Below are 126,459 nucleotides of genomic sequence, written 5' to 3' on the forward strand. Positions count from 1 at the left end.
TATTTACATAAGGCACCCTCAATGTTTCTAATTATCCAATCTTCTATTGCATGTCTACATGACTACATGTTTATTGAGTTGGGGTTCCACGTGAAAGACGGAATTAATAATTCCACATTGGATGTGAGTAGCTTGATCTTAAGATTTATAAGTATTTAAGCATCATCATCTTAACAAATAGCTTTTGAAAATGAGTTCTCCTAAATCCCTAATAAGTTGTACCAGAGTTAAGACGTGATTACTCCAGTATCAAATTGTTAATGTTCCTCTCGAAAGGCTAGCTTAATATAGAGACTTAGCTGATATGAAAACTTATAGGTACCTGGAGGTCCTGGACACCCTCTCAGACCATAGAAAAGAAAAATACTATGAAGCTCCTGTCCATTGAATTTGCTGATCAATTATTTCACTCATCTTACTTTTGTTGTAAAGACAAATAATTCTGCTTGCCTAATTGCACATAATTTTGCTTCCCTTTGGGCATAGCCATATAAGTTCTTTAATCATATTAAAATTACATTTTTTTTTTTTTTTTTTTTTTCTTTTGGGGACTAATTTGATGCTAAGGGAAGTGTCAAGTCATCAGAAGGTCAAGTCTAATGTAAGTCTTAACCTCCCACTAATCCATTGCACCTAATCACATATTTTTCATATCACAAGTCTCAGTCAGCAACCTACACTTTTTTATTAATACAGTGATGAACGGCGAGATTTGTTTATGCTAAAAAGTAAAAACTAATCTCCACTACCTTTTTATTATTAAATTTTAATTAATCAAAACTTTTTGTGTATTTCCCCCAACCATCAAATCTGGGCCAAAATAGGAATTGAAAAGCTATGGATATCATTTTTCTTCCATGACTTAAGCAGTGCCGAATAAAAATCCTTTGCCACATTGCATTGGTGCGGTGAGGATCTAGACATTGAGAGCACCTTGAGATGTGTCCGATTGTTCCCAACCACCCAGATCCTCACCGCACTAGTGCAGTGTAACAAAGAATGATTGCTCAGCAATGCCACCCCATATTAAAGAGCCACAATCTACAAATTTTTAGGAAACTTAATATCTAATTGGGAAAATGGTTTGTGTGGGAGAGTTTGGTCCCTGAGCCACGACTAATTACTCTAGTACCTGAGCTAGTTTGAGCTGAGCTTTCCCCTATCTTGGACTTTGGACTAGGTTTAGGTTCAGGCCTAGGAATTGGGCTTGGTGGGCTTGGTTCATTATAATGTAGATGGGTTTGAATTCAGTGTTGAGTGTCCACCAAAATTCAGAAATCATATAAAGAATGATTTGGTCCCAAAATCATAGATTAATGAATAAAACAACCCCCCACCCCACCCCACCCCACCCCACCCCACCCCAAAAAAATGAAATTGACTTATAGAAATTCTTTTTCTTGCGGTGACTTAAGGAAGAAGAAGAAGATGAAGGTGGGGATTTTATCCAAAAGTTGGGTTCATATGACACTTCATAGGCTTTGCCTTTGCAATGCATGGGGCTATACGCATCTTCAACCATGGTTATTACTATTAATATTGTTATCCATGTCGGTCGTATCAAGTTGTATCGGATGATTTTTCCTTCAATTTCAATAAAAAAATTAGACAATGTCATCTTAAATAAGAATTACCCCATTGATATTGGATCTAACAGGTATCAATATTTGGCATAACTGATATCAATATTTGAAATTATGCTTTCAACAAATATTAACTTTTTGTTCGTACTAATAAATTTGATTTGGCTGAATCGATTCGTGATTCAAATAAGTATTATTAACAATAGAATCAGCTTCTCCATTCCAATTATGATTCAGTTGGAATCGATTTAAATCAGCCTAAACCCTGAGAACCCTTTTGAATCGACCATGATTGGATTCCAAAGGTCAATTTCCTATGGCATTTTCTCTTTACCCAAAACATAGAAATGAAAGTACATTGGATTTTATAAATTAATGGACTTGAAATGAAAGGCACAAAAAAGTGAGATCCTTACATTATAATTAGGCTAATTATTTGGCTAAGTACCTTGACATTTATTCTATTTATTAAAGGACTTGGGAGTGGTCAGTGGGACTGTTATTTTGGACATCAGGAAAACTAATTATTTGGGGTTATTTAGTAAATTATAGAAGTATGAGGGCTTTTTTGAAATCTGACAAAGTGTGGAGAAACATATCTAATACGGCTAGCGTAAAACACAAGGAATCTTAGCAACTTTATGCACGCCTATAAACTCCACCAACAATGACCAAAAGCTAATCAGCCTGGACCCCATTTGTCTCACTTTGTAATCTTATGAAATATTTATTTTTTGCCAATTTTGAACAAGCAAGGAAAAATAAATATCCATATCGTCCAAATCAATCCTTTTTCTAATTTATTTAAGGTAGCATTACTTTAAAAAAAAAAAAGAAGAAGAAGAGAGAGAGAGGGGATTGGGTATATCATCAACTTTTGGTAAGCTTGCGACATGACTGTGATACATGCTGAACACCTTGACTCCGTGCCCAGCATTTTCTCTTTATTTAATAAAAGAAATTTCTCACACACCCAATGTATTTGTGCCATCTTGCATTGTATTTTAATTATTATTATTATTTTTTTTCCTTTCAAGTATTTATAATCTAAAAACACGACCCATGTCTATAGAAAACAACTAATCAGTGTCCTCGGAAAAGAATCATTTCACGGGAGAAAAGAAAAGGAGAGAAATAGAAAGAGCGAAGTGTCAACGGAGGCTAATCTCCAACAAAAAAAAGAATAGTTCCCTTTATTTGTTTTCTTTCTCCTCTGATCACATCGGTCCATATGAATGATACCATTTCTTGTAGCAACATTAATGTGACATAAATGATTCCCTCACATTGATGGTATGGATATCCTCTATCAGTTCAAGTAGTCTAATTAATTCTTTTAAATGAACAATTACCATCATCTGGTAAATTGATCATACATTGATAGATTGATAGTATGATATTCTTCATCCCATGCATGACAACTGATTCAATGAGGATGATGATGGGGTCCCATATTATTGAGTTGTAATGTGTTCTACTGCCATCCATTGCAAGGCTGCCCTTGTATTTAGAGTACTTTTTTGAACACATTTTAGTTAGGGTTCTTGTAATTATGTATCCTTTAATTTCATTATTCTTTCACAACCACCTCTAGTTATGTCTCAGTATGGGAAGGGCTGTCTACTACTGCATACCTTGTTAGAGTATAGTTTAATATTTGAGAATAGAGAGAAGAGGAAGTTCTGCTAAATGTTTATGTGTATGATGTATGTGTTTTTTTTTTCCTTTAATTGAATTGGTCTAGGGTTTACAAGCATAGACAATGGTTTAAAAGTAAGAAAAAATTATTGATATATAAGAAAAATGTATATGGAAAATTGTTTTCCTACATCCTTTGGCATTTTTTAGTTACCTGGACTTATAAGTTAGAAAATTCCCATTGGATAGATTTGAAATCAGTATATATGAACTTTTCAATAACTCCTATTGAATTTAGGTCGAGTTCACTTCTTAAATTTATCAACCTTATAATAATACTATATGGAGATGTTAGATTGATATTAAATTTTAATTATGTATAAATGATACTTGTGTACACATCCACCAAAATTTGGTTCCAATCAAATTGTCATATGGAAGCCATTTAGGGCATGTAGGGATAGGTTCCTTATATGTGTGTGCAAGAAGTGTATTGGTGAGTCATTTTACCAAAAACTCTATAAAATTTCCAGTTAAAATTTTGGATACTATTCAAATTTTTTTTTGTTTGGTTCAATCATGTAATTAAACTCAGGGTGGATATCACCCTTATTATATGGTTAGATTCCATTTGTTAACTAGACATTGATTCTCAAATATGCTTCCTATCACAAGAATCCAAAAAAGAGAGAGAGAGAGACTAATTTTCACAACTAGTAGCTATTTTTTTTTCATAAATATATTTTTATTGAAAGAAATGGATACTAACTATATTCGAGAAAATTCTCAATATACTTAATTTATTCCAATTTCACTTGAAAATGGGATAGATTATCTGCACAAGCAGCCATCGAGGGTCTCTCTACATTAGCATCCCAAGTTTTATCATGTTGCAAACTAAATAAGGCTGGAATTTTGTAGACAATTGGATTCAAAGGTGTGTTGGTATATTAAGTTTTAACTCAAATAGAGTTTCCTAACTTGAAAAATAAAACATCCAAAATTTTATTATTAATATATACAATTGATTTAAATTTTGTTTTATTATTATTATTATTATTATACTATTTTCTTTTCTTTTCTTAGCATCATAACTTAACTTGAGCCTAACAAGGCTTAGCCTGGGCTGGGATATCCTAGTCTGAGCTTAGTCCAGGCTTGGCCTAGGCTGAGCCCTAGGAACCCTAGGTTTTTTTTTTTTCTGATAAAGCTAGGAACCCTAGGTGCCTTAATTTTCGAAATCCCATCTCAACCCACCCGTTTCCACCCCTAATGAGAGCTATGGGGAAAAGGTGGAGATGAGGTTTCTTTATCACTAACTTGTCCGACACATAATATCTACACTAATGTTTGAAAAACATGATAAGCTCTTAGATTCATTTGGACTAGGTATGTGATGATTTAAACAATCCAACTGCCATTTTGACATTTCATGTAAGGATTGCCATAACAATAGGTTTTAGATTTGTTCCTTTCCATTTAATAGATCTTTTCTCTCTCCTCCTATATTTGGAGTTTTGATTTAATCAATGAACTACTTGACTTGATTTGGGTGTTTACTTGTCACCCTCAATGGTCAAGCCAACTTGATCTTGACCCCTTACCAGACTTGCCCATGTTCCAAATCCTACTTCTACTTAGTTGGAAGCACAAAATAAAGCTCATCTCTATAGATGCTATAGAACAAGGACAACAAGTGGGTTAGAATGCCTAATCATAAACATAAATTAACAGTTTGTTTGATAGTCTTATCATTAGTGAATGGTCAACAACTCAAGCATTGTGCTTGTTTCCATTTGTTTGAACATAATACAGCAGACATGAACTATTCCATGAAAGAATGTTATTTTTGGATATTTTCTCATGCAAAACAATAAATTAAGCAAAAAATTCTATTGAATGTAGTCTACTGAGCCAACATTTTCTTCCTGTCTCCTTTAAAAAAAAAAATGAGATTACATTTGCAAGGGAATTTAAAGGGGGAAGTGAAAATTTCATTTTTTTTTTTTTTTTTTTTTGGTAATCATTACTCCATAAATCATTTTATTTTGACTTAATTTTGCTTTAATTTATTTATTAAAAAAAATAATCTTGGATTTGAAGAGTAAAATGAAATCATATCTAAGAAGCGTCGTCACTAAATATGGTAAGAAGTTTATATAGTTTATACAATCATCTTAAGTAAAGAATACACAAGTTCTCTTTTTTAGGCTAAAAAAATTTCGCTTCCCATGTCTTTAATTTCCTTTGGAACCAAACATAGCCTAAGTAAAAGCTTGATCTCTCTCAAGTCCTCGTTATTTATGACTAAAGACTTTACCTTCACACCAAGGGTGCCATGTGAAGCATTAAAATGTGAAAAATGAATAGGCTCTAAAAACGTGAAGTTCATCTTTTTAGATTACAGTAAGTGCTATGATTCAGAAAACCTTTTCGAGCATTTTACTCTTAGTGCAATAAAAAAAAAAAAAAAAAAAAATCAATTTTACTCTTGGTTCGTTGGTTTGACATCTCCTTCTCTAATTGAAGGCCATGCTTTGAGCAATTGAGTTTCTAATTCATTGGCGGGCTGCTAGGCGGTTGGGTTTTAGCGCAAGTCCAAAAAGATTGATGCTATAGTATTACTTAATTAGTAATAAGAGTGGTCTAATGGGATCCATTGTTGTTGGGACTTCTTAGTTCTTATGGTCCTTTGTGCTCGTAGGTCCCCCTTGTGGGTGGATGGAATTTAACTGCTGCCCAGATTGCAGCCAAGAAATATAATTTGAAAGGGTATTTTGAAAAATACTATAACTTAGGAAGATATTTATGAATCAGGATAGTGAATTATTCTATTTCTTTAACTGCCAATCAAAGTAGCAGCCAAATGTGTTCCCTTGTGGGTCCCTATTTGGCCCAATATGGGTCTTCCCTAAAAATCTAAAATTAAATAGAGCATTAAATTTCAGATCCAGTTCCAAAGTCTTAACTCCTTTTTTTTTTTTTTTTTTTAAACTGGTTTGAATATCAAGGTTAGTAATTGAAGATGATGCAGGATTCTTTCTGGGTTAAAATCCAAGAATTAAAAATAATCCATCATTCTATCTATACCTAGATGGAAAGCCAGCTAGACAAAGCTTTTCATATGTTTATTAAATGTTCCATCCTGATTCCCCCGAGTCCCCATGTATCTGATCTACTGTTACTGGTGGTGGCTTAGAAATGGCCATCAACAAAGAGAGAGAGAGAGAGTAGTGGTAGCTTAGAAATGGTCATCAAGAGAGAGAGAGAGAGAGAGAGAGAGGGGGGGGGCTCCTGCTAAGTATTGACAAAAGTAATTACAGAGGATCTGATGCCATTAAAGAGAGTAGGGGAAGCAGTGAAAGCTAGTGGGAGGGCTCTGCTGAGTATTGTCAAAAGTAATTTACAGAGGATCTGAACCCATTAAAAGCTAGATTGTTGCAAAAATGGGAGAAGGTAAAAAAGATTTTGTTGCACTTGCCGGAAAAGATTTGGGTTGTAAAAAGTGGAACACATTTCACATTTACCAATAAATTGACCCTTTTCTCTGTCTTTAAAACAGTCTCTCTACATCTACACAATTGAGGATAAGGACGTAGGGTAGTGATCTGATCTGTTCAATGTTCTTTAGCCTCTGAGCTCTTCTTTCCTCACTTAATGGTCACAAATGATGGTGATGATGATCCCTTTATTTACCTAGCTACGGCTCTAAATTTGTCTCTTGCTCTGGGGAAAACTTTATCTTCAATCTAGCATGATCAAGGTATCTGTGTTTATTCATCGGGGAAAAAAAAAAGTATCTATGCTACATCAGTATCAGTATCAGTATCAGTAGCATATCACCATTGCGATATCAAAATCTATGATGATATCGATCGTATATGGTCTTTTTTTTCCTTTGAAATACTGTCGATACAAAACACTCTAATACGGAGGTATCAATATTGTCGAAGCAATATTGCTTGAGGCCGATACGACCTCCAATATCGATATTGATTCCTTGATTAAATTTGAACATGAGGTGGCATAGGCCAATTGTAGATTCAGATCCTCTCCAATTGGGGGTGGTTGGAAAGGGACCAACAAGACACAAAACATGAGAAATAAATAAAGGAGAGAGAAAAGCATGTGGTACTTGTTTACGATTGGATAAGATCCTTTCTTCTTTTTATTTTTATTTTTTTAAATGAAAAGGTGTTTGATTATATGATGTATTTTTAATTCAGTCTATTTTTAAGGATTGGAATAAGTTTACTCATATGAACATCTTTTTTTCCCCCTAATGCATGAGGCTTCGGCTACTATGACATTTGGAGAGGATCATAATGTATGCAGTTTTTATACTCACTTTGTAAAAATATTGTTTCCTAACTTATATCGCAATGGAGCAATGTTACAATTGCACATCTTAAATAGACCATAAACTTTCTTAGAAAAAAAAAAAAGAAACTCATAATACATTTCTTATGTTATCAGGCAAATGACCTGGGGGTTGGGAAGAATGAAAGAAAGGTACTGGAGAACACTTGACGATAAATCCATATACATCCTTGAAGTACTTGGGTAACTTTTCGAGGATTGTAGATTTGAAGCTTGCACATAGCTATGAACCTACCTAGCCATAAAGAATATTTGCGTTGGATTTAAAAAACAAGAACCTTTTGCGCATTCCAATTCAGGCTCCTACTTTTGATTATCCTTTTGAATGTAAAAAATGCATTTGTTTTTTTTTTTTTTTTTTTTTTTTCTTTTTGAGGGGGGAGGGGGTGGGGTGAAGTGTATGAATTATGTTGGAGAAGTGCTGAGTCCAATGAGAATGCAAAAGAAAACATCAATAAGTCGGATATGATGTAGAATTTACAAGACTTTGTTTACTGTTTTATTTTTCTTGAATGAAAAGAAAAATATGTCAATAAAAACATCATTTTCAATTTCATTACGGCATTCTCTCATAAAAGAAAAAAAAAAAATTCTGAGACTTTTAAACCCAAAAATAACTCCAAAATTAATTCAAATAATGTCATTTAACCAATGAAGAAAAACCTCTTTCACCCATCAGATCTTTAAAGCAAATGTGGGTAACAAAAGATTAGACCCCCCTGGTTGCTTACAAGGGTGCAAGTTTGGCCTAATGAGTCGAGTCCACTCGAAATTTTAAGGGCATGAGCGGGGTTAAGATGTACTTCCAAGCCTATGATTGGTTGGACCGAGCTTAGGCTAAGGCGAATCCCTATCCAATATACATAATGTATTAGATGCAAATGTATACATGTATGCTAGGTAATGACTATGGATTACGAATTATAATATACAATTAATATATGCATATTTAGGCTAAAATTAAAATTATTATTTTTTATTTTTTTGTGTATAATATGGTATGAAAATAACAAAAAATATAGCTAAGCCTTGAGCCAATAAGATCGAGCCTAGGCCCACACAGATTGATGGCCGATCAATTGTGCTCTGATCCAAAGGCCAACTTTGATTGCTGAAAGAAGAGTCCAGGTGAATTGGATCTAGCTAATTTCAATACGATTAGACTGAAATCGGGGTAAATCGGATCTAGCTGATGTCAATACGATCAGATTGAAATCGGGGTACCAAGATTTTCTTTTTGTTTTGAGAAATGGATTATTTAAATGACGCCTCTATAGGTGTATTTGGAACTTGACACTTTCTTTTAATTATCCATTGTCTTGTTTCCAAAAGTTTATTAAGTTAAGAGTATAAAAGGATTTTAAAAATAACTTGAAAATAAATTATCACAAACTCACTAAGTCATGTATTGCATATTTTTTAAGTATATATGTGAATTACAATATTTATCCTAATTAAAAAAATGTTATATTAAAAACATAGAAGAGTAAGGTTATGATTATTTGACACTAAAGAGTGTCAATAATAAAAAAAATCCCCTTAGAGAAATAAACTTAAACAATATCCAAAAATATCTTAGCTGACCCCTTTGGTCCTTATCTACGCCCGTTGTAAGTATTGATTTGCTTATGTGATAGGTAAACAAATATTTTGTGTTAGTAAGATAGTACTCTTGTTCCATGGAATATTTCTAGTAGGTTTTAGTGTTTTATCCTCTTTGCCTTCTAACATTTGAGGAGGTTGTTCCTTAGATTATCACAATGACTTGTCTTATTCATATTTTATATAGATCATATATATTAAACTTGTCATTAAGGAGTTACAATGTATGTTATAACTGTAGGTATAGTGGCACATAATGTTGGAAAAAGCAGAGAGATATGGTCAAGGTATGGAGCAATATCCTTAGCATAGGTTTGAAAACCATTGGGGGGGAGGGGGGGGACTGCCACTGCCACAGAAGATATACAAGCCCTTTTTCCTCAAAGGGGTGAAACTCGAAGATTTCTTAAAGTCACCCATCTTAATATTATTCTCGCATGAGCACGTCCTAGAGGGCAGCAACTCTTGTACAATTTAAAGCAACTACAACATCATGAGACCTAAAGCCCCATAAAAACATAATAAAACACCTATTTTGAAAAAGAATGGACCAAAACATTTTTTGCTCTCTACGTATATGATGGAATCAACAAGACCCAAATATAAAGTGGAAGAGTTTGATATCCTCCACCATTAGAGATCTCCAAAGAGGACTAGACAAGCTTTGGTAGGAAGCATCTAATTAAAGAGAGTTGGTTCGAATGAATCACAATATGAAGGTAATTGGTGTTGAGAGCGGTTCTCAGAAATGATTGATTTATCAGAATATTTGATTATGATCTTTATCGAAGCCATCTAGCATTGGATTGATCTGGTTATTTCATTTTGGGAGGGTGTTTCCTGCTTCGTAGTAAAGGCTATGGAGCCGGTGAGAGCCAATCAAAGTCCCCATTAATTCAATCGATAGGGGATGGAGAGGTGATTTCACGAGGGACGGGAGTAGAGAAAGAGAGGTGGACGTTAAGCGGAGGCTACACCCCACAGAAAATAGGAAAAAAACACACTGTCCGGGAGCGTGAACTCCACAAATCTGAAAGCAAACGGGCATTCTCGTAAAAGAATGTTCGAAATCATGTAACGGCCAGGATTGAGCCACGTTTAATTCCACGTGGCAGTCATCGAAAAGGCATTAATTAATTACTTTTTCTTTTTTTTTGCTGGAACTTTAATTCATTACTTATTATTTAATCAGTTGAGAGAGCAGTGATAGCCGCCCCATGTCTCCTACATGCCTTCCTAATGTCGTATGTGCATAATCTAATCCATCCATACATCAACATACAAGCATACATGGATGACACCATTCACTTTAGCATCAACGAATCTACCTAGAGAGAGGGAGAGAAGAGAGAGAGAGAGAGAGAGAGAGAGAGGTGGTTTTTGCTGAGGGAAGCTGTACTTTTTTGCTTTCTCTCAGAGAGGAACAGCTAAACAGCTGCTACCCATTTGTCAAAAACGTCTATGGGAGGTTAAAAGAAAGAGCAATCCCATTTCGTTCTTTTCGTGAGAGAGAGAGAGAGAGAGAGAGAGAGAGAGAGTTTTTTCAGAAAAATTCAGAAAAAGCTAAAAACTCACCCCAGTGACCAGACTCACCACCTGGTCTTTATTTGCCGTCTCTGTTTTATTTCGTTTTCTAGTTCTGTTCTCTTTCCCCTTCTAGACCTCTGTCTTTGTGGGTTGGTTTGTTTGGGTCATCTCTGTTATTCCGTCTATCATACATACCTCGTCAGGTATATCTCGAGATGGGTGTCCAAGATAAGACCGCTAGCTATCTGATTCTTCTCGTTCTCAACTGAGCTTTTCTGGGTTAGTGAGAGTTTCTGATGTGGGAGAGAGGAGGCTCTCTTGGAGGAGAGAGCCTGCCTGAGAGGACCTGGAAGCGTCGTTTCAGTGCTCATAGAGAGTGCCCAAGGCTCTAGTTGTTGTCCCTTGTGCCCTTTTAGTCTCCTTTTGTTCTGTATTTTTGTTTGCTTTGTTTGTTTTTTTCCTTCGTTTTTCTCTTTGGTTTTTTGGTTTTTGTGGGTTGGATATATATGGCGCTCTCGATTCACAAGGATTCTAAGCAGATGGATTCCAGCAAGTATGTCAGGTATACGCCTGAGCAGGTTGAGGCTTTGGAGAGGGTCTACTCTGAATGTCCCAAACCAAGTTCCATGAGGAGGCAGCAACTGATTAGAGAGTGTCCTATACTCTCTAACATTGAGCCCAAACAGATCAAAGTCTGGTTCCAGAATCGAAGGTAAAGACACAGAAATGTAGTGACAAATGCAGTTATGTTTGCTCTCTTCCTTCGTTTCATTTCGTCGTGGTTCTTGGTTTGGATGGGAAGAAATTTCGATCTGGGGAATTGGGTTTGCTGTTCTTCATTTCTTTTCTTGGTGCCGATATGAGAACTTCTAGTGGGTGTGGGCTAGTTGGCCAAGTTTTTCGTTCATTTACAAGTTTTTGTTTTGAATTTTGAGTGGAAAAAAAATGAGAAGTATTAGGAGACGGGTCATATTGTTTTGTGTTTGGTTTTTGTTGGAATGTGTTGTTATCTATCTGTGTTGTGGTCTTGCATTTCTTTTGAGCGCAAAGTGGGTTTGTTTTAATTTTTCTTTCAAGTTTTGATATGCTATTTTTGTTTCATTTAACAGAAGAAAACCTGGCAGGATTTATTGCCCCATTATTCCGAGTGATTTTCAGGAAAAAAGAAGTTGTTCTGAACTCTTTGTTCTTGGTGGTACATTCTTAAAATTTTTTTTTCCTTTTTCCTTTTGTGGATTGTGGGTTCTCTCTTCTGTTCTCTTTAATGTTGGTGACTCGGAAAAATAAAAGATAGGTTGTTTTGATTTACTGTCATTCAGGTTTTTATGGTTCAAAGTTAGGATCTTTGAGTTTGGACTTCACTTTGTTGAAGCTGAAGCTATGTTTTCGTTCGGATTTGCTTATGTTTTACTCATTCACTTTGTTGGATTCTGTGATAAGAAAGAGTTTTTTTTTTTTTGGGGGGGGGCTAAAACTTGTTTTTGTGTCGTTACTTTGCTTGTGAAGGAAACGATGTTATTCAGTTGTATTTTATATATTTTAGACTACTTTTGGGTTCTTATGGGAATAAATGAAAGGGAATGGAGAATCTTTCAATTTGGCTTAGCAGTAAGCTGTCTTGCTGTGCTGAAACCTGCAAATAGAGCCTTATTTAGACTCACATTAATAATGGGTCCCCTTTTTTATTTTTTAATATAAATCTTATTTTCGACAACTTTTTTTTGGGTAAAGGTATTGTGATTACCTTCTCTTAAATATTTCTTTTAATTTTCCTGAGCGGGTCGGCGTGTTTATTCTATATGGTATTACTGGGTTGTGGGGGTGTTCACTAAAATATTTTTTTGCTTGGGAGTTTTCTTTAAAATGTTCGATTTGAGAAGACCCGAAAGCTATGTATTTGACCTTGAATTTTCCTGTTTTTGCTAATTCTTCCAAGGTCTTAATCATTCAGGGGAAGCTGACGAGACAAATTTTGACTCCTATATTTTGCTTGAATATAGTTTCCATAAGTGAAGTTCTTCTATAGTAGTTTGACTTGGAGAATGGAAAGAAAAGGAAGAAATTAGATTTTTTTCCTTCTTAATATTCTAGTTTTGTATATCCCATATTTTACGTTTTCCAACTGTAATAAGGAGTTTTGGGAAAATGAGGTTATATACCATTACACTAAACTTTCTGCTGTAATTTCTTTGACAGATGCCGTGAAAAGCAGAGAAAGGAAGCATCCCGTCTCCAGACGGTGAACAGAAAGCTGACTGCTATGAACAAGCTGTTGATGGAGGAGAATGACCGACTTCAGAAGCAGGTCTCCCACTTGGTGTATGAGAATGGTTTCATGCGGCAGCAACTGCAGAATGTAAGTGCCACCTTCATTTACCCATTAAGCATTTGGTCCACTCATTTAACGATAAGATTCATATTTGTTATCATCCAAACCAGAGCTATCTTCTGAATAATTTTCAGCATTCTCAGTAGCTGTGCATGTATATCTGCAAATACTTATTATTGTATGCGTAATATATTTTAGCTATTGAAATGGATATTATGAATATGTAATTAAACCAGTAGTGTCGATTCTACTAGCAGGAGGAAAGATTCTTTATTTCATTTAGATGTATCCTTGGACAATCTGCAGGAAATATTTTTGTAGGGAGAAAGTTTAACTTTCTCCTGTAGCATAGGGTTCAGCCGCCATCCCAGGGTCATTAATGTCTGCCCCCTCCCTATAGTATGAAGTTGATGGTACCCCCCACCCTTACCCTTACCCTTACCCTTACCCTTACCCTTTGCATGATATCCTCTCAATACCATCCAAACCGTGGGTGTGGGAAAACTTGGTCCTTTTGTAGTTTATTTAGTTTTCTATGTGAACTTTGGGCCCCTTTCTACAAGTTTTCGGAGGCATCTCTAGTAGATTCTAGAATGTCATAAGCATATGCATGCACACATATTCCACAAGCATTAGAGCCAAGTACTTGCTGCCTGGGGGAGAAGTTAATGTTTGGTTATTCCTAACTCATCTATGCTAGGATTCCATTTACTGCATTATTTTCATTATATATCAGTTTCAGGTCATAAGATGAACAAATCTTGCTTCCACAATTCAGTTTAACATTTTAATTGTGTTCAGGCACCTGTGGCGACCACAGACACGAGCTGTGAGTCTGTGGTCACGAGTGGTCAGCACCAACAGCAGCAAAACCCAACACCTCAGCATCCTCAAAGAGATGCTAACAACCCAGCGAGGTGAACAAACCAAAACACTACTCTTTTCATACAAGCTATCATAGTTTTTGCTTGTTTTTACTGGTACTTACAGGCTGTCTCTCCATCTCAGTCTTCTCGCTATAGCAGAGGAGACCCTGGCAGAGTTCCTATCCAAGGCTACTGGAACTGCTGTCGACTGGGTCCAGATGCTTGGGATGAAGGTAAGAAAATTGGCTTTATAGCGCCTGGTCTAGAACTTTAATGTTATTTAAGTTCTATACTAGTTCCAAAGTTCTAAATCTTTATATTTTTACCCTTTGGTTTTGACATTTTTTTGGGTTTTTTGTGCAGCCTGGTCCGGATTCTATAGGAATCATTGCTGTTTCCCACAATTGTAGTGGAGTTGCAGCACGAGCTTGCGGTCTTGTGAGCTTAGAGCCCACAAAGGTAGTTTTCTCCTAATTTTTTCGAACTGTATTCTCCTAATTTTTTCTAAGTGTATTCTTTTATTGATCTTGGGTAAAATATTTGTTACAACTATCTACAGGTCGCTGAGATCCTGAAAGATCGTCCATCTTGGTTCCGTGATTGCCGTTGCCTCGATGTCTTGACTACAGTCCCTGCTGGAAATGGAGGGACTTTAGAGCTTATATACATGCAGGTTTGTTGTTCTCATGCAATTTACTTGACTGTTGGGATGAATTTCAAGTTTTGTTGAGCATTTAACCTTTGTTTTTGCAGACATATGCACCTACAACATTGGCAGCGCCACGTGACTTTTGGACTCTGAGATATACAACGGGGTTGGAAGATGGCAGTCTTGTGGTAACTTATTGTACCCTTTTTTGTTGTTGTCTTCCTCTCCCTTCTCTCTTTTCATTGTGCCAGTTGTCATTTCCAATAATTGAGAGCAATAATTTCTTTATGATTTTTCCCTTGTTATTAAGTTATGAAAATCTTACGCTGTGAACCTAGCTTCTTATTCTAATGCAATGCATGCATGTGTAGGTCTGTGAAAGGTCTTTGACGCCTTCCACTGGTGGTCCAACAGGGCCATCTTCTCCAAACTTTGTTAGAGGCGAGATGCTTCCCAGTGGCTACCTCATCCGACCTTGTGAGGGTGGTGGCTCAATAATTCATATCGTTGATCATGTTGACTTGGATGTGAGGCCAATGATAAAACTAATGCTCCAGCCTTCTGATAATGATTTTCAATGCCTTTGTATTTAAATTTGGTTTTCCTTGTTTGTGAATTAGGCATGGAGTGTGCCTGAAGTTCTCCGGCCATTGTATGAATCATCAAAAATTATTGCACAGAAAATTACAATTGCTGTAAGTACTCTTTGACTGCTATCATTTTCTTTTCTATTGCAACTTCTTTAACGGGTAGGAAAGGTTGCAGCTTTCTGTTTATGTTTTGGTTGAATCTCCTCTGGACAAAAGCTGTCTTCTACACTCCACCTTTGGTTAGCAGTCTGAACGTTTTGTTCAGTTGGCCTCCTCGTTGATGGTGTTTTCATGTACTCATTTTGACGTGTCATTGGAATTGAATGCTAAAGGCTCTCGTGCTTATTCAGTTAGATGTAATAGCAGAATGAATGCAGTTATGCAGTGAAGAGAGTGAATTTGCTCCCATCTCAGGAATAAAAGTAACACTGTTCAATTTTATTTTGGGATTGGAGGTAGTTGACCAGTGTGATCATGTATGCAGGCATTGAGGCATATTCGACAGATTGCACAGGAGGCCAGTGGTGAAGTTCAGTATGGTGGGGGCCGCCAACCTGCTGTATTACGGTCATTTAGTCAGAGATTGTGCAGGTAAGTTTCTGGCTGATGTTTTCATGGAACTAAATTATTTGTAATATCATTTTTTCTCCTGTGACTTGAAGATTTTGAACCTGGATCTCAGGGGATTCAATGATGCGATTAATGGGTTTGCCGATGATGGTTGGTCTCTGCTCAGTAGTGATGGTGTGGAGGATGTCACCATCATGATAAACTCATCTCCTGGCAAACTTTTTGGTAACCATGTTAATTCTTCAACAATGTTCTCAACTTTAGGAGGTGGGGTGCTGTGTGCAAAGGCATCAATGCTGTTGCAGGTAGATCTTTTAAATGGCCATTTGGATCTGTTGTATTTGGATGGGAGTAGTTTATTTTTGTGGTATTTATTTTCTATTGACATGTTTGCAGTTTGATTTGAGTGAACTGTCTATACTCCTTCAATTATAGTATCTTTTCCTTAAATCTTAGTGTATATCTATGGACATAAGATCATGACTGGTTCATTTATTCTAGGTGGTTGCATTCTGCACTAAAGAAAAATCCAATGTTTTGCAGTCTCTTCATTTTTCATTAAACTACATGAGATAAGAAATTATATTTCTTCTTGCAGTCTTATGTCTGGAAATTCACTAAGATTTCATATCTTTCGCACTAGTTTACTCTAATAGAATGTTCTTGTCAGGAGGATCCTTGCAGTATTTTTTATTTCTCTTAGTGGAAAAATCCTAGAATGTTGTCAATGATTTCCTAGAAAGTTGATGAGATGCACTCTTACCTAATTTTAAAAGCACTGTTATGTTCATGGTTACGTAAGTCAATTCTCCTTTTTGTTACCAGGCTTCCCCTCCCCCCTCTGGGTTTTTTTTTTGTTAATTTAATCAAGCTCTCTTTAATTTCTCTTTAATTGTTCTTCGTCTAATAGTAACTGTTCTTTGAACTTGTTCTTCTTTAGTTTATTTCTAATGGAAACCCTCTGATTGTTTCTTTATGTTGTTATTTAGAATGTTCCACCTGCATTACTTGTTCGTTTTCTGAGGGAGCATCGTTCCGAATGGGCTGATTGTGGAGTTGATGCTTATTCTGCTGCATCTCTTAAAGCTAGCCCTTACTCAATTCTCGGAGCAAGACCTGGTGGTTTCCCCAGTAGCCAGGTCATATTGCCTCTGGCACATACAGTGGAACATGAGGAGGTATTACATTTTGATTCGCTCAAAACTCAACCACCCTTTTTTTTTTTTGTCTTTTTGGTGTATCCTGTGGTTGCATTTGGTTTTGTCATATTCATGTATTCAATCATTTGTCTTTACATCTGAGATTTTTTCTATGGTCCCCAAGTTTTATCTTCCATGTTCTTTTTGAAACCTTCTTAATTAATATAGCTGAAAGCTAACTGGCAATTTTGTGATGTAGTTCTTGGAGGTGATTCGACTAGAAGGCCAAGGATTTTCTCAGGAAGATGCGGTTTTGTCACGGGATATGTTTCTATTACAGGTGAAATTTATTGTAGCTGTCTAAGGTGTATGTTTGGATTCTATTGGGTTAGAAAGAAAGCATTCAAGATTCAGTTAGGCACTAAGTGCTGCTTACAAACACAAGTCTGGTAATGTATTTGGATTAGGAAACCCATTGAATGCATTTCCTTTGGATATTTCCAAAATTTACCTAATTGGATATTCAAAACTATTAATCTATCCTTAGATCTCTGATTTGGGATGTAGCTTATGGCATTTTCTGATTATAGACTACCCTTCTGATGGTCTGGATCCCAATATGAAATCAAGGTCTGTTTTCTTGACATCTGTTTTTTGCTTGTGTGGCAGCTCTGTAGTGGGGTTGATGAAAATGCGGCTGGCGCCTGTGCTCAGCTTGTTTTTGCACCCATTGATGAATCCTTCGGAGATGATGCTCCTTTGCTGCCATCTGGTTTTCGTGTCATACCGTTGGATCCTAAAACAGTTGGGTGATATCTTTGGACTTATATCTCTGGATTGCTTTTCTTCTGTTTCTTCTTCCTCAGGTCTTTACATTTGTTTGTTTAACAGGATGGACCTGCAGCGACTAGAACTCTTGACTTGGCATCCACACTGGAAGTTGGACCTGGTGGAGCCCGTTCTTCTGGGGAAACTGCATCAAACAACTATAACCTGAGATCAGTATTAACTATTGCCTTCCAGTTCACCTTTGAGAACCACTTCCGAGAAAATGTGGCAGCTATGGCTCGCCAGTATGTAAGGAGTGTTGTCGGATCTGTTCAGAGAGTTGCCATGGCTATTGCCCCATCTCGTCTAGGCTCCCACATTGGGCCAAAACCACCTCCTGGGTCTCCTGAGGCTCTTACATTGGCCAGATGGATTTGCAGGAGCTACAGGTTTGTCTCATGCTCATGTTAAACTTTGAGATTGCTCTTGTAATATTTTATTTCCAATTAGATAGTGACTTGTTTCAAAGCTAAGTGCATGAAAGTCACAATGATTATTTTCCTAGACTGAAGCAGCTGTTTCTTGTTCATTGTCTAGTGTTTTTTCTTGTTTAGCTTCTGCAATTGAGTTTTGGCCCTGCTTTTCAGGTTCCACACTGGAGTAGAGCTCCTTCAGGTCGACTCCCAAGCTGGTGATACTGTCTTGAAACTACTGTGGCACCATACCGATGCTATCATGTGCTGTTCTTTGAAGACAAATGTGATTATCTTCCTTTCTTTGATGTCCTTCAAAATCCTAATTCTTGAATTTTTTGCCTGTGAGAAACCTTGTTGAGAAAGAGTTTCAGTAGTTTCCTAGATGAATTATCCCTTTAAATGAATCTTGTTTATGGAGTTGGTACTAAAATCCTTGGCATTTGCTGTGGAGTGGTTGAGGAGGGGACTCTTTCGTTGTCCACTGAAGAGTGTTTGTTTGTAACAACTACTTTTGCACTTGTTTTACGTCTGCTATCCTTGTTTTTTTTCTGACCTGACTAGTGCCCTTGTTTTCCTCTGGAATATGTGATTGAATGCAATTTGAGGGAGAAAAAAAGGGATTAACTAACATGGTTTAGTGGGAAAAACAGGCATCTCCAGTTTTCACCTTTGCAAACCAGGCGGGGCTTGATATGCTTGAGACAACACTTGTGGTCCTTCAAGACATAATGCTTGACAAGATTCTTAACGATGCTGGTCGGAAGATGTTGTGCTCTGAATTCTCCAAGATCATGCAACAGGTAATCCAACATATTCTCCTGAAGTCCCTGCATAAAATTGTCAAACCTGGGTGGTTGAATTGTTAGAAGAGAATCATCCGGGGCTGTGGCTTTGTTTGCTTATGATAGTGACATTATTGAATAAGTAGAGTTTGGAAAAGGTTTGGTGATGAGATTAGGAGCATAAGAAAAAAAAGCAATTATCTTGTTTTACTTGATTAATTTGTATAGAATTTTTTAAACTTTTATTCTGTGCTTTTATTTCACCGACTGGTAGCCACACCAAGGGTTTTTACTTTTACTTGTGTTGCAGGGCTTTGCATATCTGCCAGCGGGGATTTGTGTGTCTAGCATGGGGAGGCCAGTTTCTTATGAGCAGGCAATTGCTTGGATGGTATTGAATGAGGAGGATTCACATCACTGCCTAGCTTTCATGTTCATGAACTGGTCTTTTGTTTGAAGAACCAGTAATTAAAAACCTCTATAAGATGGACAGGGATGGAGCAATAGTTTATTTAGTTTGAATGAACTTCGTGAACTTTTTTAGCTGTAGTTTGCTTGAAAAACCATGTTTATGACAACTTGAAGTGATGGTAGTATTGTTATTTCTGTGGAACCTTAGCATCAACTTTCCATATATTATTAAGTTATGTTTGATAGTTATGATTTCAGTCTCCTTATAATCAACTCTTGTAAAGTTGGTATTGTTTCTTTGTTAGATTTGTCTTTCTGGTATGGTTAAGTTTTTGATGGTATCTACTGACCCACCATTAGTGGGGTTGTTGGCATTGTCAGTAGCACGGCAATTCTTAAAGCTATCATTAATGTTGTTTTTAGGTTATGATCACATCACTAATAGTATTTATATGTGATATAATTTGGGTTATTTTTTATCTTAATCATTATTTCTAACCAAGTCATCAAATGTTGTGTAATAATAGTGGCTCCATAATGGAGTAATTCTTGTTACTCGGCTATGGTGGTGCCCCCGAATCGATATCAGATTCGCTGTCTGCGGCACCAGTGATTTGACTCAACTTGATTCTGTGGATTTGATAGTGAAAAAAATAAAAAATAAGACGTCTCTGTGTCTCCAGTATTTTTGTTCAATCTTGAAGTTTTATTATATTTTTGGATTTTGGGGCTTGAGTATATTGTGTGGTGTCCTGTTTTCTCTTATCTTCTTCTCACATAAGTCAATCAGTGATCTGGTCATTGGTGGTTCCATGAAGATAAGACAGCATTGTTTGCTTTCTGGGCAATTTGTCCAATGAAGGGAACAGAGGACAATTTTGATAAGATCTGAATCTTGTTGAGGAGATTATAGGACTATCTCTTAGTCCACCCTTGATGATTCTCCCCTTGCATGTTTTTTGTGGGTTACTGGAAAAGTCTTGTCTGATTCCTACAATGAAGGTATTCTCTATATATGAGCGGAACCCAGCTAGATCGTTCAGAAAGTCAAGTAATTCATTTATTTATAAGAACTCCTTTGATAAGTACTCAATCAAGATCGTCCCATGCAAGGGCCCAGGAAATTAAATCAAATAATGATCAGATGCAGGGACAGAAAAGTTCAGAAGCTAGCAGACATTGGCTTACTGTCTTTTATGATATAAGGGGACAATGTTGACATGACCCTGGCCCTGGGAGGGTGAGTGGGATTTTATTTGAGTGGGGGAAGAGGGTTCCTCACGCTGCCAATGGGAACTTCCTACACCAAGTGTGGAGAAACTAAGCGGTGATGGGGCAAGGGTTTCAGAGCTTTATTGGGTGGTCCTTAAGCCATACTAATCTGGTGTGGGGAAACAAACATCTATAATCATAGAAAAAACAAAGAGTGACAGTGTGGGATTCACATGGTAGTACTCTACCAATATATATATCATCTTCATCAAACCAATTAGAGATTAACGATAAGTATTTTATGATAAAAGTGAAAATCTTGATCCCCACACTGTTGAAGTGGATTTTTTTTTTTAGGTATCTTTCTTCAGGAACTCTGTTTGACAAGAAGAAGATCTTTGAAATCAGTGAATTTAGTACGAATCAAATGGTGAGAGCTTCAACAGTTGGGGGCAACTTATCTTTGACCACTGACTCCAAAATACTTAAATACCGCATGAAGTGCTGCAATGTTGTCTGGAAAATAATTTCAAAGCAGTACTGAATACTGATACTGATGGGTGTGTGATGTAAGTAAACGAAGAATAAAATTTTTTCAGAGGGAAGTGACATCATAGTCGAAAATTCAATTCGAATACCTAAATTTTTAGGGTTATCTGTATGTAATTGGAGGGTATTCAAATCCAAATTTAAATAATTAAAAAAATAATTATTCGATTTAGAAAGATAATTAATTATACTAAAAGATTATCTAATTTATAATTTTAAGGGTTCTTGAGGATTCGATAGATTCTAGAGAATGACAAAAAGAATTAACACAATTTAAAGACATGGAATGTGAGCAAATTGTTTTCGTTGAGGAAAGAAAGGTCTGAATTACATAAGTTAAGAAGGTAAATGGATAGTCAAAAATTCAAATTTAATTCACATATGTATCTGATCTAAGAATATTCAGATTCAATCGCATCCGATCCTTATTAAGATTCGTACTCGGTCTGTTTATATCTCTATCTCTACATTAGATTTAGATTGAGTATAAGAAATTAAATCATGTACTATATCAATTTATCTGCGAATAACGAGCTAATACAATAAAAAAGTGGTTTTATTTTTTATTTAGTGTTAAATTTGGGAAAGGGACCCATAGGATCATGGTCTCAAATATTGATCTTGTATCGATTGTATCATATCGATATCGGTTGAGACTGATTCTCGATTCCTAACTGATCCAGATTGGTGATTCGTATCATTTCAGGGGTATTTACCAATTTTTAAAAAGCAAGATAAAATTAATCGATACCAATACGGATACCATCCCCTATCCATGCATACGATTTGATCAGTGAATTCATATTGGTATTGGTATCGGTATCGATGGTCACTGACTTGATACCCGGCACCTTGATCTAAATCAATAATTGAGAGAGAGATATGGGTTGGGGCTATTTATAAGCTTTGTATTCTTGTCAGCAGAAGCTTGTGGAGTGCAGTTGTGGAAATCACTAGTGGATCCCAAATTGTATGTACAATGCAGTGCTGCTGTTTCATCACTAACAGTTAGGATTTCATAGCTGAGGTCGTTTGTGGTTCGTGGTTTGTTTTTTTTTTTGGAAGAAGTTTGTGGTTTGGTTCAAGTATTTGAAACTCCATACCATCTATGTTTTATGAGAGAAGGATAGGTATGCTAGCGTAATATCTAGGAATTAAGAATGTTAGCGGGATTTGGACCATAGGATTTGATTAATTTGAATTAAACCGTTGGATGAAGAGAAGATATATAAATTTTCAATCCACCGTTGCTACACCTTTCCTCTCTCTTCTCGTCGGAAAAGCCATTCATTTTTATTAGATCCAGCCGGAGAAAGCAAACTCCGGTGGGATCCATCGCCGATGAGCTTTCCAACCTCTCCTATGTCATGTCCCGGATCACCCCTAGCCGCTCAATTCTCTTATCAGGCATCGGCACCAACACCAGTTCTGACACCGTGCATGTTGATATTGAGCAACCACTGCCACCGCTGATGGAAAAGATGCCCCGTTTGAAAGACGTTCTGGATAAGCTTAAAACCTAACCTTCTCTTTAGTAACCTAAAATTCGAACATAATCAGTGACTTTTACAATAGAAATCTGAACAAATTTGTTACAGAAGAGAAGAAGAAGTACCTGGGTGAAGTAAAAATCTAAGAAAAATATACTCAGAGGTCAAAACCCATTTATAGAGGAAAAAAAACACCCAATCAAAGCCAAGATCCTGCAAAAAAGCCCACAAAAATCAGAATTTCTTAACTAAAACTTTATTTCCCAACAAAAATCAGTAGCAAAAATTCAAAAATTTTTTTTTTTTTTTTTAAATTTGTAAATGCATTAAAAAATCTCAATATGTTAGAAATGAAAAGCTTCTCTCCCATTTCTCGCATCGCCGGTTCATAGCAGCAGCAGCCGCAACAACCACAATCGGAGCAGAGGAAATCGAACAACCAAATAAGTCGACGGTATTCTCTCTTCACTTCTTATTTTTCCCCCAAAAATTCTCGGCATCGAAGTCCTGTACCTATCCCTCTCGATTCGATGGGTCTCATCGTTCCTGCCGTCGAAAGATCCATGTAGTGGAGCTCGCTGCTGAACATCGATCTCATCGTTCCCACCGTCTCAACCTCTACTCCTGAAAATGGAGTTGGTCAAGACCAGAACCAGGTGGTGGTCGGAGGAGGTTCTGGCGGATCAAGGTGACACCCAAGGTCAAGTTTTTCATTGGCGTAAACTCACCACAGAAGTTCTTCAATGTCTACGATGGTCACAGTATGATGGCAAAGGATACCATGGAGTGACGGTATTGGGCAAGTTCTGTAAGACCTTGCCACATGAATGGATGAAATTTTATTTGTTTCATCTAATGGTTAAAATCTTGTTAGCATGTATTATTCTTAGGTAATGCACTAGCATACCTGTTCTTTTCACTAATATATAGTTTCAGTTTCTATCTTGCATTTAAAAAAAAAATGTTTGAAACTCTCTTTATGAGGTTGTACTTTTTTTTTTTCCAAAAATTAAGGCGCGAAAAAGCGTGTGAAATCAGAGTTACTTGAATCTCAAATCTACGGAATGAATAATAACCAATTTGTCCTACATGCCTGAGATAAGGCCTTTTTCAGACCAATGAATCAGCCAAACGCTTAGTTTTTATACTAGGTAAGAATAAATTTAGGGCCATAATAAAATCTAGGGAAATCAACACTCTATAGAAGTGTGATCCTGTGTTCAAACATAGAAGGTGGCAAAATGATCCTCTTACTTTGAAATTCAAAAAAACCCATCCCCTGATTGTGCCCATGTGCATCCCCCAAATTTATGGGTGGCTAAGTAAAGAGGGTAAAAATATAACAAAAATCTGACATTCAAATAAATATTACTTGCCCGTGTGTAGCAAACTAGCAAGCATCATTAATGGGGGCATGGGATGTGGAATCATTCAAGAGGGAGGGGGTCATTTCAAATGAAGAAATAGGAGAGAGACACAAAGGGTTCTAGGTTGCACTATATTGGTGGTGTACCCAACATTTTTCATACAACATATATAACAATCAATAAATGTGTTTAGAATTGTTATAGTAAATTTATGGCAGAGGATTCCCTTTGATGCATCGGAGCCCAAGTGATCTGCTTACTAGTTACTAGTGAAATGTGAGAGGGTGTGCAAAAGTGATCCATTTACTAATGTGTGCTGAGTCCTTTATACTAAGTTTATATAGAGTGTAACTTGTTTTCATCCAAATGGTGCATTAAGAAGTTTTAACATTTTTTGAATTGTTCATTGTTTTACTATTAAAAGTTATTTAATATATAAATAAAAAAATGTTTTTTCAAAATTTATAAATTTTATAATATAATTTGTATGTGAAATGATATTATTTACCATCATAAAAAATTATAATATATATATCTTAAAAAAACAAATTAATAATGTTATAATTTCATATTTCATCACTTTGGTTACCACAGAATTTTCTATTTTATATTAGGTATATAAAACAAGGGAGAGGTTTGGGCATGACATTAGCTTTTTCAGAGTTAGCTTTCCTAGAGTTATAGTGTCTCAATCATTTGGATGCAAGGGCAATGGGGGTCATTTCCAGAGGGGAGGAGGAGGAGAGAGAGACTACGTGGATAAACTAACCGGATCAGTTCAAAACTGAACCCGGCAATTAACCCGATTTGTAAATATAAAATGACAAGATGCCAACCCTACCTGCTAAAAGAGGTCACAAGAATGATTAATACTGCAAAAGTGATTCTCAAATTTCTTTTTTTTTTTATTCAAAATTTTAATTAATGATCTGATGTGATGTATTGATGTGATTTGATAGAAATTAGAGAGAGAAAGAGAGAGTGTCTGTCGTTAGTTGATGAGACATCGTTAATAAAAAAATCAGGGATTTTCAGGGTTTTGTCTTTTTCTTTTTATTGTTTTGCCAACAAAAGACAATATATTACCTATTTTACCCCTAATTCTCTCAACAATCCATCAGATGTGACATTGCATACCACCTCCCCTTAAAACCTTCTCCTCGATACTGTATTTCGCAGCTTTATGGTTTTAATGAGGCTGACAGTGGGGCATACCTTTACTGACGTGGTTGATACTCGTGATTCCTCCTCCTCCATTTAATAAATGTTGCCTTTTTTTTTTTCCCTCTATTATAACCCTTCTATCTTCCTCATAATGACCAAATTGTCCTTCGTTGTTGTCATTGAGCAAGAAAACCTTGGAGGTTTTTGGTGTCTTTTCACAACTCCTTTCCTTTGTCCGGGCAGACCTTACGATATGTTTTGAACCCTTCGCAATGCACAACGGCAGCAAAGGGCTGATTAAATGGGTCCCACAAGAATTTCAAATGATATGATTCCACCACGTGGCTTGTTCTTATTGGGCCAAACTACGACCTCTCGTACCCCTTATTCCCTTCCTCCACTTAAAAGGCGTGCCTCAATATCCCATCCGTTCATCTTAGTTGTCGCTGGCGTAGGCGAAAGCCTGCTTCTGTCCTTCCTTAAATAGCCCTGTACTTTCTTACTATTTAAGTGCCTATCCCTACAGGTCTAATTGGTTAGGGACTTATAGGTTTATAGGATTAAGTCACAAAAAACTGTTATCCTTGACCTTCAAATTGCCAAAACTACACAAAGCCCCCTTCCTATCTTATCAAAATTACCAATACGTATTGGGCTACCACAAAGACGAAAGCACCCTCAGTATGAGGACTCACAAATTCAAATGTTCATTTATTAAGTAAGGGTATCCTAGTCATTTTGAATTGTATATCAGTGGGGCCCACAACCTCGAGTCAAGCAAAGGGTCATTTCAATAGTACTGTTGTCGGAAAAGCAGAAGCACTTTCCGACCAATAACAGACGCGTAAAACAAAGCAATGTCTGCCCTTGCAGTAGAGTACAGTGTTAGAGTGGCAATTCTGTAATATTACGACGATGGCATGTGATGATATATGAATGCGTACAATGCATGAATGATGTGTTGTGTCCCATACATGGTTAAGATAGATGGCATGAACAGAGAGAGAGAGAGAGAGGGTTTTTAGGGTTTCAGGATTTCTTTTTCTGTGATTGAACTTTCGAGGCGTTTTAAAGTTGAGTACGAAAGGCTCTGGATTTCGAGCCCTGCAGAGAGCGTCATGGCTAAGATCTCTGTTCTACTGTTCCGCATGGCAATTTCCTTTTCTGCTTTTTCTAAGAAATTTTAATCTTTCTCAAAACGAAGCAGAAAAAAAGGATTTTTTTTCTTCCCTTCTTCTCTCAGTCTTTTTTCCAGGGAAAAGATTTCAGAGATCGGCGTGCTTTGAATCTCTTCCAGATGATGTTTTTTATGGACTCGAGAAATTTAATTAGATCTTGAAATATGGGAAGAAAGGATTAGACTTCACAGAGATACGGAAGGAGAAAGATGCGTGTTTGTTTTGGCTTTCTTAGGTCGTAGAGATGATTTTTTTTTTTTTTGGCTGTGTTTGGGAGATGATCATGAATCATGATTCGCATTTCCAATTTGGTGAATGAATTGAAAAGGAGAGTCATTTTATGTGTTTCAAATCATGATTTTACCCCTTTGAGGAGCTGATGAGTTGGGTCATTGAAGAGGGGAAGAAGATCCGTATAGGGTTTTTTGAGTTGCAGGTTTTGAATAAATTTCTGATCGTGTTGGTGGGGTTTGGGCAATTGTGGGTTTTGGTTTCATGATGGAAGCCGAGATATCAGGAATTCAGGTTCAGTTTGCTTTCATGGATTTCGTTTCATTTGCTGATCCTCAGCTTATGGGTTTTTTCAATTCAAATTAATGAAATTAGGGCTTTGTTGAAACCATTTTGGAATTTGGAATAATTAACTTAATTTCTTCGCTCTGCAAACTATCTCTGTTCTACAACAGTTTGTTTAACACTTTAAGTTTTTAACCCTTTAATCTTAAGTGAAACTTAAATGCTAAGTTCTTAATGGGTGAACTGGGCCTTTTGCTGGGTAGGGTGGATTTAGGCCCGCTAGCCCAAACTGATGTGGGCCCAACCTAGTTTAACCCAAGCATTTAGAATCAGAAGCTTGCACAGCCAAAATGCAATGAGATAAGGCGTAGAAAGTCCGGATCAGGTTCACTTATAAGAACAATTTCGTACGTGAACCTGATCTGGATTTGGACATAGAATACAACTCAATTGAAAAATGTTTTATCTCATTAAATGTGGTCCCCTACATGGATCCTTACTTTCCAATTAATTTTATTCAAATTTATACTTGATACAAAGCTTAAATTATGCATATCTTTCCTCACTTCTCGAGTCATTTAGGTCTGTCATTAGCTCTTTTAATTTGCATTAAATCATCAGCCTGTGTCAGACACAAATTCAAATTAAAAAAAAAAAAGCATTTTTAACACACTCTCAATCCATATCGATATCGGGTGCTAGCAATAAAAACATGAAATTGTAAGAAAAACATGGGTTTTGTGTTAAGTTGCGGGTTCAAATTTGAGAGCAGCCACTATGTCCAAAAAATGTCAAAAGTTGGGATTATATCCAATTGAAACCTCTTATGGCCCTACAAAAGCATCATATGCTCCAAGTTAAGGCCCCTCTATGTTGGGTTTTGGGGTACACACATGCCATATAAGGCTGTCTTTCAATCAATAATGTGACATGTATATTGTGTTGTAACATGCCTTATAATAATGGAGGTGCGCCTAATCAGGCTTAAAACTTTAAACCTTTAGGAGAACTTTAAGTTCATCGTGTGCTGCATGCACTACACTTAAAAAACATGGGCTGAGGATAGGAGTAGTCATAGGGTTTGATGGTGAATAGGTTCATGTTGGAGAGCGGTCACTTTGTGCAAAAATGTCAAAAGTTAGGATATTCTCCAACTTAATACTCTTGGGGATCTCGATTCAGTATTTTTGATGTGTGTATTATGTTGCTACATGCCATATAAGGAAGTGCAAATGCTGCAACTCGCCTAAATTTTTATGGATCAGTAGATCTAAGGTTCCCTACTCAAATGTCAAGAAAGCTTCACCTTAATCGTTATTGCCTAACTGGCAAAATAAAGCATTCAAAAATCTACAGCTACAAGAGGGTACATAGGATTTCAGAAGGACTACATGGATATGCCTATGGTACAATAAATAATTGAATTTGAGGCTGAAATTTAAAATATGGTTGAACCTTGAGGTTAACATTTCCGCTTGTCAATCATTTACTCTTTGGTATATTTACTAACTTTGACGGAGCTATTAGCAGAGCTGCAAATTGTCTGGCGCATGCTTCACGTGGACAGGATGAGTTGATTGTTCCATCGATTTGGGCAAGCATGAGGCTGTATTGGTTGGGGCTTCAAGTCCTAAGATGGTGGCAATGGTGGCCATGGTAATGGACAAGGTTGGGACTGTGCACCCAATAGTTGATATTCTTAGTATCTTTAATGTTCCATTTGATGTAAGCTGTATCTTCAGCGTTTTATCTAGGGAAGTGGTTTGTTTCACCCATCCCTTAGTCAGGATGACCCTGTCAATGGTATGTGAGATAGTTTGGTCAATTTCCATTTCTTGGTTTTGGGTAATATGTATCCAAACCTTGTGTTTATTATACCTTTATCGGAATGAATTTTGTTTTACCAAAAAAAAAAAAATCATTTACTCTTTCATAAAAAAAATGGCAGCTGAGGTGTGCTTGCTCATGTTTATGGGGTCTTTCATCAAGCATGATACTCTTGATATCTTTTAACTATTTTGATAATCCATTTTTTACTTTGAACTTGAAGAAACTTTGGGTGTAAGAGATAATCAACAGAAGGTTACAACTTCTTAGCTTACCACTTTGGATACAAGAAGTTGCTTGGATAGAAATAAATGTACACAGTCCATATGGGTCCATTTAATAAAGCCTAAATACTCTGGGTTGGCAATGTGACAAAAGTTTGAGCACTGCAAAAGTCTGTGCATGGATACCAAATGGGTCAGCCCAACCACCCAGGACATGTTCAAGTCCAATGGCCTGTAAGGTTGGGCTTGGGCTTATGATCTATCACGATGGCTTTTCCTGGGCTTGAAGTTTGAGGCCCATCTTATTGCTTGGGGGTAAGCTTCCAACTTAGATGGCTTTATCTTTCACAGCACCACAGGTGCTTAGTTCAATGCTTTTATGAGAACAAAGGCTACTGAAATCCGGAAACGTAGGTTGTGTTTGGTACACATTCCGTAATAGATTATGGGTCTAAAACATATTCTAAAACTTGATTCTTTTCTATTTTTTCGTCTTAAGACTGTGTTCTAGATCCAAAACCTATTTCGAGAATGAATCCAAACATAACCGTAGTTTTCGATTAGTTGAGGTTCTTGAGCACATAGTTTTGATCAGATCAAAGGAAAGCTACATTAAGCTTTTCTACAGATCCGATGAATTAGCCAAGTACACTGTACTTTAGATTAGTACTGAAACCAACCCAAGGTGGTAGCGCAGTTGGTGATCAATAAACTTTGTACTAGCCGTAAACTCAGACGGCCTAAGTTCGACTCCCATTAGGCACACCTTGGGTCACTCACACAGGGGTGTTTAGTGCCATTCACTGCTTTCAGTGAAAGTTGAATGATTCTCATTCAATCTTAGTATGACCCGATCCATACAGGATCCATACGGTTGTGATGTCAGTATGAGCTTGCGGGACCAGTCAGGCCGAGGCCTGGATACAGTCCAAAATGGGCCCTTGAGGGGTTTGGATTATCCTCTGGCCAGCCCAGGCCTCAGGCCCTTAGCAGTTACAGTGTGACGTGTCAGAATTTCAAGTTAACAAGATAGAGTTGGCTTTAAGTTGATAAGGTCTAAAGCTTCCACCTGACGTGCTCTAGCCATGGAGATGGAGCAGTTGGAGAAGGAAGGGATCAGAGATGCTTCTGAGGAGGTGTCTCGTCAGTTCAAGACACTAATTAACGATAACGATCTGGACACGCTCAAACAATTACAGCTCCTTATGTAATCTCTCTCTCTCAATTTCTGCTTGTCTTATTCTAGTTTTGATGAAAAGTTAAGAGTAAAACTGCATTTCGTGGGGTTTCGAATTAGGGTTTCTTATGGGTTTAGATATCAGTGTTATGGTAAAAGTTGACTGGTGTAAATTCCATAATTTGAAGCTGCTAGATACATTCTAACTGGAATTGACCGCTGCTTTTTGGTTTTATCCGGTGTTGTATATAATTCACGAGAGTTGAAGATAGTGCTCACTGAGATTGTATTCGGGATACGGTGGGTTTGATATTTTTAAGTTACCGCGTGGGTCATATGCTTGGGTAAATTTTTATTTGCTACAATTGGTAGTAAAAATTGTGATTTTTGGGTGTCTGCATTTTGTGTTTGAAAGGGAATTCCTTTTTCCCCCCAAAGAATTAATACTGTTGGTCCACCTTTCAGGGCCTTGATGGTATTGATAGACTAGCTACAGTAAGATTTTTGAAATCTGAAAGATCATCAATATGTGATGTGGTGTTCAATTTGTTGTTTTTTTCGTCTTTGATGCACTGGAAGATTAACTTTTCATGTGGTTTGAGGGAACTCCTTTTTTTCCTCAACTGAATTAATACTGTTGGTCCACCTTTCAAATTTTTTTTGTTGGGGCCTTGCTGGTATTGATAGACTAGCTACAGAAAGATTTTTAAAATCCATCAATATGTGATTTGGTATTCAATTTGTTGTTTTTTTTTGGTCATTGATGCACTGGAAGATTAAGTTTTCATGTGGTTTCGTGACCTGCATGAAGTTTTGTCTGGTTTGATTGCTGGAAACTACGATAATCCTGTTTCAACTACCTTCTAAACATTTTTTTTTTTTTTTAAAGGGTAAGTTGTATGAGAAAGAAAGAAAAAGAGTTTGGTGGATCTGGTTTTAATGGTTTGGTCAGTTTATCAGTAGGAACTGCAGGTGGGTTTGCTTAGTTTGACAAAGTGTTTTAGATAAACATCCAGAACGCTTAATGATGAGTGCAACTATCCCCTATCTTTTTGGTAGTTGGGATGCAGTTCTGGACAAAAGAGTTTGGTGGATCTGGTTTTAATGGTTTGGTCAGTTTATCAGTAGGAACTGCAGGTGGGTTTGCTTAGTTTGACAAAGTGTTTTAGATAAACATCCAGAACGCTTAATGGTGAGTGCAACTATCCCCTATCTTTTTGGTAGTTGGGATGCAGTTCTGGACAGGAAAAACACCTGGTAGCTATCCCCACCATCTGGAATGAAGAAAACAGTCTTAAAATACTACTTTGAATGTAAACACGATTTGAAGTTTATGCCTCCCTGCCTAGAAAAGCGAAAGTCCCTTTAGTTGGATAGTATTTGTTTGTTAGTTGTTTAGAGGCAAGTTGTGCTTCTGTGCATGATTTTATGCATTTCATAGAAAAATTAAGTGGGTATTCATTAGGACTCAATTGGTACAACCAATGATTGTAAATTTATGTATGGCTTTCTTTTGAATTTTCTCTGTGATGGACTTCATTTGCTGATCTCTTACTTCAATCCTGGTAAGTGGAAATTTTGAAATTTATGTTTTTTAATTTTTATTTACACCTAACTTTTTTTTTTTTTTTCATAACATGATAGCCTTCTAGTAAGTCTAAGACCGCTTACAAGTTGCAATGCTTATTTGTGATAACACCATGATTCTTACGATTGTTTTCAAACCTCAATGTGTTATTTGGGACTCACTTTCTATATTCATACGGTGTCACCGTCTCTATTGCAGTTTGGGAAGGTTACAGGATGGCAATGCTGTCTTATCCCATTTTAATAATTTTTCAGAGCAGTGCTTTCAAGAGATTTCTGGTGATTTATATAAGAATACACGTCTCTTAAGGTCCATGAAGACAGACCTAGATTACATATTTCAGAAGCTGAGGTAAGAACCATGATTTGTTACTTGTGTTTATTCTGAGTAAGAGCTGAACTTTTCATTCTATATCAAATTTTTATGTTTGTGGAGTTCCTGAGGGACATTGATCCATGAATCATCTTTCTGTCGGGGACTGTGGTACCAATTTTTTTAATGTGTCTAGGTGTTTCTCACAACAACGATTTCAAAAGTTAATCTTCATAGTGCACATTGCCATGTGTTCGTCATTCAAGCTTATTAGTCTTATTTGGTCCTACTTTTGAGGTCTTCCATAGTGGAAAAGAAGTGATTTTTATTTCAATCAGCTGGACTTATTTGGACCGTTGTCACTGTTCAAAATGAATTTGTGGAAAGGTTTGTGGAAAATACAAGATCATTCTTCACAAGATGACCCCATTTGATTATATGATTTTCAGCAGGAGATTTAGGGAGGGGTGGAAGGGAATGGTCAGTGCTCTTTTTTGTATGTGACCTGTAGACACAGAAGTAGGTGTGAGGGAACTTTCTTCCTAGCAACTGACAACCACTTTAAGTGTTTAAACCAGAAGTCATAGAACATATTAGGCCACCTATTTATTACTACATACATTATACTGAAGGAGTTTCCACAGTTGGTTGTTTTCCCTTTCACTTTTGTGAGCCCTAGATTTTTCTTGTTTACAATTGACGGTTCTTAAACTGGTCTCAGTTTCTGTAAATGGTTCCTTTCTCTGATATTGCATTGCTATTAGCTTTTCTAATGTTTGAATTTAGGAGTGGCAATAGAGATATAGTTACCCGTAGCTGACTGAAAAGGGAAGTCATTTAAGCTTATTTTTGAGTGCTGTAATTATTTGGGTTAGTTATTAATAATTATACATGTTAGATTCTTTTTTTTCTTTTCAATAATAAGTGCAAATTTTTTTTTTTTCAATAATAAGTCCAACCCCAGAAGAGGACATATTAGTAAAACAGATTTGTAAGAAAACACACTTAAGCAAAGAAGACAGGCCTTCCTCGAGGAGCCCTCCCTTTCAAGCTCGTCATCATGAGATCTAGTCCTATACTGGGATGAGACATTCCAATCTTGGACCAAGGATCTCGTGTCTGATTAGATCTGGATCTCACTGGGGATCTTCACCTCTTTGAGTCATCGATCTAATCACTGTGGCTGAATCCCATTCCTTTTCTAATCAAGTCACTTAAAGAAGTGGTTCTTGTTGCAATCTGATACATAAGAGTTTTCAAATCTGCAACAATTGAATGGTCCCTTTCTATTAGTTACCCAAAAGCCAAATTGTAACCATACAAACTTTTTTTGGAGTAAACGTGATAACTAAATACACACTAGAAATATAAATAAAGATTCATAGTGACTGAATCTTAACCACTGTTAATGCACTTTGATTGTTTACTTCAGGAAGTGTGTTTTCAAATCTGCAACAATTGAATGGTCCCTTTCTATTAGTTACCCAAAAGCCAAACTGTAGCCATACAAACTTTTTTTGAAGTAAACGTGATAACTAAATACACACTAAAAATATAAATAAAGACTCATAGTGACTGAATCTTAACCACTGTTAATGCACTTTGATTGTTTACTTCAGAGATAACACTTCCCTGTTGTCTTAGCTTTTGTTATATCTGGTACTTTGTCTTCCATATTTTTTACATTTGTAACAGAAACTAGATTGAAATACTATTAGGATGGAACAGTCTAATAAGACCTTGTCAATAGAAATGGATAACAAAACCTCTAAAGATACTATAAGATCATCACTATGTTGAGTCCTACAGTGCCCTTTGTGGGAGGGGGAGCATTGTTGGTTCTGGTGGGGGCCTTCTTAACGACAACTATCCCCTTGTACTTCTTATATTTTTTTCTTTAGTCATTATTAAACAAATTTATCATTAACTATGTTATTCCATTGGATCTGTGATCTTCCCTCTCTTCCTACAAATACATTGAGCTTGTTAGTTTCAAATCATGGTGATGCAGTTATTGTGATTTATTTCCTTACAGAAGCATGAAGGCCAAGATCATGGCTACCTATCCAGATGCATTTCCTGATCGTTCAACAATGCAACTGCTTGACCAAAGACCAGACCTTGAAAGGCTTCAGTAATATCATCTCTCTCTACGAAGAATGAGCCTGCTGGCTGTTAGAATTCAGTGATTTTGTATACATAGTTTTCTCCTAGGCTTAAACTTGCAATATTGTACATTACATATTTACATGTGTTCAATGTCTACAGTAAAATTGTTTTCTCAAGGAGGGGCTGGGGAGGGGAGGAGAATTACAATTGAAGTTGTATTTTCAATTATTTTGGGAAAAATAGAGGGGAAAAAAGATTGTTCTTTCATATGAACAGAACATACAATCAAACTCTACCATTGTTAAGGTTTGGGCATAGTATTGATGGTTTTAAGTTTGCATAAGAAGAATTACACCTAGTTGTAGGCATGTACATGACTCCTCTTCTATCCTTAAGAAAACTGATCCTTTTAGGAGCAAAAAGGGCCTGAATTATATTTGTGGAACTGAAATTATTAGGTCTTCACTGAAAATCTACATGTTTAGAAGTGGGTACAATTGTTTGAGAAATTGGGACATCGATTATTTTAATTGTTTGTACCATATTCTTTGTGCTTAAAAGGGGAGAAAAATGCATTTTGTATGCAGAGATATTTTGTTCTGCTCAAGTGATTGCTGTATACATGAGATGAGTAAATTTTGTGAGGAACATCAATCTTTGATTCATATGGTATGTTTTAAACCAAATGCATTATGTTGTGGTACAATTAACAAATTAATATTGTTCGAGATTTGGATGACTTGGGAAAATGTTCAAGACATGGTATGCTATATGATGTAGTTACATTCTATCTAATAGATAGAATTGCCACATGGACCACCAATTGATAGTTAAAAATATATTAGAGAAGACCCATTAAATGGTTGGTCATAGGTGTGAGATGGCTCTTGAAATATGACATGCAATTCAAGGGTCTTCCCAAACCACCCCCCCCCCTTTAATTTTTTGATGAAATGTAATTGGTTCTTCTATTCAATGGTCAAGTTGGCTACACCAGCTATCCACATTTAGGAATGAACTCTTGTGATAAGTCCCTTTAAGGCATTCTCACATTCCCTTTTAGTGAGTTTCAGAATTGGTAAATGGGTTTGAATTTTCCTGCTCTGATAATCTTAGGGTTTTTGATGTCAGAAATTTTCAGCAGGTCTTGATTTTGCAAAACAGAATGTGGTAACAGGAAATAACTATATGAAGTAGAATGAGAGCTACCAAGAAAAATTTATCTGAAATCTTAAGTAGAACGAGATTTTTGGCACAAAGGTTAAGCACATGAGAATTTTGGAGGGGAAGCAATAATAATTGCTTTCAAACTGCAATTAAAGATATGAATGGATGGACATTCAAAAATTGTGACATGTAGGGTTTGTCTTAGCCAATTCCTTCCCAATTATATTAAAACGGATAATATATGAAGATGAGAAAGGAGGAATTATTTATATATTTTTTGCAATGTTCACAAGGAGCAAGTTTTAATGCTTTTGAGAGCAAAAAGAGGGACAAATATGGTGATTTGTTTTCATTAGGCTGGAACATCTAGCATGCTCTCTGGCATACAGATATCGATATGTCCGTATGGATATGATATTCGGCCGTATCAGTCCAGGATTGGACAGAATTTCAAAAAATTACCATGCATCGGCTGATACCATTAATAGATATCGGTGATGGTCTCCAAAAATTCCTATTGGCCAATACGATATTGATACCTTGATCCATGGTGTTAATTAACTCTCAAGTCGAAACCAGCAACTCAAAACCACATATTTAATTTTTCTTTCACCTATGGTGAAAAGAGTCACCTCACCATGGAGATGTGACTCATTTATTAGCATGGAAAATGTATTTTTGATCCTTTAATGACGACAAACAAGTTGAATTACATGATCATTTAACCAGTGGTAAAGGAATTCTCCCTTCTCCATGGGTGAAAGAAAACTTAAGCCCTAGACCAATTGAGAAGATCTATTCTGAGCAATAAAATGGACAAAGTTTTTGTCCGTGAGGGCCCCTGTGCCAATTCGAGACTGAATTCTACCAGTTGGATAGCTTTTCTCCCTTTGGACAGTGGGACCTTTTTTTTTTTTTCTCCTTCTAAAAACTCTAGGAAAAATTACAGCTAGATCTCTCATGTTTCTAATTATTTTAGGGGGAAATGAATGTTCCCTTATCGTGCGATCTCTGCGCTTAAACACAGAGGATCACAAAATGACACTCCTATCCTTGTGAAAAAAAAGAAAAAAAAGAACACCTTTTATTGATGCTCATGTGTACCTTCTCATTGACCCCATATTGACACACCAGTGGCACAATCAATGAGCGTTTTTTCCCCCTAACTTTAAATGCTTCACCTACTTTTTCATGAGATTTTATATGCCACCCAAGACAACAACAAGAAGGAGCAAAGGTGTCACGAGGCTTAGGTTCTGCATTAACACTTATTTGTATTTTTTTGTTCTATATAGAGATTTAAACAATGACAGAAAATGATCAATGGGTTCTCAGTCTAGTTAATCAATTGGATTCCTCCCCTTCTTGGTGAGTTCACAATATTAGTTGTATTGTGGGACCCTCATGATGGTTCAGGTCCATCTTGGTATATGATGGTAGATATTTGGACCAAAAATTTGGATTTCATCTATACTGCTACTTGGTAGATATTTGGACCACAAAAGCCCCCCTTTCTTCGCCATGCAAGAACCCATATGTCTTACTTTTATGAAGCATCTTTCCAACCCAAAAAAAGAAGGGGGGGGGGGTGGGGAGTTCTCCACAAAACTGCCTCACATTGAGGTGCCCTTCTAAGTAAAACACTGTCTCAATTTTGGTGGCCCAAGGAAGCACATAAATCTCATGAAAAAAAGAGGAGAAGTATCTGAAGTTGTTGGACACTTGAAGGGTCTAGGTGTAGTTTACCCTAAAGTTATTAGCAGAAAACCAACCATACATACTGATTGTATTTCCTTCTAGAAATTTTCATTTTTAGCTCATCCAGATCACATTTGTTTTTTCTTTATTACAACAACCAACACAAAAAATTCAATATAAACACCTTTCCCATAATACAATAGGATACTTAGTTCACCTTTTATCTTTGTGAGATGCTTCCATTTTTTTCTCATTACTTATTCATTACAAATATTTTCCTTTGGAACCCTGTCCCAGTCCTTGCAGATTTGTATTAGTTAAAGATAAATTTAATTGTCTCTTGTAAAATTTGCTTAGTTGAGTTGGTTTGTACACTCGTATATTTTCCCTTGACCAATGGATCTCATGTAATTGGTTTATCATGGAAGGTTACCTATTGCTACTATTGATTATCACCTTAGAAGATGAGATATTGGAGTAAGCCAAATTAATAATTTTCTTCCTACAATAGTCTAGGCAGCAAGGGTAAGATATCTTTAGATAATGAACAATGACTCATTCCAAGGAGTATGAGAGTTTTATAAGAACCCCACCTTCCAAATCATTATTCATAACCAAAAGCTTTGATTTATAAGCAAGTACATACTCTAAGTAGTTCAAGAGTTTTGTAAGCATCAGACTTTGGAGGAATCGAAACACTACTTCCACCCCACCTCTCCTGAAAAACTTCCACCCCACCTCTCCTGAAAAAGGTTATTTTTTTCATAATTTTATTAATAACAACTAAAAATTTATTTTTTCATATATTTAAATTGTACACCTCACATCTCATATTCAAAACTTATTGTTATTGATAGTACTTTTGATCCTATAACTGATTTGGTTGGTTGGGCAGTTATATGTGTAAAAATAGGGACAAACAAGCAACATTCTTGTTGGATCAGGAAGATCAACTTCAGGTAGAAGTAAAAAATCAAGAGGATGACATTATAATTAACTGAACTGTTTGGGACAACAAACTATATCGACAAGATAGTTTAGAAAATTAGCTTTGGCCACCACATCCTCATATGATAAATATTTTATTAATTATGATTCCAACAAGGCTCGAACTCGTAACCTTTGACTCATAAGAACCTTGATCAAGATGTGTTTGTTATTTGAAGTTAAGAAATAGATTTGACTTTTTGATGATTGTAAGCTAATCCTTTATTTGTTTATTTATTTATTTATTTGATGAAATGATTGTAAGCTAATCCACATGCATACATTGACACTTTTGGCTAGATTTATTAGCAATGGTTGGATGGAAAAGTACTCATTTTGTAATCTTCTTCCTTTTAGTTTTTAATATAAAAATAATTAGTGATGATATCACTAATCTCTTTTTGGTCATATAATAAACCTTAACCAAAACCAAGCATAATTACCAAACTTTTAATATTCAAATATATTGAAGAATATGGAAAAAAAATTACAACAATTGAAAATATTCTATTTTGCTTCTCACAATTGATTTCTACAATTGTTGCGGATCGTGAGTGTCATAATGACCTAGAGTTTCAATTAGTTAAGATATTACCTGGTGATTTCAATGAAAAGTTTGTCGCTTGTGTTTCAAATAGACTTCAAAAAAATTCTGTAATTTTTTTTCAGAAAAAATTGAGTCTGCCAATTATTGTTTTCAAGAGGCTACCAGTTTACCCATCTGCCAAAGACCTTTTTTTTTTCGTTGGCACAAATCTAAGAGATGTCCCTGTATTTGATAAGGCATCCAAGAAGCAATTTGTTCAATATGAGAAGAATGCAACAAAAGGATTTTGTAGGGTATGAGAACCCAGTCTTTCAAGTAGTTTTTAGAAGCTGCAAGATTACAAGTAGTTTTATTACACATTAGACAACATGTTCTTTATTTTCTCTCTTTTTATGGATATTATTGTCAATATCTTAATTTTAGTAAACCTATAGAAGTGGATTTATGTAGTCAATAAAGAAATCATGGTTTTGTTCTATGTAGGATGCAAACTTATAAATTGGCTGGACTCGGCATACCCTGATGTCCATTTATAATCATCAGGCATGGCATATAGAAATAGCCTAAGAGACCATACTCAGCCCATCCGACAAAGCCCTTCAGTCAAACCAGTTTCTCAACAACTGAAATCAGTTTCACAAAAATTACAAAAAATTGTGGAAGTAGCAGGTCCAAGTGAATAGGAGCAGAGGTTCATTTCCTGAATAAGATAACAAGGACAGGAGCCATTTGCCGGTTTATCATTTCAAATTTAGTACAGACCCAATCATCGACTGGTAATCCTGAGGCAAAAGCTTGTACCGTTTCAAACTCCTTCCTAGTGGCATAAGAAAAAAAAAAAAAAATCCAGTCTAAGGGTTCTTAATGCAAGAAATAACATATTTTTGAATTCAAATGAATATGAATATAAACGACAAAAATTAGTTTGCAGATTAGCAACATCAAATGGTGAGAAGACAACATTTTTACATAAGAATGGAAGGATGGAACAAAGACATCTGACTCATATTTACAAATGCTACACCATTCAAATTTCCACCTAAAAGATCTTCCAGGAAAAATGCAATAACTCAATCGGGCATAGGAACTGATTAGATAAAAATACATGGCCTTTAAAAGAGAATGGGAAATCATATTGGATACAAACATAAGAACAGAACCTATTGTAATCAATATATAACATCAATGGAAAAGTAAGAGAAACATGTGATATTTTTCTAGATTTCCTCACTTTAAACTGCACATTTTTTAGGGAACTTCTAAGCTCACAAACTTTTGACTTAGATGTCAGTTTGAACAAAATTGGTATATGTTGAGAGCAAGAATGGGGAGAATGCATGAGTGATCTAATTGATCACCCAAGCCCTTTATTTATAATAAGCAAAGTAGAGTCATAACAGGCTACAAGTCATAACCCAAACAGGAGTAGAAGTCAAAAACCAATTACAAATATACCCCCATCCAGCCGCTCCACTCTAAATAGGGTCGGCGGAGGGAGGAAACCCCCATTGTGCCCCTGCGGCACAATTATCCTATAATCTAACAATATAGTTAGAAAACTCTCATTGAAATCTTGTTACTGAAAGCTTTATTAATTGTCTTCAATCAAATATCTAAACTAATATTTAATTTAATTTCTGTAAGATCAAACACCAAGAAACACGAATAATAAAGAGACAATAGATCCGTACGACACAGAGATTTAACGAGGTTCACACACCAGGGTGGTGTGCTATGTCCTCGGGCGAAGAAGAAGATGATTCACTATGCAGAAGAGAAATTACACCTTAGCAGCGGTGAGGAAAAACTCGCCCTGAAAACCTAGTTAAAAAAAAACCCCAAAATACAATGACTTTCTCAACAAGCAACAGTACATTATATATACTCCAAATTGCGGGTCGACCCATCGGGTCGCGGTTGATCTGGTCGAACCACACAGATCTCAGAAAATTTCTCATTCGGGTCGCCACCTAAATATGTCGGATCGGGTCAATCTTCAAAACGGGTCAAGAATTTGAGACAAACTTAACAATTCCATATTGCTTTCTACAACCAATAATTTTCTCGAGAACAGCAGCACCTATCCTAAATGCATATAAATGTGATATAGCAGAAATTAATCTTAAAATTATTTTAAGGGGACTGAGAATAGAGACCAAAGTTAGTGAATTTTGTAAGTTCAAGAGTTGCCAATTAGCAGGCAATTGGAAGACATTTGAGTGGGTGCATGTTATAAAGGATCACTTACCTATCTCATCCGTCAAATTTCAAACCAAAATGAAGGCATGCTAAATGAAACCAAAGTTGTTGAAACCTAAAAAAATGCCAATAACCTTGATCATAATTCTTAACCAGGGTGGAGGTTGAACTGAGAAAGATCCTGGTTCCGTTTTTCACCCTTTTTTACTGGCCTTGAATAGAAACAAGGCAAAAAAAGCAAGAAAAACTGTGACCAAAAGATAGGGTAGCTATGGTTTTTTTCTGGTCCAACGACCAGTTCAGTCCGAGCGTAAAAACTATGATTTCTATCATTACATATGGAGGTTTAGATTTGCATAACTTAGAACCATGTTTTAACCCTTGTTCTTTTATGGGGCTGCAGCTTGACTGATGCGTGATATACTCTATGGTATGGCTACAGTGACAGGCCAATGTCCACCATTTCCAGTTGCATGGCATTGGTGGAATGCATGGAAAGATAACTACCAGTCTACTTTATTTATTGTTATGATATCATGTAATTATGTCAATGAAAATTATCAAGCGGAGCAACATGTGCATCTTTAACAGTGACATGTCTAAAGGTACTCCATGCAACCTATAATGGAAACACAGCCCCAGTATGCTCTCCACATACTGTTTGTCCAGAGTATGGTATCTAGGCATGCCACTAATGCTAGCCATAGACACAATATTGGGTTTCAGAAAAGCAGAGCAAACCTAGGGAGGTATTACTCAGACTTGGAAAACAGGATTTTTATTTTCCAATTCAAAGCCAACTAAATGATTTTTTGAAATATAAACACGTCGTTGAAAGGAAGTTTCTTTTAGAATAACTGTTGATTTTTAAATCTCGTTTAAGAACAAGGTGGTTGAACCCAGCACTCTCCCTAGTCCAGGCCAAACCAAAAATGATATATTTGAGTGAAACTTTAGGGTCTAAAATTCAGGTTCCCTGCATATTGTCCCACATTCTTTTCATCTAGCCCCGTGTTTTCAGTTTAAGCAACTTTCCACAAAATTTCAAGAACCCTCACACCTAAATAAGATAATTTTTCATTTGTTTGAAAAGATAATGAAGAAAATACCCTTGATTTTTAATTCTCTAGCTCAATTTAAATCTGCATAGCATTTCCCAGTCCTTTTCCTTGTCATATCATCTTTATTTCTGATGCAAGGCCCAAATATAACAGTAAGCTAAGGTTATTACTGCCAGATTAATCTTCTAAACTAACTCCAAATGGCAACATGTTTCATGTTTTTCTTTTCTTTTATTTATTTATTTATAATTTTTCTTTTTGGTGGGGTGTGGGGTGAGGGTGGTCGAGGTAGTGGGCTTTCTAAAATTGAAGGAAAAAAGATTAATGAATCCAAATAACATCGGGGGACGTGCAAAAACTGAAATCAGATGGAGAATAAATGCAAAAAATGCCAAAACATGGAGAAACAGATGCAAAACCCACTAATTTTGAAGCAGTTTTTCATGCCATAACTTGGCCCCAATGGAAGTTTAGCTCAACCTTTGCCGGTGATTCTGGTTTTCAAATAATATTTCTCGCACAAAGAAATGTCAAACATAATTTTAAGTATACATGACAGCAGGAGTATTACCTCCCACCAGGATGCCCCACATATGCAATTATGCTGATAAGTCCCCCTGGTGCCAAAATTCTACTTGCAACCTCCAATGCTTGTAGTGTTGTTTCGGACAAAGTAACTAGCGCCTTGTCACCTCCTGGAAGGTAGCCCAAGTTGAATGCAACAAGCCTAAATAAATTCAACCCACAGAAGTAAAAGCAAATCAGTTTTGAACCTTCTCACTTCTGAAAGAGGATACTTTCTACTAATGGTCCAGTGCCACTTAGTAGATAGTTGCCATTAATAATCCAACAGGATATATATATGTGTGTGTGTGTGTGTGTGTGTGTGTGTGTGTGTGTGTGTGTGTGTGTAACTAAGAAGGTTACAAACAGAATTTGTAAACATACATCTTTTACCCTCATAAGATGATGCGCCCGACACAAACCAGAGAAGAAAAAATAATAATAATATGTGAGACCAATCACTGATTATATATCTCTGATCATGCAACAGCACCAAACAATATAAACCAGCAGTGATAATGAGAATTAGAAGTCTGATTGAATAGGGTTGAATGATCAGATGATCTCCCTATGAAACCACATGTTTATAGAGACATAAATACATGATATTACAAGTATGCCCCTTACGAACTGAGGATAACTACCGTAAACTCCTAACACAAACATATTTACAAGTATACATAGTGCATCAAAATGGCATTAGGGTTGAAGGTGTATAATTAAAATCGTGTCACAGAGATGTATTACACTTATATACAGAAATTAGGCTTTTATTTCTTGGGTTTATAGGAAATATAGAGAAACCATGTGACCCAAATTACTGCAACAAGTTGGCAGAAAAAATTACCGCAGGGAGGGGGATTGCATAAGTTGTGGGGTCATGTAGACACTTTTCAGATAATCTCATTTCTTGTTACATTGCAGAAAAAATGATGATAAAATAATAAGTTCCCCACTACTGAATGCTGTAAGCTTATCACATGATTCTTGACTTCCATTCATTTACTGATGGAGTAAAAACACGAAGAAGTTATTCATCCAAAAAAAAAAAAACATGAAGAAGTTGAAGGAGTACCTCACCGAGGTACCATTGGGAACAATATCCTCCATTCTACTGTGACAGGTATGAAAGAGCTTAACAAGCTTCCTCTGCATGAAAGACAACAGAAGCATAAGAAACATTCACTAACTGGGAAACATGGTGAAAGTAAACAGTCGACTTTGCATATAATGTTGTTGTTCAGATCAAAAGAAAAACATTCTGTTTTCATACCCAATAAAGATAATTCACTATAACTGGGCAACATGGTGAAAGTAAAATCAGAATGAACAAAAATAAGGTGGATTGAAATTGGAAGATAAAAGCTATTGGACCAAAATATAAGGCTCTGCATGATGCTCTAGTTCAAATATTTTGATTGAAATATCACATAAATAAATTCAAAATCATTATCAGGTATAGAAATGCACGTTTCAAAATTGGTTCTATGACTATGTCAAATTCCACTTTTCTCAAATTTTCCTAAAAAGATCATGTATCCAGGGAAAAGCTAATGTAGGAAGTCAAAGAATACAATCAACGATCTAGACTAGCCATTGTATTTGACTTCGAAATAGAAGCCATACATATTTCCTAAAATTTTTTAAATTTGAAAAGTAATTTACAACACTGTTATTAAAGGTTAAAATGGTTGTTGATTGAAGTGAAAAACTGAAGCATTTAATGCTGGGTCTCAATCCCTCTGATGCACTACATGTACATACAAAATTTGAGAGGGATCTAGCATGTGCCAATGTTGCAACTTCATCATAAGCAGTAGCACACAGCAATTCCCAGAAACAAATGATACTTTACTTCTAAAAAAAAATGTTTTACATATTAAACCCATAAAAAAAATTAACTCAACTCAACTCAGCCTTATCCCAACTCTATGGGATCGGCTACATGGATCCTATTTCTCCAATCAGCTCTATTCAAAGCCATACAAGTACATGTCTTTCTTCACCACTTCTCCTATGGTTATTTTAAGCCTACCTCTAGCTGTTTCAGCTCCTTCAATGTGAAATAAATCACTTTCTCATTCCTGGAGCATTCAAAGGCCTCCATTGCACATGTCCATGCGACATCATACGAGTTTCTTGCAACTTATCATGAATTAAGGGAAATGACCAAGTTTGATCTAATTTGTTCATACTTTATTTTATCTTTTATAATTTTACCACTCATTCACCACAACATCCTCATTCAACATTTCAACAACATTAAGTTTGTTTCAAATGTTTTTCCTTTACTGGGGCTGCCGAACATTTCAGTCACATTAAGTTCATTTAAATTTTTGTTCTTTCTTTATTCCCTATACAAAAAAATAAAAAATAAAAAATTTAAATTTTGAATTGAAAAGAAAGAAAGAAAGAAAAAAAAAAAAAAAAAAAAAAAACCAAACCTTCCAACTCTACCTCTCCAACCAAACATAGAACTTACATGAAAAAGACTCACAACTTGTGGGACCCATAAAAAAGCACAGGGCAACGGATAATATACCCGTATCTTAGAGAACACATCTAGCAGAGTCGCTCTCTCTAGAAACTTTTCATACTGCTGCACCTAAGAGCAGGCCTTGTGTGTTGTGGCACATTATGTTTCGGGGAGAAAGAACGCTGCCAGGCTGCATAGCGTACACTGACGCCTCCCTGTGTCTATCTCTCTCCTCCCTCCTACGAAATGACATATCTGCCTCCTGTTGAGGGAGGAGAGAGATAAACATAGTGAGGTGCTAGCGTACACTACACAGCAAGACCGGGAACTCAATCCCTATTTTTTTTTAATCAGAAAAGTAATGGAGGTTTTATTAAAAGAAAAGGAATAGGAATAAATTATTGGCAGAGAAGAATTGTTGGGCCACTTGGCTGAAATCTTATGGCCCAAACACAAACTAGACATGCTTTGCATTAGTATTCTATGGTCTTGGAATAGCCTCTAATTTCTTATTTAGTAACCAGCAGAGCAGGATACAAAAAGGAAAAGGATCTAACTCAGTGCAATTACCTCATTTGGATTAAGCAATGCATCCAAAAGTAAGGAAGTATTTTCTAGAGCTATGTTCTGAATATCCATTCCGTAAACACAGCCCCTGCCTGACTCATCAGCTACCAATTTGACCATTTCCAAGGTATCATGACCATTGCCACAGGTAGCATCGACTACTGTGTCTCCTTTTTGGACAATATGTCTCCACATCCTAATAAGCCATGGAAACAGAAATGAACAGGTCAACAAACAAAAGTTTCTAAAATAGCAAAAGCAAAGAATATTAAAAGGGAACAACTATTATCTCATCTTAAGCAAGAAATATTTATAAATGATTGAACAGAGAATTTGAAAAGGGATGTTTGCACCACATAAAAATAAAATTAGCATTTCTTTTCCCAGTAAAAGGATATATATTCTTAAATATTAGAATGTAAGGATGAAAAAAAAAAAAAAAAAAACAACGTTGCTACTTCAATGGACGCAGCTTATCAGTGCTACACTGTAAAAGCAGAGGAATTTTACCAGTATCATGATGTTAATGTTACAGTTCACCCTGACAAGTGACAAGATGGGGAAGGGACAATGAGAATTTAGCTTGTAACAGAACCTAGCCATAGAATTTGCTATGCTAAAAACACAACAAGATGACCATAGTCATGCATCCATTAAATTTTTTGGATAATCAGATTAAATTGTTAAACAACAAAGGAAGAAAAAAAATTAGAAGACTCAAGCAAATCAAAGCAAGAAAAAAGTAATAAATAATTGTAGAACGCATGAAGTGAACATTGATGAACTAAATCATATCAGACAGCAACTCTTCATAGACTTCACTATTCGCCAAATGCACTCCTGAGAAAGGGATGGGAATGGGAAGAGAACATCTCCACCCGTCTACTGCATATAGGTAGGTAATTCAAGAAATCGGTGATTCAAGTACCCACGAGTGAGCAACCTCAGTCGCCTTTTTCTTGCCAGAAATATAGTCCATCAAAGCATCCTCAAGCCCTGAATTATGGCATAAAAAATACCATTTTTAAACTGAAATTCAGAAACCCAGAAAGGAAAAAACGAAATTCTCAATATATAGCAAAGTCAAGTACAATGTCCCATTATGTAATCACTTCTACAGTAATGAAACACATAAGCATTGACATTTACTTCGAATAAATGAATAGAAAATATAGAGAAAATGGGCCAACGAATCACCTAAAAGAGGGGATACCTCTTCGGGCGAACTTGGGGAGACACCATAAAATTTCGGACCAGCTGAGTGGATTTGACCACTGGATTTGTTACAGAACGAGATACGCTTAGGCTTTCTTTGCGATTGTAATAAAAGAGAGCTTCGTCGCAGGGAAACGAAGGCATGAGCGAGATCAAAAGTCTGCTTCAATGGAGATAAAAGTGTTTGAAATCGCAGAGACGCAAACATCTCGCGCTCTCGAGTGTAACTCTGAAATGGAGAAAGTATGGCTCAGCTCATCGACTCTTTCATGGTTACTAGAAAACTTCTTTCTTAGGAGAGGAAATTCCATTGGAATCCATTTTCCGGGCTTTGGACTTAATACGTATTTGGCTGCCCAGAAAAAGGAGATAAGAAAAAAAAAATATCTTCACCGTCCCTGCTCTCTTTGTCCGGTTATCCCCAATTCCCTATTCCCATTCCCACTCCGCTGTACCCCAAATGAGTGCCAGTCGACATTCCTGTGTCGGGAGCCTTTTGCTAGGATTTCACTCCAAAGATAGAATTAATAATTTCACATCCAATGTAAGTAACTTGAAGACTTATAGATAATTACGTACCATCTCTTCTTTAATAGCTAGTTTTTAAGGATGAATTCTATCTTAATTCTTAACAAGTGATATTCGAGACAAAGTTGTGACAGGACCAAAACTAAGGTGTGGCAAGGCAAAGATTCTAGCCTACTACATTTTTTTTGGTAAATAGAATCTTATTGCTATGTAAAACTCATGGAGTCTAAATTACAAATATTGGCTAGCCATGAAGAAAACAGCCAAGATGTATTCCATCGTGGATCTCTAGATGGGCTCAAAATCAATCAAGGGACAAAGTGAATGATCGTGCAATCACTACCCTCTGTTCATTCCTATGCTTGTATATTTGGAAGGCTATAAATGAGTTGATTCATGATCTTATTAACTACTCTCCCATGGAGGTCTCAACAGTTGCAATTGCTGCATTCAAGGAATTTTGAAAAGCTACTTGGCAATCCAAGCCCATCCTTCAAGCTCCCTCCTCTCCCACTTTGCCTACTCACTAGAATAGCTCCCCACCCCCCAATGGGCATTATAAACTTAATTGTGGCTCTTCCTTCATGACAAATGGAGTTAAGGTTGGTGTTGGATTTATCCTTTGAGATTCCTTGGTTGCCACTATATTTGCAATTTCTAAACCTATGTGGGTTACTAATATCCTTCAAGGTGAGACTATTGTTGTCAGATCTGGAATGCTATAGGTTGCTAGTGAAGGGATTGATCATATTGTGGTTGAATATGATTTTTGATCTTATGGATTAAGGAGCTAGCATCCACCCCCCACCAACAGATGTCTTATTTTTTATTCAAGACATTAAGCATATTATCCCATATTTTAGGAGTTGTTCTTTTTCTTTTGTTATAAGGCGCATCAGCAGTGCTGCTGATTCCTTGACCCGAATGGCTATGTCATTAAAGATTCTAGCATACCTGAGTGTATGCGAACCTGGAGCGCCTCCGAGGAAGAAGCGTTGTGATTTTAACATTTTTAGGTATGTTTGGTTATGAAGAAATAAAAAGGAAAAAAATTGAATGACATCCAAACACAGCCTTAGGCTTTTGCGAACGAACAATAAATGGGAATCAGGGAGTTGAATCGCTTGATTCAGTTTCAGTTGCAGTTGCAAGTTGCAACCAGCTGCTTTCACAGATTGAAAACAGTCGGAGGAAAGGTTTCTTTTGCGAATACTAACGGCTACCAATTGGATAAAATAGGAGACGAAGCATGTAGCAGAGTGGGGAAGGAGATGAATTCAAGCTTACCACGTAGTATTCTTTCTACCGTTTCCCCATATTCCCTTGCCTTCAAACGCCAAAAACTACCTCTCTCTACAAAACTCAGTCGACCCATATCTTTTCCTTCCATATCATCGATACCCACTTCCCAAAAATCTCAAATTCCTCTCTTTCTTAGGCCTCCAACCTTCACTGCTTCTGCGTCTGACCTCCAAAAATGGCAGCAATGGGCTAAAAACCTTGCCCTCTCAGTTGGGTCCAAGTTCGTGGACTCTGATAATGGACCTGATACCAATATATTGTGTAGAGAAGTCAAATGGCTCTTAGAAGATGCAGTTGAGGATAAATCCATTTTGCCTCAACTGGTTTCTGCTGAAAATGGTAAATTGGTGAGATTAAGGGCAGATTTGGACGAGCTTTACCGTATCTGGAAACAGAGGATCGAAGAAAGAAGGCCCCTTCAGTATATAGTAGGGTGTGAGCACTGGAGGGACTTGGTGTTGAGTGTTCAAGAAGGGGTTTTGATCCCCAGACCTGAGACTGAGCTGATTGTGGATTTGGTGAGTGAATTGGTTTTGGAAGAGGAAGGGTTGGGAGAGGGGATATGGGCGGATTTGGGGACTGGAAGTGGTGCAATTGCCATTGGACTCGCTAGGATTTTGGGAGGCGGAGGAAAGGTCATTGCTACGGATTTGAGCCCCATTGCAGTTTCAGTTGCGGAGTTTAATGTCAAGAGGTATGATTTGCAGGTTAGTAAGACAGAATATAATTAATCTCATGGTTATTATTTTTGGTTAAAATTATTCTTCCTGCTTAAGTAATAGAATTTGAGCATTTGATGACACTTTTTATAGCTTCTTCGTGATTTTCAGAGGTATTTGATTATTTTGAAGAATTGTGTTTAGCACAAAATTTCATTCCATGGAATAATTCTTTGATTTTTTGTTTTTGGCTCTTTGTATATGAGGTATTGTTAGAAGTTAGAGCATAGAATTTCTGCAACTTTCCATATTGAATGGACAGAGGGAGTATCCCCAACATGATGATATCATACATAATAATTTCAGCCAAGTATTTGCATTGTGTTTCCCTTTGTGATTTCTGCTTCAACACAAGCTGCAATTACAGTATGCCTATAAAATTTTTAGAATAATGTTTTACATCACAACTTAAAACAAAGTTATGAATCCTGCAAATTAATGCAAAGTCATTATTTTTTAGTTATTTTGGGCGCTGTCATGTTGGTGCTAGCACTTCATCAAATATATATAGATCAGTGTCATCTGAGCAGGATGGAAGTTCAATTAAAATTTTTTTTTTTTTTTCTTTCTGATAGATGAAAGCGTAGAATAATTGATCATCATATATAGTTATGTACTGTTCTTTGATCATGCTGCTTAGCTTCACAAGAGGCTTGTTGCAGATGCACTTTTCCCTTGAACTTTTGTTGGACAAGATTTGAGTTGTCCTTAACCTGTCCTTAATCATCTCTCCTTCTTCCTTCAATCTGCTAGCAATTTGATTCATAATCTCCTGCCTTTACCATTCTAAGTCTAGAGAAGCTTGGGTTCATTTTATCTGGATGTATCCAACTAATTTTGCTATTTCCTTTCCTTGTCTTCATTTTCCCCCTGGTCGTTTTCTGTTCTGCAAGTTTAGGGATCTTTCTCTTTCTTTTCTTTGGTTTGGATATTAGTAAGAAAAATGGAGCTGGTTGGATTTTGAATTTTAATGCTTTCTTTTGTGGTTTCAGCTGAAGCCTAGAAGAAAGGTCGTTAACTTTTACCCTTGTTCATTCCTGTTACTTCTATTTTTGGATCCTAAAGCATTCTACATTTCATAGAAATATTTCCTCTGTGCCCAACGTCAAGTAATACTTAAGTGATTTGCATATAACATGCAAATATTATTTTGATGGGGAAGAGATCAGTACCTGCTTGCGTGGCCTCTGCACCAGTGCGGGGGCCAATGAGAACATGCGCAGAGGCATCAGTATTGATTTTTTTTTTTCGGTTTAATTCATGGAGGTTGGGGCAGTAAATTTGCGTGCTCTTGTGTCTAGGCGCTGGGGCCATGCGACCTGTTAGCGTTTCTGTTTTTCCCTATTTTTACATATAATCAAATTCTGGCCAGATAAATGGTGCCCTGGACTACCATTCGTCAAATGCTTTTCCAGATATGTTCCTCATGGAAAATGATAGTGATCTTTGGATTATGGAGAAATTAAGGGCTATATGCATCATGAATCCTCTAGCCTCTAGCCTCAAAGCAATATCAACGACTGGGAAATGCAGTCGCTTGAATCTCACTACATCTAATTCAAAATTTCAGAAAAATTACCAGTCTTCAGTACAGCAGAATTTGAGGGTCTTATTTACAGTCAGTCAAATCCTACCTCGACACTACCTACCTATGTAGTCCTCATTCCTTACTGATATTGGTTGGATGAAAAAGTGCATCCCAAAGTTTGGTTCTTTTCTTGGATTGCTGCCTGGGACAGTGAACAACTTATTTTCTAGGTAATATATATATCCCACAAGAGTACAAGACTGAGTTGTTTGCTGGCGAGATGCTCAAACCGTTCCGACTTACTGTTGACTGTCCCTTCACTTTTAGAGTATGGTGCAGGCTGCTTTTGGATTGGCGTGAATTGCCTGATGCAATCCTCATTACCTAGCTTAATGTGCAGCTGAACGGATCCAAGGTTCAATAGAAGAGGCAACAAAATCTGGAAATTCTCACTTCATGCTTCCCCATGGAGAATCTGGTTAGAAAGAAATGGGAGAGCGTTTGATAGCTATCGTGTGACTGCTTATTAGGTTGCAGAAACCTACATTAGAAGGATCTGTTGGTTCACCTGCTGAATCTCATGTCCATATGTGGCGACATGGGTCCATCTAGAAGTGTGTGGTGGACTTGGGGGATTTGTCCTCTCCTATGTCCAGTCTCCTTTAGAAGTGGAAAAGATAAAAGACAAAGGAGGAGGAGGAGAGGGTCTGTGTGCTGGACAGAACAAGAAGAAGAAAGAGGAGGTGGAGGAGGGAGAGGAGAGGAGGTGGTCCAAGAGAAGGGAGTGGCAGGAGATAAGAAGAAGAAGGAGTTGGAGGAAGATGAGGTTGCCAGAGAGGAGGGAAGAGGGTCAGATGCTGGAGAAAGCAGGGAGGGTGGCAGAAGATTGACTTGCAAGTTGGGATATCATCTATACTAAATTTTGAAGGTGCACTGACAGACACTGCCTTCTCACTTTATTGTTTCATTGACCTAGGGACTTAAAAGCCCTAATTTGGAATCTTATTACTTTGGGTCTAGTTACTAGCGCTAATTTGGAATCTTATTACTTTGGGTCTAGTTACTCTCTTTACTTCAATTTAAGTTTAACCCCTCAAAAAGACTTGTAAACCTCCCCCCTCCCCCAAACAAAAAAACTTTTCAAACAGATATAACTTCGGCACACAAAGAAGAAACCAAATAACTACAATGAACTAGAATACCAGTCTCCAGACTAACACCAAAAAGTAATATAAAAAAGCCATACCTAGTGCATGAGGCTTCTGCCACTGTGGGGTCTGGGGAAGATCATATGTATGCAGCCTTACCTCCACATTGCGGAGATGCCATTTCCCGACTGGAACTTGACCATTACGTTGCAATGGAGTGATCTCACCGTTGCGCCGATGTATAGAAATCTAATGACAGAAAGACGACTTCTTGAAAAGTCCTTTTCAAGTTTACAACAACAACTCAGCCTTATCCCAATTCAATGAGGTTGGCTACATGGATCTGAGTAGGAAAAAAAAAATTTGGGAAATCCCATTGACGAACAATTGGCAATCTGGATCTTTGCCCTCCAAGTAACTCTTTTAGATGCCATACTAGGGTGAAGACCTATCTTTTGCATGCCTCTCCTTACCAACTCATTAATGGTTATTTTCGGCTTGCACCTAGCCCTTTTAGCTCCATCCATCGGAATCTGGTCACTCCTCCGTACTAGGGCATCCAAAGGCCTCCTTTGGACATGTCCAAGCCATCTTAATCAACATTCTCTGAGCTTATCATTAATCAGGGCAACTCCCAAGTCAGCTCTGACCCAGTCATTCCTCACTATATTTTTTAGACTTTTCCCACACATTCATATCAACCTCCTCATCTCTACTACACTCAACTTATCTATATTACACTTCTTGACTGCCCAACATTCCTCACCATACATCATAGCTGGTCTTACGAATATCCTGTAGAATTTTCCTTTAAACTTTAGAGGAATACGTTAATCACACAACACTCCAGACGCCCCTCTTCACTTCATCCATTTTAGTTTAATTTTGTGGGACACATCATCGTCTATCTCACCTTTCTTGTTTAAGGTAGAGCCCATATATCTAAAATAGTCATTTTGCGAGATCTCCCACCCCTTAATTTTCACCCTTTGGTATCAGTCTTCAATCGACTAAAGTTACACATCATGTATTCCGTCTTCGTTCTACTTATCTTAAGACCTCTCGATTCAATGTAGATATCCATAACTCCAACTTATCATTATTCCCTACCATTGTTTCACCCACCAAAAACAATATCATCAGCAGAAAGCATACACCACAGTATCTCTCCTTGAATATCCTGGTTAGATCATCTATGATAAGCGTAAACAGATAAGGGCTTAGTGCGGACCCTTGATGTAACCTGATAGTAATTGGGAACTCCACCTTGACCTCTTGTAGATCACACACTAGTCACCACATCCCTATACGTGTCTTTAAGTATTTTTTTGACACCCCTTTCTTCTCTAGTACATGCCAGAATAAATCTCTGGGAACTCTTCATAGGCCTTTTCTAGATCAATGAAGACCATATGGAGATCCCTCTTGTAAGTTCTAGATTTTTCCATAAGCCCCCTAAGAAGGTAAATCGCTTCCGTCGTGGATCTTCTAGGCATTAAACCGAATTGGTTCCCTGAGATGTTAGTTTCTCTTCTAATGCGAACTTCTATTACCTTCTCCCATAGTTTCATAGTGTGACTCCTAACACGGGTTGATTCAAGCTTTACCTTTTTTTTTTTTTTTTCAGGATAAAGTTGAAATAAGACATGGATCATGGTTTGAACCCTTGGAAGATGTTAAAGGTGAGCTTATGGGAGTTGTGAGTAACCCACCATACATACCAAGTTCCCAGATAATTGGGCTGCAAGCTGAAGTTGGTAAACATGAACCAAGACTTGCATTAGATGGGGGTGAGAATGGCATGGATGATCTCCTCCACATTTGTGAAGCAGCTGCTTTGATGTTAAAGCCGGGGGGCTTCTTTGCTTTTGAGGTGACCAATTCTTCTCAATATTGTAATTACTTTGCTGCAAATGAAATCTTTGTTTAGTTCAAATGAAACCTTAATTGTCTTCCTGCTCTAAAATTCTGTTAGTGATGAGCAGCTGAATTGCACTTATTAAAACCCTTGTATCTTGATTAATTAAATGGAAATTTCATTAATGTTATGTGTATTACGTATCATTCACATTAATTTGGGTGCATCCCCCTTTTTCTTTGTACTTGCCGTACGGTTTTTCTTTTATTGATTACTAGTGTCATAAATCATAATATCAGAATTATGGCTCTAGTTAACTTAGTTGCAAATTAGATGCAGAATTGATGTTGGGCATGACTATATTTTATTGGTGACTCTTTCCTCGGGCACCACTTTATATATTGCCAATACTCAGCATTTATGCAAGGTGCATTGCATCTCCATTGTCAGACAACCTTGTAGTTTTCCTATCTCAAAAACTGCTTGGTTGGTGAAAATAGCGCAAAGAAAAAGAAATAGACAAATCTTAAGTTTGCATACTCGGTCTTCATTTTCCTGATTGTCATACATGTTCACATGCACATGGGCATACACTGACACGAAAGCACACTTACGTCATCTCTATGTGCTTTAATCTTATTTCTTATACTCTTATTAGATTTCATCTGTTTTTAGATTTCAAATGCATTAATTTCTTTCTTTCTTCTCTGCAGACTAACGGTGAAAAGCAGAGCAAGTTTCTTTTGGATTTCATGACAAACAAATCAGTTACCAATGTACAGAATGTAAAAGTAATATCTGACTTTTCTGGCATCGAACGGTTTGTGACTGGATTCCGTCAATGACTATCAAAATACTGTTATTATTGTTATTATTATTTCGTAGTAATAGCTATTGCATGTCAAATTGGCCAGGGAAAGAGATCACAACCTAAGGTCATTACCCTAATGGTTGGCAAAGTGATTGGTCATCATCTGCCATTGCTTTCTCTATTTCCTCTGCCACTTCCATTATGGAGGCAAGGAACTGCATTTAAGATCTTAAGTATTTGATAATCACTACATTGACAATTCGCAGTAAAGATCAAGTCCACATTATATTCAAGGTATTGCACCTTTGTCCAAAATTTAATGTCTGTTGAGAATTTCCATCAAGGACAGCAATTGAGAAATAGCTTTTGAATGGAAGTCCTATTGATCCCGTGTTAAGCGGAACCCAATACGTTCAGTTCAATTATCAGTTTCCAAGGCTAATATGCCTCAGTGCTTGAAAGCAAAGGGCCTTTCTGGAAACAGCCTGGGTTAAGCTCTGTTTTCCGTTAACTATTAAAGATTGTGTGGGACTTTTGAGACTCATTTGGTATAAAGTGTCTTTTTCTCCTGCGACAGTCCAATTTCCTGTTCATCTCTTCAAGTAAGTCAGATGCATACAAATATTCCTGCAAGATTTTATTTTGGGGTTGTTCAGAATAGCAAATAGCCTGGATAAATCAGCTCCAATGTCTAGCAGAAATGTTTCAGAAATGGAAAATTACATGACATTCTCTCATTTACTTTACTAATGATGCTATTTTCTGTAACAATCACTTTGTTGTTTTATTATTGATGTCATTATAATTACTGTATGAGTTCAGTACAAAAGCTAAATGTAACAGGGAGACCTTCTCTATTTCTAATTGTAAATCTCCATTTCAAAAGACCGATCTGATGAGAGGAGGGTGTTCACAGGTATATCAGGAATGGGATTTCTCACTCACAATCGATGTAGGATTAACACTAACAAGCTACTCATAATTGGGTTGGTGTCATTTAAGCAAGGACTAGATACAGAGAGGTGATCCTTCTCTTTATTTACCTCCTGGGTCCTATTTTGAAGGCTATGCATAAGATGGGACTACTTTGTTGCATTTCTTGACAAGACTCGGTCTACACTTGCTTGCTGGAGACTAAACTTATTTCTTTTTGGTAAAGTAACTCTCATGGAAGTTGGAACTTTTTCTCTCTGATGACATCAGAATCCGCACTCTGGTTGCTATCAGTGTTACCACACAAGATTCAGTCCAAACTTGCTAGCTGGAGATTAAACTTTTTTCTTTTGGTAAATTAACTCTTGGCTCTGGTTCTATGTAGCATCTTCCCCACCCACACCCACGCCCACGCCCACGCCCACGCCCTTCTCCCTTCCTCTTTGTGCTGAAAATGCTCCCGTTTGTGCTCTCATTGGTTCATGCATTTGATGTTTCGTGTGTCAGGCCACTAGGGTTTTTTACCTTTTACAAATATACTTTTTCTTATTAATTAGTTTGGGATCTCAAGGGAGACTCAAAAAGTGACGAGGAAATAAATGACCTTTTTAACCCAAAAATCAGTGTGACAAAAATCGAGGGGTAATAGAATTCACGTTCAAACCTATTTTGTCACTGGATTTGTGACATTTAGCTGGACCCATTAGACAAACCCTTTAAGTTTAGTAGTTAAGGGGAAAAGGTCTTAGACCAATATTTGGGTAGGTATCCAAGGTTGGTGAGGTGTGTGATTCAAATTATTTTGCCCTTCTCTGCACATCCGTGCATAGCATGCAGTGACCAAGTTATCACTCGTCAGCCATGGACGGATGGACTAAACCTGCATTGATGGAACCAGCTTCTTCATCCATCAGATAATCAAGAGAGAGAGAGAGAGAGAGAGCATGGCATCTACAGACATGGTCCATGTTGTGATCTCATTCCCAGCCCAAGGCCACATCAACCCCATGCTTAGGCTAGCTATGGCCTTAGCTTCCAAAGGCCTCCTGGTCTCCTTCACCACCACCGAAAACGCTGGCTGGAGAATCCAAAACGCCACCTCCAGCACCATGACTGCCACCACCATAGGCCTGGTCAGCTCCGCTTCAAATTCTTCTCAGATGGCTTAGATATCGACAAGAAGAAATGTGTCGGTATGCCGATTAAGGACTTGATAATAGCAATCAACACAACTGGTAGAGGCCACTGTTAGCCAAAAACGTGTTTCTGTTTTTTATTGTTTAAAGCACGTTTTACCGTATGTTTCCCAAAGATACTTTAAAAAACAGCAAACTTCAAGCATTTCCGTTCTAAAAAACGTTTAAAACACGCTCTGTTTTTATGACGTTTTTAAATACTTGATTTTTGAACATATTGTCTACTAGGACCTGTTTCCTGCATCGTCAACAAACCGGTAAAACCTTTAAAACCATTAAAACCTTGTCTCACACTCTGCCCAAGATCCGACCCGTTGGCCCATTACTCAGAGCATCTGTAGCTCAAGCTGCCATCCATGGAGATATGTTGAAAGCTGACGGAAGCTGCATCGAGTGGCTCGATTTGCGGCCTCCGGCGTCGGTTGTTTATGTCTCCTTTGGTAGCATTCTAACTCTAGAGAAGGAGCAGATGGAGGAGCTGGCTTATGGGCTTTTAAACAGTGGGCTCTACTTCTTATGGGTCATCCGACCTGCTCCACCGACCCGAGAAGTGGAGCAGAAGATGGATATTCCTGATCTAACCCAACTACCCGATGGGAAAGGTTTAGTGGTTCCATGTTGCCCACAAGAGGAAGTGCTTGTACACCCATCTTTGGCTTGCTTTGTGAGCCAATGTGGGTGGAATTCAAGCTTGGAGTGCTTGAGCTCTGGTGTTCCAGTTGTGGAGTTATCACTGTTTAGTGATCAGGTAACGAATGCTAAGTTCTTGGTGGATGTTTTTGGTGTTGGGGTGAGAATAGCTGATGAGGTGAAAAAATGAGAAGAGAAGATTGACTAGGGAAGATGTTGTGAGAGCACTTGAGTAGGTGACACGAGGAGCGAAGGCGGCGGAGCTCAGGAGGAATGCACTAAAATGGAAGAAGGCGGCGGAGGCGGCGGTGGCGGAAGGTGGCTCATCTGATCAGACACTTCAGGCTGTAGTTGATGAAATTAGGAATATGGCTATCACTGAAAGGGAGGGTGTTGGGTTATGATTGAATGATTGAATGATTGAATGATTGAATGATTGAATGCGAGCTCATTGATGCTTTCTTTCGGGACCCATCTTTCTCTTTTTTGGGCCTCTTTTTCTCATTAATGTCACCATATGTGCTGTTAATTCCTATTTACGGTGTGTGTCATTCGGTTAGGTTTCAATTTTTGGTTTGGTTTGGTTTGATTTTGAAATAAAATATGTATAAACTAGCTATTAAAATCGATTTATTTTTGTATTCTCTAAGTCAAAATCAAACCGAATTAGTTCGGTTTTTATTTGGTTTTTGTATTTAGCTCCTACGAGTTCTTGGTAATTCGGTTCAAATTCAGCTTAAGTGAAAATAACTTGTTGAAACAATTTAAATTGATAAGAAAATTATAACCTCATAAAGATACAGTCCCACAAATTCTGCTTAAATGAAAATAACTTGCCGAAACAAATAAAGTTGGTAAAGAAACTACAACTTCATAAAGATACAATACCACAACATCAAATCTGGTATCTTTCGTCCCTTTTTACACAACTCAACAAAGTCACATGATTGTAGGGTTTAATATGGTGGATTATGTTTGATTTAATTTATATGGGTTACATTTTATCTGGTTCTATCCAATGGTTCTGACAAAAGATTAATCACCCAAAGGGGTAGCGCAGATGGTGAGTAATGAACTTGGTACGAGCTGTAAACTCGAACGTCCTGAGTGAAAGTTGAATGATTTTCATTCAACCCTGGAATAACCCGATCCATATAGTTGTGGGGTCAGTATGGATCTGCGCGATTAGTCAATTATCCATTAATTTTGTCATTGCGAATATTAGAAGATTAAATTTAGATTATTCTCATTGTAAATATGTATGATTACACTGAGTTGTTACCATCTAATGTGGATCACATAAGATATAAAAGTAATGACATTATTATATAATACACAAATTTATATATTTCCATTTTTTGCTCCACTAGTGTCTCAGTATAACCGAATAAGATTAACGCTTCCAGCGTTTTTTCAAAATGATTCATTGATCATCTTGAAGCTCTCGATTGGCCTGGATTCATTCACAATTTAGATGGTACAAAGTAATTTGCAAGTATTTGTAGATCATGTGTTATAAGGAAGCAAATCAAATTGCTAATGCTTGTGATTTACTTTATAAATTTATTTTTTCCTCTTCTTTTGCTTTGGCTTTGGCTTTGACTTTGGGTTTCAGGTAAGTGGTGGCAGCAAGGATTTAGGGGACGGTATCAGTATCGGTCTCTGCCAATATCAATCCGATATCAATCCAGATCAGATGGGATCAGTCTATTTTACCCCTGATTTATATAAAAAGTACCATCTTTTTCTATTTTACCCTTGAAACGATCGGAATAATTGATTCGGATTAGTATTGGATCAGGGATCGATCTCAACTGATACCGATTCGATATGACGGATCCCAAACTGATACTTGAACCATGGGTGGTAGAGGACAGATTTGGTTTCGGTATCAGTATCGATATTGGTATCGGTCTCCACCAATATCAATCCGATATCAATCCGGATCAGATGGGATCAGTCTATTTTACCCCTGATTTTTATAAAAATTACCATCTTTTTCTATTTTACCCCTGAAACCATCAGAATAATCGATTCGGATCAGTATTGGATCAAGGATCGATCTCAACTGATACCTATCCGATATGACGGATCCCAAACTGATACTTGAACCATGGGTGGTAGAGGACAGATTTGGTTTTGGTTTTTAAAGAATGGGGAGGGGAAAATCATGGAAAAATCTCTAGGAACTTTTTTTCCTTGACCAGTTGACCGGGTAAGTTGAATGTGTTATTTTGAATTAAAATAGAATGACATGTGACAAATCTATAAATGTTATGAGTAAATCCAATGTATTCAAAGTTGTGGACTGGTTAAAAGTTCATAAACTCCACAAGGTGCATCCAAGTAAAATCAATTTGATAGTGCCACATAGATTAATATATTTGGACGACCAAAACTTTACATTAAGAATATTCTTTTTAGCTAGAGAAAGTTTATCCATCTTTTATTTTTAAAATAAATAAATAAAAAATGTATCTAAGTCATATCATTCAATTAAAATATGCCACTAACCTTTATTATCATATTATAATTGTTGTGGCATTTTCATAATTAAAGTACCGTTGCACCATATTTTGATCTCCTGTTCCATAGTTATATTGGCTGAAATTTAAACGAGTTCAGCTAACTTCATAAAATATAATAGGAATGCTAGTCACATTTTCAATATTTAACAGTTTAAGTTTTTAGGTTAAACGGTAATGCACATGCATTATGTTCATGTGGTTGTTAAGAGAATCTTAGATGGACAATATAGAGGATTGAGATTGATCTGGACTAGGGTTGGGACTTTTAAGTCTAGGGCTTGGTGAGGCTTAGCTAGGTTGAGATCTTATAGGTAATAGCTTAAAAATACATATATAAAAATATGTATATATCTTCTTTTTTTGTTTTTTGTTGAAATACAAATATGTTTATATCACATACATAAGGCCATGGATTTAAATATATTTTTCTTTTGTCGACCAATGTGTTCGGACAGTAACTCACCGTCACAGTCTCCACTTAAATAACAAATGCACAGATGATGAATTAAAACTAGGTCCGTGCATTTATCCACATGATTCTCAATTCGCCCTAACCATTTGGGCAACCCATGGATGGATTTAAGTATCATAATTCACAATTTTTTTTTTTTTTGGGAGTTGAACTATCAATATTTACATTTAACAAGGGGGTACCCTGATAGGCACTGTGACCCTTGTGTCAACATGAGTGAAAACATTCATAGAGGCAAGATTTTTCGTCCCCTCTGTGTCAGGGCATAGATGCCATGTTGCCTTTTCAGCTCTTTTTTCCCTTACTTTTGATATACAATTTTTATGTAATAAATTAAGCATAAAAATGACAATCTCGGCCTAACCATGGTTTCAAGTATTGGTATCATATTGACCGTATCGTATCAATATCGACTGAGACGATCTGGCTCGATTACCCATATAGTTTTAGGGGTAAAACAGTAAAAAAAATGATCTTTTATGAAAAGCAAAAGGCAAAAGTGACTGATATTCACCGATCCTCTCCGATACTTACTTGATCCACCAATACCAATACCGATACCGATACCAAGAACTAAATCCATGAGCCTAAGTGAGCCTGAGGTAGGTCATGGTCTTCAAAAACCCAGTCAAACATGATCCAATGGCTAGCAATTGCTACTAGTAAAGAGATCTCCATTCCTTCGGGTAATAGTAGGACTACTAGCACAGATTTGGCCTGCTGGAGCCCACCCGCATTCCTATTTCTCAAGTTCAATATTGACGGAGCTAACAAAAGGAATTTTGGTCCTGCTGGCATTGGAGGTGTACGTTGCGATTCAAAAGAGTTACTTTGTTTGTGGCTTCAAGCAAAGAGTTGGAGAATGCTCTGTCGCAAAAGCATTAGTAGTAAGGAAAGTTCTATCTATTGCCCGTCTTCACAATTTTAGCCGTCTCATCATTGAGAGCGATAATTTACAAATCAAGTTTGCTTTTTGGATCACTTTCAATTGCCTGTGGCACATCAGCTCCGTCATTTACGACTGCCTACAACTGAATCTCTGATTTTCTCATTAATAAATATTTCTTATCAAAAAAACAGAAAAAAAAAAAGCAGTCCAATGGCCCCAATCGCACGCCCAAGGTTAGATGCTATAGTAATCCTCTAAGCAAAGGGACCCAGCAATTCCTGTCATTTCTTGCCACATGGCAACTGATGGAGTATACAAATTCACCAGCCATGGTGAACCCTAATCTAATCTTAATTTTTTTTTAAACAGAAAAACCATAAAATAGTTGTGCTTGGCTGCTTGGAGTTGTCCTTTCGAGGGAGAAACAGTCAGCATATCTTCGTTGACGGTCACTGACGGGAACAGCCTTGGACTTACCGACTTACCCGTTAACAACCAAGTTCTCATAATTTAATAAAATATTTGGGGGTATTTGTAATTTAAATAGGGAACAAAAAAATAAATAATTAATTTGCACATGGAGGCTTAGATCAGCGAAGCAGCCGATGAAGGAAAAAAAATGTTAAACAAAGAAAACCTGTCCTTTGCCTCCTCCTAAAGACCATTCATAGCATACCAACGACCAAATGATTCTTCTTCTGCAATTCCAAACCCTATAAAACTCTTGTTATTTCTCGAAATTCCTCTTCATTCTTATTCAAATCTCATTCTTAGAACCCTAAGTTTCTTTTCTCTAAGATCTGAAGCTCATGGCACATTTGGCTGTCAGTCAGGTTCGTAGGTTCTCGACTCAATTCTCCTTTTGACTTTTATTTACACTTGAATTGCTTTTGGTTTGGCCTCGATCGCTGGTTCTTGTTTTCAGTGTGAATTTCTGTATTTTGTATGGATTTTGACTAATTAAGGAATTTTTAGCAGGTCTCTGTCACCGTTCCGGTCGGAAATGATGGATCATTTAGGAGTTTGGGATTTAAGGTACATCGCAAAGTTTGGAATTTTTATTTTTATGCTTTGTCTTCATCTGGTGCAGTTTGGTGTATTAATTTTGACTGTTGATGAACTTCTCGAAGGTCTTTTAACCTTTCATGTTCATTGAGTAATTGTAATTTAGTTAGCTATGTACTTTTTCCCCCTACCCTTCTCTCCATCTCTCACTCTGTTTTCCTTGCTTGATTTCTCGATATTTGTGATTTATTAGCAATGATATCCGCCTGAGTTGCACGTAATTCTTTTTTGTTGAACTATTGAGTTGAGATTGTTCTTTCACATTATATTTTTATGAACTATTTGAAATATTTTGATTTTCTTGAAGGAGCTACCCCTGTTTTGATATATTTTTCTCTCATGTGACTCATGCTATGAAAATACCCTTCAGTTTATGCACTTATATTCATGTTCTTCCCTTTGTACCCATCTATGTTGTCTGATTATACTTTCTTCAAGACTCATTCTTTATTCTTTAATGATGTGCCTGTATTAAGTTATATTTGCAGCAACTCAACTTCTTAATCAGATAGGTATTGACATGTGTTGGCATAATTCAGTTTCTCTGGGTTTTGGTTGGTTCACCACATAGATGTTCCTTTGTTTTTGGTGTTATTATGCTCTGTTTGGGTTCTTAATGCGTAGTAACACTTGCTTTTGAGTTCTTCCTGCAATATCTCTTTCCTGTACTTATCAATAATTATGCCGAATAAGAATTTTTTTTTTTTTTTTTTGCCAGTTGATTGCCATTAAATGCTTCACTGCATATTTGCTCTTTTAACTCATTAGTACTTTATTAAAGTACATTTTTTGTGTGAAATGCATTCTTGACATATTGTATAGCTCTGCAAAGATGGTTGTTGCAGTATTAGTGATCAACTGAAGTATGGAATCTCTGCACGAGCCATATCAGTGACATGCGTGTGGTGATTGCAACAACTATTTGTGGTTCCTATCTATGATTTATTCCATAGAAAAATGATCAGACCTAATGTGGAACTTCCCAAACTCCTCAAAGGATAGATCAGGTAATCATGACCACCCAACAGTGAGTCATGATGCACTTCCTTTAAGGTTGAATAACTGGATTATATGAATATTGTGTTGTTTTTCATAACCCTATAGATCAGTAGGATTTGTTTAATATACTTTTGAGTATTTACTATAAGAAAGGAAAAAGAAAGGCTTAAAGTTTGATGAATTAAAAATCATTGATGTCCTCATCATTCGTCATCAGAACTTTGTTCACCATCTGTTGTCCTACTAGCAGGATTTTTCTTTTGGTGGTTGTCCTTTTGGACCCTTGACTTGCACCACTTCAGTTATTGGCCCCTCAGTCATTGGCAATGCCATTGCGAATCTCAGTTGCACATGGTGGAACCATTGTAGTAAACTTTCTGTTATTATCCTCTTATGAGCACTATGCTTAAGTCCCTTGGATGCTTCTATCCGAAGTTACCTTGTTATATCAGTAATCCATCTCAAAGTCTTCATTGTATCCATGTTAATTCTCTGGGCATGTTAATATTTTCTTTGAGGTTGGTTGGCATGTCTTTGCCATACATAACTCTGGAAGCATATTTTGACTTCACCCTTCTTACATATATAATGACAACAATTGCTTTTTGTATGTTATATGACACACTCGAAATGTATTACCACTTGATTGACCGTGCTTTAATTTTTTGGGAAACTTCATCCTCAAATCCTTACTTGTGATTAATGTGACAAGGATGCTGACATGGATTTGGTGTTCAACACTTCTATGGAATGTCTTTTTAGCAGTGTTTTTAAATCATGGTATCGGTAATGGTCACTGCCGATACCAATATCATTACATATCATTGAATTGGTCTGTGCAGTATGATTCCATGTCAAAAGATCACTGTTTCATTAAAGAAGGAAGACTTTGACCATTTCGGTATCGGTCGGACCCGATACTGACATGTATCGGCTTATACACCGATACGATACCGATATTTATAACCTTGCTTGCTAGTCTGTTATTCTGAAAATTATATTGGGTGTCAATACTTCAAATTCTGAAAACTAAACATTGTCATGTAGCTCTCCTCATTGATTTCTAAATTTATCATAGTCATCTGTAATGCTCTGTTCAAGTTCTTATGGCTTGGCTTCCCAGTTTTACATTATGCCTCTTTTTTCTAATCTTTTTTTCTACCCATTTTTTTGGGTTCTCATCATGCTTATGAACAAGCTCTCTATCTGCTTTATCAGAAAATTAAAATTTTCAGATATATCAGTGACTATTTATGGCTGTGTGATTTGATTTGATAAATTCTGATACCCTTTGAGTTTTTTCCCTTTCAGAGAGACAATTTGAGGTTTCAGGATAAATCATGGGTGCCAGTCTTATCTTGGGATCTAAAAACCAAGAACCCACGATCAAGAAACCAGTGTGTAGTGGGCATGTTGGTGCCACAAGTCAGCACACCTAAGGTTGCGGTTTCACCTTTAGAACTTGAGGATGCTAAGGAACCTCCTCTCCATATACACAAGCCAAAGGAACCTTACACAGCAACCATTGTTTCTGTTGAGAGGATTGTAGGTGCAAAAGCTCCTGGTGAGACTTGCCATATTGTAATCGACCATGGTGGCAATGTTCCCTACTGGGAAGGACAAAGTTATGGTCTAATTCCTCCAGTAAGTCATTTTATTTACCATTTTAATTTTAGAAAAATAAAACTAGAAAATTTAAGTATGCATAAAAAATAAAATTAATAAAGAAAAAAAGAAAGAAAGATATATGTGATGTTGTTAGTCAATGAATCAAGCACATATTTTTTTTCTATGTGATATTTGCACTGTGACATGAAGAATGGTGGATTCTACCTCCTTGCTTAAGAGCTACTTTTTCCACCACTGGTGGAAACATAATTCGCATATTTGGGAATAGCTAGTAGTTATGATACGATTGCACTGAAATTTTTTTATTTTAGTTACGGTTTTCTTAGTTCTTCTTCTCTACTTCCTTGTAGGGTGAAAATCCAAAGAAACCAGGGGCTCCGAATAATGTTCGCCTCTACTCGATAGCATCCACAAGATATGGGGATTTTTTTGATGGCAAGACGGCCAGTTTATGTGTCCGGCGTGCTGTTTACTATGATCCTGAAACTGGAAAGGAGGATCCTTCAAAGAAGGGTATCTGCAGCAATTTTCTTTGTGACTCCAAGCCAGGAGATAAAGTGCAGGTCACAGGTAAATTTCATACTTCAAAAGTAAAAGAGCTAAAAAAATATACATTATGTAGAATTTCCAGAATGTGTAAATACTAGGTTGTGCTAAGGATCTTTTATATGTTTGTTACTTATTTTGTTTTGTTTGTCAATGATTGTTTCCGTTCAAATCTAGAAGAATAGTATAAATTGTAAATGACTGTGCAGCTTGTGAACAGCTGAGCTAACCGCACAGTAGACGCCGAAGAAAAAGGACTAGAGTGGGGTAGGTAGATGTTTGTTATATTTGGAAGCACTACTCAACAGTTTCCCAATAGAGGATCTTTTACACAATAAATGTTTTGTATATTGTGTTCTTTCCAAGGGTAAGGGAAGAAGGTAAAAGGAAATGTTCAATAATCTGATTCTGGAGACTTCTCTAGGTTGGAATGGTTCAATACATCAATTGTGAATCCAACTACTAGGTATTTGCATCCTCTCTATTATGCATGTGAAAGGTTCAATACTTCTCAGGGTGGGAAAGGTTCAATACTTCGGCTACCAGGTATTTGCATCATGTGTCCTTTCCATTTTCCATGGGAAAGGTTCATTTCTTCTCAAGGTGGGAAAGTTTCAATACTTCTGAGTACCAGACCCACCATAACTACCAGGCATTGGCAAAGTCGTCATCTTTTCTTCTTCTTCTATCTTTACTCATGAATTACACCTTGCAACCCCTTCTTGGGAAATCACGTTGATTTTAAATGTCCTATAACAAATAACAAGGCATTCTTGTTAGGTCAACACCCTGGGGAAACATGATTGTCCACTGCCTCTTGCCCGAAAATAAGTTACTTCAAATTAGTGCAATTGGTTGTCTCTAAAGTTTTACTTTCTATAACTAATACATAGATTATCCAGTTGGGGTGATAAATGGTTGGTGGCTCATTGTAGAGGGTATCACTGATTGTTGAATGCAGAATTGCTTTGTAGCCTATGGTTCCTGAACCAAGCTTGGTTTTCTTGACAGGCCCGTCTGGTAAGATTATGCTTTTGCCTGAGGATGACCCAAATGCCACCCACATAATGATTGCTACAGGTACTGGAGTGGCTCCGTTTAGAGGCTACCTCCGCCGCATGTTCATGGAGTCTGTTCCAACTTTCAAGTTTGGTGGCCTTGCATGGCTCTTCCTCGGGGTGGCCAACTCTGATAGCCTTCTCTACGATGATGAATTTACCAAGTACCTTCGTGAGTACCCAGACCATTTCCGGTACGACAGGGCCCTTAGCAGAGAACAAAAGAACAAGAGTGGGGGAAAGATGTATGTTCAGGACAAGATCGAGGAGTACAGTGATGAGATATTCAAGCTGTTGGATGGAGGAGCACACATATACTTTTGTGGGTTGAAGGGGATGATGCCTGGGATCCAAGATACTCTGAAGAAGGTTGCATTGCAGAGAGGGGAGAACTGGGATGAAAAGCTCTCACAACTGAAAAAGAACAAGCAATGGCATGTTGAGGTCTACTAGTATAAATGGGCAACATTTGGGTCTGGCCTACGTTCAGAAGGCATCCCATTAGGTTCTAGGGATTAGTCAATTTGTTATCATTCCTTGTATTACATTGGTCATTGGGCTTCATTGAATAGCTATGGGAGCTTCAGTTGATGCTATCATCTATACTCTAATATTTGCCTAAAGAAAAGATGTAACTGCATCCGATCATTAGAAATAATAGTCAGCAGCTTTTCATTTGGTCCCATTGAGGAAAATCGTGTTCTTTGTATTATTGTCGTAATTTTTTCTGTATGATATTGGCTGGTTGTGGCTGTTCATAGGTTTTGACATGAAAAAATTATTTACAACTACGGATAGAATTGGACATTATGTTAATTTGGTGATCACATTGTGTGCTCATAGGAATGTTGATTTCTTGACACAAGTATGAGTATATGTATATGTATGTGTACATTGAACCGGATCAAATGGTAATTTTGAATGGACTATTGATAATTGTTAAAGAACAATATTCTTATTAATAGCTTATTATTTGTCTCTTAGCATGAGAGGTCATTGACGTTACAGTTAGGCATAATTTGTTTTGATGTATCGGTGATTGATGTCTCTCGGATTATATATGATGCGTCGGATTCATGGTGTTTGATTGTGAACGAAAGGTATACTTAAGAATGAATCTACTTCCCTTGGGGAGATTATTTGTACATGATTGGAAAAATTTTGACCCATTGGTATATTTTGTAAATTGTTTACAAAAGGTTTTGAAACTTTATCCAAAAAAAAAAAAGTTCGAAAAATATTAATTAATAATAAATAATTGTTAAATATTTTGGAACAATTAATTTGGATTATCTATATATAGAATTGCAATAGACTAGGATGACGACAATAATTATATTCCATATCCACAATATATTTAAGCTATAAGTATATTATGAGTATCTTCAAAGATCTTATGATAAGATTTCCTTTTTCCACGTTAGGTGACGAGACCTAAGGCTATAAATGTGACTATTCTTTATCCTAGAAATAATGCTACAATTATAAAGGTTCCTCTCTAGCAATCAGAATTGCATAGGATGGAAGTTCAACTCTATTCTTGATCAAAATGTACCCCACCCTAGAAATGCTATACGGATCCAGCAATTCGAATTGATTGGAATTAGAATTGATTCAACCACAATTCTTGAAACACTGATCATTAGTTATAATAATCATAATGATATTTTTACATGCGTTTCCATTGAATCATTCACTGGTGACCTACATTCCCAGATAGAGAACTTATCCGTTATAAGCCGGCACATTGTCGTTTTGACCATTCGATTCATATCATAATCAAGTCCATTACCGTACTTCCAGTGCGCTGTTGATTGAGCATCTTATGTGAACTATATATGTGGGTCCAGATTTGCTCTGATATTGAAACGTGTCATTTTTGCAACGACTACTTACGCTTTAAATTTACACGTCATTGTACAACGCGGATTTAGATAAGATAACAAGAGAGAACATTCCAAAGAAAAGTACTCTTCGAATGAGGAAAGCGTTTAAGAGCGAGAGAGAGAGAGACAGAGAGAGAGAGAATAAAAAAAAAAGAAAAAAAGAAAAAGAGAGGTGAAATTAAGTGCTGTCCTCGTCTTCCTCACGCTGTAATGCCGTATGGTCAACTGTTTAAAATTTAAATCAGTTCTAGCTCTGAAAATATCTGTTGCTTTGGGTATCAGAGACGGAACTCCCCCCAAAGAAAGGGTATCAGAGACTGGATTCCGTCGAGACTTCTCAATCTGTTGGTAAATTTGAATACTCAATCCAATTTCCTCCTCCTTCGTCATGATTCTCTTGTTTTCTTCCCGTTTTCTGGGTGAAGATTTGCGGATTTTCCCCTTTTTATGGCTTTTAAGTTGGTTTGTGTGAGATTTTTCTATTATCGAAGGCATTCATTTTCAGTTGTCTGGACCTTCCTTTTTTTTTTTTTTTTGGATTTTGGCGGGAATAGTTTGTAAGAAATATGGGTTTTTGTCGATTTGGTTTTGAGAATGACTTGAATGTCTTCCAGATGATTTACATAGAGCATTTATGTGTAAATAGAATTGATGAGGTTCTGATTAGACTTGGAAATGTCGGGTTTTGTGTTTGTTTTTGAATAGTTCAAGATTGAATTCCTTGGCATAGGTTTTGCTCAATTGGTTTCATTTTCGTTAATTTTAGGAACTTTGATAGATTCAGTAATTTTTGGATGATTGTAGCTTGTAAGAAGAGAAATGAGTCGTTCTGCCATAAGTAGCAGGGCTTCCGCAGGTATGCTTGTAATGCTTTCTGACGTGTTGCTTTTCTTTTTACATTTTTCCTTTTTGTTAAATGTTTTTGATAACTGGTGCACTCAAGTGTTGCATTTCATACCTATCATATATTCAGTAGTCTTGATTTGAATAATGAACTTTTGAGTAATACAACTAGGAGAATGATAATGGGGACAGGGAGAAAAAATTAGTGAGTGAAGACCTCCAATTGACTAAGGGAAAAGGAAATGGACTGCAATACTCTTATGAATGCATTAGCTTCAGCAAGATTAGATTTCTTCCCTCTGAGTTCATCACATGTGAACAGATGAAGAATAAATGTACAAATAATAATGACGTGGTGTTTAATTGAGTTGTGAAATAGTTCATAAAATTATCTTCGTATTGTCTCTGTCATTTTCAGTTTTTATCTTTTTAGGATAAAGCATGAAGAATGTTGCTTTTTGCATATTTGATTTGGCCTGTTTTTCTCTGAAGGTAATATTGGAAGGCTAAAACAACTTTTGCATAAAAGTGATAATCGTGTTTGTGCAGATTGTGGTGCACAAGATCCAAAATGGGCGTAAGTTCTGCACTTCAAAGCTTGGATGTCTTGAAATGTTTACGAAGCTTGGTTTAGCTGTTGGGGCATATAGTTCTTCTCTGCATCTATGTTCCGCGGTTATGTTACTTTTATTTCTATCAATACAAACTTAATGGTTTATTTTGATATAACTCAATCACTGCTTTCCTGGAGAATCTTGCTGAATGAATAGTTTCTTTGATATGTCAATGACTGAGGTATATTGTCTTACCAATTTGGTAATCATATTTCTTTGAATCCTTAATAGATAAAACCTTTTCATATGCCAAAGATCATGTTTATAGAGTACTTATTACATAGGCCTCTATCTCCTGAGAGGGTATGCCTTGCATGTCCCATGATTTGTTATCCTTTTAATGGAAAGTTACTTATGCCAAAAGGAGTTTAATTATCAAAATCTATTGCGACTTCTCAGATGGGAGATATAATATTACGAATGACCCAGAATAAAGATGGGGAAAACGAAGATTTAGAGTGGATGGCTATGGTCATTCCAATAGGCTGGTTTCTGCTTAGATCTCCAAGGCAGTGAGTGGTAGAGTCTTGGTACACAATGCGAGCCCATAATGTTCCTTATTGGTGCTGTTTTTCAGAGGTATTAATTTTGCTCCCATGTTGTCCTGCCTCTAATCTTCAACCACCACTTTGTTCAGTTTTTTGTTCTTAAGATTCAGAAGTTATAAAGGTTACCTTATTATTTGCTTGTTACTCACACAAACGGATATTAAGTGGTATTTAAAACACATTTGAACTCTCCTCTTTCTCAAAATTCTCAGACCCAATTCTTGTAGTTCCTTCATCACTTCTTATTTGGAAATGTCCTAGCAGGTTAATCCCTAAAATCTCTCATCACCCCCTTTAGCATAAATGTTGGTTCAGCCTCTCACCCCGTGCCTCTACCCTACACACTCTTTCCCACCCTCTATGGATCAGTACCATACCATGGGTTGTTTCTGAGTGATACCAATCTTATCCATGACAATGCCACACTTTGGATTTGTGGATCCAGTGAGAAACAAACATGTGAGCTGAACCTCATCAAAAGAATTCTTAATTAATCTGAATATTTCCACTAAATCATAAATTGTGCTAACAGTAATCAGTTAAATTATTAATAATAACCAGTCTTATTATCCAAAATCTCTGTTTTCAAATTGGATCCGATTTATTTTTTGAATCCTATGATTCAATACAACTCGGTGCACAGCCAATTCAGATTCACTTGTCGCATTCTAGCTGGAATCTGTTATGACTCGGCCACTGAGTCCTAGAATTGCTTACAATTCAAACGATCCTAAAGACAGGACTGAGTTGATTTGGTGGAAATTAGTCGAACCCAGTCACACACAAACTCATTCTTCTGCTTTCCTTTGTTGCTTTCTTCTATTCGTTTCCTTTTTTTTTTTTTTTTAACCGTCTAACACTTTGACCCTCTTTTTCTGTTTTGAGTTTCTTTAAGCATGAATTGGGAATTTCCAAGTCTTTTCTTACGTAAGACCCAAAACACAGATCTCTATTTTAATACATGATGGAATTTGATTCCGTTTGTTGCTTTTATTCCTCTGATTTAGAAGCGCTTCAGACAGAGGTGATTTGAGGAGGTTTTGGTGAAGCCAAACTCCTGGTTTTCTCAATTGCTTGTGGATGTTATCCTTACTCATTTTATGTTGGATGTTTATGTAGGAATATGGTGTGAATCTTGTTCAATATCAATATCACTGTATGAGCTTACAAATAACATTTATATGATTTTAGTGGGTGGATATGCACTAAATTATATAGATAAATAGTTATTTGTTTCATATTTTTTGTGGTTTTGCAATTTTTTGCAATTTTTTTTGGGGAATCATTTTGCATCCTGCTATTCATGATTCAAATCATGATTCGATTCAACAACTCCCAGTTAGATTCTAATTTGATTCAGCATTGACAGCTATGTGCCTATGTCTATAACTACTAGAATAACACAGTTTTATTTACAAATACATTAATGAATTCTTTAAAACTTTTCACTTTGAAAATCACAGAAATCCTCAAAATTTTAAGAAGTTATGCATGAACTTTAGAGTTTTAGCATGAATATATGTTAATCTATTGTTTGGTGTACAGTCCAAACTTATGCATGCTTTTATCTGCCTCAAAATCATTTAACTCGCTTCCCCTTTAGAACAATCACATTATCTGTAAGACCCATCAATTTAAAGAATCATATCTAAAAGATCCACCTTTTAATTTTCATATACTTTTTTTTTTTTTGCTGACGACAGGTATCCAGGCCTTCGGCTTGACTAGTCCCACATGCCCATATTGACCCCACAACCTCATGGGTGAGAACCATTCAACTTTCACTGAAAGCAGTGAAGAGCACTAAACACCCCAGTGTGAGTGGCCCAAGGTGTGCCCAGTGGGAGTCGAACTTAGGACATCCGAGTTTACGGCTCATACCAAATTTTAATTTTCATATACATTAAACCACTCTAAGGCAAAATCTCTCTTAAGTTCTTCTGTTGCTAGATTTTGTAAAACGGAAAATTACCCCCAATACTCACCATTCAATTGTTGTAAACATCCCTAAAAAGTTGTGTTTTTATTGTTTCTTATGATTTTTCTTGATTAGTATAGCATATTAATGACAAAGGAATAAACTTATCTCATTCTAGTTATTCTTATGGATATTATAGTAGATTTATATTCGTGACGGCCCCAAATGCTCCAATTTGGGGGAAAAGAGAGAGGATTTTGTCTTAAGGTGTGTCTGTTTACTATACAAAATCAGACACTTTTTTTTTTAATAAGATTATGTCTTTTAGATATATCCCCCCTCCGCACCTCTTGTGGTGTTTAATCCAAATATTTCTAGAGAAGAATGGAGAAAACATGTTTATATGAAAACAATGAAGAACTAAGGACCATGGGATTCAAAGTTTCTAACTTGGGCTTGATCTGTACGTATCGCCCAATTGCCATGGAAAGATTAAATATGCATTGGCCCTCTGTATTGACACTAGCTGATTGTGGAAACCTGCCTTAATGAACTATTCAGAAATCTCTGGTTCGTTACCATAAGTTCTATAGCTTCTGGATCTAGTATCCTAAGGCAACCAGGATCGTGATCCTGTCGTGAAGCAGAATGCCTCTTAATGGACTATGTACTTTGCTCGCACAATACTGTTTATATTGAGCAATCCATTTTTGTGATGGGTATTGTAGAAACTTAAGGATATGTAGATTTGTATATGTTGACAACCTAAATATTAGTAATACTAGTAGTTTAATGGTTGGTAGTCTTGATGGTTCTGTGGTTGCAGTAGATGGCAATTAGAGTGATCAGGGTTTGTAGCAGGAGCTGTGTAATGGATAAAATGAATCTAATTTTTGAAGGTTGCTGTGTTGGCTGTAGCTTGATCTGGCTTTTGTTAGTTTCATGCTCCTTTTTTGGTGGAACACTGGTCATGGTTACCAAATTGATTTATTGGGTTCTTTTTTTTTTTTTTTCTCTCCATTTCCTTTTCTTTAAGAAGATACTTATTCTGATAGAAGAAAGCTTCAAAGGAAGTGCACTAAGCTTCATATTGTTGATTACCTAGGTCTGGTGTCCTGTTTCTATGCTTCATCTAGTCTTTTGCTTTTCTTAGTTATGACAATTCTTCTGAAAACTCCCTTTCTCTAAAGATCTTTGTGGATTGATATGTTGCGGTATGGATCTGTACAAGTTGCCAATGTTTTGCTGTTTAAGTCTGTTTGTGGTTTGCTAGATTCTTTTCTTTATGCTCTTCTAATGAAGTTATCTTCTTCTAATGGCATGCCATTTTACCAGAATACATTTTTTTTGCACTTTTTTAGCAAAAATATGTTTTAAGGAGTCCTACTGGTGTCTCTTCAGGTCAGCGAATATTGGAGTATTTATATGCTTAAAATGCTGTGGTGTGCACAGAAGTCTTGGAACACACATCTCAAAGGTGGCATTATAGGATTTTCTCTCATCATTTCAATAGGATTTTTTGGATTTCTTTTTAAATAAATGTAGTATTTTTTTTTTTTTTTGGTTTGGAACAGTTTTGTTCAGTTGGAAAATGCATTTATCATATAGATACTGTGGGCATGGACATGGCATGGTTTTGGTGTTCACTATTATTTATTTATTTTTATACCTCTTAAAAAATTGAATATCAGTCAATAGAGTAGTAACTTTGTTGCTTTTCCTGGCTGCTGTCCGGTGGATCCTTCGGCTGGAAAGGAATGGTAGGGCTTTTGATATTTATGGCTAATGAGCTTTTATGTTGACTTCTATGGCAAAGACAATGGTCATAATTTTGTCCTTTATTTGTAGAGTTTTCAGAATTACAGTGCACAGATATTGCATGAAAGCATTTAATTTTTTTTTTTTTTTTAGAGTTTGAGTATAGCTTTCTTGGGGGTTTTACCTTTTAATCAATCCTTACTATTTAATAAAAAATTTCCATAGGCAGAAAAAACATTAATTGGCCCCATTTAGAGTGTCTCCCAGGTGAATTTAGCTTGATTCCTATGAATACAAACTTCCGGTCTGTTTTATTTTTTTGGTCGGGCAAGGAAAAAGGAACTGTCCACAGAATTATAAACGAAGGTTCTGATGAGTCAATCTGTTTGAGTTTTAAATTTTGTTTTGTTTATGGATTTATTGGATAAGTGGGAATAGTTGAATTATGGGCTCCATCTCTTGACCTGCAAATCTCAAGTCATCCTTTCCATTACAACTTTCATAGTTTGGTTCTTATGTTTCTGTCTGAATTATGATAATATTTGGGAATTTAACCATGTTCTTCATCAAAATTTTCTTTTTAAATCTCCCCCCAAAAAACTTAGAATTTTAATGCATGACATCTTGGTTACCAAAATATAGGTAATTGCTCATAGTTTCATCTTGAGGTTACACCTTGATCCTATTTTGTTCTCTGAATATCCTTGCTTCAACTATTTTGCAGGTTTTGTCCGTGACATTGGATGAGTGGACTGATGATGAAATTAACTCTATGATTGAGGTTGGTGGGAATTCTTCCGCTAATGAAATCTATGAAGCTTTTATTCCGGAAGGATTCTCGAAGCCCGGACCAGATTCTAGTCATGAGGAACGTATGAAGTTCATCAGGTCAGTGGATTTTGACCTATCTGTGTATTTGTCATTTACGTGTGATGGACCTAGCAAAGAAGTCTACTTGCAGCTATGTTGGGATTGAAAGTGCTAACAAATGTCACACACTTCACACTCCATCCGTAGTGAGCTTCAGCACGTAGCACTCCATCTAGTGGGAAAGAAGAAAAAAAACCTTTAGACTTCAACAAGAAGTCTTACAAAGGGAAAGGCCAATACATGATGCTAGTTGGCCATGGCAACACTTGGTCATTCAACCGAGCATGCATAGGCACATGTAGGCAACACTTGAGGGTATAGAAATGCGTAGGAAACACTTGGGGGCATAGCCATGCGTAGTGCGCACGACTGCTGCCAGCTGCTGTTGTGCGCACAGCCACTGTCACTCGCAACAATCAAGTGGTGCCGAATGGTCCTGTTTGCTGTTACAGCCATTGTTGCAGGATTGGTGCATGTTGTGGGCATGGCCGCATGGTGCAGCCACTTGCCTGCGGACCTGCAGCCAGCCATGCACGCACAGCTGCCCTTGGTGGCCAGCCATGGTACAAGCTGTGCACACTACTCGTTTTTCGCATGCCATGTCTCTTGTGCATGCGTGTCTTCCCCACTGAAGCACCATGCCTACTGCATGCATAACCAATTCTGAGTGTCCGTTATCTGATTTATGGATTGGATGGGTCACACCATCATATTATGATAGAAGTGGTTATCCAGCAAGCAAGAAGACCTACATTGCTTGACTACATTTACCTTTTTTTTTTTTTTTTTAATACAAATCATTATTTTCTGTTGGGGAAGACATGAAAGTTTGTTCTTAGTGCCATGCCATTCATTTCTATTCCTGCATTAAGCTTGACTGTTTAAATTTGTAAATCACCAATTGAGGGTGCTACTGAAAGTTTTAGTGACCACTATGCAACATTTTAATTGCATGCCATAAACCACCATGCAACTTTTTCTGGATGTCCAAAATGTTTGTTCTTTGGGCTGCACCTAATCCATGAGGTGGCATTGTGGCAGGCCAAGTTAGCAGTTAGGATCGATGCATGGGCAAGAAACGTAAACTGATTGTTTAGCTAATCAAAATAATTGCTCATGTATTTCACTTGCTTTTATGAAGGTCTAAATACGAACTTCAGGAATTTCTGAAACATAGTCTGCGGATTGTCTCAGTTTCTGGAAGGAGTTCTCTTCAATCTAGCCTTTCTCAAAAGATATTGGATAGCTTTGGAAGCTCAAACTCATCAAGTAAAATGGTAAATCTCTGGCATTTCTTATGATTTTGTCCTTATCAGTTACTCCAATTGTTAACTGTTAAGGCGTGAGCATCGAAGCATGTGTTTTGGCACCCTTATATATGACACTATATGATCGACATTGGGTACATATTGGATAATACGATGCAAACTTTTTTTGATGAGGACAATGAAATTTACACACACACACACACACACACACACACACAAATAAAGCAGGGAAAATAATAAGATCCTCATTTATATGATATTGTGAATTAGTATTAGTAACAGTTCCGTGTCAAATATGGAATCTTGTGTGAAATTGATTTGAATATTATTTTACCAGTTTAAAAAGAGATATATGGGGAAGTGATTGCTTACATCTGGAATTCAAGGAATAGGTCTTCAAAGAGAAATTCAAGAAACATATGTTATAGGGATCACATTTAGGTTAAACTTGAAAACAAGAGATGCTTCACAGTCTATGGCTGTCAGTAGGGTCTAGGGTGATGCATGGCGGTTGCTTGCATGATTTTGATGAGATTTGATGGATTGGTACTGAATGATGTTGGTTTGAAAGAAGAAAGAAAGGAATTCTGGGTTGGTTGATTGAGATGTATATTCGGACCTGACTGACTTAAGAAAATCAATAGAAAAGAAAGAAGAAAAAAACATCAATAAATCTTCTCAAGAACAAGATGACCTGAAAAGAAGAAAAAAAAACATCAATAATCCTTCTCAAGAACAAGATGAACTGGATTCAAAAGATTGTTAAATAGAAAAGATTCCTCTTCTACAACTTGAAGTGCCACATCTTCACAATATCTTCGTCAAGGTCCCATTGGATATCAGTTGTGCTTGTTGTCCACCTAAGAGGACAAAAATGAGCCTAGTTAAGACCCCTCTCCAGAATTCATTACTATCTTGTCATTGCCTAGTCTAACATAGACCTGCCCTACTGAGAAATTGAATTGAAAACACTGATAAAATGTGTTATGTTGATCAGACAGTTCTGTGAGCAAACCAAAAAGTCATTGAAATGAAATTTACACTTGGCTAACCACCCCATGGTCCAATGGTCCATTGACCATTCACTGTCTTTCATGGTCAGATAATATTCCAGGCCCTTTGGTCCAGTTGTCTCTAAAAACACTCACATTAGCTGTTCTCTTACACAATTCAACTTCCAGGTGGTTTTATAACATTCTTTTCAATCAGCTGGGATTTGGCCTGCAAAGTGTCATAGACTCCAAAGAATTTATTTGTTTATGGGAGCGGATGACATCTTCTTCGATATACCAGTTACTATGAAACAGTTCTTCGTGGTATTCTGTTTTTTAGTACATTGAGTTATCAACATTGGATGTTCCTTTAACAGGAATAAGTAATGCAAGCTATTAACTGTTAGTGTTAATATCGTTTCATTGGTTTATTTTGATACTGATTGCAGGAGGGCATGGTGGAATTTATAGGAATTCTAAAAGTTAAAGTTATAAAAGGCACAAATTTGGCTGTCAGAGATCTACTAACAAGTGATCCTTACGTTGTCCTCACTCTTGGACAGCAGGTCAGTCACCTTTTTTTCACTTCTTTAAACCCAATGGTTCTCTCTGAAGGGTCCCATCAATTCAGGTGTCTGGACATAGATTACCCTTAAAAAGACCAAAATGGTTGAACATCAATTCGATTTAGTTTTTGTTGTATTATATTGTGTTTTTGGAATGTTCAACTGGCTGCCACTTATAGCTGCTGTTATATATTGGGTTGAATGGTTGTTCAACCCTTTCAAAGTGGAGCCTATGCTATTTGTAGTCTATACTTGTGATATTCGTTAAAAAAATTACTATTTTTATGATCTACCCAATATTAGCTTATATCTCGTCAATCTGTAATTGTTAGTTCCTTCTTGGCTGCTGATAATTTGCTTGTTGATATTAAATTTTTTTTTTCTACAGACAGTCCAGACACAAGTGAAAAAGAGCAATTTGAATCCAGTGTGGAATGAGGAGCTCATGCTTTCAGTTCCTCAAAACTTTGGGGCTCTGAAGCTGGTAAGGCTGTCTCTATCATCTCTTTTGTCTGTTCTCTATGCATTGCTTTGACTTGGTAGTAATTCCATTTTTTTCTGTTCATCCCATTTGGGAGTGGCATTGCTTATTTCTGATGGAGAAGAAAAGGATGTAAAACTTTTAAGGGAAAATCAACCACATAGCTCATGTTTCTGAAATTGTTAATACTTGTGTTCTTTGGTCTAATTTCTGAGCTTCTTGCTGCAGAAAGTATATGATCACGACACTTTTTCAGCTGATGACATAATGGGGGAAGCCGAGGTTGACCTTCAGCCACTGATCACCTCTGCAATGGCATTTGAAGATTCAACCATGTTTGCAAACATGCAGATTGGAAAGTGGTTGAAATCATATGACAATGCTCTTATCGAAGACAGCATCATCAACATCGTGGATGGGAAAGTGAAACAAGAGGTGTTGCTGAAGCTTCAGAATGTGGAATCTGGAGACGTAGAATTAGAACTTGAATGGATACCTCTAGACCAATAGTTTTGTCAAGATTTTTCTTCCACATTACTGTTTATAAATCTCTGATGTAGTAATTGCATTGTATGATTTTATCTTAATAAAGCCTTTTTTTTATTGTGTATTTATTGTTTTAATATTTATGGGAGAAAGAACTCTGTCTATCTAGCATTGCCACACCCACACACAAACCCTGTTTATAAAGAAGCTGTGAAAAGATTCCTCTTCTCGGGGGATTTCGTTGAGACTTGAATTTGAATTATTTGGACTCCTTTTTTCAGAAGTTTTCTGTGTACACTTGACTTCTTCATAAGAGGGAGTACTAAAACACAAGTCATAACAGGGAATACTAAAAGACTTTAACTGATACCTTAATTCCCCAATTAGGGGTCTCAGAGGGGTTACATGCAATCCTATCCCAGACCTGCCTTAAATGAAAGCTTGTTGTTAACTACTGCAAGGAACAAGTGAACAACATAATAGAGCAAAGTCTGACAACGTAATTAGATAAGATATACTAACACTATTTACAGGTAAGGCTATGAATCTCCATAAACTGAAAACACCAGTAGCATGGCAAAGAAAACTAGAGATCCAAAACATAATCAATTCACATATAATAGAATGATCAGGCTGATCAGTAGGTGTCTATTTCCTTATTAACTCAACTTTTATTGAAATGTAAACTTTATTGTCCTGTTCTACCATGGATTTAGGAATTTGTGTCATATGCATTTTGGTATCTCTGTGTTCTACCATTTTAGATCGAAGACTCACCATACTCTCATCTTGCTAAGGGGTTGTGGTTTATTTTCACCAGTAGTGTGGCAAAAAAGGTATAAAACCTCTTTCTTACTTTGAACTAGATCCCCTTCCATTGTGCAACCGTGAGGAAATGGAGAAGACTCAATTCGACATGTTCTGGAAAGCCTTCATTTTCATTGAAAAGCTCATCACAAAACTCAATTTCGAGGGGTCAACTACATGGATCAATCAAATCAAAAAATAAAATTAAAAAAAGAAGAAGGGAAAGGAGAAAAAGGGAAACGACAGAGAAAAGAAATGAAACAATGCATGTCTCCATCCAAGATGTAGCACAAATTAGCAACTTATTTTCATGTACCTAATTATAGTTTGTAACACACTATATACTCGGCCTTCGTATTACTTGTCCCAAGTATATATTTATAGCCCCAATTTATCATTAATCCCTGTTAAATTCAACAAAAAACATGAATCTAAATGGATAAAGACTTAAAAGGCAGATCCATAATGTAATCCAATGGTAATTTGGAATCCATTATTTTGATCATATTTTTTAAGTAGATCCATCATGTAACCAATGGTAATTTGGAACCCACTATTATGATCTTTTTTTTTTTAATGAACCCACAATAGTCAACACGCCTCCTTCATGTCTTTAATTCATAGGCACTCATTTCTTCTCCAATGCATGGCAGATTAACTTTCTAAAACTTTTGTACTAGCCTTTCTCAAGGTCTTTCTTGAATTTTCTATGAATTAAATCACTATAATTGATTCCTCAGGACTCCGGATTCTCTTCAACCCTTTTCCATAATTTCATAATCTTATTAAACATCACTCCACACACATTTCCAAATCCTTGCGTGCATTGTCTCCATTCATGATGTACTCTAAGAAGCCTTTATTTCCATTAAAAAGTTCCAACACAAATAATTTGGCTAGCACTGAGACTGAGACTGACCATATGTAACTGGACTCTCCCCATGGCCCATGCTATAACTGTACGAAACGATGCATCTCTTCTTTTAGAGAGAGCATCAGCCGCCAATGATGAGGCTAGAATGCAAGGACCCAATTAATAAACTGTTGGAAGAAGCTTATAAACGCAGGAGTAAAGTCCTCAAAAGATGCCTCTTGCCCTAAAGGTTTTTTGGATTGTTTTATGAACTACCCTAAAATGTTTCAACTTTGTGAGAATATTTAGGGCACATTTTAGGGCTTCTAACTGACTGAGCCTCCACCGATCCAAAACAAATCCACTAATACTACCCAACCCAACCCAAAAAAAAAAAAAATATGTAAATCAAAACCCGAACTCACTAGATCGGATTTGGTCAGGATGGGTTGTGAGAAATCGGTTAGAATCGACCCAAAGTAAGTCAGGGTCTCAGATGGGCGAGTGAAAAGAGGTAATAGGAAAGGACTTGTGCTCAGAGGAAGAAGAAGTCGTTTTTATTGGTGAAGAGGCTCACGGCGAAGCTGAGGCTCCGTCCACTGCCCATCCCAAACTTTAATCTCATCATTGCATCAAATTCCCTCTCCTAAATTCTAGATCTTCAACTACCTAAAACATTTCATCATTAAAAGATTATCACCAAGAAAACAGAAAAAGAGACGGAGAACCAATCAAATTAAAAATAAAGACTTAAATCTGAATTTCCATGCTTATGGAATGGGAGAAAAACTCTTGTGAGATCCAAAGGAAATAATGTAATAAGGAGAAAAAGCTTCAGTGTGTGTAACAATCAGATCATTGACATAAATCTCACTGAAATCCGCTAAGATAAAAATTTATCATCATTAGCCCTTTCTTCTTTGATCTTCCTCCTATCTCAATCTACTGTTGACAAACAAAAATAAATTGAAGGCAAGAGAGAATAAAAAAAATTGAAATCATACTAAAGCAGATGAATTGAGTTCGTCCTAGAATGGGGATTAGACCGTGGAAAAGAAAGAAAACAAAACAGAGAAACTCAGTAGTCTTCTCCTACTTCCGCCTCCAAGGAGAAAAAAACCTGTTTGCCTTGTTAAGGGCTTTGTATCGACGGATAAAAATCCTCTATTGTTCTGATCCTCTGTTGTTCCATGTTTTGCTAGGTGCAGCGAGCGACACGTGGATGGTGCATCATCAACGGTAGGGATTGTGAGGGTTGGTTGAGGTTGCCAAAACCGGTTTACAACTGTGGATGACTCGAACCGGTTCACCCAAAGGTTTAGAATAAGTTTTGAAATTTGAATTTCAAAACATGTAAAAGTTGGAACTCCCTCGTTGATGTGCATCTCTCTCTCTCAACCGCATTTCTCTCTCTCAACCCTCTCGCTGCATCTCTCTTGCTCACAAGTGAAAACTACCATTGGTTGAAGCTCACGTAAACCTATGGAATAGCTCTTCTGAGCTCTCCGATGGTTTATGGTCCAGGAACTGAATAACCTTCCCAAAGTAATGCAAGTATACAACGAGAGCCGTCCCATGAGCCGCAGCAGCTAATGACCCAACAACCATCAAAACCCAATCGAAACCATCAGCACAAGCAAAGAGCCTCGAGAAAGGAACAGCAGCAGGCGGAGGTTCGATCTCCTCTGCCTCCTCAATTTCAGGTTCATCCTCCGCGGGCACTGGCTCAGTGTACGGCGACGGAGACTCCGGGGGCTCCGATACCTCCGAAACCGGCGTTAACGGTTGTATGTGCGGCGGAGACAACCCCTCTTGATATCATCATCTTCTTAAACAATCTCGTAAACCCTAACTCATCGAAACCCTAAAAAAACACCAAGACAGGAACTTGGCCTTTAGGAAAGAAGAAATAACCACACCACACAACAAATTTATCCGATCTACTGAAGCAGAGATTCATAGAAAGTAAAACACAGTAGGGGATCCTCTTCTACTCTTCCTCCCCAGTGATTTTGCTTCTCTATCTCCCTCTCTCCATCAATCATATCCAAAGTAATAATCCTCCGACACTAGAGAGACCCGAGAAGCGGTCAAACAAGGCGGAGCCCTTTACAACACGCAACTTCCTCACTCCCTCGCTGAAACCCTTTTTTTTTTCCTTTTTGGGTATTACTTCTCTATCAACAGCGGTTCTTCGCCGGCGACGTTTCTTTTGGTTGTTACTCACTCTCTCATCACATTCGCCGTCGTGAAGGGCGGCGTTTTCAGCAAAGATGAAGCGTTTTCCTTCTTTTTCTTTCTTTCTCCTTTTTTTTTAATTTTTGTACCGAGAGACCAACCAACCATTCACAGGACAAAAATCCTCTATTGTTCTGATCCTCTGTTGTTCCATTTTTTTTTTAATTTTTGTACCGACATGTGGATGGTGCATCATCAACGGTAGGGATTGTGAGGGTTGGTTGAGGTTGCCAAAACCGGTGGTGAAGAAGAAGAAGAAGAAGAAGAAGAAGAGAGGAGGAAACGGATGTTAAGGGAACGAGAGAGATGACAGAGAGTGAATAAGAAGAAGATAGGTCTTCACGGGTTGGGTTGGCTCATATAAATCTCGGTCTGGTTCACAAGGAGAAAACCCGATTTTGGCAACCTCAACCAACCCTCTTAATCCTGACCGTTGATGATGCACCATCCACGTGTCGCTCGCTGCACCTAGCAAAACATGGAACAACAGAGGATCAGAACAATAGAGGATTTTTATCCTGTATCGACGCTGTCTAATGTGATATTTATAGGATAAAAAAAAATTCAGGAGAAAATTAGGGTTTCCGATGAGTAGAAAACTAGGGTTAGGGTTTGGTCTTTGAATTATATGAAATTTTGAGATTCCAAGAATAACCCTGGTAGATATGTAGGCTTTCGGTTTTCACCTTCTTTTTTTTTTTTTGGTAAGTTTGAAAAATATTGAAAGAACCAAAGGGTCATTACCAAAAAAAAAAAAAACAACAAAGGGTATCCAACACGTATATGTTCACCTATGTACATGTTAAGTGCCAACACATGTACTTTTTTATTTTCATGCATACCCCTTTTCACCTTTTAAATCATAGAATGTGAGATAAATGTTGATGCCTAATTTGTATATGTATAGGTGAATGTACGTGTAAAGGAATCCTCCTTATTATGAAAAAAGCTTCATAACTTCTAGTATTGTTATTTGGAGGTAGTTTCCCTTCATCCATGATGAAGGAAAAATTCGTTCGATAGGTTTGGGAACCCAGACCCAACTCACAAGATAGTGGAAAAGGGGTTTCACAAAATGGTCATTACATTTTGTCAAGATGATTTAACATTTTAATAGTTCGATAGATAAGAAATTCTATCTAGACAATATGTTCAATATAGGGGTCCAATTATTAATGTTGTTTAAATATCATAACTTTTCTAACAAATGTCATAGTAATATAACATCTAATGGAGAATTTAGGTTGGCATAAAATCTACAGATTACATTCGGTAATAAATCTTAAAATTAGCATCATTTGTAATTAAATCTTTCAGATCATCGAAAAATTCTTCCGGAAGTAAACTAAAATCCATACTCGATGTGAATGAAGTCATATAGTCAGCAGGTTTATTCATTTCCCTCAAAACATGTTTAAACTCTATCCGTACAAAAAAGGTTGAAAAGTGAAGAATCTTACTTTTCAGAACTTAAGTATCCCACGAACCTTTGATGACTCCATTGATCATGTCCATAGCCAATTTAGAATCTGACCGGACTCAATTTATAATTTGATCAGACAGATACACACATCAAACCCCTATCAATACAAATAGACATACCCCTTATAAGAGCTTGCATCTCCATAATTAAGACCTATCGAACATCCCCAAGTCCAGCAAAAGCAAGAATGGGAAACCCCTTTACATCACGAATGACACCACCATATGAAGCTCTATCTTGATTGAAGGCACCATCACAATGAAGAGCTACCATACATTGAGGAGAACTCAACCATTAGCAAGTCTTGGGTATCTTAACAATCCAGGAGATCTGCAATCCCCAATTGTCAACAATAAGTTGGTTTTTAATAGAATGAACACTTGAAAGATTCAAAGAGTTGCATCTCAACAACACATCATTTTTTATTTTCTCCACCACTTGGAACTTGGTTTTGGTAATATTTTGAAAAATTCTAAAATTCCTCTCACGCCAAATGTGCTCAACAGTAAAACAAAAAGCAAGCTTTCCTACAATCCAAATTTGATTGCAACCACTAAATTCATGATAACCCATTTTGCTGCATCTATAACTCCAATCCACTACCTACTTCCATTAGAGCATAAGGAAAATATATCACCCCAAACTATCATTGCAAATGGGCATTCAAAGAACAAGTGATCACGATTCTCCATACCAGCTCAACATAGAACATTATTAGGCCTTGCATCAATGTTCCTTTTTATTTGCTGGTCTTTGGTCGGTGATGCATTGACTAGACATCTCCATGTAATAAAAGTCTGTCTAGGAATATTTCCACTAAACCACACTACTTTTACCCAATCTACTTCAGCTACCTTTTGACGAATGATATCCCAACAAGACTTAGTAGAAAAAAGGGCTTGTTGAGTCTCCTATCCAAACCACAATATCATCATCTGTATGGTGAAGTTTGTTCACATGTGGAAGCATACTCCAAGCTCTAATAAGGTTCGGTGAACGGGAAGGACCTGGATACCATTCACCATCACCATCACAAATAATATCTCTAACCCAGGCAAAACGATTAGAGCCTATATCATAGCAGGTTCTATCCCCTAAATTGGTCATAAGAACGCCCAAAGGGTGCCACTTATCAAGCCATAATCTAGTATTTATCCCATTCCTTATGAGGTGATATATGGGGCTCCATTTTGTCCCTATACTTTAAGATTTTCCTCCAAACTCAAGAGCAGTTTTTTGGAGTCCTAACAGTCCAAATGGAGTCTTGTATTAAATATCCATCACTCACCCATAGGCTATTCAATTTTCTTGGAAACTATCCACCAAATCTGTTTAAGAATCCCTGCAACGTTCATCTCTTTGATACACTTCAAACCTAACCCCCTTCCTTTTTTGGTTTACAAATTGCATTCTATGAAATAATATGCATCTTTCTTTCTAAGGAGAGACCAGACCAAAGAAAGTTTGAAAACATGGATTCTAACCTGGAAATGATCTTACCCGGCAAAGCAAACAAATTAACCAGACCAATAAATATAACACCCTTGCAAGATTGAAGAGATCAATTGTAGCCGACCAACATATGAGAGAAATCTTGCCTTCAAGCGTTCCAGCCTCCGTTTCACCATATCTAGGATAGGGGCACAATCCACCGATGAAACTCACTATGAAAGTTTCCCTGAAATGAGAGGAACACCAAGATACCTAATAGGCAGCTTGGCTTCAATAAGACCCATCAATTCCAATAATTGCATACTATTAGATTGAGTTAGGCGCCCTAAAATAATAAAGGACTTAGCTTTATTGAGATGCAAACCAGAATAGGTTGCAAACTCTTCTAAAGCCCCCAAACTAGTTAAAACAGATTCATAGATGGCCTTCACAAAGATCATCAAGTCATTTGCAAATATAAGGTGAGAGATGTGAGATGCCTTGCATCTAGGTAAAAGTTGTATCCTCCATTCCATCTCCAAACTTCTCATCATACCAGAGAAGGCCTCCATAGCAATGATAAAAAGATATGGGGAGATAGGATTCCCTTGCCTGATTCCCATTCTACCAAGAAAATAATCTGCATGGCTTCCATTGATTAGGATAGAAAAACTAGGGGAATTAACACAGGCCTTCACCCATCTCAAGAACTTCTCTGGAAATTTCATCCTTTCACAACCTCAAATAAGAACTTCTGACTAAAAGAGTCATAAGCTTTATGAAGATCCACCTTCAACACTGCTATGGGAGAAGCACTCTTTTGCTCAATCCCCGAACTATATCATGACAAATAAGAACGTTGTCAACAATTAGGGGTGTCAATTGGGCGGGCCTAGCCTGGCCTATGTCCTCGGACCATGACCTACCTATTTAAGAAATGAGTTGGTCTCGATCGGTATCGTGTCGGGCTTGGTTGGGTTCCGGGCTTTAATCTATAGAGTGAGGCATATAAGAATTTCTGAAGAACCATTTGACTGCTATAGTAAGATCCTCCCCCACCAGATTCCAGGAAGGCTTAAAAGACTGATCATTGAAACCATCAGGCCCTGGTGCTTTATTATCCTTTGAAGAGAAAACCACATGTCTAATTTCTTCATAAAAACACTACTTTCAAGCCCCATTTTCTGATCTGAATTCAACACACCTGAAATAGGGATGTTAGGATTAAAATAACCTTGATCAACAACATCAGCACCAAACAAATCCTTGAATATTGGGTCCCAGCCAACAGAAAGAAACTGCTTCCTCTTTTATTAACCGAGGCTCCTACACAATAACACCATCAGCTTTTTTAATCTCCAAGATATGGTTCCTATTCTGTCGACAATTCATAGTCTTATGAAAGAATTTATTTTCCCATCTCCCAATTATAATCACTTAACTCTCGATTTCTTTCTTAGAAAATTTTCTTCATCCCGAAGAGCTGCCCATAACCTCCTTTTAGCTTATTTTTCCCAGGCAACAAGAGAAGTATCCTTTTAGCTTCTTTTAGTTTCCTCCTACACTTGGCAAAGCCTATTATTCTTGTGGTTTCTTCTCAGCAATTCTTTCTTTCTTTGATCAGTATAGAATATCTCCTCAAAGGGCTAAGGTGGAAAAAAAAAAAAAAAACCCTTGCGTTTATAACCATATAACTTGGCACTTTCATTCTATCTGTAGCCCATCCCCCCATAAAAGGAGCTTACGAGTATAAATTTAGAGTATGTGAATAATTTTATAAATTAAACTTTAAGTCTAAAAACATATCTACACTAGCATCTTAAGTCATTCAATGATTTAGGCATCTGATGTGCGTAAGTATTAAACTTTCTTTTCTTATTGTTTGTCCCCAAATGTCAGTTAAAATGGATGCATATGTAAAGGTTTCTTAACTTGAAGAACCATAAAAATAAAAGAGTATTGCTTGATCAAAAATTTAACTTCACACATCAAATAGCCATTATTTAAGGAGGATGAGGAGGACGAGGAAGAAGAAGAAGAAGAAACATGGGCAAAGGAGGGTGTGTGAATTATGGAGAACTGGATACAACATCTTATGGTTCAGCCGTTCCTTTGATTGGCCTCTACATTGCAATTGCAACATTGGTATGCTTCTTTTGCATAACTTTTGATTTGGTGCATGGATTAATTCGAAAGAACCGATTTCTGCCATGTAAATTGTTTCCTATGAATGCATTCACAATGACTGTACTAGCTGTAGCTACAAAAATACCAGTTGATCTGACCACAACCATGCCTAGAACTGAGGATCAACTCTCCAAGCTCACTGGCACTGCATTGTTGTGCATGTCACTTGGGTTTTATCTTCCCTCAATGGGGACTATGGGCACAACCGAGCACTATGGCAACTATTGGCAGCATTGAGCGTGGTGGCAATTACCATGGTTGTTAATGTGTGTATACAAATGGGCACAGGTGTGATCTTTGCCTTCATAATAGAACACATTCTCATCTTGGCATGCATCTTAATATTGCTTTTGTTGATGTGGTCATCTGCTTTAGCATTTAAAGGCCAAACATATACCTCGAGAACTTTTTGTGGAAATGAAATGTCTGATTATACAGATCGACAATGCGACGAAGGATCTCAAGGGATTAAGAAAACTAGTAGTGAAGCTCTATATAATCAACTATAGATGCAACCCTCAGACATTGTTATGTGAAACTCTTCACATTGTTACACTTTGGATTACTATGTGCCCTTTCTTCAACAGTGGTCTTACAAGCCATTCTGGGAAAAAAATCGTCTGCAATTCCGATCTCGTACAATTCCGTGAAATACTACCTTCAGGGGGTGACATGTGTATTGATACCAATGCAATGGTCCAGATCTGATTTAAATGCCTCTTCACTGATGTAATATTTTATTAATTGTACTAGATTTGGACCATTGTATTGGTATCAATACACGTGTCACCCCCTGAAAGTGGTATTGCACGGAATTGTACGAGATCGGAATTACAGACGATTTCAACCTGCCATTCTGAGGTCATTTGCCCTGAAAACTATGAGGTTATGCTATAATGGTGTTTCTGATTATGGATGGTCGATTCCAATGGTGATTGTGGCCCAATCTTTAACCATTGCAGTGGGGACTTTTTCTATCATCTATAGATCATTTAGTCCATTTCTCACTTCTAATAGCCAAGTATTAGACACCCTTTCATTTATGATGTATGGTCCAGGACAAGAATTAGAGTATCTTAAGTTCAAGACCTCATCTTTTAGGTTCTTGGGAAAAAACCTCTCAAATGTCTTTCTAGTTGTCAAAGACTTTTATCAAATTGTGTTGTATACATGCAGTATTTATACTCTCTCATCTCTCCTATGGTTGCTCTGTTTTATACTCTCTCATCTCCCACTGGCCATCTTGAAAGAGATCGATGAAGAAAATCCTTCTGAAATAAGTGAAAGGAAGAATGAGAAAAGCCTTGGAGTTGCTTTGTAAACTCGACTTGTTAGGGGACACACAAATCGAATAGTCATGCCCAACACAATTTAAACCTAAAAGTCAAGCAAATTATGATATCTCTCCTATGGTTGCTGTTCACTCTGTTTCAATAGTTGAGGCTGAAGTTTCAAATGTCATTGATGGAAAGGTTGGAAATAGTGATGCTTCCTTTGCCACGGCTGTCGTTGCTGCTTCTACTGCAGATAATGATCATGATGGTGATATAATTTTAGAAATTGGATCAAGTGAGATTGTTTGAACAATTACTTCTGTGTACATGATCAATTTCTGGTTTATTGGAATAGGTTTGTCATTTCTGAATACGTTTTTGTATACTTCTCTTTTTCTTCTTTGATATATTTCTATTCATCAATTTTTTTATTTATTTTTTTTCTATTAATGGCTACTCTTTCCTTATTTCTATATGTAATTTTTGACTCCACACTTTTTCCTAAGGGACATATTATTGGTGTATGTACCCAATAAATGTATATAAGTATGTATATATACATGCATGCACTTGTACATATGAGACATGTACCCTTCCCCATAAGTGAATGTACTATTCCCATACAAAGAGATACAAGTATACGTATGAGTACCAATATAGGTGTATCCATTCGTATACAAAGGCCTACATTCAATATATACAAGTATTATGTTTGTATTTAGGCACTGATATATTGTGAGAGTTTTTATTCTCTACTTACCGCAAGTGCATCTGTTCTCTATTTTGCTCTCTGTTACCGTTTTCTCTTTCAATTTCTGAGTATTACCTTCGGACATACATGTGAGAATTGCTTATTGGAGTGCAATTTAAGCAATTGGAGAGTTGTTTTATCTTAGAGGTGAGAACGTAAGGTCAACCCGGTTGCATACAAATATACGGGGTGATCAAATACCTTAAGGAGAGTATACATATTATACGACTCAACTCTATTTAAGTGGTATGATTTCTGTTACTGTTTCAGAAGATCAATTGAATAAGTAAGTCATCTTTTACTTGTATTTATATTTTCATTAATATAATAGTTTGTCAAAGCCTTATACCTATTGCCTAATTATTGTTTTTCTTACATACGAAGAAACATACAAAATTTTACAGCAAGAAGAGAATGGAAGGAAAACAAGCAGGACCCTTAAATAGCGAGTGCATTTACATGCAAAGTCTCTATACACACATCAGACAACTTTAGAAGGAAGTTCGATCTTCAGAAGCAAGGCCTGTCCTACTAATGTTAGGGTGCAAAACTTAGCCAAACTAGGAGGAAGGCATTGAAAGACTTGGGGCAGATTCATTTTTGATCAGCAGGGACTCGGACCAAATGAAGGTAAGCTTAAATGTTTAAAGGTATTCACATGATTTGAAATCCCATATAGGGGTTGTCAACTTGTAGAGTTCTGGGGCTACTAGCTAGACTAATGGTCTTGGGCTGGCCCAATTTTTTGGGTCAGTCTGTGGTATCTGTAATCTTACATGTTTGAACTGCATTATTGATACAGCATCTGAACCTCACACTATTGGGCCGTTGATTGATCTATTGAAGCCCCCGGGGAAGCTAGTGGTGGTGGGAAGTGGGAACAGAAGGAGAAATGGAGCAGCAAATAAATTTAGTTAGGAGGAGATGTTGTTGATGGATCATGTAAGGTCTAACAGCATCTATATAAATTTAAATGGTTTTAGAATATAATATAAATTTCTACTCATAATATTCCAAGTGTGTCAGGCATCACGCAAGATAGTTTCTTATTATTAGATTTTATTATTCCATTTATGTAGATAATCATATACCTTGACTAACAGGTAATGTTGAACCAGGCAAACTGACCATGGTTCGACCGTTTGAACCATCTATTATTTTTTTAAAAGACCAATAAATTTAAGCTAGAATTTTGGTCTGATCAGACCGAAACTGATGCCTGAAACATAACTCAGAATAGTCCGACCTTCCCAGCCCAAGCCTGGAATAAATTAGGCTGGCCATAGGAAGGATTAGGTTTGGGTTTTCCAAATCTGAGTTGTACCTGAAAAAATAATAACGATGAACAATAGAGAAGCGTACCCAAATCAATCGAATTTTATGAAGAATTCTCCACTGGAGGTATTCTCCGGTGATTTTATCTTTCTTTTTTCCACACAATTGTTAAAGTTAGCAATTAATGGGGACTGCTAAAATTATATAGATCAGGAGTAAGGATCAATCCTATAATTTGATATGAGTATGGTATTGGTATTGGTATAATAGTTTTGCCATTTTTTTTTTGGTTGGTTAGTAAGTTTGATACGGTATTCAAAATTGGTTTTGTACATAGCAAACAGTTTTGGCTTAAAAAACTATTAAGTTTGTCTATTCGATCCATTTTGAAGAATGATTCGCTTCGAAATATTTTGAAGGTAAATTAAATGAGATTTTTTTTCTGAGATCTGTGATGGTAATGGAGGGAGAGGTTGGGCTGATGGGTTCGGAATGGTTCGACCCAATCGACCGTGACTTGAAAAAGCATTGTAATTTCTAAGCTTTCTGAGCGAATTTTCTTGCCGCAGTTGGGTATTTTTGAACGATATCTATTGTAACCTCTCTTCTACAGTAGTGAAATACCTTTTCTTCATCCGAAGACATAGCACACCACATTGGTGTGTGGATCTTGTTAAATCTATGTTATGTGTGAGTCTATCTTTTTTTTTTTCCCTCATATTTGTTGGTGTTTACTTTAACAAAAACCGATACCATAACAAACTGAGAAAGATACTAGTTTGTCATACCGAAACCATATCAAATCTCTTTTGATACGATTTCAGTATGATAATTCAATATGATTTTAGTATCAATATACGACTTATACCGAATTGGCACCGTTACATATTGATAGGACTAGAACCGTCAGCGAAACCCCCTCCCCATCAGGTGAATGAAGATTTCCTACAAGGTTCAAATCATGCCTCTCCCACTTGGTGTTGACTTCAGATTAAAAAAAAAGAAGGCATTATTCTTTGCGATTTCTGGAACCCTCCTTTTTTTATCCTACAAATACGAAACATGTAGCAAATCATATACTCTCTCTCTCTCTCTCTCTCTCAAAAACACAAACTCTGTATTCTCTTCAATGAATTCTGTATTTCTCCTTAAAATGTTAAACAATCAAGGGGAAGAATACACACAGAAGGCCTTCGGTTGGGCCGCAAAAGACTCCTCTGGAGTTCTCTCCCCATTTCACTTCACCAGGAGGTTATATATATAATCTATCCTCCCAGTGTGATTCGAAGATAGCTTATATTGGTAATCTTCTATTATCAACAACCAGATTTGATTTTTTTCTTCTTTTTTATATATGTTTCTTTACAGAGCGAATGGAGATGATGATATTACCTTAAAGATATTTTACTGTGGAATCTGCCATGCAGACCTTCAAATTTTAAGGGATAAATTTGGATTTGGTCTTTACCCTGTTGTTCCTGGGTATTTATGAGACCTACCTTTTCTCATCTCTTGGTTATGTCCATTGATAGGTTGTGAAGAGTTTAATCATAGATAGATAATAATCCCTTGATCATCCCATCAAGTAAGTTATTTCTTTTGGTAAGGATCAAATAAGTGATTTGCAATGCCAATAAAAGTAAGCCTTTCCCACATTATCTCCTAAATTAGATGTGTCTCAAGCTGAAATATCACAAATAATTTGCGAACTTCGTGATGTGTTTCTATCAAAAATTGATGGGAGGAAGTTACAATTTCTACTTTCTAGAACTCTAAACCGAACCCATGACCCTTGCTTAGTTTTTATCCAACATTCATAAGGGTAGTTTGAATAATGTCTCTATAGGTGTATTTAGAACATATCTTTTTTATTTTTTTTATTTTCCCTTGTTTCGTTATCAAAAGTTTTTTTAGAGTTAGGGAAAAAAAAGGCTTTTTAAAATAGTTTGAAGTAAATTTTTCATCATGCTATGCTATTTTCAAGATATTTAATCATTGCCTCACACGGATTTTGAGAATATGTTAATTGACATGATTTAAACTTTAAGCTATGTTTGAATGTCAAGTAAATAAAACAAAATAAAAAAAATATAATAAGACAAGAATCATGATGACACAATGATTGAATTATCGACCTCTCCATTTAAATTAAAAAAAAAAATTTGATTTTTTTTTCTTCTTGACATCCATACATAACTATTGGAAGATGAAATTTATTATAATTTACAAATTATTTGACACCTTAGACTTCCTAATTAATAAGAAGATCCTGATAAGTCAGACAACATAGACCAATCGTTGAGTTTCTCCTTATCGATTCATTGAACACAGGCACGAGATCGTGGGAATAGTGACCCAAGTTGGACGCAAGGTAGAGAAATTCAAGATAGGTGATAAAGTAGGCGTGGGGTGCATGGTTGGCTCTTGCCGTGCTTGCGAAAACTGCCGGCAAGATTTGGAAAGCTATTGCCCCAAATTGGAATCTACATACACCATGTTTGATGATGGTACCGGAAAGAAAAACTATGGTGGATATTCTGATATCATAGTTGTTAATGAGCACTTTGCCCTTCGCTTCCCCGAAAACCTGCCGTTAGATGCCGCCGCACCGTTATTATGTGCCGGCATTGCTATATACAGCCCCATAAAGTACTATGGACTTGATAAGTCAGGAATGCATTTGGGAGTGGTAGGGCTTGGTGGACTTGGTCATGTGGCAGTAAGGTTTGCTAAGGCCTTTGGCATGAAGGTGACTGTGATCAGTACATCACCAGACAAGGAGGAGGAAGCAATTGAAGGACTTGGGGCTGATTTATTTTTGGTTAGCAAAAACTTGGACCAAATGAAGGTGAGCTTATATGTTTTAAGGTATTGTATATATTGGCATGATCAGAAATCCTACATATATTTAGAGTTGGCAACTTGTAGAGTACTTGGGCTGGCCCAAATTTTGGGTTGGCCTGTTTATGTAGCATGGTGGGTCCACAAGCTCTTCCTTATATATCATTGCCCTTGGATCATTGGATTTTTCTATGTCAAGCATACATTATCTTACCATGTATAGTTATAATATATTTTACATGTTTGAACTGATGTAGGTTATGGTCAGCACAATGGATGGCATTATTGATACATCTTCTGCACCTCACCCTATTGGACCTTTGATTGATCTGTTGAAGCCTCAGGGGAAGCTAGTGATGGTGGGAGCACCACAAAAAACTGTGGAGCTGCCACTATTTTCATTACTTATGGGTAAGTAGAGAAGGAATTTTCAAAACCTAAGATTCCTTTATGTTACAATATATGAAGACATGATCTAGCTAGAAATAGAAAAAAAATGGATGAAATAATGAAGATAGGGAGCTAGAACTGATCCTGCCCTAGCTCATTATAGTGACAAGTCAAAAACCATATGTTGAGTTTAACTCTTAATCTCATTTCATTTTTGAATTACAGGGAGGAAGCTAGTTGGGGGAAGTACAATAGGTGGGATGAAGGAAACACAAGAAATGATAGATTTTGCAGGGAAGCACAACATAGTGGCAGATATTGAACTTATATCCATGGACCATGTGAACACAGCTATGGACAGACTTGTTAGAGGAGATGTTAGATATCGATTTGTCATTGATATAGCTAACAACTTACATGCTTAGCTAATCTCTATCCCAGTAGATATTCATTTATTTTTTGTATTTCTTTAGACCACCTCCCTTCTCCTTCTTATTTATTTATTTATTTTTTTGGACTGGGGGTGGGGAGGGGTTGAAAGTGTCCTTATATTGTTTATGGTGGCTAGATTATATCATTTGTAAATTATAATTGAGGGTTAGACATGCTATCAGCTTTTAATAAATCATTGACATACAACAATTATAGAGCTGGACACAGAAGGACAAGAGGGTCTTGGGGGAGGAGAGAGCATGAAATATGCTAGGCACCTTGGTGGTGTGCCTAGCCTTTTCCTTTATAATTTATATCATCGTGATGTAATTCTTGTTGGTAGAAATTCACCAAATGAAGAGAAGTTGATGTGGACCACATGCCAAATTGCCGAAAGTTAAAAAAAAAAGGTTTGAACGGAATAAATGAATAAATCAAGACCTAAATCAATACCAGAGAATTGGAAAGCATATTAGGTCATGCTTGCTAGGGATTTGTAATTTTCTGGTTTGGATTTCAGATTAGGTCATGCTCGTCCAGCCATGATAATGCTATTGCATCAAGTTACATGTGGCATATCCATCTATTGGATGTTAATTCGACTGAGTTTAGACTCAATTTTAAAATTTGAAAATAATTTGGACTGGGCTTTGGATCAATTTGTTTCAGTTTCAATTTCCTAACCCAGGCCCATTTGATTTGCATGACCCTTCCCTTCCTACAATTTAGTGAACCTGAGTCACCCGGAAATTTTCAAGGCATGAGCAGAGCTAATTAAGCTTTTTAGGTGGCTGTTGGGCTAGGGCTGGAATTTCCAAGTTTTGGATCGGGCTGTGCCAAAGGGTGTCAACCAGTACCAATAACCGAAAATCAAAATCAGAACCATACAGAATTACTGGTACCGAATCAAATTAAATTAATTCGGTATGGTATATATTGCTGTAAGGTTTCTGTATCGAGATACTATTCGGTATGATATTGATATGGGATATGATATTTAAAATACACTATTTTTTGAGCATTTCTTTAACGATGGAGGTTATTCAGCTCCTTTATGGAGTTTATTACTTGGAGGTTAACCCATTGTTTTAGGGAGGTAAATATTATGGCTGATATACTTGCAAAAAAAGGCTCAACATCTCAAGCTGATGAGGTTTGGTGGCCTTGTTTTGCATCGTTGGATATAAGTTGGGATGCCTAGCTCAGACCTTGATATAGATTTAAACACTAAATCATATTGTGTTCCCCTCGTTTGAATGGTTGCTGATGGCTATGCCGAATGTGGTTCTCTAATGAGGTGGCATTTTCCATACATCCCTACTGATGGCTATGCCGAAGGTGGGAGGTGTTTGAAATCGTTTTCATTTGAATTTGTATCCGTCTAGGAATGCCTAGACGTTAAACCTGTACACTATTTAATTATCCTTCTTACTATATATATTTGCCAACTTTTAGCCAAAAAAAAAAATATATAAAAAACACACTATACCTTATCAACACCATACCAAATACTGGTACCAAATATCTTGTCGAAAAAATTCAATATTGTATTAGAATAAGGTTTCTGTATCGAATGGTGATTTGGTATGGTATCAATATGAGATATTTATACATTGTATTATATCGTACCGAATTGACACCCTATGGTGTGCCTAGCCGCCTAGGTTGCTTAAAACATAATTTTAATCTTTTTTTTTTTTTTTTTTTGCCCTTTTAGTGGACCACATGTATTTTTGTAAATAAAGATAAATCATGTTATTTCACATAAATACTTTATTAAATTACTTGTAATTCTTAAATTTTTTGTTATACTTTTATCCCGCATTAAATACTACATTAAATATATTTTAGGTATAAGACAAGAGGGAAATAAAAAACCTATTGGTAACCTTAAACAATTAATCAGACTTCAAAAAAAAAAGAAAAAAGAAAAAAGAAAAAAAGGCATATCCTTTTTTTTTTCTTTAATAAAAGAGATGATGGGAATTCTCACTTAGTAGTTGCCATTGTTGCCTTGGTCACCACTTTCCTATGGAAGAACCTTTTCTTGGAGTAGAGGTAAGAACCACATAACGTACCATCATTGACCATTATAAAATGAAAAAGACTATACGTCATCCATTACAACTTAAACTTTTCCCCGCCTTTAAAAGACCAGACAAGCAACCCATAGAGCAAATCAGTTATCAGCTAAACCATTTCTCTCTCTCTCTCTCTCTCTCTTACACAAAACAGAAACACAGGCTCTCTAAGTCTCCATCTGCTGTAAAATGTCGAACATTGAAGGAGAAGAGCACACACAGAAGGCCTTCGGTTGGGCAGCAAGAGACTCCTCTGGAATTCTCTCCCCATTTCACTTCACCAGGAGGTAATATAACCTACCCTCACGGTTTCAGTCAAAGAAAACTTTTTGTTATTATTCTGTTGATCCAAAACCAGGTTACGATTTGAGTGTTTTTGGTGTTCTTTACAGGGCCAATAGAGATGATGATATTACCATGAAAATACTTTACTGTGGAATCTGCCATGCAGACCTTATCTCAACAAAGGATAGATTTGGATTAGGTCTTTACCCTGTTGTTCCTGGGTATGTATATGCCTCGGAATTTTTTTTACTGTTACCTCAATTGTTGTAATTTTCCTACTTTGAGACTTGTAGCAAAAGAAGTAGAATAATTCACTTCATATTTAGATTCATAAATATCCTCCTAAGTTTTAGATTCATAATTCACTTTTGATTTTTCATCTAATTGTCAATTAATTGAACACAGGCATGAGATCGTAGGGGAAGTGACCCAAGTGGGACCCAAAGTGAAGAAATTCAAGATAGGAGATAAGGTAGGAGTAGGGTGCCTAGTTGGCTCTTGCCGTGCTTGTGAAAATTGCCAGCAGGAATTGGAACCCTATTGTCCCAAAGCCGAATCTACATACACCATGTTTGATCAAGGGACCGGAGAGAAAAACTACGGTGGATATTCTGATATCCTTGTTGTTAATGAGCATTTCGCCGTTCGCTTCCCCGAAAACATGCCGTTAGATGCCGGAGCTCCGTTATTATGTGCCGGGATTACTGTATACAGCCCCATGAAATACTATGGACTGGATAAGTCAGTACAGCATTTGGGAGTGGTAGGGCTTGGTGGACTTGGGCATGTGGCTGTCAAGTTTGCTAAGGCCTTTGGGATGAAGGTGACTGTGATTAGTACATCACCAAGTAAGGAGGAGGAAGCCATTAAACGACTTGGGGCTGATTCATTTTTGGTCAGCAAGGACTCAGACCAAATGAAGGTGAGTTGTAGGGTTCTTGGGCTGGCCCAAATTTTTTGGATTAGAATATCAAACCATTACTTATGGGTTAGTAAATCTTACAAGTTTGAAATGATGTAGGCTGCAATGAGCACAATGGATGGCATCATTGATACGGCTTCTGCACCTCATAGTATTGCACCTTTGATTGATCTATTGAAGCCTCATGGGAAGCTAGTGATGGTGGGAGCACCAGGAAAAGTAGTGGAGCTACCTGTGTTTCCATTACTTATGGGTAAGTAAATAAGAAAATTCTATTAGCATGAATCAGACTATAATGGCCCAAAATAACGAAGACATATCAGCTGTTCATATGATCACCTAGTTGTATGAGTCAACATTCAACACCCCTTCTTTTTGTTTTCAAATATACCTTTTTTTATCCTTGTAATGGAAAAAGGTGAGACTTGTGTTGGATGCTAACTTGTACAACCAGGTGATCGTACGAGCAACGAATCCTATCTTCAAGCCCATGCTTGAAGTAATTGCGATAGAATTGGTCTTGGTAAGCTCATAAAATTGAAATGTCAAAAACTCAGCTCTTAAATAATCTCATTTGATTTTGAAATGCAGGGAGGAAGCTTGTTGGGGGAAGTGCAGTAGGTGGGATAAAAGAAACACAAGAAATGATAGATTTTGCAGGGAAGCACAACATAGTGGCTGATATCGAAGTTATATCAATGGACTATGTGAACACAGCTATTGAACGACTTGAAAAAGGAGACATTAGATATCGATTTGTCATTGATGTAGCTAATACCTTAAAAGGTTAGATATATTAATCTCTAGCTATTCGAATCAGTGTATTTGCTTATTTTATTTTTCTGTTTTGGGGGTTGGGGGTTGGGGGTTGGGGGTTGGGTGGGCAGTGAGAGGAAACAATATTTGTACGGAAATGATTGTTTGGGGCCCTCTAGTCATGTAGTAGTTCATATTACTAATAAATTTTTATCTGTTTTGGAAATTGTTATGGCAAAAATTACTCATAATGGTCCCACGCCACATGGCTTCCTAATTTTATATATATCATTTGGAAGAATTAATCTTTTGCAGCCGCAGTTAGGACTTAGGACTTCCAAGATGGTCCATTATTTTTAGTCACTTGGACAGATGAGTAGGTGATGTAGGAATTTCAACCATTAGAATTAGAAATTTGGTTTGAATTGACCATGTGTCTAATAGCATACTTAAATTCAATTAAATATCTTCTCACGCATATCCATCCATGCTTACTATTACTATTATGCAAACTCTCATGGTTCTAGATCTGCGATGCTCTATTTTACCACTTGATAAATTCCAATGGGTTGAATTTGACATGTTAAGCAGGGGGCTAGGTGGTTTATCTGTCGGCAATACGCGCTTCATGTGTGGGTTTAGAAAAATTTTCCCCTATTTAATTCTAGAATGGAAAAGAAAAACAAAATACATATCTCTTCATGACTAGATGATAGATTGTAAGAGGCACAATCTAATTGTGGATGACTGAGTTAAACTATGTAAACAGAGAGGTTGATAGGATAACAAGATGGATCTGCCACAGATATTGCCAACACTTTAACTGTTCAATCATGATCATGGTTTTAGAACACGATATCGAAACAGGTATCAATCATCCCCAAAACCATTAGGTTATTAGAATGGATCGATATCGGATAGAAATATCTTTGTTTTACCTTAAAAAATGACTTTTTGGTTTTTTTACCCTAATTCATACCGTTCAAAACTGATATGGATTGGGAGAGCCATACCGAAACTTACAACCATGATCATAATTGAGGTAACAGTCTAATCCTTGGTATAAAAATGCATATTTTAAGTAATCATCATTAATGTTTGACTACAAAGACGTTGACATGACAGTGTGACAGTGTAGATGGTTTAGAATACAATTACTTACCCAATCAGATGGAACCTTGCCGGTAGAGTGGAGGCTCACTGGAGGTCATCGGTTTTAAATTTCTTGTCTTCACCTTATATCTGTGGTCTTACTCCCATTCTCCCCTTGTGTATTAAACTATTATCGTAATTTTATTAACAATTTTACCCTTTTGTGGGCATTCATAATTTTTTTTTTTTTTACTAATGATGAGTATCCAGGCCTTCGGCCTAACTAGTCCCATGAGTCCATATTGACCCCACAACTGCATGACTCCAATAGTTAATTACCCATGAGAGATTGAATACCTTGACACGATACAAATGAGAATGAGAATGAAAGCTGAGCACTCCTTTCAAATAATTTCCCAACCGGCCAAAGCAGTGGGTGAATCTTCAACCATTTTTTTACCTTGACAAAAATTTCCTTTGCCGCACAGTGAATTCACTATGTGGATCAAAAGATAAAACGCCGCATGTGCATCCCCTAATCCCCCACCCTTGAGTGGCTTGGATCCCACATCGCGGTGAGCAGGAACAATTTCCCATTCACCGCGGGTGCATGGAAACTCAGTCGTTTCTACCCTCAATGATATTGACACAGTCATGTTGAATCTAAATTAAGTTGTTAGTTCCCATTCACCCCTATGATTGTTTTCATATCAAAGACTACAATTCAAAAAGTAAAATGGAAAATAGATTTGTGAGTGATGAAAAGCTCAAATAGAGGTAGACCTTCATTAATGAAATGACAGATTAAATAAGCATTTATCATAATTCTAAGAATCGGAATCAGGTCGCCAGTTTCCCATTTCCGATTCAAGCTGGTTCCAATTCAAATAATTGGGGACTTGTTAGGGTTCAAGTTGATTCGAGTCAATTTTTATTGATTCATGACCAATTTCAGCAGAGAATTGGAATAGGTGGAGGTCGATTTTGTTGCAAATTCCAATTCTTGGTCTTTTTCTTTTTTTGACAAGTAGATTTTGGTGGGGGTATGATGTCTTATATTCTGCCACTTGCATAAATGGGCTGCTTATTTCAAAAGTAGTTAGGAGACCAAAGTTCTCGAGAATTTTTTTTAAGGCTATATGGGTATTCTGATAAATTATCAGTATAGAGTTTCACTATATATTTGTAACAAGGGTTCTTTCACTGTAATAAATTTGAGAGATGTGCGAGGACGAGCAGTTGTAAGATGTACCTTTATTCTCTATTAATAATAAAGTAGATCTTATCTCACCATGGACGTAGATAATTTAGTCGAACGATGCAAATCTTTGTGAGCATTATGTGATTGTGTGTTTGCACCTTCAAATTTCACATTAACAATATTTCTATGAATGAAAATTTAATAATTAAATTTTAATTTGAGCCAAGTTTGTGATTAGTCGGTCAACTAGAGAGTTAAAAACGTGTATCACCTCTTAAGATAAAAAGATTAGTCGGTCAACTTAGAGAGTTGAAAACGTGTATCACCTCTTAAGATAAAAAGGGAACCCTCCACTTTTCCTTGAACTTTCACGTTAACAATCTTTTCGTAAATGTACGTTTAATAATTCATTTTGAAAATGAGCACACCCCATAGATGGTGTGAGATGGGATGAGGTGGTTAATTGTAAGAGAGATCGAGGAATCTATCTCAAAATTTCTCGTTAATCAGTCAACATAGATTATTGAAAACATTCATCACATCTTAAGATAAAAAGGTAACCCTACACTTTTATTTAAACTTCCACATTGCAAACTTTTCTATGAATGATTCATTTAAAATTTGAGCCAAATTTTCTAGCTAGTCACACCAAAAAGGGGAGGAGGGCAGGAGGCAGGAGGCAGGAGGCAGGAGGGGGAGGGGGGAGGGGGGAGGGGGGAGGGAAAAGAAAGAAACAGAAAAAGTTTCATCACATCTTAAAGATAAAAAAGGGAACTGTCCCCTTTTCCTTAAACTTTCACATTACAAATCTTTCTATGAATGATTTGTTTTAAATTTGAGCCAAATTTTCTAGCAAGTCAGTCAACATAAAGTGTTAAAAACGTTAATCAGCTCTTAAGATAAAAGGAGAATCCCCTTTTTCTTAAATTTTACATTACCAATCTTTCCTTAAGTGAACATTTAATAATTCATTTTAAATTTAAGCCAAATTTTTTAGTTAGTGATTATGGAGGTATCCATCTGTTTTCTTATTAGATATCATCGAGGTCATGTATATGCAGTAATTTCTGAACTTTTGCTCTTTCATTCATCCTTATTGGGTGTGGCACTGGCTATACATAGTGTGGCATGTTGGGGGTGATCTCAGAATCTTTTGACCACCTTCTGGTAGAATTACACTGCAAGGAGCTTTGCACATACATCTCAAGGAGTAGCACAATTAATCTACTCCTCTAGCCGGTAGTGGAGGAAACCTTACATATTGCCTCTTATTTTTTTATTAGAATATAGTTTCCTTTTTGTACCTAGGGAGTGCAACTCATTAGTTGACTCCTTAGCTAGGAATGCACTATCCTTTATGAATAGAATGATCCGGTTAAATTCCATTCTATGATTGACAGAATCTTCTAATTCATCAATTTTGAGCGCCACTCGATTTCCTGAATATTGTACGTTAGAAAAAAAGTGTGGAAACTTGTATCACCACGTAAGATAAAACATGAACTCTCCACTTTTCCTAAAAATTTCTGATTAGCCATCTTTTCATGAATCATATTGTATGTTAAGTTTGTCTCGAATTCTTGACCCGTTTTGAAGATTGACCGATTCGACATATTTTGGTGGCGACTCGAATGGAAAATTTTCTGAGATATGTGATGGAAGCAGAGGGGTTGGGCCGATAGGCCCAAGCCTGGAGCCCATCACTGATCTCGTATGGGGGTGCGGGGGCGCAGCGGTATGGTTCGATCGGATCGACCGCGACCCAATGGGTCAACCAACGATTTGGAGTATATATAATGTACTGTTGCTTGTTGAGAAAGTCATTGTATTCCAGGGTTTTCACGCAGCTAGGGTTTCAGTGCTAGTTTTTTCCTCGCCGCTGTTAGGGTGTAATTTCTCTTTTGCATAGTGAATCATCTTCCTCTTCGCCTGAGGACGTAGCACACCACCCTGGTGTGTGAACCTCATTAAATCTCTGTGTCGTACGAATCTATTGTCTCTTTATTATTCGTATTTCTTGGTGTTTGATCTTACATTGTATTATAGAATCAAATTTGTGACTAAGTCACTCAACATAAACTATTTAAAACAAATATTACCACTACAGATAAAAGGCGAACCATCACTTTTCCTTGAACTATCAGATTATCAAGCTTTGGAAACATTTCAGTAATTGATTTTGAATTTTAATCATGTTTATGACTAGTCAGTCAACATTGGGTATTAAAATGAGCATATTATATTTAAAGATAAAAAGGAAACTTCCACTTTTTCTTTTAACTTTCAAATTATCAAGCTTTCCATGAATGATGACATTTCAATCATTCATTTTGAATTTGAAGAAAGTTTGTGACTAGTCAATCAACATGGCATGTTAAACGAATATTATCTCCAAAGATAAAAGGTGGTATTGAAGCTCCTCTTTTCCTCATCCGGTTCTAGATCTTGTTCTTCTTCTGATACCATCTAAAAGACTACTTCTAATTCATTCTATTTTCTTCTTAATTTGATGTCTCAAGAATGGGAGATCTCCCCCTTGGTGATCACCTTCTCCTCCTCTGTTGTTTCTTCTTCCTATTGCTTCTTGTGCCTCAGAACCGAGCAATCATCTTGAGGGAGCACTGTAGTTGCCAAGGTCAAAAACATGCTCTCTTGCAATTGCAGCAAGAGTCCTTCAATTCCAGTCTATGGGAACCAGAAACGGATTGTTGCTCATGGGAAGGCGTCACATGTAACTTGACCACTGGTTGCGTGATCGGTATCGACTTGAGTTCCAAGCTTTTGGGACCTATCTATTCCAACAGCAGCCTCTTTGGTTTCCATCATCTCCAAAGGCTCAATCTTGCTTACAATGACTTCAAGCTGACTCCAATCCCATCTGGGTTTGATCGAATTCCAAGCTTGACCCATCTCAACCTCTCGACTACGTGTTTCTCAGGCCAGATACCCTGGGAATTCTCACACCTAACAAGGTTAGTTTCTCTTGATCTCTCCACTGATTACTACAATCGTTGTAATGGTGGGAGCCTTAAACTGGAAAGACCTAACCTTAAGGAGTTGATCCAGAATCTGACATCTCTCATGGAATTGTACCTTGATGGTGTAGAGTTCTCCACAGAAGGAACCGATCATTGATCTCAGGTCTTGCCACAGTCACTTCCCAACCTCTGTGAATTGAGCTTGTCTAGATGTGGTCTTTCAGGTCCTATTCACTCTTCTCTCTCCCAGCTTGTCTTCCTCTCAGTACTCCAACTTGATGAAAATTATAATCTTTCTGTTGAAGCACCAAAGATCTTGGCTAATTTCTCTCATTTGAAAATTCTTAGTCTGAGATCTTGTGGATTGTATGGGGAGTTCCCAAGTAGTGTTTTTCATCTACCCAATCTTCAGATTCTTGATGTGTCAGACAATCCTCTCCTCACTGGTCAATTGTCAGACAATCTTACACAAATTTGTAAGGAGGGATTCCTGATTCTATTGGAAATCTTAGGTTTTTGATGACATTACAACTTTCTAATTGCAATTTCTCTGGATCAATCTCACATTCCCTAACAAACCTCACCCAACTAACAAAGTTAGATCTTTCATCGAACACTTTCATTGGTTCGATTCCATCTTCTTTGGCAAAACTTACCTATCTAGTCTCTTTGGACCTTTCCTCCAATCTTCTTGATGGGATAATCCATTCTTCTATATTTTCACTCCCATCATTGCAGTTCTTACGTCTCTGGAATAATATGTTTACAGGTCCACTTGAGTTGTTTCTTAATTCATCTATTTCATCATTGGAAGCAATGCTTTTGAGTAGAAACAATTTGTATGGAGAAATACCAAAATCAATTTTTCAACTCTCAAGTCTTCAAGCCATCGATCTGAGATCTAACGACTTTAGTGGCACTGTAAAATTGGACATGTTAGGGAACCTTAAGAACCTTTGGGGTCTTGGCCTTTCAGACAACATGTTGTCAGTTGAAGTTGGCAATAGTAGTTCTGCTCTTCCCCAATTTAAAGTGTTGCTTTTGAGTTCTTGCAACATTAAAGAAGTCCCGAACTTCTTGAGAACTCAAGAGAAATTGGAGTGGTTAGACCTTTCAAACAACAACATTTATGGTCAATTACCAAATTGGATATGGAAGGAAAGTTTAAGGCGTTTGAATCTTTCATACAACTCTCTAAATGCTTTTGAAGGGTTTATCCCAATAACACCATCCTCTCTCACATTCTTTTCAATTTCGAACAATAGATTTTTTGGAGGAATCCTTGAATCAATATGCAAATTGAGTAGTGTAAAAGTCTTTGATGCCTCTCACAACAATTTGAATGGCTCAATTCCGGAATGTCTCAGTTCCATTGGCACTCTCACAGTATTGGATGTGGAAGGGAACAGATTTCATGGAATGCCTCAACAATTTACAAATGCAAGTAGCCTGAGGACACTCAAAATGAATGGAAACATATTAGAAGGGAAAGTGCCTAGGTCATTGGCTAATTGCACATCACTAGAGGTTTTAGACCTTGGGAAGAACAAGATATTTGATACTTTCCCCTTCTGGTTGGGGAAATTGCCTATGTTGCGAGTTCTTGTATTGCATTCCAACAGATTCTATGGCTCCATTGAACAACCTCAAGCCTTAGTTGAATTTCCAATGTTGCAAATCATGGACCTCTCATCCAATAGATTTACAGGTAACTTGCCAGCTGAATATTTTCGAAGCTTGGGGGCATCGATGCTAAAGAATGGACACAAACCAAAACTAGAGTATATTGGAGATTGCTACTACAAAGACTCAGTGACAATCATGAACAAAAGGCAAGAAATGAAACTAGTGAGGATCTTGACCATCTACACAGCTATTGATCTATCCAACAATAGTTTCCAAGGGGAGATTCCAAAAGCGATTGGAGACCTCATATCACTTGTGCTTCTAAATTTGTCTCACAATGACTTAACCGGCCTGATTCCTTCATCCATTGGAAAGATGGCAGAGCTTGAGTCCTTGGATCTCTCACAAAACAAGCTTTCAGGGCAAATCCCATTGCAACTTACTAGTCTCACATTTCTTGAATTCTTGAACCTCACCCAAAATCATCTTGAGGGACCAATACCACAAGGCCATCAATTGGATACATTTTCAAACAGTTCTTACATTGAGAATCCAGAATTATGTGGTTTGCCTTTGTCAAGGAAATGCAAAGTTATCAGTGATGATATGTTGCCACAAGGTGATAAATCCAAGTCAACAAATGACTTCAAATCTGATTGGAAATTCATGTTGATGGGTTATGGATGCGGAATGATAATTGGAATTGTCATAGGATATTTCATTTTCAAAGATGAATGGATTATAAGGACTTTTAGAGTGGCACCAATTAGGCCACAGAAAAAGTCCAAGACAAGAAGATTGAGAAGATGAAAAAAGGTGATCAAAAGAAGATGACAAATGCAATCAAAATTTCCTCTCTCTCTCTCTTCTTCTTTTTCCTTTTTTTTTTTTTTTTATTCTCTCTCTATTATGTATTTAAGTTTGCAAGTGTTTTCCCTTTCTTGGGGTGCTAAGATTGTCTTAATCTTGTTATTTGTAATAAGAAGTAATTTTGTCCACTATACTCCTGATTCTCCTGAACCTCAAAACTCTCAGGAAATTATTATAGTAGTGTCTTGTCATCTTGATTTTACAGTAATATTGTCCAGTTACTCCAGTAATACCTTCTGATAATTGGTCTGGATGGATTGGGCCAAAAATAAGCCTAAGCAAGCCCACATCAGTTTAGGATTGAGTGCAATTGTATTGTCCTAATATTGTGGTTGGGCATGAACTTTTCATGCCGCAGGCCCACAACGCAAACTCAAATACCGAACGGTTAAGGAATATGACTTAATTCGTAACCAAAAACTGCAACACACAGACATACACTGGCACACGTGTACTCACACACACTTAGAAAGAAAACACACACATTAGTTTTATCTTTGAAAATTAACCCAAATTGTAAATATTTTTTGAATAGTTAAGATAAAATTTGAATTTTTTTCTTCCAAAAATTGATAGACACAATAACTAATATGCTCTATTACTATGGTCATCTCTAGCTTTTGGTTTCAATACAAAATTTATTATATTTTGGGGATAAGAGCGATTTCAAGGCTGCCAGGGATGAATACACGTGTCACCCCTTGAAGGTGGTATTTCACAGAATTGTACCAGATCCGAATTGCAGACGATTTTTTTCCATTGCCCCAAGGTGGAATTAGTATACACCATGTATGACGATGGCACCGGAAAGAAAAACTACGGTGGATTTTCCGATATCCTTGTTGTTAATGAGCACTTTGTTGTTCACTTACCTGAAAATACTATCGACTCCATCACCCAGGAAAGCATTTAGGAGTGGTAGGGCTTGGTGGACTTGGGCATATAGCAGTGAAATTTGCTAAGGCCTTTGGCATGAAGGTGACTGTGATCAGTACTTCACCAAGCAAGAAGAAGGAAGCCATTGAACGACTTGGAGCTGATTCGTTTTTGGGAAGCAAGGACTCTGACCAAATGAAGGTGAGCTTTTAAGTTTTCAAGGTATTGACAAGCATGTTGGGATTTAACCTCTTCATGATAGCTAGTTTTTAAGGATGAGTTCTACCAAGTCCTAACATTGACATGATCTCAAATTTTGGGTATCTGAAATATATCGGATTTACAAGCTTTTCCCTATCTATCATTGCTATTCTATCATAGGATTATCTTTTAATTTTACTTGTTTGAATGAACTGATGTATAGGGTGCGGTGAGCACAATGGATGGCATTATAGATACGGTTTCTGCACCTCAGCCTATGGCACCATTGATTGATCTATTGAAGCCTCATGGGAAGCTAGTGGTGGTGGGTGTAGCAGAGAAAACAGTGGAGCTGCCAATCTTTCCATTGCTTATGGGTAAGGAAATTTAATAAAAAAAATAAAAATCTCATAGCCTTAGCTTCTTGTCTTTGTATATATGCTACAATATATGAAGACATGATCTTGATATAGAAAATTGAAAATGAATGAAATGTGTCTTAGATGGATATTTTTTTTTGACTTACCTATACTATGGTGGCCCAAAATAAGCAGGGTCCAAGTCCATGCATGATGAAGTAATTGAGACGGGGAGTTAATAAGTAGTCTTGACCTAGCCCAGTAATGATGAAATGCCAAAAACCATATATCGAGACTTGACTCTAAAATTCTTTTCATTTTGAATGACAGGGAGGAAGCTTGTTGGGGGAAGTTTAGTTGGTGGGATGAAATAAACACAAGAAATGATAGATTTTGCAGGGAAGCACAACATAGTAGCAGATATTGAAGTTATATCAATGGACTATGTGAACACAGCCATGGACCGACTTGCAAGAGGAGACATTAGATATCGATTTGTCATTGATATTGCTAACACCTTACAAGTTTAGCTAATCTCTATCCCGGCCAACATCTGCTTATGTTTTTTGTGTTTTTCTCTGCTTCTTTTTTTTTTGGGTGGGGCAGTGGGGTGGGGAGGGTAGTGTGAGAAATAATATTTGTATGGAAATTATGGTAAGGTAGGTATAAGTCCCTATGGTTCTGTAGCATTTCATATTGCTAATAAAAGGTCAGCAGTTTTGATGAGATCCCAAATTTCTTACTATTGTCATCTCTTTTGCTCCCTCCCCGCCTTATGGAAGTATTCTTATATTGATTTTGGTATCTAGGTTCCATCACATGTAGTATAATTCTTATTGGCTAAAAATTTACCATATGACTAGAGGATGGTCTCAATGGCCCCCGAAAGTGCCAATGTTTTTATCAGGATTTAGATAGAATAATACAAGTTGACATAAAAATAGAATAAAAATCATACCCTATCTAATACATAAATTACTCAACCCTTAACTAAAGTACTCCATGTGATCATGAGGGCATCATTTATATGTGGGAGTTGTATGTAAATAGGTTTGGCTAGAGGTGTCAATCAGTTGGGCTCCATTGGGTTTAACTGGGCTTAGCCAATTTCAAACCGTACATTGTGACTGCAAGTTTAACTAATCAGCCTTATGTTGGGCTGGTATGGTCCTATTTATAATTGGGATCCGGCTTTGGCTTTAATTGGGCTAAATGGGCCTTACATGGGCTACTGGCCGCTTAACTCTAAAATGGCCATGCCTTAAATTGGTTTTTTAAATAGGAAAATACCAGTAAAATGGGCCTTAAGATGGGACTTAAAAAGTCCTTACTATATCCTATTAAGTTAAGGGCATCGAATTTGTTTATGAACCTTTATTTCATATTTCGTGGTGATGGTCAAGACTCTAAGAGTATATTGAAAAAAGGGTATCAACGAGTCAGGCTTAGTCGAGCTAAATGGATCAGACTCAGTCGTGCTTGTAATCAGTCGATCCTAATATGGCAATCAATGGGTATGATGCTCATATCGGGAATGACCGATTATAACTGAGCCAAGCTTTAGTCGACACATATTTTAATCAGGCCAAGGTGCTTCAGGCTTGATCGGGCTTGGAATTGACACTCTATGATTGGAAATTAGTTGGAGCTTCCATGATTTTGTTTAGGTAGAGGGTCTCTAACCAAGTGGAATAGAGGAGTGCACCAATAAGGTATAAGGAAAAGGTTTTGTACATGGGTGAGCAATGAGATCATTTCATGGGAAAAGAAGAGAGATATAAATAGATCATGTACTCTCTTCTAGTGGCTTAGAGAACCTTTTTTTTTTCCATTTGTTTAGTTATTATCATCATTATGCTCAGATAGTTTACGATTTAGAGGGATAAAGGGTTCTTTTCTAGTAACTATGATATATATTGGAAGGTTTCCATAGGAAACTATTTTAATAATAGAAATTATTAGGTTCTCTTTGGTATGATTTATATTTGTATTTATTAGACATATTTCTATTTTTTGTAGATATTTGGTATGATTTATAATCCTTATTTTTATTTATTACAAATCAAAATAAATCACAAACCACAAATGGCTGAAAAACTATTTGTGATTTGTAGCCAGAAATCATTTCTTTTGATTTGTTCTTGAGTGCGAAAGCAGGCAACAATGGGAAGCGCTACTGCGCTAATGCGCTATGAGGTTTGATGGGGGCAGCAATGGATATGTTTGCAATTTAAATGCTGGTATGCATTGAATAGAGGGCATCTCACATGTTTGATAAAATTACTGAAAGAATTAGAGGAATTGAAAACTACAAAATTTATTTTGCAAATAGACATACCAAACTCATTCTAATTATATAATCAATTCTATAAATAGTAACCAAACTATTGTTATTTGTGATATGAAATTTATTAACACAAATGATTTCTCAAAGATAAATAATAAATATAAATATAAATTAAATCAAAGAGAGTCTAAATTATAGGAAGCATTACACATTTTTTTTTGGGTAACGTGGAGATAACATTACATGGTGGAAGCACTTTGGAATCTATTGATAAATAACTTGTTTCTTCTTATAAATTGTAGAATCACTTATATGTTTTCTTTCCCCTTTCCATCCTCCTTACGTCATGAAATAAAAAAAGAATGTGTCGGTTTGGAATTAGTCATGTCAGAACTTTTAAAGAATATCTTTCAGACTTCTCATCCCCTCCGTAAAATTTTAAAAGGAAAAAAGTCCAATTTCTTATTGATATTGAAGAGATCAGAGCAAAGGTTAGGTTTGGACAGCGTCATATATAACAATAGCTAAACTATACTTTGAAATTAACTGGGATCGTAGGGATGCTTATCACCCAAGTTGTATTAATTTAAAGGTATTGATAATGTATTCAAAAGTTGAAAATGGACCAGGTGATTAAACCACTGTTGAGCTGGTTATGGTTGATCTTGGTTCAACAAAGATCGACCTCCAGCCAAGGTTTTAAAACTTGGGATCTATCTTAATCGATACAGATCCAGGTTGAATAGGATCAGTATCATTAGATCGGATGGATTTAACTTTTTTTTTTTCTTTTTCCCCTTTTAAAAAATTGGTATTTTGGAGCATTTTACCTTATCAATGGATCAATATTGGATCGATCAAAATCGGGGATTGGTCTTATTTGATAATCGAATCCAGGCGATCTTAGCCAATCTAATCTGATTTTTAAAACCATGCCATGAATTGGTATTGAATCAATCAAATCAAGGAATATTGGTCTTGTCCAATACCAATCGAATCTGGGCAATCTTAACCAATATGATTTAGTTTTTAAAACCATGCCTTTAACAAGTAAAATACTGTGAGGGGTAGCTTAATTAAATGGTTTTCGGTTCATTTTGGTTCTTGGTTTTCTCAGGAAAGAGTCACTCAAACGCTACCCAAAACCTCTAACCACTTAGAAACAAAGAAACATGTCTATTATAAAAATGATGTTTCTCAATTCTAGTGCCGCCCAATTAGTTATTCAATGGCTGAATTAGTTATTCAACGGCCGAATGAACTTGAAGATGCATGTCTGAATCTTCCCAACCGTTAGATGACTAATTAAAGAAAGGCCAGACTGCTTGTTCAGCCCCCTATGAACTGGACGAATCGGTCCTCTCTTTGACTAATAAACGTTGTAGACTGATTCTCTCGTCTTCAGCAATTTGTTACTGCTATGGGTTTGAGTTTGAAACCCTATTAAGGAAACCACACAGGAAAAACAAGAACACGAATCTAATAAAATTATGGAGGATCGATTTGTACCTTTCACCTAGTATGCTGAAGATGATTGATGTTGGTCACTCCCACTTTCGCTCTCTTGGCTTGGCTATGGATCTTCTACAGCCCCTTAAATCTCCTTGGTTCTCTCACTTTAGTGGTGAAGTGGGGAAGAGTGAATAATGGCTGTGGGGACCCAAAACCTAGTATTTATAATACTGACCTGCACTCAAAACCCTAAACCACAATGGGTTAAGCCAGCATATCCCTAGGCTTGAGAGTGGACCGAACCGGTTCATGCAATTTGACTCTCACCCATTTAATCAACTTGAATAATTAATTTAGCCCATAAATCCAACAATCTCCCACTTGGGCTACATTAGTTATAAGGATGTCTTTTAAATTGGTGTGGCCATAAAATCTTATTACATTAACCACTCTTACTGTGATTCAGTTGAAAAACCACTCACATCGAATAACAGCAGAAGATACACCTCAATATACGGCATACAACTTTCTGTTATTACAAACATAAGTAAGTTTCTTAACACGAATCAATGTGGGATACCATCATAGAAATATTGACATATCCTCAAATTACACTGTTGTCATTCTATGTAGGTCCTTAACTGAAATATTAACCTTCACTGTGGTAAATCGCCTTTGATCTGTGGTTAATATCTAACTGTGGCCTTCCGCCTATAAACTGTGACAAATATTGCCTATGAACTGTGACAAATACTGTCTTAAAATGTGGCAAACATTACCTTTTGAACTGTGGCAAAATATTGCCTATAACTAAGACAATTACTACCTATAAAAACATTCTCAAATGAAATCATAAACCAAATATCTCAAGAAATAAATGTGCACTCTCATACCTAGTTTGTTTCAATTTTTCTTCCTCTTGAGTGCAAATGGAAATGAGCTCATTTAGGCTCCAATCGTCCTTCAGTACAATGTAGGTAGATTGGATAACCTTATACTGAATAGGGAGGGTATTCAGTGCAATGTGTACAATATATTCTTCATCGATCTGTATTCCAAGATCCTTAAGTTTACCAGCATCAGTAGCTACACCCAAAATGTATTCTCTAACACTCCCACATCCATCATACCTTGTATTCATTAGCCTGGTCATCAATGTGGTTTTCTCAGCTTTCTTATTGTGTTGAAATCTAGCTTTAATAGCATCCAGAAATTCTTTTGCAGTATCTTTGATCTCTATGTTCCCATGTATAATTTCAGGAACTGCCTTTTTTAAAATCAGTATGCACTTTCTGTTTGCTTTAATCCATTTCTTAAACTTGGTCCTTTCAGCACTTCTGCTCGAGTCTGTGAGAGGCTTAGGTTTAGGCTCCCTAAGTGCCAAGTTTAAGTCAAGAAGACCTAAATACAATTCTAATTCCTCCACCCACTTTTGATAGTTGTTACCAGTGAGTATTGGGATGGAAGATACATAACTTGAGGGAATGGCCATCTTATTACAGCAGTAACAACAACACAATACATGCCAAATATCAAAATATAAGTCATAATATAAAAGCATGTAATACCATCAATATATTTTAAATAAGAGTTACAACTAAAAATGTATCCCTATCCTTTGGGACAGGAATTAGCTGATGCTCTTATATTCTTCTTTTAACTGTGAAAACAACACCAACTTTGGAATTCAATCACCTTTGGGCAAAAGAACTCTAAATTCAATGTCCCTTTTCTGAAATGTGGATGATTATCCTCAAACCTTGATGACATAACCTTTAGGAAAGTATCACCTTTACTGTTGGGGAAGATACAATCGAACTGAATGTACCACTTTTGTGGATTTCACTCAGTTCTATCATATTTTTTCCATTGGAGATGTATATCTTTATGTTCAAAACATACATATAAATATGTCACTAGGACAACAATAACCATACAAGAGTCACAACTGCAACTACATTCCTATCATTTGGGCTAAGAATGCACTGGTCCTCTTGTAAATTCATATTTACTGTAAAAAGAACAATAACTTTTGAAATCCCTTCACCTTTGGGCTTAGGAACATCTAGGTTACTGTCATTTTCTTAACTTTGGTGACATCACCTTTGGGCAAATGTCACCTACATTGCTACCCTGTGGAAAATCATAAAATAACAAGATGTACCACTTTAGTGGATTCCACCTCATCATTTCATGGTTTTCTAAAGATTACTTTACAGCTAAGAATGAGCAGAAGCTTACACCCTTTTCCATATTAACATATCTCAATTTAAAAATTTTTCTCAATTTCATGGTAACCAATAACATATATATTTTTAAAGCATTGATTTATGTCATTTTGTTTCAATTATTGAAACTAAATACAACATAAAATTTCAAATAAACATGTCATATTAAAAATTAGATCATTAAATGTGGCCCGAAACAAGGAATCCAACGTAAAAAATAGATTTCAATTTGGCCTTAAAACGAACCTTTAAATGAAATTTAAAGTAGTTTAAATAAAAACCCAAAATGAACAAAAACCAAACAAGCCTTTAAGGTTTTTTTTTTTTTAATTTTAAGAAGTCAGCCGCCGCCTTGCAACTGTTCTGCAGGTTTTTTTCTTTTTTTTTAGAGAAATTTTTTTTTCTCTCCTCCGACAGCCAGTTTCCAGCGGCGTGTGCCGGCACGTTCGGAGGTTTCCGGTGACTTGCGGCATACCACCGCGACCGTCTTCTTGTGATCTACAACTTTCATGAAGAAAGTTTTCCCATATAGGATCTTTAAGTGATGGTAAAATTACGATTTTTATGATTTTCATGATTTTTAATCAAATCAGGTTTTAAGTAATAATCAAAATCCTCATGTATGAGAAAAATTCAATCGATTCTTGTCCCATGTGGTCTGTTCTAATACCACTTGTTAGAACTCCCTATGGGTTTGAGTTTGAAACCCTATTGAGGAAACCACATAGGAAAAACAATAACACGAATCTAATAAAATTATAGATGATCGATTTGTACCTTTCACCTAGTATGCTGAAGATGATTGATGTTGGTCACTCCCACTTTCGCTCTCTTGGCTTGGTTATGGATCTTCTACAGCCTCTTAAACCTCCTTGGTTCTCTCACTTTAGTGATAAAGTGGGGAATAGTGAATAATGGTTGTAAGGACCCAAAACCTAGTATTTATAATACTGTCCTGCACTCAAAATCCTAAACCACAATGGGTTGAGCCAACATATCCCTAAGCTTGAGAGTGGACCGAGCCGGTTCATGCAATTTGACTCTCACCCATTTAATCAACCCGAATAATTAGTTTAGCCCATAAATCCAACAATTAGATCCACGGGAAGGCCTTCCATCGATGATGCTGATGAGATGGTGGTCAAAGTGGATGCGCTCAAACATGGATTGCATGCATACTGTGACACTCCTCTTTGTCTTCCTACAATTGGGTCAGATGTTTGTCTGGAATGGGAGTGGGTTACCAAGGAAGGCTGTCTGGCACGCGGCTCAAAGATTGAGATTTATTATTTATCTATGCTGATGTGTTACCCTACTCTGTCAACCTCATGACTCTATCCTGTTTGAAGGAAAAACTCTTTATATCGTTGTCCTATGTTTGCTGGGCTTTAAGCTCTTTTTTTAAACAACTACCTAGCTTAGTTGGTGAGTTGTGATGTACAAAAATCTCATGCTTACGAGGAGATATCAAGTTCGAACCTCCTTGTTGTGACCTATTTCCCTCCCTTACCTATAAAAAATAAAATAAATAAAATAAAAACTCTTTTTCTAGGGTTATTGGTTTTTTCCATTCCCTATCCAGAGTCCTCGACTGGTCTCATCAATGACATATAAAAACAAGACCTCATGACATTCCTTGGTTTTTTTAACCATGCTGTGTTTGAAACCTTATGCCCCACATGTCTTTCTTTTCTCGGGTTTTGGCTAGTTTATTCTATTTTAATTGAATGAACTCTGTTTAAAAGTAATAATAATAATTTACAAGGCTTCATGTAGGGGTGTCAATATCTAAACCGGACCGGTTAAACCGGAACGGACCGAACCGATTAAGCCCGATCCAAACCGAACCGGTGGCTTATCGGGCCGGTTTCGGTTTGTATTTAAAATTGAATCCGGTCTCGGTTCGGTTCGGGTTAGACCATTGGGCCACCGAAAACACCGGAAATGTGCACCGAAACCGGAACCGATCCAAACCGGCCCGATATAAAACCGGACTTAAAAGTTAAAACTCATTAATCTAACTGGGCCAACTCTCAAGTGGGAGAAGCCCAAGGCCCCAAGTGTCCAACTGGACCAACAGTAGCCCAAGTGCCCAAGCCCAACATTTATCAACTATTCAAGTTCAACCTGTCAAAACCCAAGTGCCCAAGCCCAACTGCCCAAGCCCAAGCGCCCAAGCGCCCAAGCCCAAGTGCCCAAGCTAATGGTCCATACCGGTTTAAAAAACCGATCCAAACCGAAATGAACCTGATAAATCCAAACCGGTACAACCCGAACCCAAACCGCACCGAAGCCGACACCGGACCGAAACCGATAATTCCTTAATGGGGCGGTTTCGGTTAGTTCCAAAGTCACACCGAAACCGGTGGAACCGGACCGAAACCGCACCAACCCGGACCGTTGACACCCCTAGCTTCATGACATTTCAAAGCATGATAAATACTTAAAAGAATCATGGTGACATATGTAGTGTCTCATAATTTTGTGTAGTCACAAACCGTAAGGCACTTGATCCATATAAAAACTCTTCTTGTGACGTTTAAAATTCAAAGCTCCAGTGACATTTAAGAGAAATTATGCGAACACTTAAAACATCATAACCATGATAGTACAGAAAACCAACCCCCTAACCGTCGTGGGAGTAGTACAGAATCTCGTCCTCTTAAACTCTCATGGGGTTACAAAATATAGTTCTCCCATAGAAAATATTGTTCTAAGCCATTCGTCCTCAAACTGATTTTAAATCAGTAACAAAATAGGAAATCAACAGGTTCTTAAACTAGCAACCAAACAGCCCCTTAATAATGAGCCAAACAGACCATTTATGAAATTTACTGAGTCAACTCAGTCGATTGGGTTAACTAGGATCAGCTGGCGCATCATTCATGGGTTGTAGAGTCAGGTCTCCATTTTGCCTGGTCAAACCTATTCTGGTTACTGGGCTGGGTTGGATTATTTTATTTTGCGCCACACAGATTAATGGCTTCATATGGGTCACATTTAATGAATAAGGTCATGATAATAAGGCTAAATCCATAACCTTGACCATCAAAACTTTATTAATACAATTTTAAGATTTTTTACTCGTTTATACATGGAATCATAACCCATGATACACATCATAACAAAACTTGTGTACACCATGGCAAAACTTAGAGGGGTCTCAACTGATTGGTTTTCCTCCAGCCTAATTTGGCCACATATTTCATCAATTTAAGACCATGCATCGTTTCCATTCGTTTAGGTAATCAGACTTTGTAGGCTTAGGATATAGACATAGACACGTTTCTATTCAATCAAGCAATTACCAATCCATAATCGGACAATATGCAATTGGCCTTTAAAATTGATCAATCATGCTATAAACGGATCATAAACAAACCATAATCGACTAAATGAGCTTAAACAAGTTAATTGAGCTTTAAATAATCGGTTATTGATAGGCCACAATATTCACCACTAATGGACAATGACGCTTGATTATTAATTGGCCGATGTTTGAGCCCACAAATTTAGTAGTCCATTAGGCCAGTCTTGGGCTTCATACAATTGATTTTGGTTGGACCTATCGGAGCGGGCAACTTTTGACACCCCTAGGAAAACTCGTGTAAACCATAACAAAGCTGATATATTATACCATAGCAAAATCTATTATAAGAAAGTTCATATATACACCATAGCAGATCTCATGTGTCCCTACCCAAAAAATAAATAAATAAATAACTAAATAAAAGATCTCATAGGGTTTTTTTTTTCCTCTTTTGGTGAAGATCTCATGGGTGGATCATAGCAACTTGAGAAGCGCCAAATCAAACCCAAGATAATAAAATTAATTGTCTTAATGACTTATCAAAATCTAACAGAAATATCCTTTAATAATTTTAAACTTAAATATCAAATTAAAATAGGGAAGAAAAAAATCATATAAATAACCGACATATGATAAATAATAATGATGAACATGCAATCATGCATACACGAAAAACGAACATTCACTTTAATATATCTATATATAGGCGTTAACTTTGTCTGTTAACCCGAGCCCAATCCAGACGTTGCCGTGGCTTCTGGCTGCTGGCGGCATGGCCCGCGGCTGTGGAATTCCTCTGGTTGACCCCGAAAGACCTTGTCCCCTCCTGCGTGGCCATTCTGTCGGAAACTTTTTTATTAAACTCGAAGCCTGCAATAGGAAGGAAGATGGAATCCACTGGCTGCTGGCTGCTGGCTGCTGGCTGCTGGCTGCTGGCTGCTGGCTGCAAAAACTTCGGCTAATTGCCATTGTTCCCCTTACGGTCCTTCGGTTATTTCAAATGCCGGATGAAAGGAGTTGTAATTTGGATTGAATTCCCACAAGTCTTAAGACTCGGATGCTTTGCATTTATGTATATCTTTGATACAGTGTTCTATTTTATTTTATTTTTTGTAATGATATGTATTCAGATCTTTGGCCCAACTAATCTCGCGGGCTCATATTGATCCCATAATTGTATGGATTAGGTCATACCGGAATTGAAGGAGAATCATTCAATTTTCACCGAAATTAATGAAAAGCACTAAATATCCCATGTAAGTGGCCACAAAGATGCAAGATGAGTCGAATTCAAAACTACACGCTTCTTGAGGCGAAGGTCCCTTACCAACTCAACAACCCCCTTGGGATTAATATCTTTGATATAATTCCAATGTGCTTGGATAGACTTGGACTGTTTGCAAGATGTATAGATAAGTGAGGATTCTAAAAATGTTATATTGTTACAAACACATTAGGCGCACGAGATAGGGATAGAATTTATTAGAGGTTGAGCTGCAGAGGTAGAGTCGGTAATGGCTTTGATACACCCCCACAAGCAAAGTGGCCGGTCATAGACAATGAACTTGTTCCGTAAGGTGTTGAAATGTGGTGCAAGAAGACCCTTGATCATGATGTTTGCAATCTGATCCTAAATGGGAAGGAAGTAAATGCACAACCTACTGAACGCAACTAGCTCCTTCACAAAATAGTAATCTATCAGGATGTAATTGGTAAGGGTATGAAATTGTGGGTTGCAACGAGGAAGGTGGAACCGATATTATCGCAATAGAGCAAGGGTGTAGTAGTGGAGATACTGAGATTGAGCAAGAGCTGGCGAAGCCATAGAAGCTCAGCAGCGGTGTTGAAACACCTTTGAACTCAGACTCGGTGGAGGAACTTTCTACCATGTGTTGTTTCTTGGAGCTTTAAGAAATGAGATTAGGCTCAAGGTAGATGCAATAACCACTAATAGAGCATCGATCATTTGGGTAGCTGGCCCAATTAGCGTGAATGTAAGCACTAAGTCGTAGAGATTGAAGAAGCGGAAAAATAATCCAAACTATAGGGTATCCTTCAAATATCGGAGGATCCATATGACATTAGCCCAGCAATGGTCATTTATAAGGGAGTGCATGAATTGGCACACCTAGTTGACATATAATGCAATGCCCGGTCGTGTTAGCGTGGGATAAGAATCATCTGCAATTCTAATCTGGTACAATTCTGTGAAATACCCCCTTCAGAGAGTGACGCGTGTCAAATACCAAATGAGTCATCCAGATTTTATGCAACTGATAAAACCTTAAATCAGTGAAGAACCAATTTGAACCAAACCATATCAGAGCAAACCGGTTTGGTTCATACGGTTTGAAATAAAAGGTGAAAGTTTTTCCCTCTCTCTCCTCTTTCGACTCTCTCTCTTTCTCTCTCATGACTCTTCCTCTCTTGTTACGATTTGGTTCTGCCCTAACCATCTCTATCGACTCTCCCTCCCTCTCTCGACTCTCTCCCTCTCGCTCTCAACTCTCTCCCCTCTGTCGACTCTTCCTCTCTATTGACTCTTCATCGCTTGACTCCTCTCTCTCTCTCTCTCTCTCTCTCTCTCTCTCTCTCTGTTTCTCACTTGACTCGCTCTCTCCTTGTGTTACGAAGTGCTCTTTGCAAAGGTATGAAATATTCAACGAAGAATGAATAGCCCTCTCTTTCATGTTAATGTTAATGTCTCTGCAAAGCCTTCTCTCTCTCTTTTTATTTTATTTTTTATTTTTTGCAACTTACCTTTTGTTTTTCCCTTGCAGAATCCTCGCTACTTTCCCAGGGAGAAATTTTATTTTTCATTCTCTATGCACGAAGGTAAAACTCTCCTCTCTGGTTATTTTCTTACAGTCACATTACGGTTAGCCGAATGTGACGGTAAGAAAACCATGAATGTGTGAAGACGGGAATGCAGATTTAGGGTTATTTTCCTTGGCTGACTTGAGTACAATTCTGTTCAATAAAATTTCAATTTCATAATTTTTATTTGCTTTCTGTCTCTCTGTTCCTCACTCGACTTGCTATCTCTGAAATTGAAATTTTTTTGAAGTATTTACATTGTACTCTGAAACAAGTTGCTATGTGGTTTTGAATGCTAAAATATTAGGTTTTTTGTTCAATAAAATTTCAATTTCAATATTTTTATTTTCTTGCTGTCTCTCTGTTCCTTGCTCGACTCGCTATCTCTGAAATTGAAATTTTTTTGAAGTATTTACATTGTACTCTGAAATAAGTTGCTCTATGGTTTTTAATGCTGAAATATTAGGTTTTCTGTTCAATAAAATTTCAATTTCAATATTTTTATTGGCTTGCTGTCTCTCTGCCTCTGTTCCTCGCTCAACTTGCTATCTCTGAAATTGAATTTTTTTTTAATTATTTACATTTTACTCTGCACCAAGTTGCTTTGTGGTTTCGAATGCTGAAATATTAGGGGAAAGGGTTGTTCTTAGGCACTTATCAATGACATATGACATATAAAGGATATTCTATAAACCATACATTGATGTTTGCTTTTTGCCTTGAATTTTTTTTTTTTAATAGTTTCCTTTTGGCATCTTCTCTTATATCATGTTAATATAAGTATTACATACTCTGTAGAGTATATTGTCCATCAAATATCCATATCAATTATATTTTTTTTGTCACTGTTGGAGCCCTTTTTTATGTAAGCTTCTTTTAGGGGTATTGCATTTTACAGAGAAATGGATGCACAACAACAGATGTGTAGCTATGGTGAAGGGGTGATGGTCATCCAGACTTCTCGAACGTTGAAGAATCCTGGACGACGATTTTACAGATGTCCGTTAGGTGAAAAACATCCGGGCTCTTTCATTTTGTTGGACCCAGCGTTGAGGGACTGCACAGACACTATAGACACAGGAGCAAGTCATTCAAATGAAAGTGTTAATAGGAACACACGGGTCATCTTGGCTATTCATCAACCACCCTATAGTCCAAATGTGCGGAACCAAGTAGTAGTGGATCAGTCATTGCTCAACCATTGTTATAGTTTAACCATCTTCCTGTGTATTTGGGTGTTAATTCTTTTGTGCTATGTCTTCTATGTAATATCCTTGTAAATAGAACTACTATTTCATTAATGAAGTTGGTTCCATCATTGCCAACCATATGTGGGGTTATTATTATGATTATTTCCTTATTACTATAATGTACTAACAATCTTTTTTGTAGGTAAGAAGTCTTTAGCTCAAAATGGTAGAACACCTGGGTTAATACCTAGGTTATGGTGGTTTGAATCCACCAAGACTTTGAAAGTGAACGAATGTGTTCTACCTTACTGCTATCATGCCCTCATGGTCTACCCTCAAAGATTATATCTTGTTTTATCTTATGTTTTATGACTTTATGCTAGATTTGCATGTAGTAGAGTTGGACAGCCTTTTTTTTAGCACTTTGAAGCTTATTTTGTTTGTACCTTTCTTCTGTATCTATTTGTTTTATGCTTGTAATGTACTAGACTGCATTCATAAGGATGAATTCAAGGATCTTCTCCGAAAGATCAGTCAGAATCCAGATACAAATGAACCAATCAGGAGTTACCAGACTGTGAATCAAATATTAGATCTGAACCAGAATCTGAGTCTAATAAATATGCTCTTAGTTCTCAAGCTTATATTTAAGATACCAGATGCTTTGAGAGACAGAAAGAGCAAGAATCAGCTGGTGCATCTTGTGGACCTGTTATAACACTAACATAAGGATGAATGAAATTTATTTTAAGTTGTGTTCTGTGGCTATCTGAGCTAAAGGAAGAGCTTTTCTCTTTGTAACACCGATCTAAGTTAAAGAGTTGACAATTCCAGATCATATTGCATCACAAGCCTGTCCATAGTATTTAGACTTAGAACATATCTATTATACAACTCCCTCAAAACCACTACTGCCAACTTCATTTCTTCTTCATGGCCAATCCCTTCCACTAGGATAGTATAAGTTGTCTCATTAGGCATGCCCCCTTTCTTGATCATCATTTGCATTTTCACGGTTTTTCAGTCTTTAGTGAAGAATCTTTTAGTAAAAGATTAAAAAAATTGGATACTGGGTCCCTTTCCTAGTGAATTGCTTGAGATGCAACCATCCTCACAAGATACTTCCCCTAAGTTGAAACTTTGGAAGGTTGGATGAGAGAAAGGTACTCTCTCTCTCTCTCTCTCTCTCTCTCTCTCTCTCTCTCTCTCTCTCTAAAAAGAGGAGAAAGGGATCAGACCTTTTATTAAAAAAGAAAAGAAAAGAAATAAAAATTAACCAATGGATGGACCAGAAGAAGCGGAAATTCAGTTATGGATTTGAAATCACCTTCTATTGAAAGTAAATAGTAGGAGAAAACACCTCCAAATTGGCTATTTGTTTGAGAAACTAATGAAAGCTCACTGCAACCTAAGCCCATTAGGCCGGTAGCTCCCCTGAAGAGACCTTTGTTGTTCCTGCCACAACCAAAGAGAAATTTTGGAATGGTGGTGGTACCAAGATTAAGCTGTTCACGACCTAATTCACCACGAGTATACGATCCATCTCCATAGCTCACAAAGTAGTTGCAGGTTGGTTGGCTAGCCCCACATGTTCCTGAATTTCCAATGGCAAATTGTAGGGACTGGCAAGTGGAAGAGTTGCAGAGAACTGGTTGGTATGATGGGGAGGCCATTGGCTTAAAGAGTGGATCTTGTTGGTTGTAACATGAAAAACAAGGCTCACACTGGATCCATGTCAGATCACTTCCTGTGTCCACTATCACAATCATATTCCTACCTCCCAATTCGACTTTAACAGTGTATTTAAGTGTCTTAACTCTTATGCCTGAAGTCAAAGGAATTTGGGACCCTGTGATAGGTCTTCAATCTTGCCAGAAAGTGCTTTTTTGATTTTTGATTGCAATGACTATACCCGAATGTTGTCTGTAATTAAGTGCTTCTGAAGCTCTTTGTCCCAGTCCCTGATTAGTCCATTAATGGAGAGGGGGACAAAGCTGACCCCTGTTGATGGTATTATAAAATCTGACCCCTGTTGATGGTTGTTTTATTTTAGATTGTGTTTTGGAACCCATCGAATCAGTCTCTATGCGGCCTATCAGCCCCAGCTGGATCCTCTAGAAGTTTCCATATTTAGCACTATCGATCCAGCTGTACAGCACTCCAAGTTTCCCTTCTTGTTTCCATTCTTGGAACCCTCTACAGCAGCAGCCTGAAGTACCAAGAAAGGAAGCCACATAGCTGTCAAATCTGGGCTGGGGAAACTGCTGCTAGATGGGGAAAAACAATGTAGACATTCTGATAGTTCTACTAATTTCTAATTGAGCATCTTAAAATTTTGTCGTTGGTACACTGGGTTTGGAAATATTATGGACTGATGATTTTTTTAGGGTCTAAGTCCACCCAATTCTCACCCATTCTTTATGATAAATGATGTAAACATTTAAGGGCAATGCATCTGGGAAAAGGCTTGGAGGAAGTTCTGTTGAACTTTTCTGTTTATGCACTTTAACCTTCTATAATACTTGTCAGTTCCAGGTAAAGGGGGATTTGTTTACCATATGAAATATGTAAGAAATAGGAAACTTGCTCACTCAGTCATTTGAAGCAACTTTTGATCTAAATGCTGAGATAGAAACAGAGGTGAAAACATTACTTGAGAATTCATATAGTTCAATCCCTGTGTGAAGGATCCCTGATGAGCAATCTGTGACATTTATTTACCATACCCAGAGCAAATACACCACTGTAAGCATTTATACGTAAAACCATTCCAAAAAAACCAGGATGAAGAAGGCTTAGAAATAAAGAGATAAAATTTAAGTGTCCCTATTCTTCCTAGATCCCTTGGTATCACCCTATCAGAATCCATAGTTAGACAATGAGATGAGTAAACCACTAGCGTGGATAGGAAACAGAGACCTAAATGTGATTTACGCATCTCAATTTTTATTACCAGAGCCATAGAACTTCCTAGTGATGTGTGATCTTATGAATTCAACCACACAGCCTGGTCATGTCAGAGCTGGACCAAGGGATTGTAATTAGAGGTGGCAATGGGCTTAAATGGTTTTACTTAGGGCCGTGGTCGATCTGAATCTCAAGTTACCTCTAGTTCTTATATCTTTATTTCAATTGGGTTCACATTCATCACATTCTACTCCAATCATTTATAATAAAAATGAGAACATTAATAAAAAGCTAAAAGAAACATTAAATTTCTCATTAAGCACTAAACAATGGCTAAAAGCCGTGAATTTACATATCTTTGTACATCAATATCTCTTTCTTTTCTCTCCAATCACAGAAAAATGAAAACAAAACTTCTACAAGGGTAGATAAGAGGAGAGAAAAAAATTTAGAGAATAAATGGTATTGCTAATTCCCAAGCCAGGAACACCCAAGGCATACACTTAAAACATTTCCCTGTGAAACACATTTCCTTTCTCTCCCTCATCAATCTATTTTGTGGGGTACTATAGACAAGACCACATTGCAACTTGAAACAAGGTAGAAGCTTGTAAAGAGAGGTATCAAAACTAGTCTAGATACATATATACCCAATTGGGTGGCAGAATGGCAGAGCATGGCTGGAAATGCAACCATTCAAGAAAAAACAAACTAGTAACCAAATAATCAAAAGCCCCTTCCAAAAGAAGAATCTTAAACCAGATAATAAAGTTGGGTCTAATAATTGCAAAAGCTAGGACCAAAAGGACAAAATCTTCTCAAAGAAATATGAACTGTTGTCTTGAACTGTCTCATTGCCGTAGCTTTTATCATCATTGGTGGAAAGACCCTTGATAGCATCTCCATCAACACCAGACATAGGATAAGTAGCTTCATCACCGATGAAGTCAAAAGTTATGGCACCAGCACTATTATCATCAAAAAGATGATCAAAGAAATCTGCACTGTCATCTGCAACTATACAATCATCTTCATCAGCATCAGACATAGGATAAGCAGTTTTACCACTGATGAAGGCAGAATTTGTGGCACCAGCACTATTATCATCAAAAAGATGATCAAAGAAAGCTTCACTGTCATCCGCAGCTATCCAATCATCTTCATCAGCACCAGACATAGGATAAGTAGCTTTATCACTGATGAAGTTAGAAATTGTGGCACTATCACTATTATCATAAAAAATATGATCAAAGAGACCCTCACTGTCATCTGAAACTATCCAGTCAACACAGCTTTCATCATCAACAGTGGCCAAAACAGTACCAACATCCTCATCAGCAGAAGACAAAAGACAAGATGATAGGTCAGTAACAAAATCAGAGGCTGCATCATCCTTGCTCTCATCAGTAGAATACAAAGGACAAGATGACAAGCCAAAATCAGAGGCTGCAACATCCCTGTTCACATCCTCAACTCCTAGCAACTGTTCAGCATGAGCATTATCCAACTTCTGGCATACACTTTCCCTCAGACTCTCCAAAGAGCTTCTCAAAATCTGCAACTCCTCCAAAGATCTGTATTTATCAACATCAACCAAATCCCACCAGAAACCCACCTTCTTTCCCTCACAAGAACATTGATTCAACTGTTCCCTGTCCTTTTTTCCTTCCCATTCAACCTCCGTGATTTCTTTGAAGGGTATGTTATTGAGGTATTGATCAATAACATCATCAACAGAGGAGGTCGGGGTGACGAAAGTGTAAGGGTTTCCTGCAGGGGAGAAAACAACCATGGCAATCTTGGCATTGCAAAGGCCACTGGTGTTCAAAGCTTTGCCAAAAAGACCCTTACGCCTCTTTGAAAAGGTCACATTCACCTTTTTCTTGTCATCAATCTTTTCAATCGGAATTTTCCTCTTACCCATTGCAATAGCAGCCACTGCATTTCAGAATTCCCATATGTAAAAGAGGAAAACAAAGTCAGTCAACTGAAATAAGATAAAAATAATAAATTCAACGAAATACACTTCAAGAGTTCCATGCACAAAATGTCCATATACATCTACATTGAGTTTTGTATTATATTAAGATACAGAGACAGTAGATAGACAACATAATAACCAATTAACATCCATCCCCACCATAAAATCTCTTGTATGAGCTTTATGTTGGCGTAGGACATACTGTTGGACAGGGAAATGAAATTATGATGTTGCAGAACATAAAGCAGATACAACAGTTGAGAGCTGCAAGGAAGTTCTGGCCCTACTGGATGATGCAAACCCATCATTGAGGATGTTGCATCAGAATTAAACCATTTGGATTCTCAATGTTACATTGTAAAAACTGAAGAGAACTTTTCCCATCAAAAGGGTGAGATTCTTTTGAGAAGGAATGTAAGGAAATGACTCTGAACATAATTTTTTATTATTTTCATATTTAAGATGAGTATGCTTGCTAAACAGCTCCCCACCCCCCACCCACCCC

At 37.0% G+C, this 126,459-nt stretch overlaps 10 protein-coding genes, 2 non-coding genes and 2 pseudogenes across 21 annotated transcripts; 10 read left to right on the forward strand and 4 right to left on the reverse strand.

The window, feature by feature from the left end:
- The first annotated feature begins 10,607 nt into the window (after positions 1-10,607).
- On the forward strand, positions 10,608-19,559 carry LOC122069518 (homeobox-leucine zipper protein HOX32). The gene is made up of 18 exons (XM_042633547.1): positions 10,608-11,442; positions 12,927-13,086; positions 13,861-13,976; positions 14,068-14,158; positions 14,289-14,384; positions 14,485-14,598; positions 14,679-14,762; positions 14,946-15,101; positions 15,195-15,269; positions 15,649-15,755; positions 15,847-16,039; positions 16,724-16,912; positions 17,133-17,213; positions 17,543-17,677; positions 17,765-18,090; positions 18,289-18,400; positions 18,768-18,917; positions 19,210-19,559. Exons 1-18 carry the CDS (start codon positions 11,237-11,239, stop codon positions 19,354-19,356), a joined length of 2,538 nt encoding a protein of 845 aa, XP_042489481.1. The 5' UTR covers positions 10,608-11,236; the 3' UTR covers positions 19,357-19,559.
- A 10,301-nt stretch (positions 19,560-29,860) lies between these two features.
- On the forward strand, positions 29,861-34,366 carry LOC122069502 (kxDL motif-containing protein 1-like). Its single transcript, XM_042633530.1, has 3 exons — positions 29,861-30,044; positions 31,801-31,953; positions 33,950-34,366. The coding sequence occupies exons 1-3, from the start codon at positions 29,923-29,925 to the stop codon at positions 34,050-34,052; spliced, it is 378 nt and encodes a 125-aa protein (XP_042489464.1). The 5' UTR covers positions 29,861-29,922; the 3' UTR covers positions 34,053-34,366.
- Positions 34,367-39,020: 4,654 nt separating this feature from the next.
- LOC122069504 (putative rRNA methylase YtqB) lies at positions 39,021-46,964 on the reverse strand. Of its 3 annotated transcripts, none has more exons than XM_042633534.1 (6): positions 46,487-46,964; positions 46,222-46,285; positions 45,293-45,485; positions 43,322-43,395; positions 42,254-42,409; positions 39,021-39,239 (listed from the first exon to the last, which is right to left on the reverse strand). In XM_042633534.1, the coding sequence occupies exons 1-6, from the start codon at positions 46,710-46,712 to the stop codon at positions 39,116-39,118; spliced, it is 837 nt and encodes a 278-aa protein (XP_042489468.1). In that variant the 5' UTR covers positions 46,713-46,964; the 3' UTR covers positions 39,021-39,115. The 3 variants fall into 3 exon arrangements, with proteins under 3 accessions (XP_042489468.1, XP_042489470.1, XP_042489469.1); XM_042633536.1 differs by having other exon boundaries at positions 46,503-46,643; XM_042633535.1 differs by lacking the exon at positions 46,222-46,285 and having other exon boundaries at positions 46,503-46,964.
- Positions 46,965-48,117: 1,153 nt separating this feature from the next.
- Positions 48,118-54,458, forward strand: LOC122069503 (release factor glutamine methyltransferase). 2 transcript variants are annotated; one of them, XM_042633532.1, is made up of 3 exons: positions 48,118-49,041; positions 53,357-53,602; positions 54,301-54,458. In XM_042633532.1, exons 1-3 carry the CDS (start codon positions 48,133-48,135, stop codon positions 54,430-54,432), a joined length of 1,287 nt encoding a protein of 428 aa, XP_042489466.1. In that variant the 5' UTR covers positions 48,118-48,132; the 3' UTR covers positions 54,433-54,458. The 2 variants fall into 2 exon arrangements, with proteins under 2 accessions (XP_042489466.1, XP_042489467.1); XM_042633533.1 differs by lacking the exon at positions 53,357-53,602.
- A 1,832-nt stretch (positions 54,459-56,290) lies between these two features.
- Positions 56,291-57,561, forward strand: LOC122069507 (annotated as a pseudogene).
- Positions 57,562-61,626: 4,065 nt separating this feature from the next.
- On the forward strand, positions 61,627-67,038 carry LOC122069522 (ferredoxin--NADP reductase, embryo isozyme, chloroplastic). Of its 2 annotated transcripts, XM_042633558.1 has the most exons (5): positions 61,627-61,879; positions 62,025-62,081; positions 64,422-64,754; positions 65,090-65,309; positions 66,297-67,038. In XM_042633558.1, exons 1-5 carry the CDS (start codon positions 61,856-61,858, stop codon positions 66,794-66,796), a joined length of 1,134 nt encoding a protein of 377 aa, XP_042489492.1. In that variant the 5' UTR covers positions 61,627-61,855; the 3' UTR covers positions 66,797-67,038. The 2 variants fall into 2 exon arrangements, with proteins under 2 accessions (XP_042489492.1, XP_042489493.1); XM_042633559.1 differs by lacking the exons at positions 61,627-61,879; positions 62,025-62,081 and adding an exon at positions 62,975-63,118.
- Positions 67,039-68,327: 1,289 nt separating this feature from the next.
- Positions 68,328-78,697, forward strand: LOC122069525 (ADP-ribosylation factor GTPase-activating protein AGD12-like). Of its 6 annotated transcripts, none has more exons than XM_042633564.1 (9): positions 68,328-68,577; positions 68,996-69,085; positions 69,565-69,649; positions 73,554-73,629; positions 74,635-74,798; positions 75,922-76,057; positions 77,490-77,606; positions 77,995-78,090; positions 78,316-78,697. In XM_042633564.1, exons 2-9 carry the CDS (start codon positions 69,049-69,051, stop codon positions 78,595-78,597), a joined length of 993 nt encoding a protein of 330 aa, XP_042489498.1. In that variant the 5' UTR covers positions 68,328-68,577; positions 68,996-69,048; the 3' UTR covers positions 78,598-78,697. The 6 variants fall into 6 exon arrangements, with proteins under 6 accessions (XP_042489498.1, XP_042489500.1, XP_042489499.1 ...); XM_042633566.1 differs by having other exon boundaries at positions 69,622-69,649; XM_042633565.1 differs by having other exon boundaries at positions 69,034-69,085; positions 69,622-69,649.
- A 2,066-nt stretch (positions 78,698-80,763) lies between these two features.
- Positions 80,764-80,867, reverse strand: LOC122069527. The gene has a single exon (XR_006137462.1). It is a non-coding gene; the product is annotated as a small nucleolar RNA Z152/R70/R12 (small nucleolar RNA).
- A 195-nt stretch (positions 80,868-81,062) lies between these two features.
- LOC122069526 lies at positions 81,063-81,145 on the reverse strand. Its single transcript, XR_006137461.1, has one exon. It is a non-coding gene; the product is annotated as a small nucleolar RNA R11/Z151 (small nucleolar RNA).
- Positions 81,146-86,228: 5,083 nt separating this feature from the next.
- Positions 86,229-94,528, forward strand: LOC122069508 (probable mannitol dehydrogenase). The gene is made up of 6 exons (XM_042633540.1): positions 86,229-86,243; positions 92,059-92,123; positions 92,241-92,354; positions 93,204-93,720; positions 93,971-94,124; positions 94,329-94,528. Exons 1-6 carry the CDS (start codon positions 86,229-86,231, stop codon positions 94,526-94,528), a joined length of 1,065 nt encoding a protein of 354 aa, XP_042489474.1.
- Positions 94,529-96,730: 2,202 nt separating this feature from the next.
- On the forward strand, positions 96,731-98,669 carry LOC122069497 (probable mannitol dehydrogenase). Its single transcript, XM_042633524.1, has 5 exons — positions 96,731-96,903; positions 97,009-97,122; positions 97,307-97,823; positions 97,923-98,076; positions 98,415-98,669. The coding sequence occupies exons 1-5, from the start codon at positions 96,806-96,808 to the stop codon at positions 98,612-98,614; spliced, it is 1,083 nt and encodes a 360-aa protein (XP_042489458.1). The 5' UTR covers positions 96,731-96,805; the 3' UTR covers positions 98,615-98,669.
- Positions 98,670-103,282: 4,613 nt separating this feature from the next.
- On the forward strand, positions 103,283-106,477 carry LOC122069496 (receptor-like protein 33). The gene is made up of 2 exons (XM_042633523.1): positions 103,283-103,844; positions 105,218-106,477. Exons 1-2 carry the CDS (start codon positions 103,393-103,395, stop codon positions 106,284-106,286), a joined length of 1,521 nt encoding a protein of 506 aa, XP_042489457.1. The 5' UTR covers positions 103,283-103,392; the 3' UTR covers positions 106,287-106,477.
- Positions 106,478-106,598: 121 nt separating this feature from the next.
- Positions 106,599-108,353, forward strand: LOC122069509 (annotated as a pseudogene).
- A 15,912-nt stretch (positions 108,354-124,265) lies between these two features.
- LOC122069515 (MADS-box transcription factor 22-like) lies at positions 124,266-126,424 on the reverse strand. Its single transcript, XM_042633545.1, has one exon. It carries the CDS (start codon positions 125,895-125,897, stop codon positions 124,767-124,769), a length of 1,131 nt encoding a protein of 376 aa, XP_042489479.1. The 5' UTR covers positions 125,898-126,424; the 3' UTR covers positions 124,266-124,766.
- Positions 126,425-126,459: the final 35 nt, after the last annotated feature.

Source organism: Macadamia integrifolia, unplaced genomic scaffold (assembly GCF_013358625.1).
Source record: "Macadamia integrifolia cultivar HAES 741 unplaced genomic scaffold, SCU_Mint_v3 scaffold629, whole genome shotgun sequence".
NCBI lineage: Eukaryota > Viridiplantae > Streptophyta > Magnoliopsida > Proteales > Proteaceae > Macadamia > Macadamia integrifolia.

What these genes read in the sequence shown, in the direction of transcription:
- LOC122069504 (XM_042633534.1), bottom strand. Translation starts at nt 46,712, where the DNA reads ATGTTTGCGTCTCTGCGATTTCAAACACTTTTATCTCCATTGAAGCAG. An exon ending in GCGACTGAGGTTGCTCACTC is followed by an intron (nt 45,486 to 46,221) that starts GTGGGTACTTGA and finishes ATGGCTTATTAG; the next exon opens with GATGTGGAGACATATTGTCC. An exon ending in CATTGCTTAATCCAAATGAG is followed by an intron (nt 43,396 to 45,292) that starts GTAATTGCACTG and finishes TCTTTCATGCAG; the next exon opens with AGGAAGCTTGTTAAGCTCTT.
- LOC122069518 (XM_042633547.1), top strand. Translation starts at nt 11,237, where the DNA reads ATGGCGCTCTCGATTCACAAGGATTCTAAGCAGATGGATTCCAGCAAG. An exon ending in GATGCTAACAACCCAGCGAG is followed by an intron (nt 13,977 to 14,067) that starts GTGAACAAACCA and finishes TCTCCATCTCAG; the next exon opens with TCTTCTCGCTATAGCAGAGG. An exon ending in GCTGTTCTTTGAAGACAAAT is followed by an intron (nt 18,401 to 18,767) that starts GTGATTATCTTC and finishes TGGGAAAAACAG; the next exon opens with GCATCTCCAGTTTTCACCTT.
- LOC122069503 (XM_042633532.1), top strand. Translation starts at nt 48,133, where the DNA reads ATGGGAATCAGGGAGTTGAATCGCTTGATTCAGTTTCAGTTGCAGTTG. An exon ending in TCAAGAGGTATGATTTGCAG is followed by an intron (nt 49,042 to 53,356) that starts GTTAGTAAGACA and finishes TTTTTTTTTCAG; the next exon opens with GATAAAGTTGAAATAAGACA. An exon ending in GGGGCTTCTTTGCTTTTGAG is followed by an intron (nt 53,603 to 54,300) that starts GTGACCAATTCT and finishes TCTTCTCTGCAG; the next exon opens with ACTAACGGTGAAAAGCAGAG.
- LOC122069522 (XM_042633558.1), top strand. Translation starts at nt 61,856, where the DNA reads ATGGCACATTTGGCTGTCAGTCAG. An exon ending in TTAGGAGTTTGGGATTTAAG is followed by an intron (nt 62,082 to 64,421) that starts GTACATCGCAAA and finishes TTTCCCTTTCAG; the next exon opens with AGAGACAATTTGAGGTTTCA. An exon ending in GTTATGGTCTAATTCCTCCA is followed by an intron (nt 64,755 to 65,089) that starts GTAAGTCATTTT and finishes ACTTCCTTGTAG; the next exon opens with GGTGAAAATCCAAAGAAACC.
- LOC122069508 (XM_042633540.1), top strand. An exon ending in CTTTACCCTGTTGTTCCTGG is followed by an intron (nt 92,355 to 93,203) that starts GTATTTATGAGA and finishes CATTGAACACAG; the next exon opens with GCACGAGATCGTGGGAATAG. An exon ending in AAAACTTGGACCAAATGAAG is followed by an intron (nt 93,721 to 93,970) that starts GTGAGCTTATAT and finishes GAACTGATGTAG; the next exon opens with GTTATGGTCAGCACAATGGA.
- LOC122069496 (XM_042633523.1), top strand. Translation starts at nt 103,393, where the DNA reads ATGGGAGATCTCCCCCTTGGTGATCACCTTCTCCTCCTCTGTTGTTTC. An exon ending in GAATTCTCACACCTAACAAG is followed by an intron (nt 103,845 to 105,217) that starts GTTAGTTTCTCT and finishes GGAATGTCTCAG; the next exon opens with TTCCATTGGCACTCTCACAG.
- LOC122069515 (XM_042633545.1), bottom strand. Translation starts at nt 125,897, where the DNA reads ATGGGTAAGAGGAAAATTCCGATTGAAAAGATTGATGACAAGAAAAAG.
- LOC122069525 (XM_042633564.1), top strand. Translation starts at nt 69,049, where the DNA reads ATGAGTCGTTCTGCCATAAGTAGCAGGGCTTCCGCAG. An exon ending in CAAACTCATCAAGTAAAATG is followed by an intron (nt 76,058 to 77,489) that starts GTAAATCTCTGG and finishes TACTGATTGCAG; the next exon opens with GAGGGCATGGTGGAATTTAT. An exon ending in TCCTCACTCTTGGACAGCAG is followed by an intron (nt 77,607 to 77,994) that starts GTCAGTCACCTT and finishes TTTTTTCTACAG; the next exon opens with ACAGTCCAGACACAAGTGAA.
- LOC122069502 (XM_042633530.1), top strand. Translation starts at nt 29,923, where the DNA reads ATGGAGATGGAGCAGTTGGAGAAGGAAGGGATCAGAGATGCTTCTGAG. An exon ending in AAACAATTACAGCTCCTTAT is followed by an intron (nt 30,045 to 31,800) that starts GTAATCTCTCTC and finishes TCTCTATTGCAG; the next exon opens with TTTGGGAAGGTTACAGGATG. An exon ending in TACATATTTCAGAAGCTGAG is followed by an intron (nt 31,954 to 33,949) that starts GTAAGAACCATG and finishes ATTTCCTTACAG; the next exon opens with AAGCATGAAGGCCAAGATCA.
- LOC122069497 (XM_042633524.1), top strand. Translation starts at nt 96,806, where the DNA reads ATGTCGAACATTGAAGGAGAAGAGCACACACAGAAGGCCTTCGGTTGG. An exon ending in CCATTTCACTTCACCAGGAG is followed by an intron (nt 96,904 to 97,008) that starts GTAATATAACCT and finishes TGTTCTTTACAG; the next exon opens with GGCCAATAGAGATGATGATA. An exon ending in AGGACTCAGACCAAATGAAG is followed by an intron (nt 97,824 to 97,922) that starts GTGAGTTGTAGG and finishes GAAATGATGTAG; the next exon opens with GCTGCAATGAGCACAATGGA.